The 133,833-nt window shown below is 32.3% G+C and overlaps 5 protein-coding genes and 1 long non-coding RNA gene across 6 annotated transcripts; 1 reads left to right on the top strand and 5 right to left on the bottom strand.

The window, feature by feature from the left end:
- Positions 1 to 7,433: 7,433 nt before the first annotated feature.
- LOC139524992 (uncharacterized) lies at positions 7,434 to 8,930 on the bottom strand. The gene has a single exon (XM_071320164.1). It carries the CDS (start codon positions 8,928 to 8,930, stop codon positions 7,434 to 7,436), a length of 1,497 nt encoding a protein of 498 aa, XP_071176265.1.
- Positions 8,931 to 18,995: 10,065 nt separating this feature from the next.
- LOC139523193 (uncharacterized) lies at positions 18,996 to 27,185 on the bottom strand. The gene is made up of 4 exons (XR_011664573.1): positions 27,126 to 27,185; positions 24,364 to 24,435; positions 21,236 to 21,406; positions 18,996 to 19,099 (listed from the first exon to the last, which is right to left on the bottom strand). It is a non-coding gene; the product is annotated as an uncharacterized lncRNA (long non-coding RNA).
- A 32,480-nt stretch (positions 27,186 to 59,665) lies between these two features.
- LOC139525428 (cytochrome c oxidase subunit 4 isoform 1, mitochondrial-like) lies at positions 59,666 to 75,089 on the bottom strand. The gene is made up of 5 exons (XM_071320756.1): positions 74,995 to 75,089; positions 69,950 to 70,097; positions 67,433 to 67,603; positions 61,374 to 61,505; positions 59,666 to 59,881 (listed from the first exon to the last, which is right to left on the bottom strand). Exons 1-5 carry the CDS (start codon positions 74,998 to 75,000, stop codon positions 59,730 to 59,732), a joined length of 609 nt encoding a protein of 202 aa, XP_071176857.1. The 5' UTR covers positions 75,001 to 75,089; the 3' UTR covers positions 59,666 to 59,729.
- Positions 75,020 to 79,000, bottom strand: LOC139524991 (uncharacterized). The gene is made up of 2 exons (XM_071320163.1): positions 78,172 to 79,000; positions 75,020 to 75,111 (listed from the first exon to the last, which is right to left on the bottom strand). The coding sequence occupies exons 1-2, from the start codon at positions 78,998 to 79,000 to the stop codon at positions 75,020 to 75,022; spliced, it is 921 nt and encodes a 306-aa protein (XP_071176264.1).
- Positions 79,001 to 81,845: 2,845 nt separating this feature from the next.
- Positions 81,846 to 84,420, top strand: LOC139525429 (protein SYS1 homolog). The gene is made up of 3 exons (XM_071320757.1): positions 81,846 to 82,163; positions 83,520 to 83,587; positions 84,134 to 84,420. Exons 1-3 carry the CDS (start codon positions 81,969 to 81,971, stop codon positions 84,369 to 84,371), a joined length of 501 nt encoding a protein of 166 aa, XP_071176858.1. The 5' UTR covers positions 81,846 to 81,968; the 3' UTR covers positions 84,372 to 84,420.
- A 31,761-nt stretch (positions 84,421 to 116,181) lies between these two features.
- LOC139523192 (uncharacterized) lies at positions 116,182 to 124,391 on the bottom strand. Its single transcript, XM_071317012.1, has 2 exons — positions 123,654 to 124,391; positions 116,182 to 122,710 (listed from the first exon to the last, which is right to left on the bottom strand). Exon 2 carries the CDS (start codon positions 122,708 to 122,710, stop codon positions 120,041 to 120,043), a length of 2,670 nt encoding a protein of 889 aa, XP_071173113.1. The 5' UTR covers positions 123,654 to 124,391; the 3' UTR covers positions 116,182 to 120,040.
- Positions 124,392 to 133,833: the final 9,442 nt, after the last annotated feature.

Genomic DNA, 133,833 nt, shown 5'->3' with positions numbered 1-133,833 from the left:
TTTAAAAGTATCGATGGATAAGTACCGATTATCAGGTTATCTGCATGTTGATATCGTAAAATATCAGCTGCGAGACATTATATGAAGCTTTTTGTCGAGTGAGCGTAGCGAACGAGATCAAAAAGCCTTCATATAATGTCAAGCAGCTGATATTTTACAATATCAATATGCAGATAATCTGATAATCGATTTATCGGGCTATATTTGCGTGATTCAGAAGTGTTTTCTTTGTTTCACCAGGACACAACAGATGACTTGATAAGTTCGGGTCAAAGTTATTAACGTCGGGTCAAACATTATGACGTCGCTGATATGTCCGGGTCAAAGTTATTAAGGCCGGGTCAACGTATTTGACGTCACAAAGACTTGATACGGAATAATATTAAGAGCTGAACAAAGTGATATAGACAGTGGGACGACCGATAAAACAAATTATAAAATAATTGTTAATAAACAATTTAGGTGACTAAACAATTGAAACTATTCAATTAAGCAAACTAAAGGCATAACTCATATCAAACAAGTTTACAAAAACAAACATGACAGACATTAACTAATGAAAATCACTGAATTGTAAGCTCCTGACTTTGGACAGACAGACCCATAATTTGAAATGGTTAAACATGTTGTGGGCATCCAGCCTTATTTGCCTGTGACAGTGGTGTAGCAGCACAACATATAAGCAAACCATCAAGATCAGTTCAAAAAGGGCGGAACTCACCAGATCGAAACAAAGCAGAAAAAAGGAACAGAACTACAGACTGGACATGACCAGGGATTTATACATCCCAACAAGAAAACAGACACGTAGTAGATATATGAGAGTACTCACAACTATTCTCAAGCAAAAAAAAACCCCACTAATTACAAAAAGCATGTATCTTAGACTATAATATCAATTAGTGCACATCCAATATGCAATGGGTTTATTGTCAAGACGTTATAAACAGTCAAAGAAAAACTTGACCTAATTGTCAGTTTTAAGACGTAAGCAAAGAAGGAAACCTTAACGGTGTCTTAAATTTAAAGTTCGATAGGATAACTTCGTTCAATATAGTTACAAAACTGAATTATTCAGTTAGACGGAATAGAGGATTTTAAAAAGTAAAAGAATAATGATAGCTTCTTTTCGATCGTCTGAAGAAGCTCCTGTGTGAATGATGCCTCATATGATTAAAGAGCAAGTCGTCAAGAAGAGGAGCACATTAGACTCACAAAGGAATTTCATTGTTTGCTAAATCAAACGTCCTTTATAATATGTAGTAGTGAAAAAATACGTATAACCTTTCTATGTCAGACGAGTGTTTTGTCTAAAGTTTGCATAGGAATGACAGCTTTTGTTTTTACATTTGTTGTTTAACTTACATTATCTACCTCACTGCTATCAAACCATTTCATATTTGCCCATTCGTAGTCAGAAATGAATGATACGTACATTTGAAAAACTATTTTTTTTTTTTATTATTATGGTGCAGTTGTATCATAGTCATACACATAATTGTACGTTATCGGCCTATTTCGTACACGCAATGGTATGAATGATGCATGAACTTGAATTTGAAATCATCAGCTGCTATTATAGGGAATGACTTTTTAACTACAAAACTATTTATTGTGCCTGTTAATATTGAATTGCTTACTAAATAATGTTATTACTTTTCCTGAGGTTATTTTGTTTTATTTATATTATTTATGAAACAGTACTTGTAAAGTATTTTGCATTGCAAAAGTGACGAAAAGATTGGCAACAATTGCAAAATTGGTGTTAAGGCACACACTACCTTTTTCGAGGAAATTTTGTTTGTTTGCATTAAATCCTTTTGTAAACCAACAAACGAGAAACAATTTAACGTTTACACTCTTATATTTAAAAGATATCTGATGTCTTACTTTTCCTTCTATATTCTACTTAAAAAGGTTTCTGCTTATAAGGAATCAAAGGTTGTGAATAACAAAGATGAAGTTTATCTGATGCCATCATGATTTGGGTGAATGTTATTGAATATAAGATGCCACGTGCGTTTTTTTCTGTTTGTTCCTTTAATCCCTTACATCTGTTTTCTTGAATATCAATTATATGGTCATTTTTATAAGTTTCCTGTTTACAAAACTATGAATATTTCGACAAACTAAGGCTTTTCTTATCCCAAACATAGATTACCTTAGTTGTATTTGGCACAACATTTTGGAATTTTAGGTCCTCAATGTAAAAGTTTGTACTTGTTTGGCTTTATAACTATTTTGATCTGAGCGTCACCTTTGAGTCTTATGTAGACGAAACGCGCTTCTGGCGTATTAAATTGTAATCTTGGTACTTTAATAACTATTTCGTTTGTGACATCATAGAATGTGATTTTCAAGGATTCGTAAATCACTAACAAAATCAGACTAATGATAAAATACTAAGGTCTCCAATTTAAGACATAAAACATACTTAATACATGGACACCTAAAAAGGGTCATGTAAATTATGGTAACTATAGTAAAGGGTAAACTAGTTAAGTCGAACACTAGCAACATAAAGAAAATTGGAAAATCTAAAAAATCTAATGAGTGCATTTACAAGAATAACAAAAGAAATATTATAGATAGTTCTGTATAATATCCAATTTCAGTACCGAAATCTCTCGAATTTTTCAGCGTTCTAATCTAAAGTAACATTTCCTCCTGCACTACCCTTTTGCTCCAGCTGAAAAAATCAATTTTATCGTTTTAAAGTTCTTATCTTATTGATACTGGCATGCTGTTTATACGGTGTATTATATAGTTGTCTATAATTATGTTTGTATATAACTCGATTGATTGTTACAGAACAAATGGCAATACTTGAAAATATTGACTAGGTAATAGTATACCATGTTTTTATTCCAAATTTGAGTTTAGTGGTCGGAACTCTGTACTTTCATGATTTATAAGAAACCTTTTTTTGATTTGTCTGTTTGTAATTTTTAAAATTATAAAGACACTTAGGTTTCAACTCAACTCGCTCGGGCAAATGTGTCCTCAGATTGATTTGGCTATTTTTAAGTAGTTTTTGTCTTTTAATCTCTTCAACTATTTCTGTTTTTTTTATATACTCGGTTATCAAATATGCGGCTTAAGCGTTCTTAATGAAGGTATATCCAGAAAATCGATTCGGACATATGGGACTAAACGCGTCTGTTTTAATTTTTTATTTAAATATATAACCATTCAAAATGTTTGTGTCAAAACTTCATAAAATATATACAAACAAAAAGCCCTAAACAACCCTACAGCTCTTAGCGATGCAGTCAATTAAAACTGTTTAAATAAAGTTCACTTTTGTGACTAATGAAAATATAAGGAGTCATCGTTTATTTTTTTTCATCATTATGTGATGGGTGGCTGGTTGTTACATGTAGAGCATGACCTGCTCACCCTTCCGGGGCAACTGCTATCACCCCCTCTTTGTGGTGGTGTTTATTTTGGTCAGTTATGATTTCTTTATATGTTGTATTTTAAGTATGTCTTTTGATTTTTTTTTACACTTTTTACCACTGGTGGTCAGTTTGATATCGATTCATGAATTTGAATATCCATTCGGTACCTTTCGACTCTAGCTCTTTTAAGTATAAGTTATGCATGTAAATGAAAATGAAACAAATACTGTTTACATCGTTTCAATTGTTATGTTATTATTAATCATTTTTCACGCTAAATATTCTGACTAATTGATTTCTATTCAAAAAGTTAAACATCACTGTTATTCACAAATATTCTTATAACAATGACAGTAATAACATATAATTTCTAATCAACATTCAATGAACCCTTTTCCAAATCAAATAAATTTTACGACTTAAAATGCGAATATTTCGCCGCTTTTTAAATGTTTTCTAAGATTAACATTCATAGACTAATTTCATTATTTTTCTCATTGACTATTCCCAGAAGTGTGAATGTTTCATGACATTTTTTTCGATAAATAGGTGAAGTTCAACAGGTTATTAAAGCATACAAAATTTTACCGTATTTTAAAATTTTGTGTAGTTACGAATACTTTGCCTAAATCAGTGTTTTAGCTTCTATATATGTTATTTGAGTAAAGTATTTACAATCAATCGCAAAAGCAGGTCCTTTTTTGGTGTGTTAGGCAATTTTTCTTCTTATTTTAAAACTAAATTAAAATGCATTATCCTTGTATTTTCAGAGTCTTAACAACCATAATTCAAGCGTCCAAAAACATGATTTTAACTGATACTACTTACGACATTGCGAACAGAAACAAATATAATTCCATTGCCCATTTTGGTCACGATGTCCACTACAGTTACCAAACTTACATTGCATCTTTCCATAACAACAGATCCTCGTTTGAAGGTCCCTTCTATGTATTGGCTGCGTAGTAGGGATCTTCAGAGGTTTCGTTCGCATCAAAACATCTAAAGATCGTTTCATATCGCATTCCATAACTATTCCTGTCTTTCATTTCCCAGCTAGGTGTAACAAAACGTGTTATTAAATTTTGTAATAAAGCACATATTTAATTTTTTTTTCTAGTGTAAAAAAACTCATTTCATGCTATACAGATGAGTGCATCTAGTTGTTCTTTCAAATCAATTGACAGATATGACTTTTAGACCTTTGTTTTTATATTATTATTATAAAATCTTAGAAAACAGAACGGTCATTTAAAAAATCTGATATCCAATTTATTTGGTACAACGCATACTTAGCATTCATCTTCAATGACACAGATATATATCATATACTTACTGGATCTGCAACACAAAGTCAATAATACCTTCTCAATCATATTTTTTTTTTCATTTCAAAGCTGTAAATACTATGCTAGTACTGATAGTGTTTTTACACTGTGTAAAAGTCGTTTCAGATCTCAGATATATTATATTTGTTTGTAAAACCAAGTTAAAGGCCGTTAGTTTTCTTATTTGAATTGTTTTACATTGCCATTTCGGGGCCTTTTATAGCTGACTATGCGGTATGTTTATCTCATTGTTGAAGGCCGTACAGAGACCTATAGTTGTTAATTTCTGTGTCATTTGGTCTCTTGAAGAGAGTTGTCTCATTGGCAATTATACCACATCTTCTTTTTTATATTATCCTTTTATCATCAGTATATTATTGGCTACCTTTTGTCATTCATCGTTTCATTTCCAACGGTTTCAACTACTTTATCATCCATACGATACATAACACCGATTTGTTTAATCTCTTTTTATCTAGGTTTCATTTCGAAAGTTCATATCTGTCCCTATATTTTTTCCCGTAAAATATTCTATCCTAAATCAGGTCGTTGATTTTCTCATAGTTTCACATTTTTTTGTTGGGGCCTTAAAAAAAACAACTTTACGGATGGGCTTTTCTCATTGTTAAAGGCTGCATAATATCCTTTAATAATTGCTTACATTCACTTCATTTGAACTGTGGCGGATAGTTGTCCCATTGGCAGTCATGCCATTTCTCTTTATTTTTATATTTAAATTATATTAATGATAAGTACACAATGCATTTGCATCATATACAGGATATAATTGTATAGCTCTACATTAGGTTTACGCGTTTAGCTTAACATTATGAACAGACTGCATGCATAACACTAGATTCATGCTTATAAAAATACATTCGGTACATATTTGTACGATATATCAAACAGGATAAATTCTCATAACATCGCCTTTGGTACATTCTTGTAGCATTACACCAGTACATTTATAGAAATACACTATACACCATGCTATAGCATCACACTGTATACAAAATACTATATCATTACACTGTACACAATGCTTTATAATAACGTTATACACAATGCTATGACATAACATTTGAAATGATACTGTAGCAAATGCACTACATGTAGTTACGTCGATCTTGAAGTGTCATAGTATGTTATATTTTCCTTTTTTTGATATGCACAAAATATGTGTCAAGAGAAGTTGCACATACGCCTCGTTTTTGTTCTACTTTGTAAAAATGTATATGAGAGTTCTTCTTTTGCCCTGTTACAGCCATACAAATCACGAGATAAAATGAAAACAACACGTTATAAGTTTCATACGTGCAAGGCACATTTCTGGATTTATCTTCATTGGGAACGCAAAAAGCCGAATATTTGAAAGCAAAGGATGCATAAGAACCGAAATAGGTGAAGAGTCATACTATACAAATTAAGTTTTCTTATTTTTTTGAAGCAGTGCATGTGGATATTAAAAAAAAAAATAATGGTACAATAATGTAACTTGTAACCAGGCGTTTATATCCGAAACGTCCGTTCCAGTCAATACTTGGATCCAAGTTGTCCACAAACAATACGGCAATATTAAAAACTACAACTATATACGTTATGCACAATGAACTAAAATATACACACTGACTCTTTGTCGAAATAAAGTTACAACAGACAAATATATATACAACTATAATACAATAGAACAGCCTGTCATCAAGATGGGACGATGTGTCACTTAAAGACAGTATGGCTGGTCCAGATTGTCCTCCGAATGGGACAGTCTGTTACTACTAGACAGTGCAGCCTGGTACAAGTTGTCCTCCGAGTGGGACAGTCTGTCACTACCAGACAGTGCGACCTGGTACACCCTGTCCTCCGAGTGGGACAGTCTGCTATGTCAATCCTATCAACGTGTACATCCACTTTGTACCCAGTACAAAGTGTCCTCTGAATATCAAGGCTCTTCCAGCACTTAATATATCCGACGTACGCTCTGTTGAAGGATGTCAGCTCATCGACAGCCAACTGACAGCCTCAAATGCCGTTTCTCACTCTCTTATATACCCCAGGGCGAATATACTATTTTCTGGATAGGGGTGTTCTCTAAATGTTACCCTTACGGAGCATAGAGAGTCCCTTACGATCACCCCTATAACTTTCGACCATGCCACTAATTTCCCCGCCAAACGTCTAAATCCACACAACGCTTCTTTCTGTATAAAATATGCATATATAATACAAGATTCTCCAGATTTATAACCATAACGACCAATAAACATTACATAACCCACGCCTCAATCTACATGCGTCCCGCATGATACATTCAAAATTACAAAATATAATTCAACAAAATTTATACACAATATGAATTTTACTTATTTACATAATCAGCAATACAGGCTGGTCTCTTACTCCGATGACGACCACTGTCCTCCTCAAATCTTAATGAGACATGCCTCCGTTTTATTTGGCGTTTTCTCCTATAACATTTAGCACAACTAGCGACATATGCCTTAACGTCGGACTGTATACCAGGCCAATAGTAAGACTGATATATCTTCTCTCGAGTCTTATGCGTACCTAAGTGACCAGCATACTCTGTTTCATGACAGCATTGTAAAACTTGCTTACGCTCAGACATTGGAATTACCGCTTGTAATTTCACAAGGTTAAGTTCACGGTCCATGTGGCGTCTAACTACTACATCACCATGGACTTCTTAACAACCAAACTGACTCCATAATGACCTAATAGAGTATCCCTTACCGGATACCTCATTGTACTGTGGCATTTGACCCTCTGTCAACCACCGCCTAACAAGTTTAAGGTCCGAGTCATTTGATTGTAACTCTATTAAAGACAAGTCTTTGCCTTTGTGCTGCATCTGACTTGTGACTATGTTGACCGGACTTTGTTCTCTCTTAGAACAATCACGGTCCGTTTTTGACTGTCTGTCTGATGTTAACCGACAAGGTTTTCTACAAACATCAGTATTTCTCGTTTTTGTACCTTCAAAGAGCAGGGGAACACTAACGTTATCAATATGTAATAGGTAAGCAGACACGTCAATCAGACACTTATTTTTCTTCATAAAGTCTAAACCTAAAATGCCATCGACTTGTAAGTCAGTTACAACAGCCTCTGAAATAAACTTCTCCTTACCAAACTCAAGTGTAAAACTACCCTTACCGTTAAGGCTTAAATATTTATCACAAACTGACTTTATCTGTGACTTTGTTTCACTTAAATGTGGCCTACACAAGTCAGGTATTAAATCATACACTTTTGAAGAAACTATATTAAGTGTAGCTCCAGTATCAACCACAAACTTTACTGGTACACCTTGAATGTTTAACTCGACAAACATTCCGGCATCCCCTGATGCAGAAACAACAACAGCGCCTTTGTCATTATACTTAACTTCAGACTTTAGTGTTTTAACTGTACCGTCCGTATATGTTCCGTTGTTATCTGTTTCCCGAGTACTTTGCTTCTGATTATTACTAGAACAATTTCTTGCAAAGTGCCCTATTTCTCCACAACTAAAACAGGGACCACACCTTTTCCTTTTACTTTGTGTGTTATGTATCTTCTCCCTTTGTTGGAGCTTTCTTTGGGACTTTAAATCTTTAATCTCTTTTATGGTCAGTAAATTATTTTCAATCGTCTGCATCCATGTCGTCATTTGTCCTATAGATACAGTCGTAACAGAACTATAAGGTGTTTCTGTCTGTTTGTCACTAGTAGTATGTCGTACATGACCCATACTGTTCAGTGCTTTGCCTTCAGCCGTGTTATAAGCTTCAAGTTCAACTGCCAACCGTATAGCATCGTTAAGACCTTTTGGACGAGACTGTTTAATTCTCAGTCTCATTTCAGAGTCTACTAACGCATCTATAAATTGTTCTTTGGCGAGCGTGTCCCTTAATTCTAACGGAGCAGTCGGGTATGCCAGATTAGAAAGTCTTCGAACTGACTGACCTAACCCCGGCAAAGTGTCACTTGCTTTTTGACGACATTCCTTAAATTGAACCTGGTGTAGTTCAGTTTGACTTGAAGGAGCAAATCGTTCCTCAAGTGCATTAACTAGGTCTGAAAATATTTGTCTCTTTTCCTTTGGTAAATCACCAAGGACTGCTTGAGCCTTTCCAATCAGTGACACGGCCAAGTACAAACCTTTTTGGTGTTCAGACCACTCATTTACTTGGGAACACATCTCAAAATGTGATAAGTAATCCATCCATGGAGTAGTGCCATCATATTTTGATGGTTAGATTTTCAAATCATTCGAACCAGAGCAAACAGTATGAGCAGTACTTTGATTTTTCGTGAATTCCTGTTTATGATGGAAATATCGATCTTTACTTTCAACAACCTTCGGACGTACATCCTGATCTTTAGATGTAGATGATATAAAACTTTGCCCATGTTGTGTTGTGCTTTCACTAAGCGCCTGTATTTGCCTACTAATTTCAGCAATCTGATCGTCAATATTCGACATATTTATTGCAATACAGTGTAATCAAAATGAAACAATTTTTATTAAATAATACACTCGTGTTACAACTCAGCCGTGACTTACAACTATGCCTCACGGTTGATTCACTTTAATCTTTTAAGTAAAGTAAACATTGATGTTAACTGACAATGAATTAAATGACGATCAATCAATCAAATAGTATTTGATAGACAACTTGAATCCCAACCGCTAGCCACCAAATATGTAACGTGTAACCAGGCGTTTATATCCGAAACGTCCGTTCGAGTCAATACTTGGATCCAAGTTGTCCACAAACAATACGGCAATACTTAAAACTACAACTATCTACGTTATGCACAATGAACTAAGATATACACACTGACTCTTTGTCGAAATAAAGTTACAACAGACAAATATATATACAACTATAATACAATAGAACAGCCTGTCATCAAGATGGGACGATGTGTCACTTAAAGACAGTATGGCTGGTACAGCTTGTCCTCCGAATGGGACAGTCTGTTACTACTAGACAGTGCAGCCTGGTACAAGTTGTCCTCCGAGTGGGACAGTCTGTCACTACCAGACAGTGCGACCTGGTACACCCTGTCCTCCGAGTGGGACAGTCTGCTATGTCAATCCTATCAACGTGTACATCCACTTTGTACCCAGTACAAAGTGTCCTCTGAATATCAAGGCTCTTCCAGCACTTAATATATCCGACGTACGCTCTGTTGAAGGATGTCAGCTCATCGACAGCCAACTGACAGCCTCAAATGCCGTTTCTCACTCTCTTATATACCCCAGGGCGAATATACTATTTTCTGGATAGGGGTGTTCTCTAAATGTTACCCTTACGGAGCATAGAGAGTCCCTTACGATCACCCCTATAACTTTCGACCCTGCCACTAATTTTCCCGCCAAACGTCTAAATCCACACAACGCTTCTTTCTGTATAAAATATGCATATATAATACAAGATTCTCCAGATTTATAACCATAACGACCAATAAACCTTACAATAAGTAATGTCCTCTGTTACTGAAACTCCATTCAGGAAACATTACATCTTGCTTTGTCATCTAATAGTTTATAGTTGAAACGATCGAGACGGGAAATGTTTAAAAATAAATTTGCAAAGTTGACTCAGTGCATTTGTGTGAACACGACAATTAAAATGGGTTTTGGTGTAGACTACTTAGATATATTATTGATAAATGTGGAATTTGACATCCTAAGGAAGTGATTGATTTACCAATGATATTTTATTTGTTTAATTCTTTAAGAGAGATCGTGGACATTTTCGGTTGCCAATCATTATTTTATGGATTATTCTATGAGTATGAGTCTAGTCATTTTTAGATTTCAAGTTTCAGAGTATCATAAATATTCCACCAGCAGAAGAAAAACAATATTTGTTACATTAGTTCTGTATCTAACACAGACATAAGATAACATCTGTCGCAATAGGTAACATCATTAAGTCTGTCTAACAGTTTTTAAGAGACAGTGTCAGTAACTATCAAGTATTGTCCATATTATGACCGGAAAGTGAAAAAAAATATTTCCTTTTGATGTTTTGATATATGGTAGCATATATGATTGGCAATTCATATACATGTTACTGAAGTTGTATATCCACTGTTTCCATGGTAACGGATAAACAATTTTGTTGAAAAATATGAAATGTTACAGTATTGTGTTTTATTTTGATATAGATTACAAATAAAAAAAATATTGCTCAGACTGATTGAATGTGACATTTTCAAGTGTTCATAGTGATTAATAGCCCAAAAATATGTGTTCATTTGTTGTTTGTTAGATAAAATGGTCCTTTTTGATTCGAAATCAGATTTTTTCTTGACTTCTGTGAAATGATAAAACTCAAAAACGCAACACAGTTTTGGAAATATTCAATATGTACTCCAAAATGAATGATTTGGACTAATAAGTTCAAAAATAAAAATTGGTAGCCAGCAACTAGAAAAGACATAATTTGATTCAGAACATAGTAGTAAAAGTGCATGTATTGAAGATGATTATCTCCCCTGATTGAACTCTTCGCCTAGAGATAAACTGAATGCACAGGAAGTTGACAAGATTGTCATTGTCAACAAGCAGACAAGCAGACGGATTTGTTTTTCACACTCTGAAGCAATGATAATGTGGAACAGGAGGAGGAATCATTATAAAACATGACAGAAAACAATGCCTGTAAGTTTCTTTAAAATTCAAATTTACATTTAAATTCTCTCAAAAGATAGTTCTAAACTAATGACTGACTTTGTCTTTGAATATAATCATGATGTCATAATGAAGGGGATAACTGTTCCTTCAGTGTAAACAGGGGCGGATCCAGCCATTTAAAAAAGGGGGGCACCAACCCAGAGTAAACTATATGCTCCCATTCAAATGCATTCACCATTGGTTGTCATAAAAAAAAAGGGTTCCCTGACCCCCCTATTGATCTGCCAATGGTAAGTTTTAGATATGTCAGATTGTGGATATTAGCAAACTATTTTTTTGGGGGGGATTTTGTAATCTCAAGCGCCAAACAAATATATTTTGTAAATTTATCATTCATAATGAGATTTTTCATAAGAATCCTGACCCAAACTTTTTCTTTAAATATATGTTATTTATAAAGATGTCCACCCTTTTTACTTAACGCAATATTTTTTTATCATGTCTATGACCTATAATGGTTTACTTTACATTGACCTTATGATAATGGATTACTTTTTTAAATTGTTATTTGGATGGAGAGTTGTCTCATTGGAACTCACACCATATCTTCCTATACCTATGAACATGATGAAATAAAAGGGCTTAAAAATAACAACCAGGTTTACCATTTTTGCATGCACATATGTTTATAATATAATATGAGACACATGCTGAGACTAAAGACTTCATGCTTGTTATAACTTCTTGGTCTATAATGTAAATAATAGAAAATGCCAGGTCAAGGAGGACATCAACCCAATAACTTAATTAGGCAAAAAACATTTAGAGGTTGAGTAGTCCAAATAATGATGACGTCTGGCAAGGCTATTTTTTTTTCTGGGACGCCTTCCTACTCCCAGAAAAAATTAAAATAGCCTTGCCAGGCGTCATAACTATTTGGACTAGAGGTTCACATACATGTTTAAACAATGGTTAATTTTTTACACTGTGCCTATGATGGTGATTATGTTTTCTGGTCTGTATGTATGTCTGTTTGTAAGTCTGTACATATGTTAGATGCTCTGTTCCATATCAGATTGAAGATTATTAGTTAAAGGTAAATTTACCCCCAAGTTGTGCATATTGACTTGTAGTACAGAACACATGATCATTATAGTGCGAAATATTTAAATTTATTTAAGAATTGAATGCTTCTTTTTGTAACTTCATTAGGTCACAATGAAAAATATTTTGTTTTGCCCAAACCCTACCCAAAGGTTGAGACAGTGGGTAGGTAGGTAGCCATTTTCTTTTCTTTTTTCAAAAAGAGAAATTGAAGTATCGGGTGTTTATTGGTCTTCATGTCTATCTAAAAACTTCTTCAAATCAGGACAATAAAAGAATTTGAGTAGGCAGCTTTTTTCTGGGTAGGTAGTGTTTGGGCAAACAAACCTATTCTTTTTTATGGCCTTAGGGTGTAAAAGTGTTGACCGAAGTACATTTTGTATGAAGCGTGTAAGCTCTTCATTCCAAACATTTGGGCACAGTCAACGATTTTACAACCCTATGAAGTTACAAAAAGAAGCATTCAATTCTTATAATTACTTTTTTTTAGCTAGGATAAAGAAACCACAAGTCATATCATTTTTTTTTAATTTAATTCACCTGTGGACTTCATTGTGGGACCTTGTGTAATTATGACTGATATGTTTTATTGTGTAATGTAATTGCTTAAGGAATAACATTGTGATGTGCAGTTAGCCAATCAAAATAATGTATTATAATCATGATAATGAAACATGCATCTACTCTTAGTATTACCAAATAAAGGTTTATGCCCTAATTTCATTGTTATTGAAAGTAGAATATAGTTCATGCCATTCTATTTTTATACAAATTATCTAATGTGCTGATAATGATTGATAAAGTATGGACTTTCACAGCTAATCGTGTTGAAGAAAGATGTGCAGGTTGTTATTGATTGTGTTTACTGTTAATGGAATACAGGATTAAATGTAAACACCTTGTTTAATAATATTATAAAAAAATGGCGCAATTCCAAAGTGTCATTAAAAGATTGAAAATTTTAGCAAAAACTTCACTCTGTTGTTAAGGTAATTTAAATGTTGCTTAGTATTTCATTTTGCTGCTTTCAATGCAGATGTTAAATTCTGACATTGCCTGTATATATTTTTTTTAAAACAATTATCATACCTTGCTATGTAAAAAAAAATGTGATTTTTTTACTAAAAAACTTCTTTTACTGAACACCAATTATGTTGCTATGGAATATTTGTTATGGCTAATAGGGCTGTTGGGTCATTTTTTTTATAGTATTGTTGTAATTCAGTGTTGCTTGTAAATATTTTTTAGATAAATGATAAAACATTTGAACATGACCAGAAATTAAAATTTAAGCAACATAGGCCTGGTTCAAAGGTAGTTTTTAATGTTGCTATGGTGTAAATTTGGTTGCTATGGGCTTTTTTACTTGTGAAAATGACTGTTATCATATTGTTCTTTGACCCTGTTATGTTTTCCATTTAAAATGTTTACTAAAATGACAAAAAAATATTGTTGGTCATCACATTGTATCCAAACATTTCCTGATCAATTTGTGAAATTACCGAAAAAATGGAAATTTTTTGTCAATTTTTTTTTTTTTTCAGATCATGGGCTACCAAATTTTATTCGATAAGTTGATAGTACAGTTAATTTGCTTCAAGAAAATGTGATTTAGAAAAGTCAGCTCTGTTGCGTTTTTAAGCAGGGGACTTGAACAATTGTAACACATTTTTCTTGATTTTTAACCGAAAACACATGTTTTCTTCAAGTTACCATAGCAACTACAAAATAATATATAAAGTTACAACTGACATATTGTTATTTGTTATAATTGATCATATCCTTATGGGAATTATTGAAAATAAATATTATCTATAGTTTCTTTGTTGTTTTGACATGCTAAAATGCCATATTTTTGATGATTTTCCCAAAATTATAGACTATATAGCATGCTATATGAGCTTCGTTACTATGGAAACAGTTTAAGTCCGATATTTGCACAAATATGGTAAAAAATGTTTTTTAGGTTATATTTCCTATGATTTAGCATAGTTTTTATGTGAATTAAAAAAAATCACATTCCTTATGAAGCTAAGTGCTTACTGACTTGGCCTCTTAATATTACTGACACTTAAAAGAGGTTTACAAAAGATAGGTTCATAGGAAAACACAAGATTTTTGCACAGTTAGGTGCACTATTGGAATTACACATTGTGATGGCTTTACCTCAAGTGATATATTTTGAACTGCATATGAATCTGTGAACTTTCTCATTGTTTTACAAAACAAAAAACAAACTTGTTTTAGTCCCAATTGTTTATGTGCGCATGGCTGTCAATACAAATGCTACAAGTAATGTAATCAACAACAATCATTTATCAAAAAAGGTGTGAAGAATCATTTCATAAATTGTTTAAATCAGAAGCGTTTAAATTATATTACCTTCTGGCTTCACCAGAAACCCTCAATACCAACATTTGCAAGATAAGTATAAAATTAAGAATGGAAATTGGGAATCTGTCAAAAGAGACAACAACCCGACCAAAAATCAAACAGCCGAATGAATATGTATTGATATATAGTCAATTTTGCTTGACTAAGCTTTTAGATTAGTTTCTCTTGCTTTACAAGTGTTTAAATGTACAACTTCACGAAATGCTTACCCTTCCGGAGCACATGATTTCACTCCCGGTTTTTAGTGGAGTTCGTGTTGTTTCTTATTTATTATTTATAACTGTTGATGTAAATGTCCTTTGGTTTGATGAGTCGTTGTTTACTCCTTGGTTTTGATTGTTATTGTCTTCAGAAACGGTGTTATAAATCATGTCAGGGCCAACTCACTAAGCTGATCAAACCCTTTTGGAAAATTTTCACATTTAACTTAAATAATTGTATGTGTCCGAAGACCTATTTAGGATTTAGTTTAATTTTGAATTTTGAAAGCTTATTATTAATAGCCAAGATTTATAAATACAGAAACCCGTTCATTAAGAGATTTGCAATCAAGATCCTGAAAATAATAGCTAAATCCGTCTAAAGTGAACTTTGCCTTGAATGTAAAAGGTATTACAAAAATCATGAACTATCATGAAGCTATCCCCATATTTGTTTGTTGTTGTCATAAACTTATTTGGTTTAAAACTTGAGTTCAACTAAAATGTAGCTAAGTAACAAAAAAAAAACACAAAAAAAGTCTATATACATGTACCTTCAGTAATGAGAAAAGGGAAACATTGTTTTAATAATAGTAATAGCATCTACAGTTTAGACTGTAATTTCGCCAAATATCAATTTATATAATGATAAATTCAGAATCATCAGAAAACTTTTTTGTACAGAATTCTGACAAAGAAGAAACATAAATCCTAAAAGATAATATCAGTCTTATGATTTGATTTTAATGCAAATGAAATAGAATAATTTAAAAAGTAGAATTAACAAAAAAACAGAACTCCAAAGAAAGTCTCTTATCAAATGGGAAAATGAAAAGCTAAAACTCATCAAACGAATAAGAAACAACTGTCATACTCCTGACTTGGGACAGGCGTTTCCTTGTGTAGACAATGTTTGATTAAACAGGGTTGTACAGCTAACTTAACCTATTACTTGTATTTCAGTCATATGAAAGTCCATTATATTGACAACAATATGTGAACAAAATAAACAGACAACTGGTGAAAATGTAAAACAAATTGGGGTATATCAACATTGTATTTAATCATCTTAATAACTTTAAAAACAAAACAAAACAAATTATGTCAAAAAAGAAAAACAAAATGGAATAAAGACAAAACACATAAGCAAAACCGAGAGACAGGAATACTTGCGTGATTTATTATTTATATTTTTATGATACTTTATATGATATCTATGTAGAAAGCAGTTCCTAATTGTATTTACTCATGTATTGATATGCATGCATACTCGTGTTGTTTGTTAGAAGTGAATGAAATAGAGAGGCATATGATACCAAGAGACATTCAAATGTCTGACAGAGACTGGCACACTGTGACGTAAAACCCAGATTAAACGAACAATATCATAAATCTGGCGGTTTCAGGCCCCAAACTACGGAAAACAGATTTTGCTACAAGAGTGGAACCCGTTCAGGCAAATTCCGAGACAAGTTCCGAGATAGGTCATGCTTCAAGGTAGTGGACGGGATTGGGGTTACGGCAATTGGATCATTTCCGTGTACATATCTAAAACAGATATTCATTAACAGTCAAATGGCTCTTGGTAGTATAAGTAATACTTTGGAATGGATGCCTTTAACATTACAACTTAGAACATTGGTTCAAAAAAATCTTGTAATAGCAGCAACCCTCTTATAAGGAAATCATAAGAAACACAGGATAAAGAACAGGAATTGAATTTTTATGCCGGTGCTGCTTGCATTTTGCTTTGTTGAATGGGAAAGTTAATTGGAAAGCTAAAATCCTCTATTTTCTTGTTTTGTTCTAAAACGCAAAATAACAAAACTACCTTACTCCAAGGAAAATTCAAAACGGAAAGTCTTTCATTCGATAGCAAGTCAAGACTGAAGAATACGTGGTAACATTTAAAAACTTATAGTATGGTGCATTTATTCAAAGTCATAAATATTACTGACATTGAACATTAGCGACATATTTCGTACATGCGATGTAATGTGCCTGTAATAACTGCATTGCTTTCTAAATAAGATAATTAATATATCTCATTTAAGACATAACATGTACTTAACTTAGTATACATGTACACTTTGAAGAGGTAAAATTAACTGATTTAACTATCACTACAAACCATTAAAAGTCTGAAATGGCCTATATCTGTACTCGACTGTACTGATTTTTACTCGACCAGTCTGAATTCGTCTGAGATTAACTTGATAATAATCGACTGTAGACTGAACCATACTAAACAGTCTGAATGTGTACTTGACCAGTACTTAACCGTTTTATACGAGTCTGAACTGTACTCGACCTAGTCTGATCTGTACTTGACCAAGTCTGAACCGTACTCGACCTAGTCTGAACCATACTCGACCTAGTCTGAACCATACTCGACCAAGCCTTAACCAAACTAGACCTTTTCTTTGTATCTATTAACTGAATTTTATCAATTTAGGAATTTTTTTAATAAAAATGAAATTTGAACAACTTGAAATTAAAGATGTATTCAATACAGTTCTGAAATTAAAATTTCACAATAATCAATCATACTAGTAATATAACTTCAACTCAATATTAATCAACACTTACATAATAATATATATCAACTTTTAAAATATAAATAAAACAAGCTGATCAAATGATCTAAAAAAATGAATTGTGACTAATATTTTCAATATAATTCAAATTTTATGAATATTTCGGAAGTATTTTATGGTAACTGGACTATTTTCACCATTAACCTAAGCCTAGTATAGATTTATGTTGTCAGTTGACTTTTGTTTATAATGCAGTGAATGTTTTTTTATTAAGATATATATAAAATAGTATATAAAACAACTAAATAAATTTTTAAAAAATGAGAGCTTAATTGTTTTGTTTTATTAAACCAAGAATTTAATATACTCATTATAATAGAATTTCCCTAGCAATCCTTGATAACCTTTTTAAAAAAAAGAAATGTATTCCAAAGTAACAGTAAATTTTTTTTTAATTTAATTTAAGTATTTCTTTGTCAAATTAACATGGCATACATAAAGCACTTTAATATGTTCTAATTAACTCAGTACATGTGTGTTTTACAGGTAAAAAGAAAGCCATAATTTCTTAAATTCGTTTATTACTTATCTAGTACATACATTTATATTCGAAAGGCCTTGTTATTTAATTTAAATAGGATGTTGCAATTTTGAATCAATGTTATTTAGAATTTAATACCTCTGACCAGGTGTGATCTTATTTATGAGTTTGCCCCAAGCAGAGGTTATACTTTATATTTCACCACTAATCAGACAAATAATTTTATTTATTTATTTAATTTTATCCCTTTTTGATATAAGTTATATATGATATATTTTTTTTATCCTAAAATTATAATCAGAGATATATTTCTTTTATAAGGTTAAAAATTTTTAATAAATTTTGTTGGCTGTTGTTATATATGTCAGTTAAAAAGAAATTTATTTAAACAGTTAAAAATAGAGGGTTTTTGGTTTAGTATGGTTTAGACTGGTCAAGTATTGTTCAGACCTTTGGTTAAGTATGGGTTAGACTGGAAAAATAGGCCGAGTACATGTCAAGAATGGGTTAAGACTGTTTCAGACTGGTCGAGTAATAGTTCAGACTATTTTCAACGGCAAAGATAAGGGTCAAGTACGATTCAGTACAGTCAAGTATGGTTCAGACTGGGGTCGAGTAATGTCAAGTAAAAGTCAGACCAATTCAGACTGGTCGAGTAAAAATCAGTACAGTCGAGTACAGATATAGGCCATTTCAGACTTTAACAGTTTGTAGTGTATAGAAAGGTAGGTAAACAATTTAAGACGGGCAAAAGAAAACACAATAGAAAATTGGAAAATCTATAAAAATCAAGTACATGTAATTGCATTTACAAGAATAACAAAAGAAATATAACAGATTCTTCTTTACAGTATTTTATTTAAGTACCGAAATATCTTTAATTAACATATTTCTATTCGGGGGGTGCAGTCCCATTTCCTGTACTCTTATGAGCTATTACAGCTGAAAAAAAAGTGAATTGCATTTATCATTATAATTACAGTTCTTGTCGAATTGATAATGTAATTGGGATAAGTAATAGTGTACAAATGTAAATTTTGATTTCTTTTAAATACTAAGGCTTTTCTACCTCAGGCATTTTGAATTTTTTGAAATACTAAGGTTTTTCTACCTCAGGCATAGATTACCTTAGCTTTATTTGGCAACACTTTTAGGAATATTGGATCTCAATGCTCTTCAACTTCGTACTTTCTTTGGCTTTTTTTTTAAACTTTTTTGGATTCGAGCTTCACTGGTGAGTTTTTTGTAGACGAAACGCGCGTATGGCGTATCTATAAAATTTAGTCCTGGCATCTATGATGAGTTTATTTACAACCACTGGGTCGATGCCACTGCTGGTGGACATTTATTTCCCCGAGGGTATCACTAGCCCAGTAGTCAGCACTTTTTGTGCTGACATGAATTATCATTGATATTGTTGAATTATAAATTAACTGTTTAAAAATGTTTGAATTTTTTGAAATACTGAGGCTTTTCTACCTCAGGCATATATTACCTTAGATGTATTTTGCAACACTTTTAGGAATTTTGGATCTCAATGCTCTTCAACTTCGTACTTTATTTGCCTTTTTTTTAAACTTTTTTGGACTCGAGCGTCACTGATGAGTCTTTTGTAGACGAAACGCGCGTCTGGCGTATATATAAAATTTAGTCCTGGTATCTATGATGAGTTTAATTTATTCCTAATTTGACTTCAGTAGACATTAAAACCCCAAAACAACCCTACAGTCTTTAGCGATACAGTCAATTAGAATTATGTAAATAAAGTTAACTTCTGTCACCAAAATTGAATGCTATGAGAAAATAAGGAGTGATTGTTAATTTTTTTTCATCATTTTGCGATAATTGCCTGGTTGTCATATGTGGAGCCTGATCTGCTTACTCTTCCAGAGCACCTGAAATTACCCCCTCTTTTTTGTGGTGTTCATTTTGGTCAGTTATTAATTTTCTATGTTGTATTTTTATTAATGTTTGTCTTTTGATTGCTTTTATATTTTTTACCATGGGTTGTCAGTTTGTTATCGACTCATGAATTTGAATATCCATTCTAAATATTTCTACTTGAACTCTTTAATTTTTGAATAATGTATAAAAATTAGAATAAAATAAATAATGTCACGACGATTATTATGTAATTATTAATTCTTTTCAAGCTAAATATCCTGACTTATGGATTTCTATCAAAAAGGATGAACATTACGATTTTCACAAATATTGCTATAATAATGACAGCAATAACATATAATTTCAGATCGACATTCTATAAAGGCATTTCCGAATCGAACAAATTATACGTCTTTTAAAAATGCAAATATTTCGCCGATTTTTAAACGTTTTCTATAGATTTATTTCACTACTTTCCTCATTGACTATTCCTGGAAGTATGAATGTTTCATGGCATTATTTTCGATAAGAAGGTTGTTAATACATACAAAACTTTACCGAATTCCAAAATATTGCCCAGTTACGAATACTTGGCCTGACTCAGTTTTTTATTAGCTACTATACACGTACGTTTTTTGTGAAAAGTATTTACAATCACTCGCAAAACCAGGTCCTTAATTATATTTTAAACAATTCTTCTTATTTTAAAACTAAATTATGGATGTTCGCTACTCTTGTTTTTGATTTTTTGCCAGATATTCGGAATCCTCAAGTTTTATCCATGTAGTCCCATTAATAAAAATTCCCCTCTGACCCCTTCTTTTCTTTTCATTATTTTATTTCATGTAGTTTCAAAAGCCATATTTGAAAATGCTATGAAATCCTTGCTTTTTTCTAATAATTTTTTATAGAAAAATGGTGTGAATGTTAGATGTTAGATAAGTCTAGAGAGAGTTATTTCCCGCCAAATTTTCAAGTATTATATCTCGAAAACAAGCACACGGACCCTTCATTGTTTTCTGCTTTTTAAGTTCCTTTATTTATATACTATTAATTTCTAACAGTCTTTTAAAAAGCTTGTTATTTTGGAACAGAGTAGAGAACATCCTTAAAATGAATTATCCTTGTATTTTCAAAGAATTAACAATCCAAATTCGAGTTAGAAAAAATATGATTTTATCTGATAATACTTACGACATCCTGAACAGAAACAACTAGAAACCAATTGTCCATTTAGGTGGTGTTTTCTACATCTACCAAATTTACATCTCAACTTCCCATAACAACAGCCTCTACATCTGCAGTTGCTAGGCCTATTACGGCAAAATCTTAAAGAACATATCTGTCCTGTAGTTTGTTCCACTACTGAAATTAATTCATAATATTTTTTAGTTTTGGAAAAACACATTACTTCACTAGAAATTTGTTTATTCACTGGGAAAGCGTTTCTTTGTACTTGATTTTTGTTAAATTTGTGCTGATCCACATATATAATCTATATTGATATATAATTCGTCTCAAAATTAGCACAACAATGCGTTAGCTAATTTGGTCTTTCCTCAGCAGGATTCGAATCCCTACTTTTGTGACATCCTGGCAACACCGTCTGCTACGTGGTGACAACCTATCGTTTTTGTTGTAATTGATAGTAAGAATATGTTAGTAGCTTCTAATCAAATAATGTTAATATGTCAAAAATATTTTTGAAAATTACAATAAATATACTTGTTTCAAGGGTAGAAAATACTGTAAATTTCCTTTTTGGAAGTAATAACTGAAAACGTCCCTGAAGCTACTGTCGCTCTTTTCGGAACACTTGTTCTGGAGTGAACTTTTTTCAAAACACTTGACCTGATTTCCGGTTTTTATTGTAGAAATCGGAAAATGTTCTCTAAGTTTTCTATTTTTTTATGTTAAAATTACGCTGTATTTTCATTTCTTTAACTTAAGAAAATGATGATTCCAGTGATATTTAGTTTTTTTTTTACCAGAAATCTATATAAAAAAGTGGACACCCCAAGTGGGTCTGATTTGGGTCTAAAAGAGGGACGAAAGATACCAGAGGGACAGTCAAACTCATAGATAGAAAATAAACTGACAACGCCATGGCTAAAAATGAAAAAACAAACAGACAAACAATAGTACACATGAAACAACATAGAAAACTAAAGAATAAACAACACGTACCTACAAAAAACTACGGGTGATCTTAGGTGCTCCGGAAGGGTAAGCAGATCCTGCTCCACATGTTGCACCCGTCGTGTTGCTTATGTGATAACAAGTCCGGTAAATAGTCTAATTCGGTAGGTCACATTCATGAAAGGGAAGGGGATTGTAGTTACGACGTTAGGAACATATCCGATACCATTTGTCAAACTGTAATTTCATAATGGCGTCCATAAAATTTACGAAGTGATGATTTCAACTTCTAAGCGTGACGCGGGATTGCCGTTTTTTCGTAGGCGTGACACGTGAAAATCAAATTATTGTGCCGTGAAAACGGGAAATGAAGTCGAGCGGGACACGGGAAAAAAAAAGATGAGAATTGCTTACGTACATAGTGTAAGTGGGATACGGGAATCTGACAAAACAGTAAGCGGGATCCGGGATCAGAACCTCCAATGAGACACCCGAGTAAACCATTATAGGTCAATGCACGGCCTTCAACACGGAGCCCCGACTTACACCGAACAACAAGCTATAAAGGGCCCTAAAATTACTAGTGTAAAACCATTCAAACGGGAAAACCAACGGTCTAATCTATATAAAAAACGAGAAACGAGAAACACGTATAAATTACATAAACAAACGACAGCTACTGTACATCAAATTCCTGACTTAGGACAGGTGCAAACATTTGCAGCGGGATTAAACGTTTTGATGCTACCAACTTTCTCCTTTTTTCCGAAACAATAGCATAGCATCACAACATAGAAAAACAAACGATAAAATATCAATTGGAAGGCTTAACTCAATCAAAAAACGTAAATTAACACACTATGAACGAATAAACTTGATCTGCGATATCTAAATGCACATGCACAGTTAATACAATATTAGGGACAAACATGCAAGGTCACAAAAAAAAAAAAAAAAAACAAGTCCAAACAAAGCCGTGGAAAGACACCACCGCGAAATATTTAACCCTTCGAAAATAATAACTTTTGAAAAAAAAAACGGTTTTAATAATGTATACAGGTAAATGAAAAATAACTTTGTCGTTTTAGGTATACTACTTATGTGTATAAAATTCTTCCAATAATTAGGAATACCTAGAAAGTTCTGTCATATAAATACATAATTTAACACTAAATACAAATTGGGGTGAATATCAACAATAAAACTATAAATCAGAGCTAGCTAAAACTTCCCTGTACAGATTTAAGGAGAATAATCTTGCAGTTCATACAAATGTAGCACGAAGAAGTGAAAATTGGTAGATATTCCAAATAATCAAAGCTGGTATATAGTATAATAGACAAGATCCATATTAATACAAAATAGCAAAAAAGCATAATAAATATCAACAGGTCGAATTAACAAGAAAATACGATTAGAGAGTACTCGCAGTTACTGACAGCTAGTTAAAAGCCAAAAACAATTAATAATAAAAAATCATGCATCAGAGACTAAAGTCCACTATGACGTATGCTGATTATGACGTAACGAGTATTCGCGTTTTCCTTTTGACCTATGTCTATTTCTTAAATAGGCCGGGTATGCTGTTCTTAACATATATCAGTTCGTTAGACATATGTAAGTTTACAGCATTATTAAACTAAAATCAAATATTTCAGTGAAGTGATTTAATAGTATCATGTACAGTGCCAAGGGTGGATACATATATATTCAAATTCAACGCGTTATTTTTCACAAAGCTTGGATTCGCGGAAAAATCGCTAACGTCATCAAATTGATAATGCGAATTTGAAAGTATTTGCATAGAACAACGAAAATATTGTATATTTAAATATGCGAAACATACGTAACAAACGAAATTGAAATTTCAAAATTTCAAACCGAAATATTTCGAAATGTAAGTCATGAAGGATTATTTGCCATTGCATAAGTTCATTGAAATTTACTTTATGCAAAATGTTTAGGAAAAAAACAATAATAAATCTTTTTTCTGTATCGTATGTCCTTAAAATGTTTCAAAACGCATTCTTGCACGAGAAGAAAAGGGCAACTTTCCTTCTAACGTAAGTTTATATATTTCAGACACAAATTCTTTTAATTACCGTTCTTGGTAGGTATCCATATTTAGAAATCCTTTCCTCTATTTTTTAAATACTGTAGATATTATATAATATGCAACTCACCAGCCAGGAGCAATACTAGACCTAGGATTAGTAGAACTTTCTGCATGTTTCAGAGTCGATAAACTTGTAAATCTAAATGAACAGAAAGTCAATTAGTTCTTTCTTAAAGTAGAACTTTGTAAGTACAGCTGTTTCTCAAACCACGCCTCTTTTGGGAGATAAATAATAGTCATAGATAATTTATTTTGTTTATGTACTGGCTCTCAGATATGATATGTAAGTTTCATCTCATAGAGACATAATTTGGAAATGTAACCAGTATAATAACATATGGTTGCGGTGAAAATTGAATTTGAAGTAGGCCTTAAGTGAAGGTAGGCGTAGTACAGAATTTTAGTATAAGTTTAAACTCTAACAGGTTCATGGGCATATAAATGTTGAAAATATGCCGCACAGCCCCCCTATGTTTTGACCTTTAGATAAAATAGTAGTGCATATCAACTTTCCATTCTAGGATATATGCTTTACGAAACTCATACTAAAAGTGGCACAGTTGTAGCCGAAAAGGGAGTTCATATGGGAAATTGCATTTTCTATATCTACAGAAATGAAACCTTAAGATGTTTCACAGTTTTCTTTACTTTTTTCTTTATAGTATATATACTTTTTTAAATCTGTTAGGAAGAGTTTATCAAATTCAGTTATTTATCATTTCAAAGTTACTAGAATTATATTTTTATCGTTTACCTTGTCCTGGATATGAAGTAAACATTAATCAATCATTATATCATAATATGTCCTATTAAACAAAATGCATTACTTGATGCTAATTATAGAGTTAATAAATATTACACTGAGGCAACAGCAATTTATGTTCTAAAATCAATGAAAAATCGAATCACAATCAAAACCAACTCTGATGAAATGTAAGACTACAAAAGGACAGTTTAAGGCTGCGTCGATAGTGTCAGCGTCTGCTTCTATACATGCATCATCGGCATGAGGATCCACATTCAGTCAAAATGTCACCACACAACTGGTAAATTTCCATATCAGACGACCTATATAGTTTAAAGGTCTGCCAACACAAAAAGTGTCGATGGTTAGTTGAGACAAGTTTACAGACACATTGTATCAATAAACCATTTCGTGATGGTAACCGTATTTTGCTGCGTCGATTTTTGTGTAAGGAGCACTAACTTGTTCATTAGGTCAACTAAGTATAAACAAGCACAATCGGAACTTATCAATTGAGATATGTAAGCGCCATACGATTGGCAGATTGTAATTTAATTCTGAGAAATGGGAAGTTGACAATTGGGTAGTTGGCTTCATCACGTTTTTCACATATTCTGGTTTGAAATCGTTCATCTGTGTCAATATCAAGGAAAAGATCAAGATATGACGCAGACATAGTTTTGGTAGTATCATTGAACTGAAATCCAAATGGTCTTTGAAAAGGTTTTGTATGAATACTGCTTCATATGTCTACAGAAAATCGGTCAGCAAAGGTGCACAATAAATATCTATTAGAATATCGACTGTCTCTTGAAATACAAACCAACCAAGCTCAACAAATGTATTGTGAAAACAAAATCAGAATGTTGATGATATTTCCTTCGATGTAAATTATGTAAATGATGTTGGATTCAGTGTGTTCCTTCGCTTTGTAAGTTATTTTATTAACTTAAAGAGAGAATTTCTATCTAAAACTGTCCATATTTATAGAAAAGTTTAAGAAGACGATAAATATGGTCATAGTCTACATTATAATCTATTTTGTTTTGTAAGTCTAGATTAGAAACGCCGAGCAAGAATTATTTAATTAAAAATATTGAGTCATCGGTGAAGGCGAATAGCAATCAATAAGGACTTCTAAGGCACTACATAAATGTTTTTTTAAAGACTAATGCATTGATTCTAGTCGCAAACTCTTGCACATCTAAGAATAAAACCAATAATCTAAAATATACCTGTACAGAAGTCTCATGAATGTTGTCTCTGTTTGATAGGGTGACAATTGTAAATTTGCTAAATTTCAAATTCATCGGAAGACACATCTATATCTTGTTTTTGGCTACGTAGGTGTTTTTCTATGGTGTGTTTTTAGACTGTTTTTATTATTATTATTATTTAATTTTTTGGGGCAAAATTTATAGGTTTTCTTCGACTTCGAAGATTGAATATCTGTTTTTGTTTCTTCCGCTTCTTGCATAAAATTTATTTCTGACTATAATAGATAATGCACTTTTTCTAGATTTTTTTTTCTGATATTTCATATCTTTAAATTAAATTATTGTAATGAAAAAGAAACTACATGAAAACATCTTTATCAGATAGCAGTACAATATCAAAAATCGGCACTATTTAAATTCATATTTAGTTTTAAGTTTAATGTTTTTGGAAAAACTTCTGCGTCATAAATTAGCACATGTTATAATGAAAAATTTCTTTTGGTAATCGTTGTGCTTTATTATTACTGTAAACGACTAAAAATATAGCCCAACTTGTAAACCCATCACCAAATACTAGTACTTAAGTCTTTGAATGAAATTGACATATGGTTAGAAACGTATATAAAGAACAAGCATTACACATTTAATTTATTGGATAGCGTGGATCTAAATGATGATGCGTATTGTTATTGAGTGAGCCATTGAATGGTAGCGTTCATGTAACATATTTATTTGTTTTATCAAAATCTGTCATGGTTTTAAACTACATTTCCATACCTATATTTGCCCAGCAGATAATTGTTTGACATTATCTGTATTTAATCATACATTAAATTTAAAGAAACAAAACACAAAAATTAGACATACCTTTACGAAGACTTAGTTACGATTATTAGTTTCATCAAGCGTATTTTACTTTTTATACCAAGGGGGTGATTACAAAATGTTTTATCCGAAAAACATGTTGTGCATAGGTATTTTAAAGGATTTAATTTAAGTATTGTATATGCAATCGTTCGCATTTTATTCTTATTTTTGTATATAAGATTCGCTTTTCTTTTGTGCTGAATAAAATATACAAAACCGTAAAGAGGATTTCATTCGAACATATGTTTGAAATGCATATAAGGGCAAATATTTGATCTGAACATATAACAGAATTAATTGTTATAAATAATATATGACATATATATGTATATAAGAAAGTGCAGAGCGCCTGAATGGGAAAACATCATCAATTATCAAACGGCAGTCTTCGTGAAATAATTTTGATAGCGCTAATGTGTCGGCTTCATATTATAGTCGCTAAATGGTACAAACGCTAAAAAATATAACTGAGAACGATTCAGTTAGAATCAACATGGTTAACTTCGATTTTCATGGTATTGTTCAAAGTTAAGTTTGTTAAAAGTTATGCTTTCAGTGGAAAGTTTTGTGCGGTAGAAAACTCTCAAGTGTCCGAAACCAAAAATAAGTATGCATAATTATACGTATCATAAATTTGCAGCATAAATCAATTATGTCAGTTTTTTTATTATCATTTATCAAGAAAAACCGGTTGATGATAACATTATGCAAACATTCTGTTGTTGTCTGTTCTATGGTCGGGTTGTTGTGTCTTTGACACATTCCCCATTACCATTCTCAATTTTATTTTATATGAAATCTTGTAACCACCTTTGCATTGGACAAATTTACATGTTAATTCATCTATGAAATATGGTCTTAATATACACAATATTTATCCTTGAATAGCCTCCTTTTAAGAAGATTTTTTTTTAATGCTATTCATCTATTCAATTATGTCTATAATTTAGCATATGAACAAAACTGCATGAATATGAAAATTTGCCCTTCTCTTTAACTCATTCAGGGACAATATTTCATAAGACGATATTTTGTTTAAGTTTTCCTGCCATTTTCCTACATGAACTTTGTGAATTTGATAAGGTAATATTTATCAACAAGATCTTATCTTCAGAGGGATTATTTTAGAAAAAGGTTGAGACGTTCTTGGACATACTTGACAAATCAAAATTCTGCTCAGACAGTCGACGTTTTTAAGTCAGCAAGCTCTTGAAAACCGAATGAGATATGAAATATGTAAACTTTCTGCAGGTGCAGTTGGTACATTGCTGCTGAAGTTGGGGAATAAGTAATTTCAAAATTAGAATTTGAAAATACCTGTAGACAATAAATGTCATAGATGTTCGTACTGAGATGACTGGTTATGTAAAATTCGAGGTATAAGTCTAAAAATGAGTCATAGTATGAAAATTTCATGATATTTAGATATATGTACAAACAAAACTCGAGGTAAAAAACAATTTTACATACATATATGTGGCCACAAAATAAATACATGCTTAACGTCATAAACACATCAAATAAATGGACATTAATTGTCATATTCCTAACTTGGTACAGATATTTTCAATGTAGAAAATGGTGGACTGAACCTGGTTTTATAGCACTAAACCTCTCACTTGTATGACAGTCGCATCAAATTCCATTATATTGAAAGCTAATACATGCTTGCTTTCAAATGGTTTGTTTAAAGCGTTCCTAATGAAGGTATATCCAGAAAACACTTCGTCTGCAACCAATTTATAAAAGACTAACAATAAATTAACATTGGCTTATCGATCCTGCGCTATAATAAAGGGGAGAACACATACCCTCTCTGGATTTAATTTCATCATGAATTTTGAAAACTTATTATTTGATAGCCAATGATTTATTAGTACTGAAACAAATGAAGAGATTTGTGATCAAGACCGTAAAAAATAGCTGAATAAATATAAAGTCAACTTGGCATAATATAATTGGAAATACAAAACGTGCAATCATGAGCAATATTGCTATAATAATTGTCATATTTGTCGAATATACAACTAAGCAAAAGTAGATCGTGTATGTGAGGAGTCGAAAATGATAAAAGATGTGTTATTTCATCTACAGTCTTCGATTGACATTTTTGCAGAATATCAATGTCGATTAAAGTTTGTAACCCGGATTTGTTTTCTCTTTATCGATTTGTGACATTTGAACAGCGATATAGAAGTGTTGCCTTTATTTAGATTGTAATTTTTTGTAGAATTTCAAATTACATGAGGATCAATTCAGAATCACAAAAACATATGTTTTTAAGAATTCTCACAAAGACCTTGTTTAGAAGTGTGTCATCATTGTATCTGAAAAGATATAGTAATATAAATCCTAGACTATTGGGATTTTAATATATAAATAAAAGATAAATATGAATTGTGTTGGATGATATAATAGTGCAATTACTTATAAATGATTCTGAATACTACTACAAAGAATACTTTTGTGATTTGTTATCTAATTTTTTTAGTATTCTTTATGCGAGCTAAATGTAGCTGAAATATCCTGGTTGTACTTACTTTAAGTATTGATATACAGGCATACTCGTATAAAGATTGTCGTATTAAAAGTGCAAGAAATAGAAGAGGAAGGCACCACATGGACTTCGGAAGTTGTTCCGAACCTGACAATGATATGACGTGTACAATAGCAAAACAAATCCAACAATGAATCAGGACTGATCTGAGGTGCCACAGTACAAATCCTGCTCCAAATATGACATCCGTCGTGTTGTCGAGAAACACTTCAGGGAAAGGTATCATTCGGTGATGTAACTATTGAGATAGATAACGTGATTGTTGTAACGATAATAAGATCATTCCCGTGTACATCTGTGATACAGATATGCCATAACGGTCAACTAACTCGTGTTGGTTTCCGTAACACTTTTGACGGCGTTACCTCAACAAAAGAGCGATTTTAAACATATTTGGTGCCTTCAATATTCTACTTCAGAAGGTAACTACTTACAAGTCAACTGTTTATCTAGGGTTTAATATTTTTTTAAAGATGAAGTAATTCCCTTTAAATTGTATCAGAAGCCGTCATGATTTGGTTGACTGTAATGGTTAGTTACTGTCGCAGAAAACATGTGTTTGTTTATTTATTTATTTATACATTCCCGTCCTCTCGTCTTCGTTTGTGGCATCATAGAATGCGATATTCAGAGGATTTTAATGTACCTGCGTGTAGATACTATTATTGAAAAACCACAGTCTATAATCTAAGACATAACAAGTACGTTATTGTCGCACTGGCACTCATGCCACATTTTCTTATAGCTATTTTATAAGTAAACATGAACACGGTAAAAAGGTAAGATAAATCATTAAACTATTGTAAGAAAGGTAAACAATTTAAGACGAACAAAAGGAAATGGAAAAACCCAAGAAAATCATATGTATGCATTCACAAGAATAACAAAATAAATACCTCAGATATTTCTTTATAGTATTTTATTTCAGAACGGACATCTCTCCCATCTTTCCATAGTTCTATACTGGCGGTTAAGTGGTTCATGAAGTCCCAGATTGGCCAGCTTGTGCTCCGTCGGCTGAAAAAGTACACTTGCCTTAACCGTTATAAATACTTTTCTTATTTAAAAACGGTGCAGTTACTTTTCTTTGTCGCATGTGTTTAACTCGACCCTGTTCTTTTCTAAAGCGATATAACTATGCTACGTATATATTTGAAGTATTTCATACTTTGAAATATTTTTTCGAAAAAATACTATTGAGTTGAAAAGAAGGTGAATCGGGTAAAGTTAAAAATTGTGACTAAAACTATTTTGGCCTCTGCATTAAAATACAACATCCAGAGGCCAAAAATAAGCTGAGGCTTTTATCGATATAGTCAACTAATAAAATTTAAATAAGGTTAATTCATGTGACCAACATTGAACGAAATCAGAATGTTATGGGTCATCGTGATCGTTTTTTATGTCTTCCTCCTTTTTGTGTTCGGCATGTGGAGCAAGATCTGCTTACCACTTCGAAGAACCTGAGAACAATCCTGGTCCTTGGTGGTGTTTGTGTTGCTAGTTTTTAAGTTTTATATGTTGTATTTTGTTTATTGTAGATTGTTTTGATATGGAATTATCAGTTTGTTATCAACTTGTGAACTTGAATATCCCTTCAGTATCTTTCCCCTCTTTAAGATATGAGAAATGTATGAAAACATTATATAATAAATACGATTCTGCAACGTGACACCGTCACCAAGTTATATTTTTTTTTTAATTATTACTTCTTTTCACGCTACATATTCTGACTTATTGAATTCTATTGAGAGAAAAAAAAGAATACAAATACAGTTACTGAATTAAAATTATATAAATGTATAAGAATGTGTAACTAAAACACTCCAATTAATACATTAAAATGTTCTTTTAGATTTTAAATAGAAATACGCAATATTTCGTTCATCAGGCGTGTGCATCTCTTAAGGTGAAATCGGGATACATGACAACAAAATATGTTTGTAGCTTGAACTACATGCATAAAATTTGAGTAAAATTTGAACATATTTATTGATGTTCCATAAAGAAAATATGTTTGTAGCTTCAACTTCATAAAGTTGTAGTAAAAGTTTAACATATTCATTGATGTTCGATTAATTGTATGAATTTCTATAAATTGTATGAATTTTTAAAAATTGTATGAATTTTTAAAAATTGTATGAATTTTTAAAAATTGTATGAATTTTTAAAAATTGTATGAATTTCTATTAAATGTATGTATTTCAATAGATTAATTTGTATGATTCAAGATTATTGTTTTGATTTGTTTTTAAATATTTTTTTTGTCTCTCTAAATGAGTCAATTAGGTTCAAGAGTTCGTAACTGGTGCATCCAAAACTCTCTCTCTCTCTCTCTCTCATGACTTTTCGTGGAATTTCTTTTAAAGAGCGTATTTCTATATTCATTTAAGTACTATATAGTTGAATTGAAAGTGTCATTTCTTTACGAGTGTTTAAAGTTTTCGAAATTTTGAAATCATCAATTCATTCTATATAATACTCTTTGATAATGAGTCTTAGTTAATACTTCTTTCAATTAAGTGTAACTTGTGTAATGCATTCTGCTTGTAGATACGGTTGTTTGTGGCATTGCTTTTGGTTTTTTTTTGGCAGTAAAAAAAATTTCTTCGACAATAACTTCACATGGGGGTCCTCATTTTAGTATAGTTCCATCAACATTGGTTCATAAAATTCTGTGAACTAGCGCGGACAAAAATTTGTGGAAGAAAAAAAACTTAGAATAACAATACGTCACCCCAACTCCGTTGAGAGTGTCATAGCATAGCAGTGTTTTTTTCCCACAAAACATCATACTGTATGTTTGCATTTAAATGTTTATGCCTCCAAACAGTGACTTATTGGAATTATATAATGACTATTGTCCTATTAACTATTGTCTGAATATGCTATTGATAAGAGAAAACTCTTTGTTTTTACAGTAAAAAAATAGTTAATTGAATGAAGAAAACAGATAATGGATGTTTAGATCTACAAAATAGTAAAAATTTAAAATACAGAAAAAAATACCAATGCACCCTTAAGCCCATCATATAGATTCTAAAGTCAGAATTATGTAGACATATCTTAGACATATCTCAAGTGGTAATATCAATTCTAGGAAAACATAAAATTGGGTTATCTTTCTTTATTCGAACGTGCTTCTCCTTTGGAGGATTAAACACATAAAGAAAACGAGGTAATTTTTTGTTATTTTCGTATCAAAAGTGAGGACAAGCAAAGACAATTGACGTCTGAATTATTTTTTTTTAAAGGAAAACCAGTAAAACGATATTGTTTAACAAGTTGATTATGGTTTTCGACTTTATGTCATTGAAGTTTTCTCAATGAAACTACGATCAACATTGCAAATTGTGTTGTCGTTTGAAAATTTCTTTAAATGTCAAGAATGACCGATTCCATTTGAATGAATTAATGTTGATGATCATAAATGTCCCATCCCATAAACGGATTACATGTAACAACAGATTATGACACCTGTTGACACCGTTGATTAGCTTGGGTCATATTGTTCATAGCCATAAACTTGTCGCCAGGTAAAATTTCGTGCAATTTAATTTTCAATTTTTACCAATTCAAATGAAGATCGATATAAGTACCGTTATAGTCGAGAAATGAACATTTTGACATGGGAAAATGTGGGCGCCAGAAATAACTATTGTTTTGTAATTGTTTACTTTACACTTTTCATTGTACATATCTCTCTCTTTTATTGCTGTTCGTCTAAACATGCTTTTGCGGGAAGAAAATCCATAAATCTATACTCCATAACCTTTTCAGTAATTATTTATATAAATACACAGATTAAAAGAATCTATAGCAGAACTAAAACTGTTGGAGATGAGGGTAATACTTCAATAAGACAGCAACCAAGATATAAATAAAAACTATGAACAAGTTTAACAGACTCAATGCAATCAAAGATCTGCAGTAAGCTGCACATGCGCAATTCTACAAATAATGTTACAGTTTAGGAGAAAGTTTGAATTTTAAATAAGTTTATAACTTAAAAGTTAACCAGGTTTTACTACTTTTAAAAAGGTGTATTTTCCCTTTTCTTTTCCCAACAAGAAATTGTTCCCAGTAGCTGTGGATTGAATATCGTTCTAATAATTCCAAAAGGTTAATTTGAATAAATGGAAGTATGTGTTAACAGTTAAGACAGTTCGTGGCCAATCAAATCAGTACATGTTTTCTCCATGATCGAGATTATCCTAATAAAATAGGACTTTGCAAAACATTCTTTCCAATGTACATAGATATTTAGACAATTTTTTTTATAATTCCCTTTCTTGGTATCATCTGCACGCTTTGCATAATATGAGAAATAGGATTTTCGTCATTGTGACAGCAACTCATTGACACAATACTGCAAACATGTTAGGGTTAAGCAAGTTTGTAGTACTAATGTGTTTATAAATTGGTATCTTTTCCCTCTCTTACCTAAACACTTTGGATAATATATAATGTGCAACTCACCAGCTAGTATCAATACGAGACCGAGGATGAGAAAAACCTTCTGCATGCTTCAGAGTTAGATACACTTGAAAATCTAAATTAAAAAAAGTCAATTAGTTCTTCCTTTAGATATTCCGTAATTTTATTTGTGTGTGTGTGGTTTTTTTTTATGCATATCAATGTATAAGCCTGGCACTATTTACACCACTGGATCGATGCCACTGATGGTGGACGTTTCGTCTCCGAGGGTATCACCAGCCTAGTAGTCAGCACTTCGGTGTTGATATATATCAATTGTATGATAATTTTCTTTTAATATAGATTAACCGTTTGCAAAAGCACGAATTATTCAAATTACTAAGGATTTTCTCATCCCAGGCATAGATAACCTAGGCCGTATTTGGCACAACTTTTTAGAAATTGGGGTTCAAAATGCCCTTCAATTTTACAATTTATCAAATTATAAGCCTGGCACCTTTAATAACTACATGCAGAAGAGTTGCCATTAAGTGTTACTATTGGCCATATGTACGTCTATGCATACCTCCAATAATTATTCTCTGTTTCTAACTTTAGTTTACCTCAACTAAATGTTACGAAACTATCAACAATGCATTGATATGACCACAAAACTTAAGATTAAGTTCGAAATTGGATGGTGTCTTCTTTTATAACGTATTTTACAAACAGGGGCATCATTCACCATATCTTTCTTTACTTCTAAATTTGTTTTAAAGAGTTATTCAAAACAGGCGTCCTATAATTATTAAGTAATTAGAATTAAAGATTTATAATTAAACTTGTCCTTGATATGGCATGAACAATTATCATTAAATATACTAATACAGATGATAATATGTTTTTGATACTGACTTTGACAGTAAGAACATCAAACGAGCCCACAATTCGAGTTGATGAAGTCTGTATTAAAATATAAAATACCATTCTTTATTTTGTCAGTAATTTTTCTTATTTGTATCGGGTTTTTTCTTGGTTGGGAAGATGAAATGTAATAATGGGTAAAGCTCCGTTTAAGCGTACAAAACGTTAGGATAGTTGTTCGGTTGTATTAATGAAGTCGCGTGCATTTCATTTGTCTTCATCATTTCATCATCTTTATTAGAAACACTTGCAGTAAGTCTAAACAAAAAACTTAAATTATTGAAATAAAAACATTAAAATAAAGACGAATAGCAATCAATAAGGATCAATAACGCATGCAATTAATGTTCTTTTAAAGAACCAATAGCTTCATGGCCAGTAAACGGTTATATTAATATTTGAAAATATTTCTATACAAAAGTTCCACTCATATTGACTCTGCTTGACAGGCGTTGACTGACCTTTAGGAGGTTAGAGCTGGTTTCTGTAAATTTACCTTCTATTCAAAAAATGAAATCATCAAATATATGTTAGTACCTTTTTTGTGTTGGGTTATTGTTAATCAATCTTTGTTTTCTGTGTTGTGTTTTGTAACCTATTGAAAGAAGACTTTTTTTACCATGGCATTTTCAGTTTGTCGTCGATTTGTGAGTTTTTACTATTTTTGGATCCTCAATGCTCTTCAACTTTGTACTTGTTTGGCTTGATAAATATTTTGATATGAGCGTCACTGATGCGTCTTATGTAGAAGAAACGCGCGTCTGGCGTACTTGATCATAATCCTGGTACCTTTGATAACTATTAACACCACTGGGTCGATGACAATGCTTGTGGACGTTTCGTCCCCGAGGGTATCACCAGCCCAGTAGTCAGCACTTCGATGTTGACATGAATATCAATTATGTGGTCATTTTTATAAATTTCCTTTTACAAAACTTTGAATTTATCGAAAAACTAAGGATTTTCTTATCCCAGGATTGGACTACCTTAACCGCATTTGGCACAACTTTTTGGAATTATTGATCCTCAATGCTCTTCAACTTTGTACTTGTTTGACTTGATAAATATTTTGATATGAGCGTCACTGATGAGTCTTTTGTAGACGAAACGCTCGTATGGCGTACCAAATTATAATCCTGGTGCCTTTAATAAATATTCTTTGTATCGTCCGCTTCTTGCACATAATTTCATTTCTGACTCCATGAAGTATATAATGCACGTTTCCTTAACTTTTCTGATATTTCATATCTTCAATTAACATATTTCAATAAAATAACAACTACATGAAAACAGTATTGATATACTTTTCCAACTTATTCTTGCTTGTAAACCACGAAACTTAAGTTCAGCTTCCGAACCCCTCATCAAATACTTATGTCTTCACATGAACTTAACATCTGATTATTAACGTATGTAAAGCACGATCATGGCACATTATTGAATAGTGTGGGTCTAGATGAACTTTTGAATGAGGGAGTTCTAGAAACATTGTATATAACATTCTGCCTTTGGTTTTAAAAAATAAGTTTCTACATTTTGCTAAAACACGGATATTTGTTTTACATTCTATATAAAAGGGAGTAAAAAAAATAGTATAAGTCATACCTTTTAGAAAGCTTGGTTACCAGAAGTTAGTTTCATCAATCGTATTTTGCTTTTATACCAAGATGTAGTTGAATTATGTTTAATCCGTGCAACCTAATCAGCATTATATTTTTAAGGATTTTGTTTATTATCCCTCGTGTTGCATGAGCAATTTTAAGCATTTTATACTTATCGTTTTATTTAAATTTGATATTCTTTTGTGTTGTAAAAAATATTATATAACTTTAAAGGGGATTTCACTCGAACATATGCTTCAAATGCATATACATTGTACAAGGGCAAATATTTGATCAGAACATAACAGAATAAATTGTTACATAATATATGCCATGTATATGAATACTAGAAAGTAAAGTGTACGTTGAATGAGATAATATCATAAATTATCTAACGGTAGAGATAACTTTGATATCACTAACGTGTCTAATCTATATTGTAGCTGCTTAGAGTCAAATTAAAATTAGTTGAGAACAACTTACATGTAAAACTGAAAATTAAAATTTAGATAGCGAAATTTCACTCCGATCTCTCGTAGTGTTAATGTTGCTAATGCTAACAGTTAAGGTTTCTTAATCATTCTTTCAACTAAATAATTTAATATTGCTTTCAACAATTGCATGAATGTTTTTATAATGCATGATTATTTTATTATTTTGTATTTTTAACTGCAGTTGGAGAGCTTTTGAATCTAATATGAAGTATGTGTTCTTCTTTGATTCTTGATTATTTCTCTGATAGATGTTGAAAGGTTGAGGGTTAAAAAGCCAACATTATTTTTACAACGCAACAAGATACATAGTTCTCGTCTTCGTATCGTATTTTGACAAGATATTCAAATTGCACTGATTCTGAGCCAATTAGTGTACTTTAATGACGGGAATGTTTTTTTAAGAAAGTGTACATGCTTTTGATATGTTTGTTGGTAAATTTATTTGCAAGTTTGGTTAAACGTTTATATTGCAAAACAGAATCAATTTTCATTTGTATTTCAAAAACTGTTTTTATTGGTTATATATCCTGGTTGGTGTAGTTAGAGGACTGTCAACGTCTTTTGTGATTGTCTGACAGTTTAATTACACTGTACGGAACATATTGATAAGATACGAGTGTAAACAGAATATAGTATGTGTTTTTTCTATGAATATTGTTTATTCCTCGGATGGAAGTTTACAAGTTCGGGATTTGAGTGACCAAGACACGATTTGAACAACGCAACAGGGTTCTTTATTGCCTCTCCAGTCAGTAACGGTGGATTGTTTTAGTTATATCTTACCTAATGCGTTTGTACTTAGGAAGATGGTTTGAATGATAGGTGTAATTGTTAGTTTCTATGAATTTAATCACAACCAGCTGTTTAGATTTGAAATGATTTGGTGCATGCTAAGAAATTATCCTACAAAAGACTGGAAAGTGTTTAGAAGAGAACTCTAAATTGAACATTTGAATATGAAACGCAAAAAAATCTTCATATAATTCCATAATATCCGGAGAACAACTCCTAATAATGTGCAATCTTAAAGTTTAAATTCGTCCAGCTGGTAAATCTACTGAATAAACTTACTATAAACCAACTTTAACAATTGTCGCCGTCAGCTGAAATTCGTAGCGGTTACCGGTACAAAAATATTCAAACTATCAATCCAGTATATACTAGCTATTGTTTTCAAAATTCATTAAAAAAGCCACAAGAAAATCCACTCCTAGTCAATCTTTTTCGCCTTGTTATAATCCTGAACTTCACGTTTTAACGATACTGATAGTTTAATTCAACAATTGTTTTATTAAAATTATTGCAGAGGAGTCAACGTTCAGTATATTTACATAATACAAGGGCAATCCGGAGTTTTAACAGTTACAAATAAGATCTTGAGAAATATATTATATCAGACGATAGATAACCCGTTTAGTTATAAAAAAAGTTTTATCTCAAATTATTTAGAAATATGCCACCTTAAATAAAGAACTTAGAAAAAAACATCAGGGATATAAGTGATGAACTAAAACCACCGTAAGAGGTGTGAGTATTAGAAGTATATGCTTCAACCAAATCATGTATATCTAGCCCATTAATTGGCTTCTGAACTTTCACGCCACAACGCAGCATTAGCCTTACTCCAAACCAACTAGTCTTTGCAAACATCTTTAGTAATGATAAGGTGATGTTTCAGGACAAAAATATTGTTGTGTTTCTTAACTTTAAAAAAAATGTCCCCTGAAATATGGTTCGTCAGACAAAATTTCACATAAAATATTTTCAGCGTACCCCTTTTTTTAATGAAATACTGTCTAGGACAATATCAAGTTATTAAAAAGTGTTCGTGTTCATTGAAATTATCCCGTCCTTCTAGCCATATATTTCACTGCTAAATTCTGTCAATGAAACTGTTTCTAATATAATCTCATGTTTGTCTATAGGACTGGAGCATAATATATTGGCGTTAGCATAATTATCCCAGCTGAGCAATTCTTTGTAATGAAAATATGAGCATTTCTGGAATTTTGTTAATAATTTTGTTTATAAATGTTTTTAAATATTAATTTTAAGTTGTTGGGAGCAAATGAGTGAGTAAAAAATTTAAATAATTCACATCTATCTTTATAATTATCTTCTTTCAATGTACAAATGTACAAATGTTCATGTAATTATCATGTATCTCTATATTTATAAATCACACCATGGATAATCATTAGAATAAAGTATTCATTTTATATGTAAATTTGTTTCTACCATAAGAGCTACCTGTACTTATTAAGCAGTTTCAATGTTATAACACTTCACTCCGTTTTTTTGTTATATTAATTTCTATGGCATTCAATTACTGGTCGAGTGATCTTTTGTCGCGTGCTACTCGTTAGAATTATTGAAAAGGAAATGTGTAATTCATTCCTAAAAAAATTGATTTTTTACCCAAAAAAGGATTTATTTCAAACATATGGTGAATAAATAGTGTATACTTTTTAACTGGGTATGAATGAAATTGTCCCATAGGTGCAACTATTGCATAAACTCTGATAAAATTTGAAGACTTTTCTAAAGTATTGACATATCTAGGGAGCAATTAATTTACCAATGATCTTGAAATCGTTTTAGAGAGATCTTGAATACTTCGTTTATCAATCAATACTCATATGGACATGTCAGATGTCTAGATAAACAGTGTCATAACTTCGCTATCAACAACAGAACCGGTAGGCGATATGTCAGTTACTGGATTAAATACACAAAAACACAAAAACAACCTGTTGCAAAAGAATCATAATCATGATATTAGTGACATTAAAAAGGAGTTTATTAAAGCAGATTCAAATAGAGATCACAAGATGCGTGCATGGTTCATCGTACTATTTGAATACCACTTCGTGACCGCCTTACGTTAAGTGATAGATTTTGAAACGATTTTAAGTTAGTCTGTAGATAATCTCTATTGTTATTTACAAAACGCATTGGAAAGTTAATTGTTTGTCCTAGCTTCTATGGGCATATAACGGTGAATAAACGTACTACAAGTGTTGTAATCAGAAACAGTCCTTTGTTTGTCAAAAAAGGAGAAAAAACTTATAAATTGGTTGCAGAGGAAGTGCTTTTCCGGATATACATTCATGAGGAACGCTAAAAAGCAACAATTTGAAAGCCAAGTATGTATAAGTATCTTAACAAGTGAGAAGCTTTTCATAGAAAAGGAACATCAAAATAATAGCCAAGTCTATGTATTGTCCGTGTATTGTCAACCTTGCGTAAGGAAGCTGTGGGCTAAGCTTCGTATTGTTTTATGAATGCATAAAGGTGCAATATAAAAAATCATGTCAGTTGACGACACACTGAGCTAGCTGTTGATACCCCATGGTACCAACAGTTAATCAACAGTGGTATCGACCCAGAGCTATAAAAATTAAAGAAAATCAGAAATAAACCTTCTCCGGATTTTAATTCATCATAAATTCTGAGAGCTTATTATTTGATAGCCAATGAAATATTCGTACCAAAACAAGTGAAGATATTCGTGATCAAGACCCTAAAATAAAAGCTGACTCCATATAAAGTCAAATCTACCTCATGAAATAAGATTAACAAAAGGTTCAATTGTGAGGGATATTATTCCTGTCATATTTGTATAACAAGTGAAACTGCAAGCTTCTGCTCACTGATGATACACCTGCCGCAATCCGATAATTTTAATAGTGTAAAAATATGCAAGTATTTGGTTAACAGTAAGTTGTCGAGCGATGAATCTAAAAATGCATCACACGGTATAGCAGACTCATATAATCCTTGAAACCAAATTTCAGAAATCCTTGTATTGTAGTTCCTGAGAAAAATGGGTCGAAAATTTTCAGCTTGGCAATCATGTGTAAAATCATACAAGTGTTCGGAATACAGGGAGTTGTCGAGTGACGAATCTGAAAACGCATCACACGGTATAACAGACTTATATAAACCTTGAAACCAAATTTCAGAAATCCTTGTATGTAGTTCCTGAGAAAAATGTGACGAAGATTTAACCTGGATTTGTTTTCTATAAATCGATTGATGACTTTGAACAGCGGTATACTGACTGTGCCTTCTCTTAGATTGTAGTTTTTGCAGAATATCAATTTATATGGTGATAAATTCAGAATCAAAAGAAAAACTGTTAAGAATTCTGACAAAGTTTATAGATTTGTTAATGTTGCAACTGAAAAAGTAACGAAATATAAAGCATAGACTATTGAGATTTTAAGCATTAAACAAAATTATATAAAAAAAATATAAAAATAAAATAATGTCATTTCTTATAAACGATGCAGAGTCCTGCTACAAAGTATACTTGCGTGATTATAATCTATATTTTCATTTTTCTTAATGCAAGCTATATGTAGCTAGCAGTTCCTGGATTTATTTACTTCTGTTTATTGATATGCAGGCATACTCGTCGTAAGATTGTCGTGTTAATAGTTTATAAAAGAAAAGCAGAAGGTTCAAATGGACTTCAGAAGTTGTTACGAAACTGACAACGCTATGACGTGTATTTCAGCAACATGAATCCTTCAATGAACCATAATTGGTCTGAGATGCCACAGTACAGATCTTGCTCCAATTATGACACCCGTCGTGTTTTATCATTTGATTTTGCCATTTAATTAGGGGCTTTCAGTTTTGAATTTTCTTCCAAGTTCAGTATTTTTGTGATTTTAATTTTTAGACCATTGGTTCAACATCTTCCGTATTAGCAGCAACCCTTTCTATCAAGGCATTATCATGACACACAAGCTATAAATAATCGTGATATATATCCGTATGCTGGCGCATGATTGGATGTTGGATTAAAGGAAAGGACAATTGGAAAGTTTAAACCTATCTTTTCGTTGTAAAGTTTTGTTTTAAACCGACCCTCATTACAGCAATAGGGAGATGGGGTTAGAACGCGTACGATTCAACTATCCATCCATCAAAGTTATATAAAGTTGATGTTGGCAATTACAAGCAACTATGCGGCGTTCAACAATGAGAAAAACCCGTACCTTATAGTGTGCTGTAAAGGGCCACGAAATACTTATACCTTTTTCAATTCAAATGAGAAAAATAACGGCATAATTTATAATAAACTTACTTTAGATAAAAATATGATAGACATGAATCAAAGACATCCACTGAATTACAGGCTCTTGACTTGATTAAAACACTCACATGATGAGTCAGAGCTTACCAATGTTTGCGGGCGCCCAACCCTTCTCTAATCCTGTGACATTGGTGTAGCAGCACAACAAATATAAAAAAAGTTGGAGAGGGCTTAAATCTCCTCACCGATTCAAAGCAGAAACACAATTAACAAAAACACAGACCGAACGGGGCAGGGGATTTGAACATCCTTAGACCACATAAGACACTAGGTACAGATCAGAGAGTACTTACTGTTACTGACAGCAAGTTTAAATTCAATAACAACTTATGTTAAAAAAGAAATCATGTACCTTAGACTGAAATATCAGTCAGTACACATCTAAGAGAGGGACGAAAGATACGAAAGGGACAGTCAAACTCATAAATCTAAAATAAACTGACAACGCCATGGCTAAAAATGAAAAAGACAAACAGACAAACAATAGTACACATGACACAACATAGAAAACTAAAGAATAAACAACACAAACCCCACCAAAAACTAGGGGTGATCTCAGGTGCTCCGGAAGGGTAAGCAGATCCTGCTCCACATATGGCACCCGTCGTGTTATATAACAAATCCGGTAAATAGTCTAATTCGGTAGGTCACATTCATGAAAGGGGAGGGGATTGTAGTTACGACGTAAGGAACATATCCGATATCATTTGTGAAACGGTTATTCCATAACGTTCAACCAACTCGTGATGGCGTCCGTAAAATTTACGAAGAGATGATTTCAACTTCACCATTTGGAACTCTTGGTTTAGTAGCTTCCTTGTGAGCAGCAACCCTCTATCAAGAAAATCATGATACGAAATGCAAGCACGGGAATATCGTATCAATTGGGAGATATATACCCCGTATGCAGGTGCTACTTAGAAATGGAAAGTTCACAATTGGAAAGCTGAAATCATCTCTTTTGTCGTAAAGATTTGTTTTCAACCGACCCTCATTGTCAATTTCTAGATGTAAGTCAAGATATGAGGTCGACTTAATTGTATCTTAGTATCCTTCATCTCTAGTTCGATGGAATAATTGCGTTCCACATAGTCACCAAATTTTGAATTATTTAGTGAAAGAACATCATCTATATAGCGGGAAGTAGAGTTAAAGGATATTGCTAACTTCTTATCTTTCTTCCTAAGAAGTTCCTGCATGAAGTCAGCCTCATAATAATAAAGAAACAAGTCGGCAAGTAGAAGGGCACAGTTTGTTCCCATTGGAACGCCGACAGTCTGTTTGAAAAACACGTTCTCCGAACGTAACAAATATGTTGTCAATCAAGAAATCAAGCATCTTGATAATATCAGTTTTAGAGAATTTTTTGTTTGAATCAGAGTGATCTTTTACAAAGTAGGATTTATCCCTCCCTAAGACAAGATACTTGTATCTACGTTGGCCATTCTTTTTTCTGAAGCAAAGCAATACCAACTCTTTCAATTTGTCTTTTAGTTTGGAATGTGGAATACTTGTGTAAAGAGTAGAAAAGTCAAATGTTTTAATACTGTTACAAGATGAAAGAGAGTTCGATTGTATGTACTCTAAAAGATCTTTGGAATTTTTAAGTATCCACATCTGATACACGCCACCTCTAGAATAGGCAGTTTCACAACAACTTTGAAGCCCGTCTTTGCTTGCTGATAAAATAGATGTTAATAACTTAGAAAGAGGTTTCGTGGAGCACTTGGAAGACCCAGCAATATACCGTTGTTTGTAAGGACACTTATGTAGTTTAGGTATCCAATACATTGATGGAAGATCCAGTTCTTCATCTTTGGTTGAAATTCCAAAGGAACCAGGAACAGACCTATGATTATCCAGGATTTCCTTTGGTAAGTGTCGTGAGGGTATATGTTGAGTTTCCAAGTGAGGTGTCAATACCTAATTCGTTTATCAAGCATTTAATGTAATGTGTCTTACACACAAAAAAGATGTTGTTTGGGGTTTCATCTGCGGGGACAACAACATATTTGTCATGGAGGTAGGATAGGTGTTTTGCAACATTTGGGTCTTCAAAGATTGACGTAGCATTCAGTTTCTTTATTCTGATTTGTATCAACGACCTCACTGCCTTAATCCATTCGGAAAGAGTGTCTACGTCTTCCTTCTCGCGCTTAGCCCATTGCCTGGCATAATCCTCGACTGAATCCATCAAAATTTTAAAGTTGCATTTCCAATTGATGGATTTAGGCTCACGATATTTCGGACCTTTCGATAACATTCGTTGAATTTAGTGTTGTGACGTCATTCTTAATCAGAGAAAAAAATACCTCATTGTCAATTTCGAAACGTCAGCAATATATAAATTTTACCTGTGTCTGTGGTATCTTCTGAAACAAACAAATGTAGCGTGTGTTCATTCTGACTAAAAGGCTCCTGTGTGAACTCTATTTCACGCGACAAAGGAACAAGTCGACAAAAGAGGAACACATTTGAATTTTTCGAAAAACTAAGGATTTTCTTATCTCAGGCATAGATTATCTTAGCCGTATTTGGCACAACTTTTTGAAATTTTGGATCCTCAATGTTCTCTCACTTTTTACTTGTTTGGCTGTATAAACATTTTGATATGAGCGTCACTGATGAGTCTTATGAAGACTAAATGCGAGTCTGGCGTACTAAATTATAATCCTGGTATCTTTGTTAACTATTGACTCCCATCGGAATTTCATTTGATTCTTGAAAACACCTTATATATGATTGTGTAGTAAGTAAAACAACCTCTGCAGAGATTCCAGACTATTACTTGTGTACACCGGACGCGCGTTCCGATTTAACGTTACGAAATTCATCTAATTTTTGACATATGAATAAGATTTTTTTGTATTTGTATATTGATACTTACCAATTTTATTTATGTAATGAATTTGTGCTTACATTCGGACACTCCTAGTATGGAGTATGTAATTATAGTTATACACAGGATTGACATCTAATGTTAGCGACATATTACGTACATGCAATGTTATAGTATGTGTGATGCGTGTATTTGAATTCGAACTCATCAGAGTGAATGTATAAATATATATATTTTTTCATTGTCATTTGGATTTGGAGCGCAATTGAAACATTGGTCTAAAAGCAGACAATCCCCACTTCTAAAACAACAAAAAATGTTTTCAAAAAAACATTTTTTTATTGACGAGAAACGAAAAGATATGAATTTTACATGTGTACACTATTCATGAAAAGAGAGAGAATTTTAACATATTGGTATGACTTGCCTTTCCTTCAATATTCCACTTAAGAAGGTTACTGCTGAAGGTAAGCTGTTAATCAAGGGTTATACATTATAAAAATTAAGATATTCCTTTGAAATTGTATTTGTAGTCATCATGATTTGGTTGACTGTTACGGTATATTACAAGTAGTATAGCAAAAAGCCACGTGCATGTTTCGTCTTCTGTCATAAAATCCCGTTCTCTTGTCTTCGTTTTTGGTATCATAGAATGCAATTTTCAGAGGATATTAATGTTACTTCGAGTAGATACTATCACTGAAATACTACCGTCTAAGACATTATTTAAGACATAACACGAACTTTATTGTCTCATTGACACTCATGCCACATCTTCTTATATGTATTTTATAAGTGTATACGCATACACGAAAAAGGGTAAGATAAATAATTAAACTACAGTTATGAAGGGTAACAATTTAAGTCGAACAATAGAAACACAAAAGGATATGGAAAGATCTAGATATCAATATGGTTGTATTTACAAGAATAACAAAATTAATGCAACAGATAGTTCTTTTACATTATTTTATTGCAGACCCGACACCTCTTTCATCTTTCCATTATTCTATACTGGCGGTACAGTATTATTCTCATTACTGCCTGGTGCCCCGTTACTTCCTGGCGCCCCTTTATTCCCTGACGGTTGAGCGTTAGATGCTCCGCCTTCTGAAAAAATACAATTGCATTTATCGTTATAAATACTTTCCTTGTGAAATTAAGGTGTAGTTTCTCGTCTCTATAGTATGTATTCAACTTGACTTATTGTCACAGAACTTGATCATGTTGTCTGCAGGTAGTAAAGTTTTTACTATGGTTTTTTTTCTAAATATGAGGTATAACCATGTTACGTATATATTTGAAAAAGTACAATTGCATTTATCGTTATAAATACTTTCCTAGTGTAATTAAGGTGTAGTATCTCGTTTATGTAGTATGTATTTAACTTGACTTATTGTTAAAGAATTTGATCATGTTGTCAAAGTTTTTACTATGGTTTTTTTTCTAAATATGATGTATAACCATGTTATTTATATATTTGAGGTATTTGATAATCCTCCTTCTAAATGTTGTTTCGAAAAGTTACCAGCAAATTCGAAGTTGTCACTGAAACTATTTTGGCCTAGGTATATAAATATAACAAATACAAACTAACACCTAATAATAAGCTGGGGCTTTTAGTGAGATAGTCAACTGATTAAATCAAAAAAGGTTAACTGATGTGAGCAACATAATATAAGGGGTCATCGTGATCCCTTTTTATGTCTTCATCCTTTTGCGTGGCGCATGTGGAGCAAAATAGGGACGAATACACATTATATAGATGAGAAAATACCCCATTTCCATTCTCAATTTTACGAAAGATACAAGAGGGACAGTCAAATTCATCAATCGAAAATATACTGACAACGCCATGGCTAAAAATGAAAAAAAGACAAACAAACAAACAAAAGTACACATGGCACAACATATAAAACTAAAGAATAAGAACCCCATCAAAAACTGGGGGTGATATTTTTATACATGAGTTATGTTTCAAAAAAATATATAACAATTACGATTCTTCAGCGAAACATTGTCACCACATTAAGTTGTATTTTTGTCCCTTTTCATGCCGCATATTCTGTCCTATTTTATAAATGCATTATCCATTTATCCTTGTACTCAGAGTATAGACAACTAAAATTTAAATGAAAAAAGTGCGAATTTTTTTACTTATTATACTTACGAGGAGGAGGAGGAGGAGGAAGAAGAGGTGGCGGGAAAAATTGATAACAGTAACAACTATAGATCGGTCGTTGAAATAGAAAATAACGTGGTTCACATCTACCATACTTATAACCTAATTTCCCCATACAACAGCCTCTACATTTACAGTTACTTCTTGTACGCCAATCACGGCAATAATTCAAAGAACATATCTGTCCTGTAGTTTGTTCCACAACTGAAATTACGTTATAGCAATTAAAAGTTTTGGTAAACATATCGACTAATGCACTGCTTCATTTCTACATAATTATGTATTTATAGAATAACTAATCTAAGAATTCAAATAGAGAAAAATATTCAACGAGTGACCGAACAACACATTAGTTCACGAATACACGTAGCGAATGAGTTAATTATCAGTCTTGTTCGGTCACGAGTTGAACATTTTTCGACATTTGAATTCTTTAATTAGTTATTCTTTTTATTACATTGGCAAATGGCTTTGTTAAAAGAAATTAATGTAAAACATGTACGGAACTGTATCTTTTTTCGACGCATTCACAATTTGTTTTGATCCGCCGTTATCGACGCCTTGACAACGCCTTTTGTTGTCTGACGTCAGAGAGTAAAATAACCACGTTTATTTCACATGTGAAATTATTGGGTTTTTTTTTTTTTTATTTAACTGGGAAATCAATGTAATTCATTGCAACCAATGTAATAAATATATAATTTAATGTTGGATGAAATGCGTCTTCTGATTGGCTGACGTTATTTTGTTATCAGCCCATAGACATAATTTAGTCATGTGACCGTGTCGTCATCAACGTTTTTTCATGGTTTTCTACGGTTCAAAATGGAATTTAGAATCAAATTATAAGAAATAACTGTAATATTTTTTCTGTCTTTTCGAAATAACATAAAAAAAAAATAATGGTGCACACTGTTACATAACCCGCTATGCGCGTTATTCAGTGTGCACCAAATTTTTATGTTATTTCTTCATAGACAGAAAAAATATTACAGTCATTTCTAAAATAAATTTGTATTCAGTACCTGTTTGATAATAAAAATGAGAATGGAAATGGGGAATGTGTCAAAGAGACAACAGCCCGACCATAGAAAAAAACAACAGCAGAAGAGTTTATTTTCTCAAGCTGATCCTCGCCTAAATAGATAGGATGTTGATTGTTGCTTGCTTTTTTTTTTTAGATATGGAATGTTTTTGCTGACTTTTTGATTACAGTAATAACTGACATTCTACAATAATTTAAAACTATATACTTGTACTGAAGGTTTGTAAAGGTTTCGACCGGGTTATGATATTTTAGGGACCCTCGTCCTAAAGTCGGATACCCTTTAAATTACACTCTCTAATTACAATCACTGGACCATACAAGTACTTTATAAAGCTCTAAATTTCTCACACTACAATCGGATTCTAACTCATGCTACTGAGATATCGTAACACAATATCGGCTTGCACTGTATCCGACGCGCTAGACCACACGACCATCTAGGCTTCACAAAAATAAAGCTTTCGGTGGCTGGGTGTTACCTTTCCTCATAAGTTTTAATCTAGCGTCGTAATACAGTACATGATATATAAGACATGAAGATGGAATTGTTACAGATCAGCTATAGATCAAAGGTGAAGTTATAGATCAAAGTTTTTACACTAGATTTTGAAACGTCAACAGTCGTCACATTTAGTTGGTGATTCAGTTTATCTGAATATATCTTTTGATAATGAACACATTCATTTGCTTAAATAGTTTCCCATAATAAAACAAGTGTGCACACGCTGAAATGTCCCGCCTTTTTTACTAATCATTGATATCATGTTGATCATCATAAATATAAAACTGTCACATAAACTCAACTTTAACCAAGAAAACTCAACATTGAACAATGAACCATGAAAATGAGGTTAAGGTCAGATGAACCATGCCAGGCAGACATGTACAGCTAACAATTCTGCCATCCAACAAATATAGATGACCTATTGCTTATAAATTAAGAAAAACAGACTAAAACACAAAAACTTAACACTTATCAATGAACTGTGAAAATGAGGTCAAGGTCAAATAAAACCTGCGTGACTGACATATAGATCATAAAATATTTCCATACACCAAATATAGTAGACCTATTGCATAGAGTATAAAAAAAAAAAACAGACCAAAACACAAAAACTTAACTATAACCCCTGAACCATGAAAATGAGGTCAAGGTCAGATGACACCTGCCAGTTGGACATGTACAGCTTACAGTCCTTCCATACACCGATTATACTAGACCTATTGCTTATAGTATCTGAGATATGGACTTGACCACCAAAACTTAACCTTGTTCACTGATCCATGAAATGAGGTCGAGGTCAAGTGAAAACTGTCTGACAGGCATGAGGACCTTGCAAGGTACGCACATACCAAATATAGTTTTCTATTTCTTATAATAAGAGAGAATTAAACATTACAAAAAATCTTAACTTTTTTTCAAGTAGTCACTGAACCATGAAAATGAGGTCAAGGACATTGAACATGTGACTGACGGAGAGTTCGAAACATGAGGCATCTATATTCAAAGTATGAAGCATCCAGGTCTTCCACCTTCTATAAAGCTTTTAAGAAGTTAGCTAACGCTGCCGCCCCCGGATCACTATCCCTATGTCGAGCTTACTGCAACAAAAGTTGTAGGCTCGACAAAAAAAACTAAATATTCATAAAAAAAAAAAATACAAAGGGGGATGTCCGTATTGTCTGTAATTCCCTTTCTTAGTATAATCATTTTTTGCATAAAAAGAAAAAAAGGTGTATGTCATTGTGACTGCAACTCATCCACACAACAGCACAAACAGGTTATGGTTATAGCAAGTTGAAGTACTAAATTGTTAACCGTATTTTGAAATCCTTTTCCATCTTATTCAAAATCTGTTGATAAAATACAGTGTGAACTCACCAGCTAGGAACAATACTAGACCTAGGATACTTAAAACCGTCTGCATGCTTCAGATTTAGATACACTTCAAAATCTAAATTAAAAGAAAGTCAATTAGTTCTACCTAAAGATATTTCGTAATATATATATTGTATGCAGCGGAGATGCCATTAAATGATATCCTTATCCAACTGTACGTACAATCAAAAATTATTTCTGTTCTCTGACTTTAGTTTACCTGGACGCAATGTTAACGTTAGGCGTTGACTCAAACTCAAAGTCAGAGTTTCCCCTAGGTCAATTTTCTTTTTCGCCACCTCTTTCGAAAAACCAAAATATTGTTCGTCACTTTTAATTATTTTCGCCAAATAACAACTAAAATATTTGTCTTTTAAAATTTTCCTCCTTTCTTATCAGTTTTCCCCATTGTTGTCTATGATAATTCTACAAATCTTTTTTGTTATCTACATTGTAAGGAATAAACACTAAACATTATCTTTTCAAAAGATACTGTTATATTACAATGAGGATAATGAAATCTTAACTTTTGTCTTCTGTGAACACGATATTTCCTCGTAGCAAAAAAAGGAGATTTTTCTTGCTTTATTATACATGTTATAGTTTTTGTGATAACAATAGTTTCCTTTCCCGGAATAACGTTTAAAAGAAAACGAGGAAACATACAACTATGATTAGAGGTGTAACTGTAAATTTACCCTCTATTCATAAAATTGAAATTCATCAAATATTACATACACGTATGTACCTTTTTTGTAAGGTTGTTGTTGATTAATCTTTTCTATGTTGTGTTTTGAAGACTGTTGCAAGTTGTTTTGTTATGTTTGCAATGGCGTTTTCAATTTTCTTTAACTCTTGAGCTAGAATAGTTTCTTTGTGTCTTCCGCATTTAGTGCGTAATCTCATTTCTGACTTCATAAAGGATATAATGACCTTTTTGTAGACTTTTCTGATATTTATTATCTTCAATTAAATTATTTTAATGAGGTAACAACTACATGAAAGCATCGTTTTCAGATATTTAAATACTTTTCCAACTTAATCTTGCTTGACGAAAGTAATGTTAAGCTTGCAATCCCATCACCAAATACGTGTCTTCAACTGAACTAGCCTATGACAAGGAATATATGTAAATAACGATCATTCCACATTATGGAATAGTGTTGGTCTGAATGCTTATTATTAAATGAACTTTCGAAAAGAGTTAAATAACATTGTATACAAAATTCTGCATGTGATTTTATAAGATACGTTACAACAGATGTACATGTTCAGCCACAAATATTTGTTTTACATTACATGTATACAAAAACATAAGAAAAAAAAGAAAAAAAATGTACAGGTCATACCTTTAAAAGCTGGGTTTAGATTCATTAACCGTATTTTACTTTTTATACCCAGAAGTAATTGAATTATGTTTTATCCGCGTAACATGATATTTTAAAGGGTTTAGCAGTTTCTTCCTTTGTGTTTCATATGCAATCTTAAGCGTTTCATACTTATAGTTGTATTTAGATTTGTTATTATTTTGTGTTGAATCAAAATATATAAAACCTTAAAGAGAATTTCAACCAAACATCTGTTTCAAATGCAGATTCATGTAAAATTTTTGTTAAGAACATATAACAATAAAACTTGTTGTATAATGTTTGACATACATAGGAAAGTACAGGTACCTTGAATAACATAATATCATTAATTATCACACAGCAGTCATCTAGAGCTAACTGAATATCACTAACGTGTCTATTCTATATTGTAGGAGCTAAATGTAAGAGTCAAAAAGTTGAAAACAACTTAAAACTAAAAACCTTTGAATTAGATAAAGAACTTTAATTTTCGTGGTGTTATTGTCGATAAAAATTAAGATTTCTGAATCATTCTTTAAATTAAATACTTCGATGTTGCTTTTAAGGCGTGCATGAATATTCTAATAGTGTATGGGTGGGTTTTTTTTTCAATCTTACCCATGTTTTGTTATTTTAACCCTAGACATGCTAAAGTTTGAGAGCTTTTTAATACGAAAAAAAATATGCGTTCTCCATTGATTTTTGTTTATTCCTTTGATAAAAGATTACAAGTTGGTGGTCGAAATATCAATCTTGTTTTAACAATGAAACAAGGTGCATAGTGTTTGTCTAAATTAGTTATTTTTAGTTATATCTTATAAAAATGTTTGTGTCAAGGGAGATGATTTAGTGATAGACTGAAATGATAGATTAAATGTAAGTTTCTGTAAAAAATTGAAAACAACACGTTTAATAATGTCTTGCGTCTGAACCGCATTTCTGGATTTACCTTCATCAGGAACGCTCAAAGCCAAATATTTGAAATCCGAAGATGTATAAGTACCGAAACCGTTGAAGAGCTATATGTCAAAAATACCAAAAATTAATAACCAAATTCATCTAAAGCCAACTTTGCCTGAGGGAGTTGAAACCTTTGTTTCAAAGTAATTTCAAAATTTATAAACGAACAACTAGAAAAATTTGTTAAATCATGTCAGTACTGAAGTTATTCACAACATTTGTATATCCGAAATGATTCGATGCATGATCAGAAAACGTGAACATGATTTTAATTTTAACTACAATCCCCTTCCCCTTTCATGAATGTGACCTACCGAATTAGTCTATTTACATGTAATAACATGAGCAACACGACGGGTGCCACATGTGGAGCAGGATCTGCTTACCCTTACCCTTCCGGAGCACCTGAGATCACCCCCAGTTTTGGATTGGGTTCGTGTTGCTAAGTCTTTAGTTTTCTATGTTGTGTCATATGTACTTTTATTTGTCTGTTTGTCTTTTTTATTTTTAGTCATGGCGTTGTCAGTTTATTTTCGATCTATAAGTTTGACTGTCCCTCTGGTATCTTTGCCCCCCCCCCCCCCCCTTGATACGATACAAGTATGAACATAAACTGGTTGTGTCGTCTTATAGACTGGTGTTGATTAATTAAGACTAGTGCAATCGGTTGGGGCAGAAGATGCTTATGTCTCTCTAGTTTATTATATTACGTATTTTCAAAACTTGTGTGTGTCCTCAATACACTTCAGCCTCTTTTTGGTTTTTTTGCCGTAACATTCGGTTATTCGAGTGTAACTTTTGAGTTTTCGGAAACGAAATGCGAGTTTGGCATACAACATTATAATATAAGCCAGTTATCTTTGGAGTGATTTTCTTTCTCAAATGTAAAAATGATTTGTATTTTTTTTGGAAACAAATAAACGTTTAGCATATCTTTCAAATATGACTCTAATTAAGAAATAATTGATGCAAGCTATACTGTATTGTAGTTTTAACATGGGTAGGCATTATATTCGTGATTATTTTTGCCCGAACGACAGTGCTTATTTCGATTCTGATTAGGACAAGTAAGGTAATATCTATGTCCGGTGAATATAAGTGTACAGCGTTTGTGTAGGCTCTTCCATGAATCTCGCTTTTTTGTTTGTAAGCATACAAATGACTGGCTATGTGATTTTTCAGAGGGAGGAGGTTTGAACAGCCAGCATGAACGGTTGTCGTATCTAGGTCAATTATGTCAATTTCAATTTGCAACACATTACAGTCATAATAATATGTGCATCATTCAAGAGTTTGGAAGTGTTTCAAGTTAACTAAATGAAATATATTAAATGTATGCCAATTTGATAAAATCATCATTCTGAAGTAGTCAATAAACGCATGTGCAAACACATTTTATTGGATTTAGAGCATGGGTTTATTCACAAAGCGAAAGAAGCAAGTCATATAAGAATGCAAAATAAAAATTATCATTACTTTTGATCATCAATAAAATTTAAATTAAAAGACCAAAGGCTTAAACGTCTATGTTTACGCAATTTTGAATTTTTCGAAAAACTAAGGACTTTCTTATCCCAGGCATAGATTACCTTAGCCGTATTTGGCACAACTATTTGGAATTTTGGATCCTCAATGCTCTTCAACTTTGTACTTGTTTGGCTTTATAAATATTTTGATATGAGCTTCACTGATGAGTCTTATGTAGACGAAACGCGCGTCTGGCGTACTAAATTATAATCCAGGTACCTTTGATAATTATTGCAAAGAATGTTTCATAAACAATTCATAATGATCCATACTGTACACTAATTTTTGTATAATGAACCGCAAATATTCTTCAAAAAACTGCCAGTGCAAAACTTTATCATATGTGCAATTACTGTGTATTTTCGTTTGTCTGGATTAAAAACTGGTGGAGGAATACATGAAACTTTTACACTCTTTTATAAATTATTCTGAAACAGGACTTAATTCCAAAATTTGGAAAAATGTAAAATAAATTCAATAATAGCAGGTATAAAATTACAACATGTGTGCAATATCAATGTGAAGTTTCTGGGATTTGGGTAAAAAACTGAAGTCAAGAAGTTGATCTCATCAAACTTTCTGAATAATGAGTAAGTTCAAATGTCTAGGAAATGAGAAAAAAAAACCTCAAACAAGTAATTAATAGAAAGTACACAATGTCAACGTATCAGCAATCGTTTTGGGAAGTTTCTGGAATCTGAGTTTAAACTCAGAGGAGTTGATTTCACACAATTTGACCCTATTACGTACATTTTACTGAAAAGAAGTTCCCTCAAGTCTTGAAAAATAGGAACTCCATTCCCATGTCTGGAAGAAAACAAATGAAATTTCTATTGAAGTGTCAGGGATCTATTTTGCAAACTGTAGTCGAAGTGATTCAAAAATCAGGTTCCCTCTTTTCATCCGCCCACGCATCCACCTAATATAACAATACTTTGAGCCGGTTTTTTATTTCACCAAACTGTACAAATATGTCAACAATGATACTGAAAATGCAATGAATGAATCAAGTGTCTTTTCGGCGTTATGATTTTATCCAATGTACACTGTTAAAAATGTGATGATTTTAAAAAAAACTCATTAGGAGCTATATGCGTGGCCTTTAGTATGTCATCATGCATTGATTCCAAAGGCCACAATTAGATTTAGAAATAAAAATTGATCAAATGTATTCAATCAAATGCATAATATAAATAGCAATAGTTGGCCTTGTGAGATTCGTCCTTTTTACACTTGGTAGAATTTGGTCAGATAAAATAACACTTATATTAGAAGGTGTTGTGTAAGCAGGGACTGATAAAAAAAAGTATTTGAAAAGAAAAAAGTAAATAACCCTGTTCCGATATAGCAGTTTTCAAGGCTTTTGCAATTGTAGAACACAAATTAATATGAAAACTCAATTAATGAGGGAACAGCAATTACCAAATACGTTGATTATCATACACATAAGTCGTTCATCTGAAATTGACCTTATCGCAAACTCTATTAGTTAAACTATGCATCCACATAAATGAACAATGACTGAGTGGCTCGGTGGGCTTACTTATCGTATTGGAAAAGAAATGAGTGCCAATCATAATGAAACTTCCTAACAAATATCCTTTCCTCGAACTGGCATAATCTAATCTTCAACATGTAAACCATGATAAGGTACAAAGTCAAGAGACTATGTCTAGGGGTCAACATAATTATAATCTCCATAGATTGAGATGTGCTACTGTTTATACAACTGCACACCTTGGTCCAATATTCCTTATGGAAAGAGTTGTGCAATGTCACTCCAACTACATACCAAGTATCATTGACACAGCATTTCATTTGTGATATCATTCAAACTGACCTTATCAAACGTTTAATCAAAATGTCGATGTCGCACCCGGCAAAATCACTACCAAGTCTCACTTCGCAATTACGTCGATGCGAGACAAAACCCTAGAACTGTTAATGATATATATGATCATAATTCTAAATTAACTGTTGGGCAAAACTTTCTAATGTTGAACATTCTAATGATTTTCTTCCACAGGAATAGATGACCAATAAAATAAAAAGATGTGGTATAATTGCCAATGATATAACTTTCTGTGTGAATTGCCCCACTGATGGAACAATATAGAATATGATATCGCAGGAAGTATGTTTGTGTACTCAAAAAGTAATAGTTTGAATCTGATTACCTCCCAACATGATTCTATGCATTACTAACATGTTGCAGAGATTATATAATTTTCATATAATATAATAGTAATAGTAACACAAAAAATAAGCTTAATATATTTTCATAAATATAACCTTTTAATAGTGGATTTATTTTTGACAAATTAGGTAACATCATATATTTATGAATATCGGATTTTCAAATTACCATAAATAACAATATACTTAATTCGGACTTATTAAATGTTTTCACTTTATTATATATATTAATAAATAATACACACGGAAGTTATCAAAATTGAACTATGCATTATGCTACATTCATGGTTGTGCGCTCCGCGGCGAGTCAAAAGAAAACAGTCATGTGCGTCTTCTGAATACTTGAACATGTCGAATAGCCCTACTAATTATTGTCTACCTATCGCATCATTACATTTATTTAAATATCGTTTAAGCTCGGTTTCATTGCTTCTGTCATTTATTGGTTTCGAAGATTAAATACATGTACTTGATAAACAAGGGCTATCTTTAAATGTCTATAGTTTAATCTTCAAAGCTCTTACTACTACATCACAGATCCAATATACGGATTTGTTGAACCTTGAACTCCTTTTAATAATCCAAATACCTAGCTAGTATATCCCTTATACAGTATTTTGATTTGTTAAACCTTTTTCACATTTTAGGCTTTATATGTTAAATAATAAACTATTAACTACTATACTAGATACAAAAAGAAGGCACGCTAATCATACCTTACTCGTTATTCAAACGATCGGAAAACAAGAATTATATGCAGATGTCTAATTCGAAAATCAATCGCACATTATAAAAAGCACGTGTCTGACTGATCCAAAAAGCAATCAAATCGAGTTTTTCAACACACAAACGGCATTACAATGGGAACAAACTGTGCACCTCTTCTTGATTCTTTCATTCAGCATTATCATGTAATGTTACTTTGTTTTATTATGCCCTATTACTAAATAATTCAAAGTTTTGTGACTATATATCTTGAAGGCATCTATCCCATCAAACTTTAAATGAAGGTCATACGGTAATAGATACAGTTAAGTTCATATCTTGACTTCCATCTATAAATTGGCAATGAAGAACAAATCTTTACGTTGAAGGTTATGACTTAATCATCTCAATTGTGAAATTTCCATTGCTATGTAGCATCAATCCAGTAACGCATTCATATCGAGTAATAATCACCTAGTTGATACAATATTCGAGGGCTTGTATTTCCTACAATGACTTAATTCATAGGGGATTACTGCTCACATGAAAGCTATTGAACCAAGAGTTTCAAGTGGTGCAGTTAAAATTATTCCTTCAAAATATTTACAGGTACCGTCGCCAGTTGGTTGACCGTTCCTGAAAATTGTTTCACAGATAACAAATGATATGTTCCAATCGTCGTAACAACAATCATGTCATCCTTTTGAAGAGGGATCTGCTTTACCTACCGAAGTACCTGAGATCACTGCCGGGATGCTTAGTGTTTAGTTTTAAAAGTCGTGTTTTGTATACTGTTGTTTACATTCACTTCATTTGAACTTTGATGGAAATTCGTCACATTGGCAATCATATCACATATCCTTCTTTCTATACATATACATGATGGGAAAATAAAAATAAGAACAAAGGAAAGCAGGTCGATAGATAGAACAACACATAGTTGTTTCTACTATAATTGCAAAATAGATTCTGCAATTTACTGCCCATTTTGGAATAATGCAGTGAATGACTGTGTTGCCATAAACTAGGTTAAACTAAATTCTTCCATGAATACAATATTTAGTTTGGAAGTTGGTGTTTTCCTGTAGAAATCTTTTTACAAAAGGGATATCAAATCTTGATATTATGATGATGGTGTTGAAAGAGCCTGTTAATTTAAAAATATCCATATAAACTTATCTTTTGAAAAAGCTATTTCTAATGGGTATTAATTAAATATTGTAGTAAGATAATTGAATAGTCTTTATGGGAACTAAAATCAATTATGTTTTTAATATACTAAAACTTAACTAAAAGATTTTGCTATACTTTTACAGATGTGTATGGTCCAACATCCTGTTGATACATTCAACCTGGCTTAAAAGTCATCTTTATTTAGCAAAAATAATATGTCAAGTGGTTATCTACTTCCACTGTATATTTTGAACCAAAATTCAATAATCACCTGGTTTATAGGGTTCAAAAGTATAACCTTTCTTAACAGGTTTTACTATACTTATAATTTGACATTGCACAAGGTCGTAATTTTCTCAGACTTTCTATGTCGCATGTTCCCTAAATCAGTCAGATATGTACTGAATAGTGCTTTTGTCATGGGTTTGTTTATTAGTTGGAGTTGACTTTCAAATAGCTTCAGTAACTGTGGTTACTCGTAGATCAGTAAGTTTTTTTGTTAGTTTTCTGAGCGGACTTCATTCCAATTGATTTTACAGTTGATTGGTATGTCATATTGTCAGGAATACATGTTGTTGGTTGGCGTCTGTTTTTTCCTTTATTGTTTTCATCGTGAATAACCGTCCATTCACAGTCCTTTAATAGCTATAATACTTATAAGAATGGGGATTTCTTTCTGTTTAAGAATTTAGGGTGACCTTTGTGTTTTCTTGGTTTGTGGTGTGTAGTTGTTTAACTAACAATCACAACATATCGATCTAGTATTATATTACTGTAAATACAGATACTATTGGGAGGTTTTTTTTATAATGCAAATAATGTGACCGAGTGGGTATTGCAATAATAAAAACTCTCATTCTGATGTCTAATCTATATGCAGATTTTTCTGATATCACAATAATCAATCTAGCAGTCTTGTCCATTCATAAATAAATGTAATAACAAATGTACACAATTATATCTGAATTGACAGTAAATAGATCTTCAAATTTGATATGTTTTCAACAAGGTACTTTTCATTTTCTGCCCCTGCATCACCAAAATATTTATCCAGTTTTGAACATTTTCCAATCAGACCAACAATGATGAAAAATATCCTAAATGTGTATAACATGTAAACAACATAATTGAGCAAATAGCAACTATTTTGATTTTTGTCAATAACAAAATACCTGCTTTCTGAAACAGTAAAAGGAAAATCAACAAAAACATAATTGTTCATTAAAGTGTTCCAAAACATTCCATTGACATTTCAATCAATTTGAAAAAGGGTTCTCCATTAATCACAAGAAAACATCAAAATTCCAACAAACATGTACTGTAACTCTCAAACAGAAATAGACAAGAATTGAACTAAACTTATCTTCAGTAAAAAAAAAATGTTTTATAAAAATATCAATGAATTATGAAAGGAGATGCTCTATTCATCATCAGGAAATCTGAGTGTGACAGAAGGACAGACATGACGGTTCCTGTAAAACCCAACTGCAAAGCACATGAAGCAGGGGTAAACATACAGAGTGATATAAGAACTCCAGAATTCTTTGAGGTGAGATATATCTTACAAGTGTAAAAAACACAAATGTTTTCATAATATTTATTTTAAATTACACAATACGTAAGAACACTGACATATAAACAAGTCTTTCACCACCATTTATTTCCCTTCCATTTCTTTTCCTCAAAGTCATACTGTGCACTGATACCAGTCATCTGTTGTTGACCTTGTTTGATCATTCTTTCTATGACCTTCTTCTTATATTCTGGGGTCATACTTTCTGGTAGCTGTTTAGCAAAGACTGAAAGTAGAAAACATTGCATTGTATTCAATCAAACCTTCACAGAATTAATAGAAAAGTAAAATGCCACAATTACTTTCAACAGAATTTTCATATGTAGAATTCTTATTATACTGTAACCTCTTATACATTTGGTTAACATTATTTCATTTTTTTTCTATAACTAATGAGGATCACAGTTTTCAAATTCTGTTATTAATATGGTTCACATTTTGTGAAACCTATAATTAATGTGACAAACATTTCATGAAATCTATAACATGTATATTAATGTAGTTCACATTTGGTAAAATCCATACATTTTATGATTCTGAAAGTAATAATGTAATGTGGGTCACAGTTTGTAAATCAACAAAGTGCTTGTAAGCACTGAAGGGTAAAGATTGCTTTCATTTGTCAGTGGAAGTAAAATTAAACAATGCAATGCAAAAACATTGGTTGTAGTTGATTCAACTACAATTATAAATGGTTAAAGAAAGATAACTCCATCTTTTTAGATTACTTTACAATGCCATCATTGATAAATTATTTTTAGAACAGACATTAGATTACTGCACCTTTTACTGATGTATTTTTTTAAACAATCTGGCCTTTGTTAGTCTTGTATGATTTTAAAATTTTAGTTTCTTGTGTATAATTCAGAGTTTAGTATGACGTCCATTATCACTGTACTATTATGCATATTTTAGGGGCCAGCTGAAGGACACCTACGGGTGCGGGAATTCTCGCTACATTGAAGACCCATTGGTTGCCTTCGGCTGTTGTTTGCTCTATGGTCGGGTGGTTGTCGCTTTGACATATTCACCATTTCCTTTCTCAATTTTATAGAATCATTTTGTAACTTGAATATCCCAGCATATATTTCATTGATAAATTTCTGGAATTGTTCATGGATATGATCATTTTGAGGATGTTTAAAATGTTATATTTTGTGTATTTCAAAAGCAGTGATCAACCTTAGAAGATTTAGAAATCAAGTCAGTACCATGGGGTTCTGATTGAATTGAGTTTCCCCAAAGTAAACTAGTAAGGTTCACATTTTGTGAATTCTGCAATTAATGTGGTTCATATTTTGTGAAAAACAAAGTTATTGCATTTTCATATATATAGCACCGCTTCCCAAACATTATAACATCACTTTTATTCTTCATACTATTATTACAAAATATGTATTAAATCTGATCTGATCTGACCAATTTAAAGCAGAGTCAATGATTAATCCTTGGATTTTAATCAGTCTTCATATTTAATTCTGTAAGTTCAGAAACTTTTGGATGCATTTTTTATTGCAATTTTTGGAAGAATGGACAAACATGTAAGATTATTTATTGCGAATTATGGAAATTTGCATAGATATGTGTAACAGAAATCAGAATGTGAATTCTTATTATCGCAATATTCACCTTGCTGCATTATACACTTTAATAAAAACCTCATAATATTTTCTGATTTTACAGTACTCCTATTTATATACTGGTGTAAATAAACTTACTAAAGTGTTCACACCACCACATCCACAGAGCTGATGCAGTACAGACCAACAGGGTAGCAGAGAAAATCTGTTTCCATTCACCTGTTGGGGCATTCATCTCAGAAAAGGTTTGACAGAAACTTGCTCTATACACTGAAAGTAAAAATACATCATATAAATACCGGTAGATGGTTTCATAAACCAGTTGAAAACTGCTATGGTTCTGTTAATAATATATAATTTTATTTTTCAAAGAATGAAAAGGGGTACATTAGATATATTATGCTATCACTCTTTTACAAATTTTCCTTTGATCTTTTCCTTTGTCAACCCAGTAGAGTGCCATGAAAAATTATCACTTAAAACTAAGGTCGCATTTGCGGTTGTCAATGAATTTAAAAATGTTGTCATAGGTAAAATAGCAATATAGACAGATTATAATTGGTCATCTCAACTCAATTGATTTTCACACTTCCGTCCTTGCCCAAGAGAGAAAATCATTCTTGTTGAGATGACCAACAATAATCTATAAGTACAATATATGATAAGGGTCAACAATAACAATAGTTACATGCATGTATTCCATGGAAATCTAATTCCAAATGTTGACAAAAACGGTAAAATATAACCAGATGCTCCGCAGGGCGTAGCTTTATACGACCGCAGAGGTTGAACCCTGAACGGTTAGGGCAAGTATGGACACAACATTCAAGCTGGATTCAGCTCTAAATTTGGATTGTGATTAAATAGTTGACACAGCATAGGTTTCTGACACAGAATGAATGTGTTCTAATGAACTTAAAATTTTTGTTTCTCTTAGAGCAATTCACTATGCTGTTGAATATTAATCCTCTCAAAAAAATGTTTGAAGAAATTTTCTTTTTTATTTATGAAATTTCAAATGAGAAAAATTGAACCCAATTTTTTTAATCACATCCCCCTTTCCCTTATTCCAAAACTAATCTCAATTAAAATTTCTAATGGAGTTTGCAACAATAACTACTCATTTAAATACATCATAAAATATTAAGATGTAAAAAAACTGCTTGTTATCACTGAATGGTAAAGATTATTTTAATTTATCAGTTGGTAGCAAAAAGTGAATATACATTGTATATTGTATATAACAAAGATTTAAGTTGATTCTGGACAAAGAAAGATAACTCCAATTAAAAAAAAATCTTGCTATTGCACAATATTTTGCAATTAGATATTTCTTGCTTACTATTCTGGACAAAGAAAGATAACTCTAATTAAAAAAAAATTTGCTATTTCACAATATTGTGCAATTAGATATTTCTTGCCATTGCGCAATACTGTGCAATTGAAAAGACTTGCTATTGCACAATACTTAATATAATAATTTTAGATCCTGATTTGGACCAACTTGAAAACTGGGCCCATAATAAAAAATCTAAGTACATTTTTGGATTCAGCATATCAAAGAACTTCAAGATTTCAATTTTTGTTAAAATCAGACTAAGTTTAATTTTGGACCCTTTGGACTTTAGTGTAGACCAATTTGAAAACAGGACCAAAAATGAAGAATCTACATACACAGTTAGATTTGGTATATCAAAGAACCCCATTTATTCAATTTTTGATGAAATCAAACAAAGTTTAATTTTGGACCCCGATTTGGACCAACTTGAAAACTGGGCCAATAATCAAGAATCTAAGTACATTTTTAGATACAGCATATCAAAGAACCTAACTGATTCATTTTTAGTCAAAATCAAACTAAGTTTAATTTTGGACCCTTTGGACCTTAATGTAGACCAATTTGAAAACGGGACCAAAAGTTAAGAATCTACATACACAGTCATGACAGTTAGATTCAGCATATCAAAGAACCCCAATTATTCAATTTTGATGAAATCAAACAAAAGTTTAATTTTGGACCCTTTGGGCCCCTTATTATGTTGGGACCAAAACTCCCAAAATCAAACCCAACCTTTCTTTTATGGTCATAAACCTTGTGTTTAAATTTCATAGATTTCTATTTACTTATACTAACATTATGGTGCGAAAACCAAGAAAAATGCTTATTTGGGTCCCTTTTTGGCCCCTAATTCCTAAACTGTTGGGACCTAAACTCCCAAAATCAATACCAACCTTCCTTTTGTAGTCATTAACATTGTGTTTAAATTTCATTGATTTCTATTTACTTAAACTAATGTTATTGTGCGAAAACCAAGAATAATGCTTATTTGGGCCCTTTTTTGGCCCCTAATTCCTAAACTGTTGAGACCAAAACTCCCAAAATCAATCCCAACCGTTCTTTTGTGGTCATAAACCTTGTGTCAAAATTTCATAGATTTCTATTAACTTAAACTAAAGTTATAGTGCGAAAACCAAGAAAATGCTTATTTGGGCCCTTTTTGGCCCCTAATTCCTAAAATGTTGGGACCAAAACTCCCAAAATCAATACCAACCTTCCTTTTGTGGTCATAAACCTTGTGTTAAAATTTCATAGATTTCCATTCACTTTTACTAAAGTAAGAGTGCGAAAACTAAAAGTATTCGGACGCCGGACGACGACGACGACGACGACGACGCCGACGCCAACGTGATAGCAATATACGACGAAAATTTTTTCAAAATTTGCGGTCGTATAAAAACTAACTGATATTTTTCACTTAAATTACTACTTCTGCCCGGATATATATTTGGAATGTTCTTTAATGTATCTAGACAATTTTTCTAATTTTATATAAGAGAATACATTGACCTGTTTTGAAAAAAAAATACATACATTATATATAAGTATGTAATGTATTAATATATAAATGACTTCATTCCAGACCCAATACAGCCTGTATCATGTTTTAAATGTCTTAAAACAATGAAGAAATCTCATTCCTTCCAAAAGTGTATTATGTAAAATATGTTAATTATTTACCTGACCATAATTATAAGTGACCAATCAACAGACAACATGGACAAAGTAAAATTTGGTCAGTCATGTCAGTACTTGACCTTTTTATTTTGCTTCAGTTTATGTTTTTTTTTAAATTTAGTCACAGTAATGCTATAACAGCTGGTTGTCATAGTAACCCCATTCTGAAAGTACCTGAAAGGAATCTGTCTCAAGAAAGGTTTCCTGGTGTTCTGAAGTCATCACTTGTGATTGTAATTAACATAAAAGTCAATATTAAAAAGTTGACTACATTTATGTATTAAACAGGAAGTTCATGTATTTGACTGCTGATCAACATCATAGCAAACAAAACAAAACCTCATACAGAACTAGAAAGTTTTATTAAAGCCAGCAGATATACAAACTGTGATGTATCTATCATTCATGGGATATGCTTGTGTGCCTTCTTTATCAAAACCCTTCATAGGAACATTTATATAATTATAACCAACAGTTGACTGATGCCAAGTCATGGTAATAACGCAACACATAGCCATTGGCCAAGTGGTTAAAAGCAAAAGCAAAGCTTGAGATTTGACCAAGCTACCATGCAAGCAGTCACACAAATGACTAACAGATTTAGCATAAAATGCATTGTGCACATTGACAGCATTGGTATATTAGCCTATAAACACTGATTATAAGTGTGTGCACACTGTTTACACAGCAGGTCATAGTAGACATGGTAGACAGTTTCAATAACTCTCAACAAATCATTCTCAAATTAAGACTTTATCTAAGTGTAAGACAAGGGGGTTATTTACATGTATCTACTTTATTTTTAAAGAAAAGAACCATCTGACAACCATATGACTTTTGCTTGTTGCTGGAGACGGTACAGTGGCATTAAGTTGTTAACTTCTATGTCATTTGGTCTCTTATGGAGAACTGTCTCATTTGCAATCACATCACACCTTCTTATTTATATATAGACTTTTTTTTAAATATTTTAACAAAAATATTAATAAGGCATAGGATGTCACAGTGTTCTCCCCAGGATTTTTGGATAGCGCTGTGGTAAACGTGTAATTGTCGACATTTCTCAGTTACTGTGTCACGGCACGTAGTTTGCTTGTAATTGATTTGTTATATGTTAATCTTATATTATGCTATTGATGTTTTCTCTTGTAATGATGTCCTCATCATGCTAATGGAAGTTACCCCTTTGTTTGTTAATGTTATTGTCTGGATATAAAAGAGTCTTTTTTTCTTCATTGTAAATTCATATAATCCTCATATTATCTGTGTATAAAACCCAAGGAGAAGTCTTTTTCCATGATGGGTACATACATACCAGACTGCCTATGTGAAGATTTCTAAGCACTAACAGGTGATGATGCAGAACATGTACTGATGTAGGACCAACAATAAAGTCATTGTCAGCCTCTGTGTTTTGTTTTGTAACCCACTGTAGCAGTGTACTGTTAACCTTACGACGTTTGACAGGAATTGATATTTTTTAGCATAATGTTTCTCAGTTTTCTGACCTCAAGTTAACGTTTTATAATATTCAAATAGCTTCATCCAAGCTGGACATCGAGAAAGTGAATTTCTCAAGTGTAGCATCAGCTTGGGGTTTGTTTTTCTCTCATTTGTTTTCAAATGGTAAAATTCATTACTGTAGAATTGCTGACTGAACAATTATTAGTTCCAATAGGTGATAATTAATACTTCAAAGTCTTGCACATTTTCGCCCGAATTTCATGGTTTGTAAGGATAGTAAAACCCAGAAAATTGTAACAAACCCCTGTTGATACTCACTCCTTTGCACAAAATGTTGCAATGTATTAAAAATTTTCATTCATTACGACTTTTCTTTAGTTTTCATTTATTAGGTTAGCTGTGTGTCTGACAGTTCCATTATCATGATTTAAGACACGATAATTCAATTACCTATTTTACATGTCTCATGATTACAAACATGACAAAGAAGAGAAATGTTAACAGAAAGCAGGTGTAGCTTATAAATGCTGCCACTGACATGCAGTGTTCTCCCCAGACATTTCATATAGCATCCTGATAAAAAATGAAATTTGAAATACCATCTTGTTTCTAAAATTATAGCATCACATTCATAACACAAGCTATAGGAAAATTAATTCAGATAGTATCACATTTAAGATTATAACATCACAATACCATGATGCTAAAAGGCCCTGGGGAGAACACTGACATGTTGCGAGCATTACCAGTTTAGAATGGCTTTCTTGAGCACACAGTATCAGTGGACCATTATTTAGTATGAAATGTGTGTAAACTACATCATTTATAGTAGCAGCAACTGAAAAAAAGTTTACAACAAAATATTTCACTTTCAAGATTTTGTAAATTATTACTTTTTTATATTTCTTTCTGTAATAACATCGGAAACTAAGCAGGATGTTAATACATACATCATGTAAATAATACAGACCATCATGGATAAGTTGTATCCATGTAAATGTATTGCTTGTGATAAACTAGAGAAGCCAATCTGGTTTGACTAAAGGTTGAGACTTTTGAAATTATATATATATTTGCAACGATCATTGATCATTAGAAATGTTAGTTTATGTCTATTCATCAGCTATCATCAATCTATAAAAATATGATCTATTCTTATCATTAACTTTTATTGATAGACCATCTTGCTTTACAACAAGAAACTGTGTTTTTAGAAAAATTATTTTACAAAATTATAGCACACCTACATTTACATTGTACATGACCTATAAAGTTGTTCATCACCCTTGATAGCATCATTTTTTGTCAGTGAAAGCTGGTAATTATATAGATATTCATTCTCAAATACCTTTATATACTAGATTCAATAGACTTTCTAATGCAACATCGTTTGTAACAATCATTTTGATTGGATATCGCCACTAACTTTTATGGCATCAATTCACAATTGATGCTATATATAAAAACATATGTGCAAGCGCAGACAACCTGTGGCAGATTTTAAATGTATGTTTTAATATGTTTTCTACCTGTTTCATTACAATGGAGATAACAATATTGTATTTCAAGCTCTGACGGTGTCAACTGGTACTGTATTATAGACTGACACCAATTTTGATCAGACTTTAACTTTAAAAATTGTGGGAACCTTTGAACCTTTTGTGTCTAATACTTTCATATTAGAGTTAACATACTTGGACACCTGATATATACGTACATTCTTTTCTTTCCTCCATGGTTAAGTTCTTCCATTCTCCTAATTCTTTATCCTTGAGAGCTACTACATCTGGGGTGTTGGCCTTCCATTTGAGTGCTGGGAATGGATAATCTGTTCTGTCTTCATAACAGGGTCGGGCGCTATAGCCATTGCCAACAATATCTCTGTTTCCTGAAAAATATTATGTAGCTGTACTTAGTCACAATGGAAAAAAAGTAAGAAGTAAATTCCTGTCATTAATTTTATGGATTCATATCCCAAATGGCAGTCAGACTGGTCCTGGTACTCATTATAATATAAACAAATGGCAGTCAGACTGGTCCTGGTACTCATTATAATATAAACAAATGGCAGTCAGACTGGTCCTGGTACTCATTATAATATAAACAAATGGCAGTCAGACTGGTCCTGGTACTCATTATAATATAAACAAATGTCAGTCACATTGGTCCTGGTACTCATTATAATATAAACTAATGGCAGTCAGACTGGTCCTGGTACTCATTATCATATAAACAAATGGCAGTCAGACTGGTCCTGGTACTCATTATAATATAAACAAATGGCTGTCAGACTGGTCCTGGTACTCATTATAATATAAACAAATGTCAGTCACATTGGTCCTGGTACTCATTATAATATAAACAAATGGCATTCACACTGGTCCTGGTACTCATTATAATATAAACAAATGGCAGTCACACTGGTCCTGGTACTCATTATAATATAAACAAATGGCTGTCAGACTGGTCCTGGTACTCATTATAATATAAACAAATGGCAGTCAGACTGGTCCTGGTACTCATTATAATATAAACAAATGGCAGTCACACTGGTCCTGGTACTCATTATAATATAAACAAATGGCAGTCAGACTGGTACTCATTATAATATAAAATCAATCACTAGCATTACTCTTTCCTTGTCAAATATTTGTGCTTAGTTTTAGTGTTTTGGAATTTTTTTAAAATCCAGAAACAGGAACATTGTACCAAATAATTTACACAACAAAATATGATTTAAAAGCCACTACCATGACTACATTAATTGTATTTACATGTCATGCATGTACAGAAAGATTGTTGTCAAAGTGTGCAAACATGCCATGATGGTATGATTTACCTCTTTGACTCTGAAATAGAAAAGTCTCACTGTTTGTGAAATAAACTTTTGTATTCTGGGGTAAAATTTATCCTTTTTTGTTCGTGAACATACACACCCTGAAATGCCTTGACCTTCTTTACTAATCATTGATATTATGTTGATACATTGTAGTCCTAAATATAAAGCGTTATTACATTTTCACATAAACTTAACATTAACAAAGAAAACTAAACATTGACCTCTGAACCATGAAAATGAGGTTAAGGTCGGATGAACCATTCCAGGGCCCAGGCAGACATGTACAGATAACAATTCTTCCATACAACAAAAATAGTTGACCTAAAATGTATTGCTTACAGTTTTGCTAGCAAAACATGACCAAAACACAAAAACTTAACACTGAGCAATGAACCGTAAAAATGAGGTCAAGGTCAAATAAAACCTGCACGACTGACATGTAGATCATAAAATATTTGCATATAATATTAGAAAAAAAGACCAAAACTCAAAAACTTAATTAACTTTGACCACTAAACCATGAAAATAAGTTCAAAGTCAGATGACACCTGCCAGCTAGACATGTAACACTTAGCAATGAACCGTGAAAATGAGGTCAAGGTCAAATAAAACCTGCGCGACTGACATATAGATCATAAAATATTTCCTTACACAAAATATAGTTGACCTATTGCATATATAGTTTTAAAAAATTGACCAAAACTCAAAAACTTTAACTATAACCACTTGCACTGAACCATGAAAATGAGGTCAAGGTCAGATGACACCTGCCATTTGGACATGTACACCTTACAGTCCTTCAATACACTGAATAAACTAGACGGTGACCTATTGCTTACAGTATCTGAGATATGGACTTGACCACCAAAACTTAACCTTGTTCACTGATCATGCTGATCCATTAAATGAGGTCGAGGTCAAGTGAAAACTGGCTGACAGGCATGAGGACCTTGCAAGGTACGCACATACCAAATATAGTTATCCAATTACTTATAATAAGAGAGAATTTAACATTACAAAAAATCTCAACTTTTTTTTCAAGTAATCACTTAACCATGAAAATAAGGTCAAGGACATTGGACATGTGACTGACAGAAAGTTCGTAACATGAGGCATCTATATACAAAGTATGAAGCATCCAGGTCTTCCACCTTCTTAAATATAAAGCTTTTAAGAAGTTAGCTAATGCCGCCACCAGATCACTATCCCTATGTTGAGCTTTCTGCAACAAATGTTGCCGGCTCGTCAAAAATAGACCAAAACCCAAAAAAACTAAACTATAACCACTGAACCATGAAAATGAGGTCAAGGTCAGATGACACCTGCCAGTTGGACATGTACACCTTACAGTTATTTGTAATAATTCATACTTTTCCATATGAGTATTAAACTTACCTATTTTTGGGTAAAATTTATCTTTTTGTGTCTGTGAAAGGGTTACAACTTCTTCTTGTTTACATACTGAGGTAGTTGACACAGATCTCAAAGGTACTTTGTTAGCAGCTCTAGCAGAGGACCTTAGTATATGAAAACTCATTGTTGCCTACAACACAAAGAGTACATTTAATTTGGCTAATCATTAGTGTGAATGTTATTCATTACTAATAAATTACATTCACACCAACAATTTTTATTTGTCAATCAAGACAACGAATGATGTGGATAAATAAATAAATAAAATGTAACTTTCATTATTTTTTATTATTTCAACATGTTGAAAGACTTCTCAGGATTTTTAATTGAATAGTTTATACTGAATAAAGGCTTGTACAGTCCACGGTTTTATTCTCCAAAATAGAACCTGCCAGACAGGGATGCAAATAGAGTACACAAAGCTAGAAATACATTTTTGTAAGAGAGAAAAATCGAAAGCACAAGGTTTGTTAACGTTCCCCCATGTTCGTTATTTAAATTGTGTAAGGCGCTCATACAAAATTGTATCATTTACAAAACTAATCCATAAACAATGATAAATCCATATTAATATGTAATTTTATTCATTATCAAACATAAACTGATGATTTCAAAAATTACTTGCATGCTTAATTATATGTGGGTCTATAAGGCAAAAAAAATATATGTGTTTCCCATTTACGTCTGAAAAAAATTGGGGGTTGGTACATGTAGGTATGGATTTATTTTTATTTTAGCTTTTTTTTACATTGAATCTATGGGAGGTACATTCTGACGTCACAGTGTGAACATACATGAAATAAAGTGGGTACCACAATCATGACAATAGGAAACACACATCTTTATTTATTTGGCCTAATTGGTTATCAAAATATTTTATTTATTCATTAATTAGAGGTTTCCAGTTCTTCCAATTGGGTTTGACCCTGTAAATTCAGATTTTGTATACATGTATTTGCTGCATAAGTTTTATTTACAAATTGATTACATGTACATGTATGTAACTAAACAAAATTTTAAACAAAATCCACTCTCCTAGTTTCCAGACTGAATAGTTACTCCTCAAAACTATGAATAAGGAAGTAAAAATGAATATATTAGCAAATATAAATATTTTATCACTGTTTTTTGGCACAAACTCAATTACAATCATTGGCAACAGCCCATACAACTTGTATACAAATAGTAATGATGCAGCAATTAAACAATACTACAATACATAGAATAATAATAATTTAATAGGCATATTTCGAACAATGAAATGTGCAGTTATAATATATCAATATACATGTATATAGGTTAATTTAGAATAGGCTACTGACATAGTCTGACATTTAAAAGTATATTGTGTGTTATAGCTTTAAAGCTTCAAATTGTTCATATTACTCATTTATAAGGACATTTTTCCTTAATTCAAATGATTGATTAATAAAAGATGATCTTAAATAAGTGTTTTTACTACACTTGCTATTAAGACATGTAAGAAGTAGTTTGATATATTCATCCTCAGTTTTGGATTGTTTGTCATAATTTTTAAAATTGGTCAATTTTGATATACAATGTAAGAACATTTCAAAATTTATAAGCATAGGTCAGAATAGATTAAAAAAAGTTTTCCCCATACCATTACCAGATTACAGCATAAGATAAGAAGACTTTGTGTGGTTGCCCAAATTCTGTGTAAGATAGTCTTCACATAGTCCGAGATTACTCTGCTGTCCAACGGCTGTTTTGCCAGACAAGCTGGGGCCGTGGGACGTCAGAGCTCGTCCCATATAAACTAGAGGCTCTCAAGAGCCTGTATTGCTCACCTGATTCTACTTGGGTTTTTGAAATCATATGAAAAAATATAAAATTTGGCTAAAAGTGACAACACAACCTCATTGATAAGGAAAGGAACATGTTTAATTTCATTCAAAAGTCCCCCACTGGCGGCCATCTTGGATGGCGGATCGGCTACAAAGTAACAACACTTGGTCAGCACCTCATAAGGAACATTCATGCCATGTTTGGTTTTATTCCATTTAGTGGTTCTCTAAAAGAAGTCATTTGTATGCATTTCCCATAGGGTCCTATGTTAAACTACGTCCCCTGCTGGCGGCCATCTTGGATGATGGATCTGCTACAAAGTAACAACACTTGGTCAGCACCTCATAAGGAACATTCATGCAATGTTTAGTTTTATTCCATTCAGTGGTTCTCTAAAAGAAGTCATTTGTATGCATTTCCAATAGGGTCCTATGTTAAACTAAGTCCCTGCTGGCGGCCATCTTGGATAATGGATCGGCTACAAAGTAACAACACTTGATCAGCACCACATTAGGAACATTCATGCCATGTTTGATTTCATTCCATTCAGTGGTTCTCTAAAAGAAGTCATTTGTATGCATTTCCCATAGGGTCCTATGTTAAACTAAGTCCCATGCTGGTGGCCATCTTGGATGATGGATGGGCTACAAAGAAACAACACATGGTCAGCACGGCATAAGGAACATTCATGCAATGTTTGGTTTCATTCCATTCAGTTGTTCTCTAAAAGAAGTCATTTGTATGCATTTCCCATAGGGTCCTATGTTAAACTAAGTCCCCCGCTGGCGTCCATCTTGGATAATGGATCGGCTACAAAGTAACAACACTTGGTCAGCACCACATTAGGAACATTCATGCCATGTTTGATTTCATTCCATTCAGTGGTTCTCTAAAAGAAGTCATTTGTATGCATTTCCCATAGGGTCCTATGTTAAACTAAGTCCCCCGCTGGCGGCCATCTTGGATGATGGATTGGCTACAAAGTAACAACACTTGGTCAGCACTCCATAAGGAACATTCATGCTATGTTTGGTTTCATTCCATTTAGTGGTTCTCTAGAAGAAGTCATTTGTATGCATTTCCCATAGGGTCCTATGTTAAACTAAGTCCCCCGCTGGCGGCCATCTTGGATGATGGATCAGCAACAAAGTAACAACACTTGGTCAGCACCTCATAAGGAACATTCATGCCATGTTTGGTTTCATTCAATTCAGTGGTTCTCTAAAAGAAGTCATTTGTATGCATTTCCCATAGGGTCCTATGTTAAACTAAGTCCCCTGCTGGCAGCCATCTTGGATGATGGATCGGCTACAAAGTAACAACACTTGGTCAGCACCCCATAAGGAACATTCATGCTATGTTTGGTTTTATTCCATTCAGTGGTTCTCTAAAAGAAGTCATTTGTATGCATTTCCCATAGGGTCCTATGTTAAACTAAGTCCCCGGCTAGCAGCCATCTTGGGTGATGGATCGGCAACAAAGTAACAACACTTGGTCAGTACCTCATAAGGAACATTCATGCCATGTTTGGTTTCATTCCATTCAGTGGTTCTCTAAAAGAAGTCATTTGTATGCATTTCCCATAGGGTCCTATGTTAAACTAAGTCCCCCGCTGGCGGCCATCTTGGATGATGGATCGGCTACAAAGTAACAACACTTGGTCAGCACCTCATAAGGAACATTCATGCCATGTTTGGTTCCATTCCATTCAGTGGTTCTCTAGAAGAAGTTCAAAATGTAAATTGTTAACGACGACGACGACGGACGACGACGACGGACGCCAAGTGGTGAGAAAAGCTCACTTGGCCCTTCGGGCCAGGTGAGCTAAAAAGTGGATATTTGCCCACCCAAAATAGATGCGCTGCTTCTTCGCTTCTGGTGCCGACTGAAGGCCTTGGAATTATATAAATTGAGCATCAATCTGTTCATTTTTCATTTATCTCTTCATTTATGTAAGTTTCACCTACAAATGTACCTGCCAACCTTTATTTTCTCATCATTAGACAGTTTTCACAGTGACCCATCAATTTCGGCATTTTGACTTTCACTTTCAAATGGACGTCAAGTTACAAGAGAGTTCGTGGTCTCGAGACTCAAAATGTGCAAATATTTATATCATGTTTATAGATCAAGTTTAACGTTTAGTAGCCAACCATGATTTTTCACCTCCTTTACTGGAGATCGGTATGAAGCATTTAGTTCCGACCACGTTACAATCCTATGCTCTCTGACATTTAGATAACTTGCATCGTAAATGAACGAGGTGTTACATTATGGTCATTTGCATAAATCATCACTGTTTTCTCGTGGTCACGATAATCTTTGAAAATGAAAGGCAAAATGCCGAAATCGATGGGTCACTGTGAAAACTGTCTAATGATGAGAAAATAAAGGTTGGCAGGTAGGTAGAACTTACATAAATGAAGAGATGAATAAAAAATGAACAGATTGATGCCTGATTTATATAATTCCAAGGCCGTCAGTCGGCACCAGAAGCGACGAAGCAGCGTATCTAATTTGGGTGGGCAAATATCCATTTTTTGATATGGGACGAGCTCTGATGTCCAACGGCCCCAGCTTGTCTGGCAAAACAGCTGTTGGACTTCAGAGTAATCTCAGACTAGTCTACACATTTATGTGAGGGGGTCTCATTGGGGGGTTGCGATCCCGGATCCCGCTTACTGTTTAGTCAGATTCCCGTATCCCGCTTACACTATGTACGTAAGCAATTCTCATTTATTTGTCATTTCCCGGGTCCCGTTAGACCCCATTTCCCGTTTTCACGACACAATAATTTGACTTTCATGCATCACGCTTATAAAAATTCGGCAATCCCGCGTCACGCTTAGACCCCAATGAGACCCACATGTGATAACCATGATAACCGTCAATGAACTGAAAGTCTAACATGTCTAATGATATTTAATATTACGAAAAAAACGGTTTAAGTTAAAACATAGACTGAATATATATGAATGTGTTAAGGCTAAAAAATATATGGATGATCATCTTCCACAAAATTATTTGTTTAGTGTTATTCGTGGTTCAAATGTTGAAGGTCATAAATTCATAATATGAGTAAAATTACTCAGTCCTTTATCAAAATCACAAAAGGAAATTTTCAAAATATGTGACCGATAAACAAAGACAAATATCTAAATATTTGAGTAAAGTAATCTTATCTGCCAATAATTGACAGAGTGCTAAAATCTTCTTACTTTCATTCACCAGCGAGTACCCAAATCACGTAATTTCTCGGAAGAAAGTCTTGTTCCAACAAGCGCTTGCATTATGACAGACAAGTACGACAACGCGAGATTGTTCATTTTGAAGAGCTATAAAAGTATAACAGAAAACAACAAAATATATAAAAAAGAATACACCTCACCAAGTACATATAAAAGTCATGTTTTATGACTCGCATCAAGGACGCATATCTACCAATCGAAAATACGTCCTTTCTTACAGGACAAATATAATTATAATTGAAACTCTAACCACATTTCCTTGTTTTATCGTATGAATTCTTTAGACTATCCGACCTAGTGTACATAAAGCCCCGGCAATAGAGAGAGTCCACATGAACTATTGTAAAAATATACTTGGTGTTAATTTGTCTACTAACAATGTTATGATATATCAAGAACTAGGTAGATTGCCTCTTATTTTCGCAAGAAAATATAAGATTTTCAAATATTGGTTTAAATTGCTAAATACTTCAAACTGTATATTGAAAAATTGTTAAAACTACTTATATTGTGAATAAGAGAGATGTCTAAATAATAAGTGTAACTGGTTGTATCTTATAAAGAACGAACTTTTTCTTATTGGTTTAGCTGATGTATGGTATAGCCAAAACCTTATTTGTGACTTGCTTGATGTATATTTTGCTGTCATAAAGCAACGTTTGTACGATTGTCTAAAACAAGAACTTGATGCTCAGTTGCATATGTCTCCAAAATGTTCTAATTATAAATATATGTTAGATAATTTTTGTCTGCAATTTTATTTATGCAAACCAATTCCAAATGTTTACAAAAAATGTATACCAAAAATAAGATTAAGAAGCCACAACTTAGCTATAAAAAAAATGGAAGATTTTATGGTATAACAAGAAATAATAGAATATGTACTTTTTGTAAAAATGATATAGAGGATGAATTTCATTTCATCCTCAAATGTCCACGGTTTCAAGGTTTTAGAACAATTTATATTAAGCCATTTTATTGGAAAAAACCGTCGATGTACAAATTTATTAAACTGATGAGTACTAATAATGTGAACGAATTGTGTAATTTAGGTAAATTTATATTTAGATCTTTTAAGCTTAGATCTGAAATGTTAAAATAACGTTTGTTTATCATTACAACACCTTCTGCTGTCACATAGTATGTGTTTATGTATGTATTTATTATATGTATTATTGATGTTGATATAATTGTATACCTATAGTTTATATGGGCGATATCTTTTTGCGCCAAAAAGTAACTCATTTGCGCCACAACTTCTTTTGCGCCACCTTATTTTCAAAACTATAGGTGTCATTTGCGCCAATAAAATAATCCGGCGGATGATCTAATTTCGCCAATTTTATTTATTTTTAATTATATATAACAACTTAATGATTGACTTCCCGCCTCCTTTATACGGGCTTGGGACCGGCAGTTTACCGACTCCGGGTTAAAGTCATTTTAATAACAAAATATATGCTGAATTAAAACTTTCACTCGTACATATATAGTTTTAAAAAACCATAAAAATGTCTCTGTTCATCATTGAATTAAAGGCTGGTATTTGTAGTTGAAAATAGACACATATTCCATTCTGCTTACTTATCCACTCATTAGTTGTTGATACTTTTCATGAGCAAGATGAAATCAACATGACTTAAAAACGACGTCTGGAAAGAGGTCTCTTACTGTTTTGTGCATTTTATCTTCAAAATCTAGATGAATGGTGGTATTATTCGAGGTCAGATTAATCTTCTTGCAACTTTAGTTTAAACATATTTTATTTGTTTAAGTACAAATTGGATAAAACACAAGTCAAACAGACTTATGAAGTCTTCTCCATTTTACATTTATAGCAATATAATGCAAAAATATATGTATGAGCATGCATGTATAGAATGGTATATCTATTTAGTATATATAGATTGCCTAACAATGTAATTTTAACACACTATTTAGTATGTAAATATAAGAATGTTTAAAATATTTACAAAATGATGAAAATAAACGCAATATTTCGCTAGACCAACTAGCTTTATCAAGCGTGCATCTATCCAGGTGAAATCGGATGTAGATGATAAGAAACTTTTGCAGCTCAACGTCTGTGTTGCACTGAACTGCCTTCAAAATAAGAAAATTTTGCAGCTCAATGTATGTGACCTCTTGCATTTAGCTGCTTTGAAAATAAGAAAATTTTGCAGCTCAATGTACATGTTGCACTTGGATTTAGCTACCTTAAAAATACATAATTGGTAGTTGAAGTTAGCAACGTCCATTGGCCAATATTACGGGATAAAAAGGACGATGCTTTGTTTTAAATTATTCTTTATCTTTCCTGTATCTTTTTTCGTCTTTTTCGTTAAGACCATCAGGTTCTAAAGTGTGGAGTTGGTGGATCCAAAAGTTTTCTCTCCTCCTTCTCGCCGTGGTGTCCCATTCGGTGTTGACTTCTATAATTTGGAAAGTGACATTATCAAAAGGATGTTTCGTTGAACGAAGATGTCTTGTGAGAGGACAGTTTTTGTTGGTTTTGTACGATGAACGATGGTTATTGAGCCGAATATTAAATTTGTCCATTGTTTCTCCCACATACTGAATGCCACAAGTGTCACATGTTAATATATAAATTGAGTTCTCCGTTTTACAGTTGGAATTAGAGTAAATGGTATAATTTTGTTTAGTAACGGAGCTGATGAAAGAACTGCTTGTATTGGCAGCTTTACAACACAAACAATTCCTTCGACCACATTGTTTGTAGCAACCGGGCGATGGATTAGGCTGCTTGGTTAATACAGATGTCACTAATTTGTCACGGATGTTTTTAGGTCTTCTGAAGGCCATGACTGGTGGTGAAGAAAATACTTTTTTTTAGATTTAAATCATTTTCTATAATTTTCCAATGCTTCTGAACAATGGATGACACATTTTTAAAATCAGGATGGTAAGTGAGTACAAGGGGTGTTCTGTTAGCTGCTTTATTCTTATCTCTGTACTCAAGAAGTTCTTGGCGACTAGTTTTGTTTGCTCTTTCGAAAGCGCTATCAATAATGTTGTTATTGTATCCTCGAACAACTAGATGTTTACGAAGTTGTCCAAGTCTAGCATTTTTCGTATTTTCAGTAGAGCATATTCTCTTGATTCGCAATGCCTGGCTGAATGGGATACCACGGGAGCAGTGTTTAGGATGGCAACTTTTAGGAGAAAGGAATTGATGTTTGTCCGTTTGTTTGGTATGAAGGTCCGTTATAATGGTTTCGTTCTTGATGTAACTCGTAGTATCGAGGAAGTTTATTTTCTCCATAGATGATTCATATGTAAATTTTATTGAATGGTGGAAAGAGTTGCAGTGTTCTAGAAATTCATTAAGATGTTCTTGTGAATCTGTCCATTTGAAATCAATATCGTCAATGAATCGGAACCATGATAAGAGCTGATATGGAGCACTAGCCAAGAGGCGTTTTTCAAGTTGGCCCATAAATATGTTGGCATATGACGGGGCCATTTTTGTGCCCATACTAGTACCGTCTATCTGGAGATAGTGTTTTTCATTGAAAGAGAAGTTGTTATTCTCCAGTACTAGTTTCAGAAGTGTAACAAGGCACTCAGTAGGAGGATTTTTTTCACTACGAGTGTTCCATGCCTCTTCACAGGCTGCTATTCCTTCGTCTTGTGGAATGTTGGTATATAAAGAAGACACGTCCATGGATGCAAGTATAGTATTGCTTGGTAAAGGATTGAGGCTTTCCATTTTCTTGAGATAATCAGTTGTATCTTGAATGAATGATGGTAGTTCTTTCACATGAGGTCTTAGATGATGGTCTACAAATTCTGATATCTTTTCAGTTGGATGACTATTCGCTGACACAATTGGTCGACCTGGATTGCCCGTTTTATGTATTTTAGGCAACATATAGAATCGTCCGGCCTTTGCTTCGTTCTCAAGAGGTCGGAGATAATCAAAGGTGTCATTGTCTATATGCTTTTTGTCGAACATCTCTTGAAGGATGGTGTTGATCCTTCGAATAGTATTAAGCGTTGGATCTGTGGTTAATTGTTTATAAAAACGGAGTTAGAAAGTTGTCGATTCCCCTCTGCTATATAATCTGTTTTATCCATGACAACCACAGCGCCCCCTTTGTCGGCAGGTTTTATTACAATATCCTCTTGATCTTTTAACGCTTTCAAAGCTATACTTTCTGACTTGGATAAATTATAATTTCTTGTATTTGTTATACAGGACTTTATATCAGACCTCACGTAGTTAATGAATGACTCCAAGTTATCATTTTTGCTCTTTGGTGGTTTTAGTATATATATATGATATATAAAAATTGTTGAGTTAGATTACTGACAAATGAAAAATACATTGTGTATATAAATAATAACATAACATCCACACACGCTTAAAAAACACGTGTCTCATGTCTATCTCTAGATTAGCCTTCCGTGACAAGGTAACACTACGACTATTGAAGTTATATTTTTATATAGCGGATGTGGTCGAGTGGTCTAGAGCGCTGGACATGAGGCTAAGCGATTGGTGCTGTAGTGTATCAAAGGTGTGAGTTAGAATCCCGCTGAGGGACGAACAAAAAATTGTCAGTAGAAAATCTAACTCTAACACTGTTTGGAGTAATTTTCAGACTTATATATATATAAGTACGTCTGAGTCAGTGACAACCCTACAACAGATGTATCCATCGGATCGCCATCAATGATGGTGATACATGGCTGTGTACATAATGTATATACAACTCGTCTAAACATCAACCCAACAATGTTAGATCTGTAAATTTGCTTTCGCAAATTTTTGGTTCTTCCCTCGCCGGGATTCGAACCCATGCTACTGTGATATCGTGACACCAAATCGCCTGCACTGCAGCCGTCCCGCTAGACCACACGACCACCTGGGCTCTCATATATATAAAAGTCTATAAAAACGACCAACCAGCAAATTTACTATGTACCGGATCGTCTAGAATAGGCGATACTATGCAGATAAGGAAAAAATTATATCAGTCTAAAGATTTTTTTTAATTTTAGTATTTAGTATATATATATATCAGTCTAAAGATTTGTACAACGGTAAAAAAAATATAAATAAATAAATGAATAATTAGAAAACAGAAATACAAAAAAAATAAATTAAAAATTAAAAAAAATAAAAATAAAAAAAGGGGGACGAATTTTACTTAGATGATGATGTGCCGTGTGTGCGATCATGGTTTGCTATCTAGACAATTTGAAATCTTTCAGAACTTTTAATAATGTTATATAGACTTTGGTAATAAAGTTATACATGATATATATAGTTGTAGTGCTTATAATAATAATAATAAAAAAAATATTTGATAAGATCAATATTTATAAAACGCCTATAAAACGCCTCAAGATTTGCAATATAGTCAAATTAAATTAATTGTATGCCTTTAGCTCTAAAGAGAATTCTCATGATCACATAATAAATATAACAAATTTTTTTCAGAGTTCATTATGAAATATATATACTTGACATTGAATTGTAAATTTATTCAAAATTGATAACTTTCGGCAAGTTTACTGTGAATTAGCTTTATATGTACACCTGTTTAGCCTGAATAATTAATATACCATTAAAAATACAGTGTCACATATTTATCTACCAAGTTTTATGCAATTTATATAATGAACTGTGACAGCAATAAACTAAGGCAAAATCCAACCAACGGTTCATGAGTGAGACACTGCACATTCATTTTCTTAACTATGAATAATAATTAAAATAAGAAGTCCGTTATTTTCCGATTATTCCTTTCCAAACAATTTAATAGTAAGAGTTACAAAGTGTTCTTAATAAAAAATGATACATTTGTTTTTAAAAATGCATAATGAAGTTATTAGTTCAAAGTTTTCGATCTTATGAATACCATTTAAAATTCACAGCACTTAGTTCAAAGCCTTTATTCCATACGCTGTATTGTATTCTTTTCGAACCTGCTGATAATTAATCAAAAAATGAGGGAGACATATTAAAATTAAATCTAGCTTTTTAAGATAATATTTATACTAAGTATTTCATAGTACAACATGTACAAGAAGCGAGGTTTAGTAGGATCATCATTGGCGTTTTTTACTGATAATATTCTAGACGCCATTATTTGAAATAAAGTAGATAAAATCGATAGTTATAGGATATCATTGATTATCTCATCATCGATAATGAATTTCTGGCTTGAGCCAGTACGACAAGCGAGTTGAGATGACCAATGATAATCTGTTTGTCGCTATTTTACCCATGACGACGTTGTTAATTTCATGACAACGGGCACATGCGTCCTTAGTTTCTTGTGATAATTTTCACATCATTCGACTCCGCCTTGACAAGGACATATATACGTCCTTGGCCCTGAGAAAGAATTTTATCAATCAGCAAGATCAAAGGAAAATTTAGTAAAAAATTTAGCAATAACGTTACTTATATTCTTCTATCAATCCGAGTTTTTTTTATATTCTAAGCTTGTTGTTTGTCGATTTTGATATAATTACAAGTTGGTTTTTGACCATGATATCAGAGAGTTGGTTTTTGACCATGATATCAGGGAGTCATTTGCTCTCAATTTCTATTACTTTCCATTAAATTGAAATTACTTTTGCTCATATTTGGTATTTGAACAGAGTCTACAAACGCAACAACAGTTAATCATTATCGTCAAGGGTATACGAAGAAGTGTTATTTTTATATTTCAAGTACGTTCTATCTTACTTTTTGTTTTGTTAATTTGTTTGTTATAGTGATATCTTTATAAATTCTTAAAAGGATCATTCTGTCTGTTGCATAGAAGCTTAAAATCAACAAACGCCATACTGATCCAGATATCTGAAAAATGATGTATATTTGTTGATTTATATTTTGATAGAAAGTCCAATGATTTAAAGAGATAAAACATTCATATGTGATCTAATATATATTTCCTCATGTTGGGATGCTGAGACTTATTCAAAACGGGTTGAACAAGATGCCAGGACAATTCAGAAGTTTTATCTGGGACCCAAAACTGATCATTTCACAGATAATTGCTCTTCAATGCCTGTTTTATGCCACATACATAGTCTTTATTTATCTACTAGATATTGCTGGTCGTTTTGACGCTTCCTTAGACCAGATTTTTACGCAGATAGTAAGTGATACCATAGTGGTTTTAGGAATCCTGTTCTGTTTGGCAACACATCGTACATGTCATTGACTCATTTTCATGTTAACATACACCAATGGAATGCCACTGTACTCTCGCAGCTTTCGAGGGGTTCTTCGGATATCGGAGGCATTTACCAGTACATACATACATACACCTTATCGCTATTCTCGGCTAACCCGGCCCCTTGAGACTTTTGACGTTAAACAACAATCACTTTTCCATTGTGACGTCAGATATTTTGTTTTATGACATTTTAATGTTAAAAAAGAAACTAGAAAATAACAGAAATACCGTAATGTTTCCGTTGTTAGTCCTGTTGTTAATGATTTTAGATGTGACATCATTTTAGCCTTTTATTCATTGTTATTCTAATGATATCTAAAAATATCAATAAATGTCATTCAATTAAGTTTGATATTGATGGCAATGTATCGAAATTGTAATCTGGCACTTCAAAATTTGTTATACATGTTATAGTGGCATTCATTTCATCACAGAATGGTACAGAATGCAAACAGGGTAATAAAAAAAATGGTGCTGATGCATTTCCAAATTTAATTAACAAACCATTATAAAACACTTTACATCAAATAAATCACACTTATTTTGGTACATTAACATATACATATTGTAAATTAACATATGCATATTATACATTGTAAGATCATGAATGTACAATTTAAAAAAAATACATGAAATATAAGGCAAAAAAAAAAATTGGATATTTCAGTGAATTCGCTTACATGCTTTAAAAAAACAGGTTAATTGTTAACCTATACTATAAATATGTATGCTGTGTAGACTGTGCTTTATAATCCTTTTATTTTGGCTAATCAAAATAACAGGTGATTCCGCTAACCCTAGGTATACCTACCCTAATTTTTAGTGCTTACCCTGAGACTTTTAGTGCCATTTTGGAACAATTGGAACAAGCACTGTGAACATGGTGAAAGTCAGCCTGATCATACTGATTCTCTATTAGTAACCAGCTAAAAAAACATTTGTGAAATCATGTAAATAAAATGATATTGCCTACCTATATCATAAACATACACGTACATGTACATTGACCTATAATGGTTTACTTTTTTTTAAATTGTTATTTGGATGGAGAGTTGCATTTGTCTCATTGGCACTCACACCACATCTTCCTATATCTATGTATCCCATTTTTTCCCAGGACATTAGCGGAAACACTTGTTTTAATATTTTTTGACGAATAACATGTTTTAAAGGATGGGGATGAGGTGGTGTGCCTGACTGTTATTAAATTTTCTCTAAAAGAGTGTATATTAAATATTCATAACAATGGACAAAAACCTAAATTTTTTCTTTCAGGATTTAGATCTGTTTGAAGATACGGGGAGGGTTAATGTAATAGGCTTTTTTCTCAACAGTTTAACAAGGTGAGTTGCAACTGTAGCTATACATTATTAATATTTGATGAGTAATTTCTCTCCCCTGATCAGATAATTGATACATGATGATGAAAACAAATAAAGATCTATCTCAGCAGATGACAAAAAAAACTGCAAAAAATGGGTGGCATTATAATTTAACTTATATTTTTATATTTTGTACATGCAGGTATAAAAATATACAATTATTTTCACACAAGTTATGTCCCTTAGAAATGTGTTTTTTTTTTTGGTTAACAAACTAATTGTAAGCACTCTCAAGTCATGCAAGTATACAATTTATAGTGCCATTTATTTATGAAATTTATATCAAAGGTTTACAGTAGCAATGTCTTGACCAATTTAAAAAAAAAATCTTTTTTCATAAGAGTTATCCCCTTTTGCTTAACATAAAAATATCATATAGAAAATAATAAGTTGGCATGCTCTTGCCAGAATTTATAAAAAGTTTAAATTTAAAAAAAAAACATGTAGTGGTTTCCCTTTAATCATGTATGTTTTATAAATGTACAATATTTATTTGATCTTTTTCAGTGCTGCTGGATTATGGTTTATTGTTAAGAGAACAAAACTGTGTTTAGACTTTGCTTTTACTGTACATTTTGTGCACTTTTGTTGTTGTTGGGTTTACAGTGGCCACATTCCTCAAACTTTATCATGGTGGATTATAAATGTTATTGGACTAGCATTAATGACTGTTTGTGGAGAATTTTTGTGCATGAGAAGTGAAATGAAAGCAATTCCATTATTGGGACCGAAAACTGATTTGTAAATAATCTGAATATTGTATTTATTGCTATTTATATAAAACATTATCATAATTATGTCTTTAATTTTATATACTTGAACAAACTGGTTAATGGAAGAATTAGTTCTTCTCCTTGTACTATTGGTCTTATTAATAACAACAACAACTGAATAAAGAGGGTTACACAGTTAGCTATATAACTTATCTTCCCTGAGGCCCTCATCATGAGAAATCAAAGAAAATGCAAACATATACATTGCAAACATTAGTATCAAAAATCAAGTATGCTAATAACATTCAAAACAACCTGATAAAATGTTATGAAAAAATAAACATGATGACATAATCAGTTTTTAATATTATTTATACAGCTAGGTTGATTTCAATAAATGATCTGTTATTTTGTAATTGATGTAATATTTCTTAACGATATTGACAAATTATTCTACAAGAATCATGAGAATGGTCCAGAATACATAAAAGATTTTTTTGAACAATTCTGTTTTTGGTTTAGGGAGTATACGTTAAACAGCATTTCTCAAGGGATATGGATTTCTGTCTGAAACATAATGAAACTTGTTAGTAAAAAGTAAAATCACAAAAATACTGAACTTAGAGGAAGATCAATTGGGAAAGTCCATAATCACATGGCAAAATCAAATAACAAAACGCATCAAAAACGAATGGACAAAAACTGTCATATTCCTGACTTGGTACAAGCATTTTCAAATGTAGAAAATGGTGGATTAAACCTGGTTCTATAGCGCTAACCCTCTCACTTTAATGACATTCTCATCAATTTCCGATATTTTTACATTGATGCGTTAAATAAACAGACACAATAAATATAATAGTCAAAATATGGGTACATCAGTCATCATCGTTTAACAATTTTAAAAGGAACAATTTAACAGAACACAAAAACATCTACTATCTACAAACACATTTATTGATTTGAGTGTCTGACGTCAGAAAATTTTTATACGTCACATAAAAGAGGGACGAAAGATACCAAAGGGACAGTCAAACTCATAAATCTAAAACAAACTGACAACGCCATGGCTAAAAATGAAAAAGACAAACAGAAACACAATAGTACACACGACACAACATAAATTTGTCGTTCGATGTGCGTACAAACAATTTTAAAATTTTCATGGGAATGTTAGCATACAGTAAGATATGATTGGGTATCATGTATAATGCACTTAAATGTCATCACAAACTTGTGATATTGATGTAAATTTAAAAGTGTCATCTTCAATGTGAGCAGACATTCTTCCTGCTCCTTTATACGACCGCAAAAACAGAAACAAAATTTGCAGTTGTATATTGGTATCACCTTGTCGTCGTTATGTGTGTCTTCCAAAGACAATTGGTTTCCGGACAATAACTTTATTGTACATGTTGTAAGTGTATAGAAATCTATGAAATTAAAACACAAGGTTTATAACCACAAAAGGTAGGTTGGGATGTTTGGGTTGTGGTCCTAATAATTTAGGAATTAGGGGCCAAAATGGGGCCAAAAGAAGTATTTTCTTAGTTTCCAGACAATATTTTATGGTACGGTGTATGGGTCAATTTGCAACAGCATGGTGTATTGCACAATAGCAAAAAATCGACTAAATTCAAATCATAAAACCAATTCTAACTTCTTTGACTACAGATATTCTGTGTCAGAAACTTGGTATGTGTCATATTTTTACAATCCAATTTTAGACCTGTATCAAGCACGAATATTGTGTCCATTTTTGCCAAACTGTTCAGGTTTGGACCTTCGTCGTTGTATCCAGCCGCACTCTGCAAAGCAATTTATTTATTACTGTTTTACTTTTACCTGTGTTTTGTCTGAAATGACTTTTATTGTACATTCCACTATCAGACCATGTACATTTTGTTATTCTTAGTTTAAAGAGAGAGAGGTTGGTGGAGTAATGAAGAAGAAAAACAAACTCGTTAAACCTGTCAAATTAATTTGGGATATTTCTTTAAATGAAGGAGTGTTTTATCTCCCTCAAAGAAAGCATGTCTAAATGAAGAGATATATAAACACTTTGGTCAGGTTGTTGTCTCTTTTAGACATTCCTGATATACATTTTTGTACAACCGCAAAACATTTTAAATAATGGTATGAAGTCGTCGTCGTCTTCGTACGCAGACATATTTGGTTTCTGGACAATAACTTCAGTTAAATTGAATGGATCTCTCTGAATTGTTTTAGGAACCTTCAATACCACCAAAGGAAGGTTTGGATTGATTTTTGGGATGATGGTGCCAACTGTTCGGAATTAGGGCCCAAAAGGGGCCGAAACAAGCATTTTTTTAGTTTCAGGTTAATAACTTGTGTATAAGTATTTAGATTGCTCTGAAATTGTACCACAATGTTTAATACAACAAGTAAAAGGTTGGGTTTCATTTTGGGGGTTATGGTGCCAACAGTTAAGGAATTAAAGGCCAAAAATAAGCATTTTTGTAGTTTCCAGACAATAACTTGCGTGAATGTAAATGGATCTCTCTGACATTGTATCACAAGTTTCCATATCACAAATGGAAGGCTGGGATTGAGTTTAGGGGTAATTGCCCCAAACATGCATGAATTCGGGCCCAAAACAAGGATTTATCTAGTGTCCAGACAATAACTTGTGTTTAAGAGTATGGATCTCTCTGAAATTGTACAACTAGGTTCCATAATACAAAGGCGAAGCTGGGATTTAGTTTGGGGGTAATTGCTCCAAGGATGGATTCAAAAAGTTTGGGGGCGGGTGGATTTATTTAAGGGGTTCATATTTTTTTTCTTCAAAAAATTTCAAGTTTCAAATTTTTTTTAAAGTTTCAAGAAGAAATTGTTCTCCAATTGCACAGTATTGCACAACAAATTTGTAAGATCTTTGACCATTTATTTTCTGTCAGAAACCTATTTTATGTCAAAAATTTGATCACAATCCAAATTCAGACAGTATCAAGCTTGAATATTTTGTCAAAATTTGTCCCAACTGTTCAGGGTTCGACCTCTGCGGCCGTATCAAGATGCGCTCAGCGAAGCATTTTATTAATATAACAGTGCAAATAATCATAATTATCTTTCTTCTAAAGGGAGATACAATACTGTATTGAAAATACATTGCCAAAGAGGGACAAGTCAACGGTTAAAAGTCAATGTGCAAAATTGTGTCACTTTTAAATAGAATGGAAATTGTACGTTGTACCTGTATTAAATAATGTATAATAATAATGGTAGATCTTCAAATAATTCATTGAAATGCAAATGCTTAGATTTCTTCTGAATCCTTTTGTGAAAAATCATCTGTGAATATTTTTGGTGATTAAGTGCAATACAACAGTTTAAAAAGTTTCATAGTGTGTGATACAACCACGTGGATACAACCGATATTAACTATTATCAATATAAGGGAAAAAATGTGTTTTTGTTGTTGTATATATATATATAGTGTTCATCATCAAACATATCAAACTTATCACTAAAGGTAAAATTTGAGATAAATACAAGTATGACATATCGAATGGCAAAGAGACATGATCTAGTGGTCCAGTTACTTTAAAGCCAAGCTGTTTTAAGAACGTATCATTTTCTGATTAACTTCAAGTCGGATTAATATTTCTGTACACCTGAAAGAGATCAATAAATTTGTTGCGAGTGTTTGTTATATCTGATATATGAATCCATTCTTGAGCTGCTTTCCTTGGGTTAATGTTTCTTCATCGATGAATGTAATTATTATACTTCGATGATATTTGGATTATTTGTTTGTCGGACATATGGTATTGACCCCATTTTCATGCTCTTGTGTTCAAGATTATGTCTCTTTGTCTGACACGATATACGACAATGCTATTTAATATTTTCATTTTGTTGCACTACACTTTACACTATACTTCCACACACTCTTATCAAGCAAAAGTTTTCCTATTCCATTACATGGTCGTTTGGTTAATCTGAATGCAAATATATTTGCTTGAAACTCATTTATAGCTTTCTTCTTTAGATCTTTTGAGAAAGGTAACTATGCTAGATATACTTACTGGAGGTCTGATGCGATGATTGAAGCTGTTAATTTTTCTTTTTTATACCAATTATGTACGTTTCGGCAATACAGTTTATCAACAGGTTGTAGGTATTCCTATGGGCACCAATTACACCACTTTAATAGCAAACTTGTTCTTGTACTGTTATAAATCACAGTTTATGACCAAACTCAGTAAAGAAACGTTTTACTTGCATTTAATTGATAACAACACTAACCAATGTCTTGATGATATATTTCGTTAGATAATCAAGAATTTTCTAAATATACTGCAGAAATTTACGCGAAGGAGCTTTCTTAAAATAGATAAAATATGATCGATAATAACTGTCTATATTTGGATTATTCAATTTTACAAAGGAAATTTGACACTAAAATTTACGACAAAAGGGACTATTTTTCGTTCCCTATTATTTCTTTTCCTTTCTTGGATGGTGATATTCCAATGGCACCATCCAAAGGCGTGATCTATCACAACTCTTTCGCTATGCCCGTGTCCGTTGTGAAGTTTTGGATATCAATGAACGTAATTTATGTATCACTGGTGAATTATTAAGTCAGGGATTTCGTTACCAAACACTTCTTAAAACCTTTACTAAATTCTTCCATAGATATAATGATTTGGTTTTGAAGTTTGGTTGTAGAAAACTTATTTCAGATGCATAGCACATCGTTCGTTTTTACAGAGATCTTGTTTACCAAAATTTAGAAACTATCCGGGTTATACGTATCGATCCTTTGAATACACTTGCTCTGAACGGGTACCAATTCGACACTTTAATTAGATCTTTGAATATACTTTCATTGTTTTTATTGGTATAACTATTGATTTTTTTTTATCAGTTTATCAAAATTAAAATCAAACTAAATATTGTTTTTATATACAGATACACTTTCCTGTATCTGCAACATGTCGATACCTGTATTTTGGCATTGCAGAAGGTCATGTTTTTCTCTGACTGTTTATGACGTCTTTCCACTAAATCCATTGGATGTTTAATATGTACTGATTGATTATTAAGTCTTTGATGCATGATATTTTTAATAGTTATTGGCTTCGAACTAGCTGTCATGCAGTTACCCATGTTACTGTGACTTTTCTTTCTGCTGTTTTAGTGTCTTTTTGTTGTTTGGATGTACAACATGTACAAGTACCCGTCCACGTTTACTATGTGGTTTTTGTCGAGCCTGCAACTTTTGTTGTAGAAAGCTCGACATATGGATAGTGATCCGGCGGCGGCGTTAGCTCACTTCTTAAAAGCTTTATATTTTAGAAGGTGGAAGACCTTAATGCTTCATACTTTGTATATAGATGCTTCATGTTACGAAGTTTCCGTCAGTCACATGTCCAATGTCCTTGACCTCATTTTCATGGTTCAGTGACCACTTGAAAAAAAAGTTCAAATTTTTTGTAATGTTGAATTCTCTCTTATTATAAGTAATAGGATAACTATATTTGATATGTGCGTACCTTGCAAGGTCCTCGTGTCTGTCAGACATTTTTCACTTGAACTCAACCTCCTTTCATGGATCAGTGAACAAGGTTAAGTTTTGGTGGTCAAGTCCATATCTCAGATACTATAAGCAATAGGGCTAGTATATTCGGTGTATGTAAGGACTGTAAGGTGTACATGTCCAACTGGCAGGTGTCATCTGACCTTGACCTCATTTTCATGGTTCAGTGGTTATAGTTAAATTTTTGTGTTTTGGTCTGTTTTTCTCATACCATATGCAATAGGTCTACTATATTTGTTGTATGGAATGATTGTTAAGTGTACATGTCTAGCGGGCAGATGTCATGTGACCTTGACCTCATGTTCATGGTTCAGTGGTCAAAGTTAAGTTTTTGAGTTTTGGTCTTTTTATCTAATGCTATATGCCATAGGTCAACTATATTTGGTGTATGGAAATATTTTATGATCTTTATGTCAGTCGAGCAGGTTTTATTTAACCGTGACCTCATTTTCACGGTTCATTGCACAGTGTTAAGTTTTTGTGTTTTGGTCTATTTTTCTTAAACTATAAGTAATGTGTCAACTATATATGTTGTATAGAAGCATTGTTAGCTGTACCTGTCTGCCTGGCATGGTTCATCTGACCTGGACCTCTTTTTCAAGGTTCATTGGTCTTTGTTTAGTTATCTTGGTTAATGTTAAGTTTATGTGACAGTTGTAATAAAGCTTAGCTTTATACTTAGGACTATCAAGTTTTCGTTTATTGTTTTGCATAATTTGGCTTGTGTTGAACCGTTATACCACAGTCTCAAGTTATGGGGATGGTTTGGGACTTCAATCTTTCCCACCACATTCTGTATGTGCCAGTCCCAAGCCAGGAGAGCCTGTTATTCAGTAGTTGTCGTTTGTTGTTACTTATATACATGTTGTTTCATATTTGTTACTCGTTCATTATTTGGTCATAAATTAGGCCTTCATTTATCTCGTTTGAATGTTTTTGATGGGCTTTCCTCATTGTTGAATGCCATACAGTGACCTATATTTGTAAATTTCTGTTTCATTTGGTCTCTTGTGGAAAGCTGTTTCATTGGAAATCATACCACATTTTCTTTTTTTTTATATATTTAATGATACGCATTAGCATTTGTGAGTATATTAATGTACTTCAAGTATAAGTAAAATAATAATTACAACTGATGTTTATATTTGCTTTTCTATGACAGCCGTCACTTGATCTTGATATAACTTCCATGCTTCACTTGCTTCAGATTGTTTTTTAAAGGATGAGTTACTGCATATGAGCGGAACAGTATGGAGAATAGGTTGACAACTGATATTTTTAAAAATTATGCATTCATATCTATCAAAGAAATGTGTCCTTTCCAAAAATTCCATTCCAAGATAGTGAAAATACCGAACTGCAAGGAAAATTCCAAACTTAAAGTCCATTATTAAATGGCAAAATCAAAAGCTCAGACACACCAAACGAATTGAAAACAACTGTCATATTCCTAACTTGCTATGTACAGGCATTTCCTTATGCAGAAAATTGTAGATTAAATCTGGATTTATAGCTAGCTAAACTTCTCACTTTAATGCCTGCTTTTAAATCGCCTTTTAAAAATCTCAAAGATCACGGGTAATCTCATTGTTCGTACACCCAAAAAACAAAACAAAAAACAACGTTACGTCATTGGTTGAATTTGTGTTGTTTATTGGAATTTTTGGTCATCAATGCTCTTCAACTTTATACTTGTTTGGCTTTCTGACTATTTTGATCTGATCGTCACTTATGGGTCTTAAGTACTGTAGATGAAACGCGAGTCTAGCGTATTAAATCATCAACCTTGTACCTTTGATAACTATAAGCATGCCAACATGTATTATTGTACTAGTATTGTTCATTTGTGTATTTGTCTGTCCTGAATGATCTTGCATTTATTTGTACGGTAGTCCCGTACTGTCATGTAATGTTGTCCTTTTAGAGTAATATTTATTATTGCCATAAAAGCGCGAGGTTTGGCTAGCCACAAAACAAGGTTCATTTTTGTTTTTCAAATGTCCTGTACCAAGTCAGGAAAATGGCAGTTGTCATCTTATATCTTATATATATGTCATCGGAGGACGTGTTTTTCAACAGACTGTCGGCATCCCAATGGGAACAAACTGTACCCCTCTACTTGCCGACTTGTTTCTTTATTATTATGAGGCTGACTTCATGCAGGAACTTCTTAGAAAGAAAGATAAGAAGTTAGCAATATCCTTTAACTCTACTTTCCGCTATATAGATGACGTTCTTTCACTAAACAATTCAAAATTTGGTGACTATGTGGAACGCATCTATCCCATCGAATTGGAGATAAAGGATACTACAGATACAGTTAAGTCGGCTTCATATCTTGACTTACATCTAGAAATTGACAATGAGGGTCGGTTGAAAACAAAACTTTACGACAAAAGAGATGATTTCAGCTTTCCAATTGTGAACTTTCCATTTCTAAGTAGCAACATTCCAGCAGTACCTGCATACGGGGTATATATCTCCCAATTGATACGATATTCCCGTGCTTGCATTTCATATCATGATTTTCTTGATAGAGGGTTACTGCTCACAAGGAAGCTATTAAACCAAGAGTTCCAAATTTTTAAAAGTGGCGATGCCTGTAATCCTGATAATTATAGACCAATAGCAGTTTTGCCTTGTCTCTCAAAAATCATAGAACGACATATAGCTAATAGTTTGTATATATTTTTAAATAGTAATGACCTTCTTAATACTACACAGTCAGGTTTCAGACCTAAACATTCGTGTACTACTGCACTTACTAAATTAGTAGATGAATGGTTGGCAAATATAGATAATGGAGAGATAAACGGAGTTATATTTTTAGATTTAAAGAAAGCTTTTGATCTGGTTAATCATATAATTTTATTGAAAAAACTTGAATATTATAATGTTTCAAATTGTACACTAGACTGGTTTAAGTCATACTTGTTTGAACGAAGCCAACAAGTTAAGGTCAATAACGTCATGTCTAATACTAAATGCATAAAAACTGGGGTACCACAAGGTTCTATCCTGGGCCCTTTGTTATTTATTTTATATATCAATGATTTACCACTTAATATAGAACATTCATTAATAGATTTATATGCAGATGATTCTACATTACATTGTAAAGGTAATAATTTACTTCAGTTAACTTCTAACCTTCAAAATGATATTCATGTAATTGAAAACTGGTGTGCGCAAAATTGTATGAAATTAAATGCCAAAAAGTGTAAATAATGATTGTTGGTTCAAAACAAAGACTTTGTTCAACTGGAAACAGTTTAGATATCAATATTTCAAATGAACAAATAGAAAATGTAGATTGTGAAAAACTTCTTGGTTTATATATTGACAAAAACCTAAATTGGAATCAGCAGATAGATAAAATGTCATGTACTATATCAAACAGAATCAATTTATTACAAAAGATAAGAAAATATTTACCTATGCATATACGTATTATCTATTTTAATGCTTATATTCTGCCACTATTTGATTATTGTTGCAATATATGGGGAAGCTGTTGTGAAAGTGGAATAAATAAACTTAATAAGTTATTAAAGAAATCTGCTAGGGTTATAGTAGAAGCTGACATAATGACATCATCCAGTTTATTGTTTAATAGTTTACGCTGGTTAAATGTGGAAAAACGCATTCAATACCAAAAGGCAATACTTGTATTTAAATCATTAAATGGTATGGTTCCTAACTATTTACAAGAAAATTTTCATTTTACTGATAATCAAAATTATAACTTACGTTCAGCTGATGAAAAAGTATTAAATCTTCCAAAACCAAAAACAAATTTTTTAAAGAAAACATTTACATATTCAGGTTCTCAAATATGGAACAGTTTACCAAATGAAATAAAAATGAGTAATACACTTGTATCTTTTAAAACAAAATGTTACAAATTTTTCATCAATTGTGCAAATTAATATGCTTTTTCATTATTATTTAAATACAAGTGTATATTGTGTATAATATAACTTTATAATACTCTATGTACTTATAAATATGTTATTATTATTTTGAGGACTCTCAGGAAGATTAGTTTTAACTAATGGGATCATCCTCTTGAAATAAAGATTATTTATTTATTTATTTATTTTAAATGGTGAAATTGAAATCATCCCTTCGTAAATTTTACGGACGCCATCACGAGTTGGTTGACTGTTATGGAATAACCGTTTCACAAATGATATCGGATATGTTCCTTACGTCGTAACTACAACCCCCTTCCCTTTCATGAATGTGACCTACCGAATTAGACTATTTACCGGATTTGTAATCACATAAGCAACACGACGGGTGCCACATGTGGAGCAGGATCTGCTTACCCTTCCGGAGCACCTGAGATCAATCTAGTTTTTTGTGGGGTTCGTGTTGTTTATTCTTTAGTTTTCTATGTTGTGTCATGTGTACTATTGTTTTTCTGTTTGTCTTTTTCATTTTTAGCCATGGCGTTGTCAGTGTGTTTTAGATTTATGAGTTTGACTGCCCCTTTGGTATCTTTCGTCCCTCTTTTATATAGATATAGGAAGATTTGGTGTGAGTGCCAATGAGACAACTCTACATCCAAATAACAATTTATAAAAGTAAACCATTATAGGTCAATGTACGGCCTTCAACACGGAGCCTTGGCTCACACCGACCAACAAGTTATAGTTCGTTTCTGTGTGTGTTACATTGTCGTTTGGTTTTTTGTTGCACTTTAATGTATCTACATGCCTTATATATCATGTACTGTAGTACGCCGCTAGATTAAAACTGACGTGGAAAGGTAACACATGGCCAGCGAAAGCTCTTTTTTGAGAGCCCAGGTGGTCGTGTGGTCTAGCGGGACGGCTGCAGTGCAGGCGATTTGGTGTCACGATATCACAGTAGCATGGGTTCGAATCCCGGCGAGGGAAGAACCAAAAATTTGCGAAAGCAAATTTACAGATCTAACATTGTTGGGTTGATGTTTAGACGAGTTGTATATATATATATATATATAGGCGTAATGGAAGGATGAAATCGATAGAATGAAACTGTTAACTTTTTACTTATTCTACTATTCTATTTAATGAATATATATATATATATATATATATATATCTTCTTCTTCTTCTTCTTCTTCTTCTTCTTCTTCTTCTTCTTCTTCTTCTTCTTCTTCTTCTTCTTCTTCTTCTTCTTCTTCTTCTTCTTCTTCTTCTTCTTCTTCTTCTTCTTCTTCTTCTTCTTCTTCTTCTTCTTCTTCTTCTTCTTCTTCTTCTTCTTCTTCTTCTTCTTCTTCTTCTTTTTAGGTTTTGACAACTGAACACATAGTCAGCAAAGCCACTATTAGATCTAGACAGACGAAACTATTTATGCTAGCTAGATAATATAACAGCATTAAATAGGTTATTATTATTAATGACGTAAATTTGATATGCTAGATTAGTTATATAGATAATTATTCCATATTGACAAAATTTTAGTAGGTTTTTCTATATGAATAGGATTTTGAATAAATAAGCATATTCACCTGTGGAAAAAGTATATTCTTCGCGCAAAACGTCGCGTGCTTTTACGTGCATAATTTTGGTAAAACACGTTTGATATATAATTGGTTTTGGTAAATAATTGCCATTACATATGTTCAAGACCATATGAGTATTTGGACCGTACGCGTACGGTCTGTACCGTATATATGCGTACTTTTTAAACACACGCATACGGTCGGACGCGAACGGTCGGACTAATAGTAAGAAGTTGGTAAAGTTTATTAGATACAAATGTATATTACAGATCAACATAACTTAAATCTCAAATTGATATAAAAATTTCGATTGTATAATTGAAAATTAATATTTTAACTATTTCAAAAAGTCACGATAATTTAATATGTTATTCTCCTGTATGTAGCATGTCAGTAATACTAATACATTAATTGAATTATGCTCACTGAAATAAAGTTATCGGAAGTAAACATAAAGTGGGAAAACGATGTTTTAAGAATATTTTGAAACTTTACAAAACAATGCAAATGTAAAGGAACGTACATGAACAAAACATGTCAATGAAAAACAATATATCGTTCCTTGCTGTAGCAAGTGTCACATTGGGCGAGAGTACAAAAATAGGATTCAGACATTTGATTAAACAAATATTTAATTTCAATTGTTTGCTATTCACTTTATTTATCTAATTGAAATAATAACAATTTGTAGAACTTAAAAAAAAGATTTTGATAAATGTTTGTTTAAATTTAACCAATATAATGCCAAAACATGTATGGTCTGCTCGTACTGGACCGTACGAGTATCCGTATACGGTCCAGACCCTACGCGTACGGTCCAAAAACTCATATGGTCTGGAACACATACATTTCTCTCTGAATATGCATTACAACAATTACTGTCTTTTGTTTCGATAAATATGTGGTTTCATTGACTTTTGATAAACTGATATTCACTTCGTCCGTTTGACTCATGCAGTGAATATCAGTCTTCAAAAGTCAATTAAACTACATATTTAACTCATCAAAAGACAGTAATTGTATAATATTACGCAACCCAGTTATTTGTAATGATAGTAATAAGAGAATTTGCTATATTAAATATATCTTCCTTTGACATATGACATTTTAGAAATGTATCATTTGAACTGTCTAGTATAATACTGTTTTATAAGCTCGGGATAATGACAGGCCATCTGGATTAATTCTTCTATTGAGGAATTTGTGACGAATAACTATATAGAATAAAAAATGGCATTTTTGTTTTTGCTACTGACTTTATCAGCAAGAATATCAAGCACGCCCACTAGGACATAGACAATAACAAGGCATTGACTTGAAATAGCAACGATATAAGGATGAGGCTTAGAAACGGGAAAATGCGAGGCTTTACCGAGCTTTTTCCCGTTTCGGCCCGAATCCTTATATCGTTGCTATGTCAAGTCAATGCACTATTATTGTCTTTATACTGCAATCTAAAAACATTTTCAATTATGGTTTAATGTGTGAATGTTATTATTTGATTTAAATATTGGTAAACTTCCCCCTTTTATAAAAAGGCCTCATATCATGCAGGCGGAGAAATATAAAACACAATGAAATGTACATTACCTGTTGAAACCCGCAATCGATGGTGAATGAATTTGTTTAAGAATGAACTAAAATATCAACAATAAGCATAAAACATAATGATTTATAGTTTGCAAACCAAAAATATTAACAAGTGAAAATATGCTTTTTTTTCTAAAGATTGCAAAAAAAATAAGTTTGAGTCGTTGTATAGTATACATTGGAAACAAGAACAGGCTAAAAAGGTCGTATGAATAATTAATTATAATTTAGGCAATTTCTATTTAATATTCATGAGGAAAAGTGATATCAGGTCAGTGACTGTATATGACATAGACAATAACTGTTTAGTGTCTTTAAATATCAGCTGTATTTGTACGAGGCTAGGAAACAAGGTGTATGCGAGCTTTTAGCGAGCTACTACACCTGTTTCGAGCCGAGAACAAATACAGCTGATATTTAAAGACACTAAACAGTTATTGTCTTTATCCTGCAATTAATTCTGTAAATTGTTTGTGTTTTGAAAGACACAAAAACTAACATATTTAGCATTTATTTTCGATTTGCAATCCCTTGAGGCCCGCGTATTAATATCAAAATCACACATTACGCTGAAGATGGATTCGCAAAAAAAAATCTCGAATGGTCAACAATAATACATCGCTCAAGGTGAATAATTATCTATTTTAACATAACAACTAATTTCAACAGTAAAAACAAATAACAAAACATTGTCAAATTTGAAACAGAAGTGTACGAGTTGTCCTACGCTTCAGACTTGACATTCACTAAACATGCATGCTGAAATTGACATGGTTGATTTTGTAACACAATCATACACATTCAAGTTTTGAAATCGACATTTGTCATCGTCATTGGAATGCAACTGGAATACACATTCTGAGGTCACACAGGTTCAAACAATACTCAGTCCGGCAGTGGGCGGAGCTTTAAAGCGATATCTGTATAGTATACAGATACAGCATAGCGATATATGTAGGGCTGTATCTGTATAGTAGGACACCCAATTGCAGGATAAATAGAAATATACTGTCAACGCATTTTGAGTGCTCAAATAGAACGAGTGCAGTATAAAAGCTGATATTCGTCCTATTATGATCTATTAGAGTCAGTTTTAACAAATAAAATGTAGTCTTTTTATCGGCAATTTGTCTTAACAAAATATTTTTTGGTCGGTAATGTGAAATAAAAGAATTATAATGTCTCGTGCATTTCATTAATAAATTGACACGGAATACACGAAGGCGTAGTTGTTGCAATGATAAGTGAAGACAATACATAATTGTTTTTAGTATCAACTCCTGTCTATGATATTGACAATTATTAGGCAGTAAGGAAACATGTACAAATTGTAAAAAAATCATTTTTACAACAACTTAAAAAGGTTTTAAATCTATCTGACATAACTGCAGATTAAAGTACGGGATTATTTGACCCAAAATTTCGAAGATTGTTGCCAAAAGAGAATTAAATTCAAAAACAAAGAATGTTTGAAGAAAGTTGTTGTACATGGTTGACATTAAGTAAACTTTATTGTTGAATTTGATGGACATTACGTTTACCAGTTGGAAAAATGTGTGCAAGTAATTATTTGTACGATGCCATCATACAAGTTATTACTTGCACATATATTATTGTACAAGTAAAAATTGGAACGCTTTTTGTAAAGAAAGAGATAATTACTAGAAGTATAGCTTTGATTTTTGTTTCTTCCTTTTTTTTTTTAAAGGTTTTATGCAAAAACTTCATTTTGGGTTCGTTATTTTATTACTTTTTTTTCATTTGGCGGGTTATGTTTCCTTTTATAACATTTTCTGATTTATTTGTTTGTTTATTTTTGCATAGTTGACATTATTCGGCGTATGTAATATGACATATTGAGCAAAATGAGCCGTATAGTCCACTGGTGCAAAGTTACAAAGTCGTTATAAGGAATAACGTAAATCAAACCCTTCTACAATTTATATTCAAATATGAATCATTACAAAAAGTTGCATATATGATATCATATATTGCAAACTCAAGTATGATAGATCAAATAGACTATTTGTTTGCACAAGACAAGGAAGCGTGACATCTGGAATTACACAATAAATTCAATCTTTTGTTTTTAAAATTGGCTGTCTTTCAGCCACCCCAACCGTTGCAGTTGCTACTGATCATAGAATTAAAATGCGGAACGTGTCAAAGAGACAACAACTGGACCAAAAAGCAGATTACAACTTTATGCCACCAATGGGTCTTAAATGCAGCGAGAAAATCCCGCACCCGGAGGCGTACTTCAGCTGGCCCCTAAACAAAAAATGTATAAAAGTTTGGTTGACATTGTTTGTTTTTGCTTGTTTTTATAAACAAAGCAAGGAAGCCAACCAAATCTTTAAACTACAACCATACGGAAAATAGTTCTAAAAGTTTACACCTTGATGAAAAGGCAATAAACTTAACATAGATACCAGAATTGAAATTTTGTATTTGCGCCAGACGCGCGTTTCATCTACAAATTTAAAGATTATTTGTTTAAATGGAAAAGATTTGTTGTGAACATCAAATAGTCATATGAAATAATGAGTTTTATCAGTTATTTTCTTTTTCTCTATGAAATAGATAGTAAAAATAATTCTTGGTCCCACATTTTCTACATAAGAGGATGCCTTAGCGGATCAAAAATGTGCAGTTGTCCATACTTTTGAAGTGATTAAGCTTTAAGTTTTGCCGTTTTGAATTTTGGTATTTTTGGTATTTTGCTTTATGCCCTGTGACCTTTTGTCCTACATTCGTCATACAAATGAAAGATTTAGCTAGTTATAAAATCAGGTTTAATCCACCATTGTTATCAGATTTTCCGAGGAGTTCGATATTTTTTTGTTATTTTACTTTGTACATGTACACGACATAAATACATATATAATCACCGACTTAGGTTAGTGCATCAGATCCTTATGTACATCTCTGATATCAAAATGAGCATACACCAAACGTAATCTTTTCATTGTGAACTAATATGAACAAGCAACTAACATAGTCGACACTATTGGAAGAATGCAAAGTTTTTAAAACTCGATTACAATATTCTATGGGTAGTAAATGTAATTTTTCAAAGTACTATTTTTCTGCACCAGAGCACATTTACACAATTAATGTCTACATAGATGTTCGCAGCCAAAATGTGTGACAATCTAAAACATAATGTACAAAATGTTTGAGAAGCTGATCAAGGTGTAATACCACCATTTATTTTCCCCTATTAGTCGCTGTTAAATTTGCACTTTTCAAAAAATGTGCAGTAGTTATCTCTATCCATATAAAGAAATACTTGGTATGAGTAAAGTTTTATCCTGTCCAGTACTATAGAAAAAAATTCACATAATATTTTATGGCATACAATAAAATAACAATCACTGGAAGTTTAGCAATCAAATCAAATTTCTCCCCTTATCTCACCTGTGTACAAGGTTGAGGAACCATGTAACCTCAAGTTTACAAAATATTCTATAGAAACCCCCCAAAAAAATAATGGTGCTTTGAAATTCCCAAGACATTTGTTATGAAACAGAAATGTTTTACTGCAATAAAATGTAGGTTTAAATACCTACAACTGTCAAATTCAAGGGAATATTTTCGACCTATTTTCGTATACAACCGGAGGTGACGTACCATGATTTGGTGGTATTACACCTCAAATCAAAAAGACATAAAGTAAAACCAATGATTTTCAAAGAATCAGGGGTGGTGTTCTCGAAGCTATCTTAGGACTAGGACGTGTCCTAAGTCCATCTTATGGTCCGAGATCACCATTGTCGTCCCTTGATTTTTACAAATATAGTCCCTAGTGTTGAGGGTTGGTTACTTGCCATTAATTTTTATACCCCTTCCAAATTTATTTCTCCATGTTCAATGCCTCAAATTGCAAGGAGGGGGATGAAATTACACTGTAAAAAAATTTGGGTCCAGAATTTTAAAGGAAAGTAGTGATTTGGTCCAGCTGAAAAAGGTTGAAAATGAGCACTTCGGAAGCTGTCAAAAGATTTCAAGACGCCCTAAACATAAAATTGTCCATATTTTGAGTTAGAGGCGATGAAGTTTTCTATAAATTTGATATAATTTGTCCCAAAAGTAGTACAACACACTGTAAAAGTTTCTTTGAGAAAGCGCAGGTGGGATTTTTTTTATTTTCATTTATGTTCTAAAAGAAATGCACTACGAATTAATTGTGTTCTCGGACCTTATGACAGGTATTTATCCTAAGTCGTGTTCTCGAAGCTCTCTTAATTTACGATATATCGCAGTTTTCGTCCTGACTTCAGGACACCTAATTATGTGTCTTAGGATCATCCTATCTTCATTCTAACATAATAAAGTTTGGATTTCGCTTTTTGTTCATTTTTTTTACCTGAAGATTAACATGAAATGAAACGCACCATCGGTTTTGACTCGTATATATAGAAATAAGGCATGATTTTAAACTTTGAAATTCGTTTTAACGATTACACTACCAATTCAATTCTCATTTCAAAAAAAGTTGTTTTCCATTTTAAATTACAATCCTTTTTGATATAATATTAGTATTACATTTAAAATCATGGATTTAATTCTTTAATTGTAATTATAAAATTCGTAAACAATTTTATTAATTGGTTTAGTCATTAATAAATGTTTTATCAAAAAATAAATTTGACGATTAAAAATTGCGAATTAGGATATGTTTATGACGTCCTAACATAAGATACGTCTGAGATAGCTTCGAGACACAACTTTTAAGAGTGTCCTAATAAAATTAACGGTACCAATTTTCTTGCACCAGATGCGCATTTCGACAATACATGTCTCTTCAGTGATGCTCGTGGCCAAAATATTTGAAATCCAACGCTTATATAAAAGATGAAGAGCTAAAATCCAAAAGGTCCAAAAAGTATAGCCAAATCCGTGAAAGGAACCAGAGCTTTGCATGAGGGAGATACATTCCTTAATTTATAATAATTTCTATCATTTTGTAACAGTAAATTTTAATAACACAAAAAATCCGTATTTTCATGCCAGTACCGAAGTACTGGCTACTGGGGTGGTGATACCCTCGGGGACTAATAGTCCACCAGCAGAGGCATCGACCCAGTGGTAGTAATAGAATTAACGGTACCAATTTTCTTGCACCAGATGCGCATTTCGACAATACATGTCTCTTCAGTGATGCTCGTGGCCAAAATATTTGAAATCCAAAGCTTATATAAAAGATGAAGAGCTATAATCCAAAAGGTCCAAAAAGTATATTCAAATCCGTGAAAGGAACCAGAGCTTTGCATGAGGGAGATACATTCCTTAATTTATAATAATTTCTATCATTTTGTAACAGTAAATTTTAATAACACAAAAAATCCGTATTTTCATGCCAGTACCGAAGTACTGGCTACTGGGGTGATCTTAAGTCTACTAAATTGATCTTAAGTCCATCCTAAAATTGGTCTTATCTATGACTTAGGACGAATCTTAGGATACTTTCGAGAACACCACCCCTGAACTTTACTTGAGGGAGATATATTCGTTAGTTAAAAAATACTTTCAATATTGTAAAATAGAAGAAAAAAAAATTTAACAATATATATAGAGCAACCCAATACTTTTTTAAAGACATTGTTTTAAAAACTTATTAACAGTAAATATGTCTGCTATATATCAGTTATGAATTTTAAAATATGATAAACGTAACCTCAATAATTTTTACTTTAGGTAAGTAGGACGAGTGAGTATATTATGCTTAGCGTTCAGATGGTAAATTTATCTTTATGACATAACCTTTACATATCTGAAGTCCCCTCAACAACAAAAAATTGAATTAAGTGCTAGTTACGCATGCAAGAAATCCTTACCACTATGCGCACCTGAAATCACTAAGTGTATCGGTAACTTGAAGCTCTTCTTGTAAGATTGTTTGCTTATATTTTTATGGCACGCCGTTATTATATTTATTCAATTTCGAGATATCTTATTTAGTTAGATAAGATATCTTATAAACTAACTGAGATATCTTAATAACAAAATGAGATATCTTATATATTAATTGAGATATCTGATTTATTAAATAAGATATCTTATTAAAATGTTTATAAAGATATCTTATTAAATATATAAGATATCTTATTTAAGATATAAGATATCTCTATTAATTTATAAGATATCTTATTAACTATATAATATATCTTTTATATAGTTAATAATAGAGATAACTTATTTACTTAATAAGATATCTCCATAAGTTATTAAGATATCTCTATTAGTTTATAAGATATCTCTATTAATTAATAAGATATCTCTATTAGTTTATAAGATATCTCTATTAATTAATAAGATATCTTATAAAGTATGTATTTAAAAGATATCTTTATAAAGAAGTAAGATATCTTATATACTTTTAAGATATCTTATTAATTAATAGAGATATCTTATCAACTTATAGAGATATCTTATAAACTAATAGAGATATATTATTAACCTATAGAGATATCTTATTAACTTATAGAGATATCTTATAAACTAATTGTTAAATAAATAAGATATCTTCAAATTTGAATAAATATAAAAACGGCGTGCCATAATAATTACACTTATTTTTCGCGTGATGATATTGTCATCTTATTTTGAGGTGCAGCACTAAAAGAATTGTTGAAAATTGTTTATTTGGTGAACCAAAAAATTTAATTAATTTAATAGAATTATTTGTCAAAAGGTTCGAACAAATTTGATTGGTGCTCGAATGTTTTTGGAACGGATATACTAAGAGTAAATTACGTTTACAAATTCTAGGCCATTTTTGGTAGGATCGTTGATCTATAGTAAAAATATCACTATCAGTGGCGGATCTAGAAATACTGCCCCCCACCCCCCCCCCCCCCCTAAATCCGCCTCTGACTATCTATGGATAGAGTCTAATTGGATGAATAGGTAAACTGGTTTTTTTTCTTACCTTTAATGAAATGATATGTATTAAGTCCATTTTACAATAAAACAATTTATCGCGTTTATTTTATTTTCTTCAAAAGAAACAACTACACAGCCCCTCAGAAAAGCATGTATGACTTGTTAGAGTCAATCATTCAAATAACGCATTGTCAGTGGTACACTTTGCTTCAACTCATGACAGTCACATTATAAAAAAAGTCATAAAGCAGTTACTGTATTTTAATTCTTGATTAGCTGGTGATAATATGAATCAGTTCTTGACGCCATTTAGAATTCGTAATCGATTGGTGCGTAAACTCGTCGACAGTTTGGAATTTGGAGAACCATGGACACAAACCTTTCCGGAAGCCGATACCACTTTCCATTAACTTGGCAAGCAAACATTTCCAGTGGAGCGTTTTTCCAATCTTTCTTTTCCATGGTTAACACTGAAGATACTACACATATAATTGCTGCCAATAGGATCATACGAAGTAAAATATTTGACATCATTCCGATTTCTTGTGAAAATAAACAGATCATCCTGTTTATAAGCATTATGGAAGATTTCGTGGGTTGGCTGACGCTTGATTGACATGAAACTTGACGACTTGCTTGCTGAGATGGATTCAACATCTGGCCAATTATCTATATTTGAGTGGAAGATTAAAAATGAATCTTGTTTCGCATCACGATTTGAAGCTATAATAGTTTTATTAGATACACGCTCCATCTTAAAAGTGTAACATAACAAAAGTTCAATCTCATGATGTTGATTAGTTTCTATCGACTTAAATGGGTCACGGGAAATAGAAGAACAAAACACAAAACGAAACTGTTACATTAAGGGACCCCGATTATCTACCGAAGAAATATGCTTTGTACAAGCGACAATAAAACATAAAATACGAAGAAGAATTTAAATAAAAAGATTTAAAGGGGTTTATAAAACAGTAACGTTACATCATGCTAAAGTAGACTTCCGCAGTAAATTGTCTTCAAACTAAAACAGAAAAGAAAACCTTGGACATTCTAACCTTTATGTATCCTGCAATTGTGCTATTTACGCAGTGTAATTGCATTGACCATATATCAAGATGTTATATACAGTCAGTAGGCGTTATTGCCTTGTCTAATAATTTTAAAGTGAATTTTCACATAGTTATGTTTTTGACGTCATAAATGAATGCATGTGCGCGGAATGTTTACGTCGTCCGTTTCAAATTTAATACTTTGAATTTTTACTGATTGTATTTTATTATTAACAGCGTGTAAATTGTACATTGGCCGTTTTCAGCAATGGTTATTTAGCAGATCAATGAAGTCGAGGCGACTAAAATAATTGTTTTTCTGCAGGTCAATGCTGCTAGACCGATGATTATTTTGATGTTTCTGTTTTAGTCCAGGGTAACTTAATTGTGCTTTTCTATAATTTTATAACGGAGCTGGTAAATTAAGGTACAATTATTGTAAAGCTAAATATATTATTGCAACATCGTATGTCAGTCATTTCAAAAAAATGTACATTTTTCGGTTATTGTCTATTGTCTGTTTTATTTGTAAGTTTGACATATTTTTTCAATTTAACATAAGAGTTTACATATTGTGCAAGATAGTACATGCAAATATTAGTGTGCAAAAAGTTTCATATTTTTTTTATATTCGTTGAAGTATGAAAATTCGCCAATTTTCATGCGTTCATTTTTGATAAATAACATTTGCATTCAAATTATCTGTACATAAAACTGCATTTAAAGGTAAACAGAACGATTTTTCTTCATTTAGTAACATCATAATTAAAAATAAATAACTTTCCATGTTTCAAATTATGACAACTTTTATTCCACAGTCACTGGAATGTCTGTTCATCAATATTTGTCCTTCCTGTTACTATTTATTTGTTTACGGAATAAAACTAGTTTCTCCCTCCAATAACGGCGGTTTTTTATGGTGACGTCGTAGGCGTGGATACAGGACGTAACGAGATGGTGAAATTTTTTATGTGGAGAGATTTTGGTCATCAGAATCAAAAGATCGGTAGGTATTGATGTATGCGTACCTTTTTATAATGTCTTTAATGTTACCAGTTGATAGATAATTTTTAATTACATAAGACTAATGAAACGTTTGTTACCGTAACTTAGGCATGAGCCGGAAGTATAAAAACACTACATCAATTATTAGGGAGCGACTATTTTAAAACCAATTTAAGTTATGTACTAATTTTTCCATCCTGTTACTGTCCTTCCTGTTACAAAGACAGTGGTAACAGGAGGGACAAAAATGGTAACAGGATAGACATACTTTGTAAGAAAACTCAAAATGCCTCTTACATTATCGCAAATAAATTGTTACACATATTTATTACCGTACGGTATATTAATTCATAAAATGTGCATTTGTATTGCGGTATTTCTAGAACAAGTCAAGTGCTACCTTGACTGGTAACAGGATGGACAAAATTATTAATTGTGCAACTATTATTTAGAATTCAGTTGCCGATATTACTGTACAGCTATTATTCAAGCGTGTCATATAGAATATGCATTGTTTCTTTTCAATACTCTTTGAATGCTTTACCCTATGCGATTTGTACTTAAATGTTTTCTTTAGTACCTGAACCTAATTTGGTTCATTTTGTTCCTTCATGTGTTATTTTGTTCTGCTTGGGTTGTAAAACTATCATCATATTTTGCCAACTTTTGTACTGGTTTCTTAGAGACATGATACTTTCTCGTTACAGGCAAATAGAGATACAGACCTTGCGAGACGACAGCAACACTTATGACGCAAAAGAATGTCTTTTATTCCAAAAAAAAGGGGGGTGAACAACATATAGATGTGGGTATATTATACCTCCGGTTGTGGTTTGAACTCCCCTGCCCTATTCATAAAATAACAATGTGAAAATCCCTTCTCCGTCACATATATATTTCACAGCTACCACTATCATACTTAAATAAGATGATATTAGGAGATACAAATATTAGAACACCAATTTTAGTCTACAGTAGGTGCACATCATGTACGTATGGGTCGACCCATTAATTGATATAAGAATTTCTACCCATTGATTTATTGCCTTCTTAAAGTTGCAGGTCATTGATAAATTTGCCATTCCAAATATAAATACGCACACCAGCGGAAAATCTGTGTGTATTATTCATTTTTATAATTTTTATAATGACATCCCCCCCCTTTTTTTTTGGACGCCTCCGTGCTTTTCTTTGCCAAAATCATTGAGAGACGCTGCTACAACTTCCAGAATATTGGCCATGCTATCATTCCGAATCCAAATAAAATCATAACCTCTTCGTGAACTTATGGAGATGATCCAAAAATCCAAGAATGACAAGCCTTCAGTGTTAAAATGTGTCAGAAACTAGATACATGTATATCAGAATCATTGACAATAAGAAAAAAATAATTTGAATTTTCGTTGTTGTATTGTTGTGTTCTTTAAACTGTCCTCGTGTTTTTAAACATATGAAATTAGTTTTGCTTTTTACGCCTACATCTTCAACCTTCTCTAAGACGGTACGATGGATGGTTGTTCTGGTGATTGGTTAGCCTCCAGTGGACACTTAACGGCATATTCAGGAAGATAATATGATAAATAAATAAGAACCAACATGCTGAACTTGGTCTTAAAAGCGGTAGTTCACAGAAAGGCATGTCATCTTATGTACTGATTTTTATGACTTGCGGCAACCAAATCTTACTTCATACTTAGCGAAAAAAACAAAAAACACCAATACCAATTTTGTTTTTGTTTTGTTTTGTTTGTTTGACCCGGACAGGGTTGATACACGTATAAATGGTTCGTGTATAATGTTTAGATACTTATATCTCCCGTTCGTATCCCTATGAAATTCAAAATCCAGTTTTTTGTTATTGATTTTCGTGACCCAAATTATGTTTTGTCTCTACTGTTACCACTTTGTCCTCCCTGTTACTGCCTTTGTTCGTTCCTGTTACCCCAAAAAATGTGTAAAATAATTTTTACAATCAACATAACTGATCTATTGACTCAGTTTCCAGTTAGTATAATTGAAAAGGGACATAATAGTGAATTTTCAATGCCACTGTCTCCACAATATTTTTTTAAGAGTGTTTGAAAAATAAGAAATGTGATGATTTTCCTGAACGTACCGACTATCTGCAGATTTTTTTGGGTAATCTACATAAATGATAAATGTAAATGTGATTTCAAATGAACACTGCTATGCAAATGTGAGCCACACTTTTCATTGGATATTTTCTTTTCTATTATCACTTTTGCTATCAGTTAAAAAAAGTAACAGGATGGACAAAATCTGACACAAGCTGGCACACAATTTTAAAATAAAATTTTCTCAGGTGTTGGTAAGATTGCATATTTTGAAAAAAATATTAACAAATCAATATGCTATTGGTTTTTTAAATTAATTTGCATTTATTTGAACTTTTTTTTTGGAAAAGTTCAGATTCCGAATTTGTACTTTATTTTGAAATGACTGATGTAACGTTCGTTTTGGTTTGATGACGTCGCGAATTAAAATGGCATCAATTCACCGTTCATGCTATGAAAACTTTGAAGCGCAGATGACGTATGAGAAATTCCAATTGATAATTAGACCTTGTTTCTGTCAGTTTCATTAGAAGGGAGAAAACAATGTTGTATTTCTAAGCTTAATTGCACTAATTGACGTATTTGATGGTTGCCGATACCTATTTACTGGCACCGCTAACGGGTCGACAGTAAACCTATTAAATTTGCGACCATAAAAAAACTGAATGCCGTCAGAGCTTAAAATACAATAAAATTGTACAGGTATCTCATAAGTAGTTCTTTCAGTTTGGATAAATATAGTCTTGTCAATCATATGGTCATCTTTATAAATTTCCTGTTTACAAAACTCTGAATTTTTAGAAAAACTAAGTATTTTCTTATACCAGGCAAAGATTACCTTTAGTTAGTCGTATTTGGTACAAACAATTATTAAATTTTGGTCTTAAAATTTGTACTTTTTTGGCCTTATAACTATTTTGATCTGAACGTCACTGATGAGTTGTATGTAGACGAAACGCGTGTCTGGCGTATTAAACTATAATCCTGGTACCTTTGATAACTAATTATACTATTAAGTCACAAATTCAACACACGTAAGAACTTTGAATATGTATTACTATTGTCAGTACTAACATTAATTTTACAATGAACATTTTTTAATACATTTCTAAGCATAGGTATTCTATCAAGCTATGGTCTTATGTTCTTGTCATGGACAACATGGCGATTAACTACCTATTCAGCGCATCTGGGATCACCATATGTTTTGGGAATGGGTTTAGAAATAAATTGCATATTACACCCTTTATATTATTTAAAAGTCTGTCATAAGACCTAAACCTGTTGTCGAGTGGTTGTCTCTGGTAGCCGCTGGGCACACTGTTTTTCTCTCTCGTTTAATAAAAATAGCTTAAATAAGGTTATGGCATTATTGCCAATGTTTGACCGTTTAACCTCATTCTTATGTCTTTGTTTTCCTCACACATTGTTGTCAATATAGAGGTTAAGCTAGCAATAAAACCATTTTTGATCCACTATTTGATCCAAGAGGAAGATGACAGATGTTTTTTTCTCGTTTAAACTGTTTGATCTTTTGATTGTGCTATTTGATAAGGGGATTTCGATTTGAATTTTTATGGAGTTTACTTGTTAATATTCAAAGGCAACCCAAATTTAACAGTTTTCACAGTCACGCATGTACTTAATTAAGTTGAGTGTTTTGATTGTTATGACTAGGCAATTCATTACCACAAACGTCATTTTAAGCGGGGATATTTTGAATGTTATTATCACATACGAAGTGTGATTTTCAACCGTTTAAACTGATTAAGTTTAGTGCTATATCGTTAACGTATTCAATAATATAACATACAAACACAATTAAAACGTGTCCCTTGAAACTGTAGAATGTTCGTGAATACAAAATGATATAAATATTTGACTAGTTTTGATTTAATTTTCTAGAGTTGATAATTACATTTCAGCATTAATCATTCCCTATTCATTCAGCTGACTAAATCTTTATCTGTTCGTATTTTGAATCGTGATCCAGGATGGTATGATGTATAGACAATGAGGATATAATAGGTCATGCATTAAAATATCTTGTAAAAGTATAGACTAGCATTGAAAAGTAAGTAACTGTAAATTTTAAACAATATACATGTACAATTAGTAAACCCGATGTTTGATTTGCTTTTAAAACCAGATTAGATATAGGAAGTTGTGGTGTGAGTGCCAATGAGACAACTCTCCATCCAAATAACAATTTATAAAGGTAAACCATCATAGGTCAATGTACGGCCCTCAACACGGAGCATTGGCTCACACCGAACAAAAAGCTATACAGTATACATATTACACTTCCTTTCATTTTTTTCAAGGTTAAGAAAACAAAGATCGTCCTTCTAAATATAACATAGCTAGAGAGCAAATATTGTTAGAAATAACTGCCAACTATTACACATCTTCAATATTAACTCTCTACATATTTCGTTTTCTTAAATTAGTTGGATTGAATAATTCCGAAAAGTTCTCTAAGAGTGTTGTAGATCAATCACTACAGGTCATATTTGCTTTATTTGATTTGTACTTTTTAGAAAGGAAAATAACCCAAAATAGTTAAATGATTAATAAAACCAACTCATACACAATTAGGGGGAAGTAAACAACCAAAGACATAATCTCTTCTGTCAGTATATATCACGATTTATAATAAGACAAGAAAACATTTCTTGAAAACCATTATTTCTTTCTATTTTGGAGAAACATTAGATATGAACCAAAAATAACATATGAGCATATTTAGAGTATTCATGGATTGGCAGATGTATAATCTTAGTGAAACACAAAACATCGTCATCGACTAAATTCTGATATTTTTACTTAAAAGATTCATAATTCGTATGTCTAAGTTGAAACCTAACACAAAAACACTCAATAATTATGAAAGCTGATATTTTGAAAACAAAATAATTATAGTGTGACAGAGAATACATTTGATGCACTGTTGAAAATATATGCGAAATAATTATAGTGTGACAGAGAATACATCTGATGCTCTGTTGAAAATCTACACGAAATGATTATAAACAACTTTGATTTATCATATTCCCCTGTAATCTTTCAAAGTGGCATGAGCTCAAACCAAACACTAAATAAGAAATACCATATATACATTGATATCGTTAAGACATGTATAGAGTGAAAGACAAGCTAGCAAAGCAAATAAATACAAAGTTATACAAAAATATAAAGGTAGCTAAATTATCTGGATAAATGTTGATGTTTATAATTTGAACTTGAAAAAGTATGTTTTATACAAATATTCATAAATTCCTATATTTTCTAAACAAAATTGTAAAGCAATCTAGCTTGTTATCTTTGATTTAACAACAATATATTTTTCTTGTAATAAAAATTCCCATGTTGGATCATTTTCCGATTTTTCAAAATTTTAATTATAAAGGAAAAAATTGTTATTCTTTATATAACCGGTCCCACAATTCGTACTCCGATTTGTTCCGTCTTTTCATTTAGTCTTTTGGCTTAGTGGAGACGTAGCACATACAAGCTTTAACCTTTTTGAGTCAACTCAGCGATGGATCGAACCCGCCGTTTGTTTTTCTTGTTCGTTTGAACTTTTCAATTATACATATATAAATATTAAACACCCTACACCTCTTAATCTAAATATGCGTTTTCCCTGGATGAAAAGATTCTGTTTACACGTTCATTATTGAAGAATACAAATATTTGACTAGAAATCATTAACATTTCGAGAATTGATTACAGTTTTGAATTTTTCCCTTATGCCTTCATGTTTCAGTCGAATGTTTTTTATTTATTTATTCTGACATAATGTTTTGACGTCAACTACTTGTTTATAACAATAAGACAAGCTGGAAAAAAAACATCATGTCATGAAAAACAATCAGGATCAGTCAGGATCTCTAATTTCATTTTTATGTAAGTTTTATTCGTTATAATAAACCAAAGAAGGTTTCTGGTGTAACTAACATTTATATGGTCATCGTAAAAATGTTTTTCGAATATCCTCTTTTTTATGTTTTTAATTTATAATTCATCATGTGTATGTTACAGTGCCATTTTTATTGACTGTTTATTTCATTTTGATAATTTACCAATATGATTGATTGTTTGCGCTTTAACTCAACTTTTAGCATTATTGGTGGAGGAATCCGAAATGACTGAGGAGAACCAGGTGAGTGACCATCAGACAAAACCAGTAATCTTAGTAAATTGAGATCGCTTACCTTCTTAATTCGGGGTTCAAACTCACATCCTAAGTGATGACAGGTTTATGATTGTTGTAGGAGAATTACTCAGACCATTCGGCAACCGAGGAGGTCTCTTCAATAAATAATTTTCAAATGATTGAAAATTTCCCCAATTTGTAAAGAATAAGTCTCGTACAACAATAGTTGAGGACTTTATGGCTTTTGCTTTTATTTCATTTTCAAATTGTTTAAGTTAATATTTCCTAAATGTAACTTCTTTTTTGCTACATAATATTGTCTTGACAGACTGAAGAACACTCATTCTAAAACATTTGAAGATCATTGATGCATAAATACGTAAAAACATGTGTAGCTACATTAGCAGTAAAAACATGTGTAGCTACATTAGCAGTAAAAACATGTGTAGCTGCATTAGCAGTAAAAACATATGTAGCTACATTAGCAAAAGGTATATTCGACTTAATAGTAAATAGCTATCAAAGGTAAATATTATTGATAACATAACTCAAGATGAACGTTTCATTGTTTGAAACAAAATAGGATTTTTTAATGGTGGAAAACATTAGCCTATCATTCACGTATAATAACTTGGTAAGAGGCAGATAATAAGATTAATTCAGGCAGTTTTCAAATCAAGAACCTATATTGATACTATTCGAATATATTCTAACTTTCTTTGGAGGAACAAACAGTAAATTACAGTTAAAAAGACGTGCTGCGCTTGGAATATTATTTTCCAAATAACATTGTTCGTCTTCTGTTATTATAAAATAGTATGAATAGAAACAAAAACACATTAAATGACAAAACAAATGTTTGAAATATTAAAGAAATTTGAATTCACTAATAACAATTTTAAAAACTTAAAGTTAATGATAATTAAAATGAAAGATTCAATGTCTGTTGTATCTTTGGTTTATACAGTGTACGTATTGACCAACGCAGCATTTAAATGTTTCTTTAAGTTATAATTGATTAAAAGTCGACATATAATAATTGTTTTCCAAGAAATAATTGATGTTGATCTGGTAAAAATGCTTTTGCCATAATTTTAACTTGTGAATAAAATTCACTTTATTTCATTAGTCAGATATACGTAAAATTAAATCAACATATGAATAAAGGTGTCAACATTACAGTGTTAAAACTCTTAATTTATCAAACCTCGAATAATCATACTTAAGCAGTTCATAATAAATGATACTTTTCGTCGTATCAATTGCCGGACCGTATGAGTGTGTACCTATAGTATATGGTCATGACGTGTATAGTCAAAATACTGATTTTGACAGGAACATATACAAAAGTTGTGAAGTCAATGTAATTAAAATCAATGTTTTTTTCTCACTTCAGTGAATTAAAAGAAGTGTCAGAAAGCGGTCAAACATAGACACAATTTCATAATGCCAACACGTGACCCACCCTATGTCAACGGTTCTTCAGGAAAACGTGAGAAAATATCAAAAGCTGTACTAACTTTGGAGAAATATCTCGGCAGCAACCTGTCCATTTACTACGGGAAAATTTTACCTATCATAAGCACATTCGTGATTTTGATAAACGTTCTGCTTATTATAACATTAATCAAAGGAAAGTTCCGAAAATCTACTCATGCCATTATGATAGCTATAGCAATAGTTGATAGTATGACTGGATTTGTATCATGGCCATTCAACATGTACATCTTTGGTCTGGAAAAGAAAACCGATTATTTAACAATTACGTGGTGTTATATCTATGAATACATGCAAAAGTTCTTACCGGAAATCCTACACGTTTCATCTCTACACTTGACGGTGGGTCTTGCAATTGAACGTTTTATTGTTGTTGCGTTTCCGTTAAAAGCCCATATGAAATGTAAATTCAAATATGGAATAATATTCAGCATGATTATTTTTGTGGTTAGTATTTGTTGTCAAGTTGACCTTTTTACCCTAATTAAATTCGATCAGATTTCTTTGTATCGGAAGCGGACCAACAAAACAATAAATGGCTGTTTAAGATCGCAGAAAGTTAGATCACATTTGGAATATACATTGCGAATTGCATTTTTAGTATTTATTCCATGTTTGCTACTTATAATTTTCACCGTGCTACTTCTCCGAAGTTCAAAGAAAATTCAGAAATGGCGATTGGCACACTGTTTGAAATCGCAGGCTAGAAGACTGCAACGAATGGACCAAGCTGTTATTTTAATGATGATATCCATAGTATTTACAGAGATTATTGTGCAGACAAGTGTTATAATTAGCAGACTTTACCAGATAAGATTTTCAACGACTCATTTAGAACATGTCGGGATTTGTTACATAATTCTGCAAATTACATGCCCGATTAATTTCACAATCCTCTGTTTTCTGAATACACAGTTTCGTGATGTTTTTAAAAAGATATTCTGTCGTTGTGTTCAGAACGGATCGCTTACAAAATGTTGCCGAAATGAAAAAGCACAACATAAAACTACAAAGCATGACAATGGCATATCCAATATAGATATAACGGACCAAAGTTCTACGCCGCGAGAAAAAGTACAACACGATGAAACGATATTTAGTCATATTTAAACGGAACACCAAGACAGAGCAAAACACATGTATTGTTTAAGGAAATATGAAAAGAGGTCAGATGGCTACTATCCGATGGACATGAACACTTTTAAAAAATATCATTTAACATACTCATAAATTAAAGTAACTATAAAACTGCCCTTATCTCAAATTCAAATACCAGTATACTATTGAACTATGAAAAAAAAAATCATCATAGATACTAGAATTGAAATTTTATATTTACGCCAGACGCCTGTTTCGTCTACAAAAGAATAATCAGTGACGCTTGAATAAAAATGTTAAAAAGGCCAAATAAAGTACGAAGTTGAAGAGCAATGAGGCCCAAAAATTCCTAAAAGTTTTTCCAATTACAGCTAAAGTAATCTATTCCTGAGGCTGAAAAGCCTTACCCTTATGAAAATAAAAATATTGCCGCAACGATGCCGCACTGATGCGGCAATAATGCTGCAACCTAATCAGTGTGCCAGAAGAATGTTGCAGGACTATTGCGGGATGGTGCCACTAGTAGCAACATTCTGGCACCATACTAGCATCAATTATTATGATGCCATAATAGAGCCACAAAAAAATCTTTTGAATATATATCTCTTATATGTGTGCCAGAATGTAGCCAGAATGGATACTAAGTAGAGGTTGTTGCCATAATAGTGCCAGAAATTATACTTATCATTTAATTCTTATATCACGTTATAGTGCTAGATTAGTGCCACAAAAAAAACTTTTAAATAATTTAATTGGTATTAATTTGTGCCAAAATGTCGAACCCAGTCATGCTAGTAGAAATGAAACTTTCCGAATGAATCGTTAACACTTTTTGTGCCTACAGTAATATTAATTAACGCTTTAATGTAACAACTACAGTAGGGTTCATGACGAATTTTGTTCCTCAAAAAATGACTCAAGAGTGCCCTAATTCTCAGTAAATCTTAATGTTCTATATTGTACCAAAGCTCCTATCGTCTATTAACCAAATATCATTGGTTTACCAGGTGTATAATAGCTGAGAAATGGATCTACATTGTAAACCCAAAAATGTACAAAGTCGCTCATGGGAAAAGTAGTTCAGAGTAACCTTTTTTCTACATAACCCCTAATGTCATGAATGTACTGTAACATGTTTGCAAACCGGTGAGAACCTTTCTAACCAACCAAACTAACCACCAGACCAGACAGACACCAACAACGAACCAAAAGAATTTAACAGGAAATATGAAGGCTCAGAATACATGAAATAATTACTAATACTGCTACTGATTACTGCATATCACACCAATATAGTTTCTAGATCAGCGCAGTCTTATTTTTATGTGTGTGTGTGTGAGACGGATTGTATTTTTATATGTAATGTAATAAGGTATCAGATCCGCCTTTACGTTGATGCTCTGAATGCAAACACAAAATTGTGTCAAGTGTATAATAACTTTTATTCAACAGCCATAATATTAAAAACAACTAGAACACAAATTAACAGAAATAAATCTCTTAAAGCAGCAATCAACAATTAACAATATTCCATATACATGTAGATTAGACGAACAGTTAATAATACTCTAAAACAGCTACACCAAAAATCAACATTCAAGAAACACAGATTCTATCAGCAACTCTCCATATAAATACATGTAAAATACTACACAAATAAATAAGTCTCTTTCTTTATCATAAAAATATATTAACAGCAACACTGAATATTTAAAACGAACGGACACTTTTGCCGACTTTACGCACCTTTCTTCTATTCAAAGTTGAAATTCATTATCAAACTTTATCATGTTTATTCTCAAAACTTATAATATTTAGAAAACAAGAAAACTATTAAATTTCTGTCTCCGTTAAAAACTGGAACAATTGAATGAACTGCATAAATAATTATATTGCATATATATTGCAATATTCTGGATCAGAAACTTGCTGCTTTAGAAAAACTGTACCTTGAAAGGAGTAGGTCCGGTAAGGGCCGATTTTGGCCTCAAATTTCAAGTTCATCTAACGAAAGATTTTTGACACTTTTTAAACACTTAAGTGTCTATTTCAATTGATTCAATAAGTATATATAAAATATTTTGACTGATTTATTCATTAAAAACGCTCCGATTCTAGCTTAAATATGAAAAATATATCAATATGCCCAAAAATGTCACTTTTCAGTTGGTTATTGTCAAAAATGAAAGTGGCCGCATCCGTGTTCATCCTCAACCTTTATATATGTTATGTCTTATCATCAAATACAACTTACATTTCAATATTAAGAATGAACACGAATGCGGTCACTTTCATTTAAGACGAAAACCGTCTAAAATTTAACTTAAATGCTAACATTGTGAAGATTTCAGTAATTTAGCATGACTTAATGATGCTAGTATCCAATATATGTGCATCGTATTGTCAAAAACAGCCCATATTTATGTAGCAGAAGCATTCTACTGTCCAATAAATAACTAAAAGTATAGATTTTTACAATTTTGTAAAACCGCTATATTTTGGGGCCAAAAAGAGGTCTTACTGAACCTACTCCTTTATGAGACACGTAAATTAAGCTGCTAGCCGGCGGTAGGGACAAGCTGGAAGTGACCTAAAATACTATGAATCTTACGCTAGTGTTGTTATTTGAAATTCCAAATATGGGTGAAATCAATGACCTAATAAGGAAACTTCCTTATAAGGTACATATCTTTGCACTTAACGTCTGGTAAAATGACGTCATAACAGCCCTATTACTCTAAAAAGGTGCGCAACGTTGGTGCAAAAATAGTTCATAAGAAGTTATTACTGTAATCTAAATAAAACTTCCTTCTACCTAAACTTTACATAAAACACTCTAACCTTTATCCCTATTTTGAAAAACATACAAAAATATAACTACAACATGTTCAGAACAGTCTACAAATTATACGATTTCGATTGTCACTATATTTATAATAATACTAGTGACTTCCGGTAAAAGCGAAAGTGAAAGTAACGTACAAAAATCAAAAACTGTCGATCAGAAAACACACGTTTTCTGTCATTCTGGAACTTTCAATATTAAACAATTAAACCATATATAGGTAATAATGAAATAATATACATGTACACCCATTTACTGCTTTAATAAATAATACAAAGTACGGTGTCAGAAATATAGACAAAACGATGTAAATTGTATTTAAGTTAAAACATGAAGTCTTCATTATATATAAAGTATTTACCAGATTAGCTAAATAATAGTTCAACAAAATATAGACAATATCAATAAAAAGTTAGGCACTGCTATCTGTCAAAAACGTCACAGTACTATTAACATAGATCTATCAATTGACCAAGTATCATTTGTATATAGTAGCTGAGAAATGGATCTAAACACAAAAACTTAACCAAGATTGTGACAGCCGTATAGACATACAGACAGGGGTAAAATCCAATCTAAATATGTCACCATGCACCATTTCATTGTTCGCTTTGGACATAAAAAATTACATTGAATATATATAACATTTATTTTATCATGATTATTCATTAAGCTAGTGTAGGGCATCATACAATGTACATGTATATGAATGCAAAGTCATCAGTCAAAGGTTTGACTGGTGGAAGTAAAGATAGTAGTAAACTTGACTTACTTAAGTGACACTGTACATTTTCATTTACCTATACATGTAAATTTTCAGAAAAAGGGTAGTTTTCAACATTGATTTGTAATTTGCATGAAATTTATAAAGGTCTCTGATAGTTTAATTCAAATTGTTCAATTCAACTTTAAATTCAGGAATTAACAAGGCCACACCGTTTTTATGAAGGCAGTCCAGTCAAAGATGAGTCCTTTGGGAAAGATAAAAGCAATTATTTGGGAATTAGTTTGATCTATAGATAAATAGTAAATTGACTTAGATTTTTTACAACTAGCCTGCTTCTTAACAAATGCTAATACATGTAATATTATTTATTATTATACTTCACGTTAAAATGCCATATTTTGATTGGCTGATACGAGGGTGTTAATTTACTCAATCACATGGCTGAGAGTATAAACATTTTCTGAATGTTACCCTCTCCTCTAGACCAACCAAAAATCGATAGTTTAAAGGACAATGAATTGAATTTAAATCAAGTAATTTAATACAATGCTACAGTTTTACGTTTTGGCTCAGATTTAATTATTTGACTGTCAAGATAAAAAAAAAAAAAAAAAATCTTGTTTAACTTCGTTGTTTTTTCTAATAACTGTAATGTTGTTATGTACGTGACTTCATAGAAAATGCTTTTAAAATAAAATTCATCTGTAAAAGACCATAACAGTAGGACATTCAGTATAATAAATTAAATAACACTTAGCTGAGAGGGTGATCATGGTGATAATGTTTTCTTGGGGTAACAATCTGTTCTATCACCCTCTCAGCTATATGTGTTAAAATTGAGAAAGGAAATGGGGAATGTGTCAAAGCGACAACAACCTAACCATAAAGCATGTATATAGGTAAACCTTTTCCAAAATAGCAAAAAAATGGAAAGGGAGGCAACCAATTAAAATATGATATAAGTAAATTCTTTTTACTTCCAACAGTCATACAGTCAGGGGTACTACTTGTACAAGTGTATTTTATTTACTTGAAGAAGTAAAAAAAAAATATACACATATAAGTAAATTTGTAGGATACTTATACAAGTGAATTTTATTTACTTGTATAGGTAAAAATAAATTGGCTTAGTTATTTCCCTTAGGCATTCAGAATTTTTTACTTGTATAAGTAAAAAAATCATCCTTTCTTCTTTTCTTGAATTCTTAAGATTTCTTTGCTCTAATAGAATTTTAAATTGTGTACCCTTTACAGATGTCTTTACTAATCATTTAAGTGTAATTTCATGGACAATGAAAATCCCATTTGTCTGTTATCTTCATAACACTGCTCATTTACAAGCCCCAAAGGAGCAATTTTTGATTGCCTTGCGCAAATATACAAGATCTTTGCTCAATCAGTTTCTTTGATGAATTAATGAGATGAAACATTGAACTTTAATGAAAAAATTTGAGCATCCTAGGAAAAATCATGAAAGGCATGATTTTACATCTCAAACTTGAGGATTTTTGTGGGATTGTAAGAAAAATTTACTTATACAAGTAATTTTTTTAGAAAATTAAGGGGAGATTATTCAACCATTATTTATTTACTTATATGTGTATATTTTGTTTTACTTCTTCAAGTAAATAAAATACACTTGAACAAGTAGTACCCCTGACTGTCATACCCGTGACTGGTCATTGTTCATCCATGTGAATTAATTCTAATCAGTCTCACATTTGTTTGGTGCTTCAGCAACAAAGTGTCGATTTGAATTTGGAAGAATTATGTCAACACAAACACACATAAGGTTCTCAATTTCAACTATCTGACTGCATTCTGTCTGTTCACAAACATGAATATGTGAAACATCTATGCCCAATCTGTTACCTTGCATATCTTTGAGTTTAAGTAATGAACCATTTGCACTTAACAAACTTAAACATTTGATAAAAGCAAAATTCTTTTTCTGTATTCCGTCATGTGCACCAAAAAAGCGAATTTGTCCATAAGACATTACTTTCCTAATTGGACAGAAATATTTAACTGTATATGTATTTCTTTTTGTTACTCGTCCATAGTCCCTGGAATGGTACATTTCACCTCTGAACAACATTCTACTATAAAAACGCATATTAGGTCGCTCTTGACTCAATATTGAAAAGAGATCATCCTCCTCCTTTGTCGATAATGCTTTTTCAAAGCTTTTTCCAAGAAATTGAACATGAAATTCAACCGCCTTTGGAAAACGCTGTGTGTACAACTTTTGTAAAACATGTCTAAATTCCTCAGGTACATCTTTTATCAAAGATGGCAACATTTGTACTATATTCACAGAACTGAGAATTTGAGTATCTATGTGTTGTGTCCCATGGAAATACTTTGTAAGATTACCATTTTCATTCTCAAATGTAAAACAAGAATATGACCAAAGCGGCCCATTATTTCGGACACATTCTGTTAAATGAAGAAGAGAATGTAAATTCAGGGTTTGGTACCTTTCACCATAAAGGTCTTTGAAAGTCATTACAAAATAAATAAGTAGTCTTTCACTTTGTTGCAAATCAAGTGGTGATATACTGCTTTGACATAATAAAAACAGCCCTTGAACGAAAGCACAATAATGTAAAAAATATGTTTCAGGCATTATATCGTGTAAAGTTGGAAGCGAGTAAAAGAAAAGCCATGACCTTAATTCTGAGGCTTTCCAATACTTGAAGTGATTTGTAATTGTCCTTGGCACGCGTGAAATGTAAGCTGGAGGTTTGATATTTAGTAAGCGTTTGTCAATAATTCCACCATTACAAGCAAGTGAAAAATCTTCTTTGCTGTATGTACCACTAAACCATAAATTAATAAGTAGCTTTGTTATCCCAAGAAGTGCTCCATGCATGTAGTCTATGGTTACACCCTTCACAAAATCAAAACTTTCCAGGCACATGAGAAATGAGGGCCCTTTGATTCCATTGATTGTACTTTGAGTTCTAACAGCTTCTTTTGCATCATTGATACTATTGTGGTGTTCTCTACTTTTCCCATATGGTGAATCAGAGTTAAAGGGAAATATATGCACAGATCCTCCCTTTTTTGTACGAAATGTTTCTCCTTTTTCAAGACAATAACAACAGCAATATGCACCATTAAATTGATTCATATTCATCAACAGACTTTTAGCTGGTAGATCAGCAGTGATGCATAAAAGATGGCACTTGCAAATGACTTCATTGTCATCAACTTGCATATGAATACCCTGGCTCTCAAGATTTTTCAGACTTTTATGCAAAGGTTTTGAAAACGTTGACATAAATGGTTTTGTATCACTATACCACAGTCCACAAAACAACATGTTTTCACTTTTTTTTCTCATTTTGAAAGGAAGTTCGTTGACCATGAGATAAACTGGCCAAATTGAATACTTTGAGCTCTTAAAAATAGGTATACCATCAGTATTTAAAGTAAATGATAAGTTGTACCAGTGAGGATGTGACAAAGGGCCTCCAGATTTCGACAGATTTTTGTATAGTTTTCCATCACATATATCTTCAATATTACTGCTATTTTCTTTGTGTTTATGAAATCTACCTTTGATTGCCGTAACAAAAGACTCCCGTTTAAAAAATGATTTCAGTTGATCTTCAATAGGTACTTCAATGAAATAAGATTTCATGTTCTTTTCCGTAATATCTTTCAAACATTTCTTATTTGGACATATCTCCATATCTTCATCAACACATGTTAAACAATAAGTACAGTAAAAATGTTTCTTCAACGGGCTATGCAGATTAGCAAAATATGTTTTGTAATGAAATAGACTTTTTAAACCTGGGTGTGATTCCATGCAGTGGACTCCAATCAAAGTAAGCAAGTCTTCAAGTTGGCTTCCAGAGACAGAATGAGTTACACAGAAGACTAAAATAAGGAGCATGCTGACTCGTATTGGCATTGAATGGCCATAGTATATTGGCTCATTATCAGTAACTTTAGTTGAAAAATCATCTTGTTCATTATGATCACCATTTGGAGAATTTGTGGTTTCTTGTTCAATTTCTTCTTCATTATCAAAGCAATCATAATAGTCTTCGTCACAATCTTCTATAAAGTCATTATTATCATTGTCATGGTTTAGTAAGATATCATTCAAAAGGGTTTCTATATCCACTTTACAGGAATAGGTATCTTTGCTTGACTTTATGATGGATTCCAAATTTTTGTCTGATTCATGCTCAAGGGGTTCTAGATCTTCTTTAAATACATCATCTGAAACTATGAGAGCTTCTTCAACCTGCGTGTCAGGTCCGACATGTTCTGGAGAAGTGAGTTTAAGCTTTTTATTGTATCGTTTAGGTCTTGCTGACTTCTTGGTACTTTCACTCATAGCTTTTGATTGGAACATCTGTAAATGAGAAAATATAAGTTGCAACAGGCAAGTCATTTGGACAAGAAATAAAATATGAAATATGTAAACGATGTACGCTGTGCATACGATTTGACAATAATAAATAAATTGAATGCTGGTAAATACCATTGACCTCAATTTTCATTTCTATAACAAGTAATTTTTAGAATCAGTAATTCAACCTTTAAGCAGCTCCAAGCTGATCCCTTCTTCATATGATTCTCCGCATGTTTTCAGGTACTTGTAAAAAACAAGAACTAGAGGCTCTCAAGAGCCTGTGTTGCTCACCTTGGTCTATGTGCATATTAAACAATGGACACAGATAAAGTCATGACAAAATTTTGTTTTGGTACTCGTGATGTGTTTGTAGATCTTTCTTTACTGAAAATTCTTGTTGCTACATATATATCTCTATCTAAAATGAATTTGGCCCAGTAATTACAGTTGACAATATTTTTATAAAATACAAAAATTGTTAAAAAATGACTATAAAGGACAATAACTCCTTAGGGGGTAAACTAACTATTTTGGTCATGTTGACTTATTTGTAGATCTTACTTTGCTGAACATTATTGCCGTTTACAGTTTATCTATATCTATAATAATATTCAAGATAATAACCAAAAACTGCAAAATTTCCTAAAAATTACTAATTCGGGGGCAGCAACCCAACAACGGGTTGTCCGATTTGTCTGATTTTTCAGGACAGATAGATCTTCACCAGATAAACAATTTAGCTCCTGTCAGATTTGATCTAAATGCTTTGGTTTCAGAGATAAAAGCCAAAATCTACGTTTCGCCCCTATGTACTGTTTTAGCCATGGCGGCCATCTTGGTTGGTAGGCTGGGTTACGCTGAAGTTTTGATTGTGTCATTATCATTTCAATCAAATGTGCGTGGATATGCTGATCAGTTTTTTACGATATGATTAAATATTTACCTCATAATCTGAAATATATCAGTTTTCCTATATTCATCATCTTTAATTTGTGTATCTTCTATTCAAGTGGATATCATGGATTGGAAAATATTTAAACCTGCAATATAAAAAAAAAATCATGAATTTACCCCTGCACATGACATGCTCAGCTGGATCTCATACAATCATCAAAATCCCTATATATCTCTTTGTATGTCTGAAAATATTTTCATGAAAATTCTTTTTGCTACATATATATCTCTATCTTAAATGAACTTGGCCCAGTAATTACAGTTGACAATATTTTCTAAAAATTTACAAAAATTTACAAAAAATTATAAAAATTGTTAAAAAAATGACTATAAAGGGCAATACCTCCTTAGGGAGTAAACTAACTATTTTGGTCATGTTGACTTATTTGTAGATCTTACTTTGCTGAACATTATTGTTGTTTACAGTTTATCTCTATCTATAATTATATTCAAGATAATAACCAAAAACTTCAAAATTTCCTTAAAAATTACTAATTTGGGGGCAGCAACCCAACAACGGGTTGTCCGATTTGTCTGATTTTTCAGGGCAGATAGATCTTTACCAGATAAACAATTTAGCTCATGTCAGATTTGCTCTTAATGCTTTGGTTTCAGAGATAAAAGCCAAAATCTACATTTCGCCCCTATGTACTGTTTTATCCATGGCGGCCATCTTGGTTGGTAGGCTGGGTTACGCTGAAGTTTGATTGTGTCATTATCATTTCAATCAAATCTGTGTGGATATGCTGATCAGTTTTTTACGATATGATTAAATATTTACCTCATAATCTGAAATATATCAGTTTTCCTATATTCATCATCTTTAATTTGTGTATCTTCTATTCAAGTGGATATCATGGATTGGAAAATATTTAAACCTGCAATATAAAAAAAAAATCATGAATTTACCCCTGCACATGACATGCTTAGCTGGATCATATACAATCATCAAAATCCCTATATATCTCTTTGTATGTCTGAAAATATTTTCATGAAAATTTTTGTTGCTACATATATATCTCTATCTAAAATGAACTTGGCCCAGTAATTACAGTTGACAATATTTTCAAAAAATTTATCCAAAATTTTAAAAATTGTTAAAAAATGACTATAAAGGGCAATAACTCCTTAGGGGGTAAACTAACTATTTTGGTCTTGTTGACTTATTTGTAGATCTTACTTTGCTGAACATTATTGCTGTTTACAGTTTATCTCTAATCTATAATTATATTCAAGATAATATCCAAAAACTGCAAAATTTCCTTAAAATTACTAATTCGGGGGCAGCAACCCAACAACGGGTTGTCCGATTTGTCTGATTTTTCAGGGCAGATAGATCTTCACCAGATAAACAATTCAACTCATGTCAGATTTGCTCTAAATGCTTTGGTTTCAGAGATAAAAGCCAAAATCTACGTTTCGCCCCTATGTACTGTTTTAGCCATGGCGGCCATCTTGGTTGGTAGGCTGGGTTACGCTGAAGTTTGATTGTGTCATTATCATTTCAATCAAATCTGCGTGGATATGCTGATCAGTTTTTTACGATATGATTAAATATTTACCTCATAATCTGAAATATATCAGTTTTCCTATATTCATCATCTTTAATTTGTGTATCTTCTATTCAAGTGGATATCATGGATTGGAAAATATTTAAACCTGCAATATAAAAAAAAATCATGAATTTACCCCTGCACATGACATGCTCAGCTGGATCACATACAATCATCAAAATCCCTATATATATATCTCTTTGTATGTCTGAAAATATTTTCATGAAAATTCTTTTTGCTACATATATATCTCTATCTTAAATGAACTTGGCCCAGTAATTACAGTTGACAATATTTTCTAAAAATTTACAAAAATTTACAAAAAATTATAAAAATTGTTAAAAAAATGACTATAAAGGGCAATAACTCCTTAAGGGGTAAACTAACTATTTTGGTCATGTTGATTTATTTGTAGATCTTACTTTGCTGAGCATTATTGATGTTTACAGTTTATCTCTATCTATAATTATATTCAAGATAATAACCAAAAACTTCAAAATTTCCTTAAAATTACTAATTTGGGGGCAGCAACCCAATAACGGGTTGTCCGATTTGTGATTTTTCAGGGCAGATAGATCTTCTCCAGATAAACAATTTAGCTCCTGTCAGATTTACTCTAAATGCTTTGGTTTCAGAGATAAAAGCCAAAATCTACATTTCGACCCTATGTACTTTTTTAGCCATGGCGGCCATCTTGGTTGGTAGGCTGGGTTACGCTGAAGTTTTGATTGTGTCATTATCATTTCAATCAAATGTGCGTGGATATGCTGATCAGTTTTTTACGATATGATTAAATATTTACCTCATAATCTGAAATATATCAGTTTTCCTATATTCATCATCTTTAATTTGTGTATCTTCTATTTAAGTGGATATCATGGATTGGAAAATATTTAAACCTGCAATATAAGAAAAAATCATGAATTTACCCCTGCACATGACATGCTTAGCTGGATCACATACAATCATCAAAATCCCTATATATCTCTTTGTATGTCTGAAAATATTTTCATATTTGGACAAGACAACTGGAAGTTTTGGAAAATTATAGATGTATGGTAGAGAAATTATATTTCTGAAGTGCTTTATGACATATGCATCTGCAGGAAGCAGGACAACTCGCCCCACTGCCAACTTGCACCAAAAAAAAAGTTGAAAATTCCAACTCGCACCACTAGAAAAAAATAAAATAAACATGTTGAAAACATGTACTCACAACACGTAAAATCCAAACTACCACCACTTTTGAAATGTAAAAAAGATCATGCTGGATAAAGAATTTAAAATTCACATCATCAAATAAACATGATAAACGTTTATTTTACTGTGAAAGTACTTTTATTCATGGGGAACCAATTTTCCAGGTTTTCCTGGATGACTTTATCCACTAATTTAAGTGTCCCACGAAATAAAACAACCTTTGTCCAAATCAAGACATGGAAAGAGATCCCTATGTAGCTATAGATTTTACTACTGATATGATCTAGAGAATACATTGAATATCGTCAAATCTGAGAATACTATATAATTTTATATAACAGTTGCACTATGAACTCCAACTGCAGGTACAATGTATGATGCTATTTAATCTGTAAAAACCTAAACTGTACAACTTTTGATCTTTTAATTCTTATAAAAAAAAACTTTTTTATCAGATGAAAGTCAGATTTCTGGTATTGATAATATGCTATGATAAAGTGTTCACTTTATGTCCTCGTAATTCTCGTCTGTATGGAAAATAACTAAAAAAGTAACAAAATTACTAAATAGTTATAAGGTAATTAAATGATAAAGAAAAGTTAATTATTATTCTTAATATTTTGTTGTTGTAATATATTTTTTTAAGATAAGAGACTTTACCAAAACTACGAAACTTTTGTAAGAATACCGATATTTTGCTGTTGTTCTTATGATTTCTTATCATTATACATGTTATAACAAGCTATGGATTGCAATATAACGACAACTTGTTTTGTTAGCTATTATCAGATTGGTAACTTTGTTTTTTAATAAGGAAAACTTTAATGCTTTTTAAGCATCAAAGAGAAATACCCTACTTGTAGTTAGTTAGTGTGTAAAATGTTGTTGTAGATAAAGTCAGTAGTGAAAGCTGGGTTGTTTAAAGTAATTGATTCATACCTAAAACCTATTGTTTCTGCTTAAGATTAATTAAATTTGAGAAAAATGGTGTGGTTTAAAAGTTAATAGGGATTTTCCTAGTGTTTAATGGAAGGGGCCTAGGGCCCACGCAATTGGGAATAAAAGTTCGTGAAATGTTGGATTTATAGCGGAAAATATATTAGTTCGCAGCAGTCGCGTGTAACATGGTCACAAAGAAAATTTTGAAAAATTAAGACCAAATTCTGCATTTTGAGAAGGAATAAGTTATAATTGCATAAATCGTGAAAACATTTTTAAACAAAATACCACATTACGACACCAACAAAACCTTACAATGAAGTTTATATACAATTTGGAATTTTAGAGCTGAAAATTGGGAAAAAAAGAGCATATTTCTCATTGGGACAGGGGTCCATATTCTGACCCAAATAGGAGGGTTGGAAAATCCCTGAGTTACAAGTGGTGCTAGTTTGGCATTTTCTGTTTAAACACAGTTATTAAACTTTATTTATTCGGTGGTGTGAGTTTGTCATTTCTTGTTTTAACATGGGTAAATTCTTTTGGTGGTGCAAGTTGGCACCTTTGAGTTTCCTCTCAACATTATCAAACTATATGAATCTGGTAGTGCGAGTTGGCAATATTTGTTACAACATTATCAAACTATATAAATTCATTGGTGCAAGTTGGCATTTCTCCTCTCAACATTATAAAACTATATAATCCGGTGGTGCCAATTTACTATATTGGTTACAAAATTATCAAACTATATAAATCCAGTGGTTGGCACCAGTTTCCTTTGAACATTATAAAACAATATAAATTTGGTGGTTTGAGTTGGCAAAATTCTTTAAAACATTATCAAACTATTTAAATTTTGTGGTGTGAATTGGCATTTTTCAATATAATTGTTTTGGGTATGAGTTGGTAAAATCGGGTGCAAGTTGGTTTGGTGCTAGTTGGTAGCACATTTGTTATAGTTACACAGACCTGTTGAAAATTTCAAGACAAAAGGACTACACTCTCTGTTCGTTTAAAAATATAACCTATTATTTTAGGAATTGCCGTGGAGAAGAAAAAAAAATAGATCAAAGGAAAATGCCACCTATATTAGCATGAAAATGCGTGATTTTCCGTTATTTTTTTGCGACATTATTTTCCAATTTGTCTTTGTCTTAGATTTTTGTCATGAACATTTAGATACACTTTTTATGTCCATACAACAAATATAGTAGACCTATTGCATATACACATGTAGTATGAGAAAAACAGACCAAAACACAAAAATTTAACTATAACCACTGAACCATGAAAATGAGGTCAAGGTCAGATGACACCTGCCAGTTGGACATGTACACCTTACAGTCCTTCCATACACCGAATATACTAGCCCTGTTGCTTATAGTATCTGAGATATGGACTTGACCACCAAAACTTAACCTTGTTCACTGATCCATGAAATGAGGTCGAGGTCAAGTGAAAACTGTCTGACAGACACGAGGACCTTGCAAGGTACGCACATATCAAATATAGTTATCCTATTACTTATAATAAGAGAGAATTCAACATTACAAAAAATTTGAACTTTTTTTTCAAGTGGTCACTGAACCATGAAAATGAAAAATACAAAGTATGAAGCATCCAGGTCTTCCACCTTCTAAAATATAAAGCTTTTAAGAAGTGAGCTAACGCCGCCGCCAGATCCCTATCCCTATGTCGAGCCAGGCTCGACAACAATACTGACTGATAAAAAAAAAAATTGACCATTATACGAAATTTATGCGAAAAAAATGAAAAATCTTGGAGTCCTCTCTAATTTTTCCTTGTATGAATCGAGGATATACAAGGTCTCATTTCAGCTTGAAATCCCGGCAATTTTTATTGTAAAATCATGCAGTAGAAGGAAAATTGAAGGAAAATAAAAACAAATATTTTGACAAATGCAAATGGCGGAAATCGGAAACGAAGCTGTAAATATGGAAATATTTCAGCATTTCTATGGCGAAACTGACAACGAGGATTAGTTAAAAGGTTTCTTGTTATCTCAACGTGTTTATTACATTCAATTCGTGTGGGAAAAATGATTTGATTGATCATTACGAGACGTAGAAAAAGGGGGGAAAACGGAGGTTGACCAACATTACAGTTCATACCCTCCTGAGCATTTTTCGTGCAATAACATTCTGTATCTCTTATAATAAAAAAAGATACAGCAGTATGAAAAGGAATATACTGTTCTAATGAATGAACACAAAAAAAAATGCAGCAGCAGCAGCCATGTTTCTATTTTTTTGTGTGACGTTGAAAGGGTTAATAGGCTTCGATACTTGTCACACTATAAATTGTAACTGATTTGTATGCCCTTTAGGCACTCTGTAAATTGGGAATACAAATGTTCTATTCTATTCTATGTTTGAGCTACCTGCTAGCATTGTTCATTTTTAAATACTGCGCCAGTGTGCAGGTTGATTTCTATCTATTAGCAATGTTGTTTCATAGCAGCCAACGGCCGTTAAAATTCACCTTTTGTGAAACGCCACTGAGATGCAGTTTGCGAATTATTCGGGGCTCTCGGAATTTTTCGCCATTCAAACGATAAACTTTTTGGCGCTTCTTTTAGCAGACGACACAACAGCCCGCACCACTCAAAATCATTATATTATCATAGAAATGGCCAAGAGGAAGATAAAATCAACATTTTTAATAGATTCAGGTATAATTTGAATTATAATACAAACATATTTACCCTTTCTTCATATGTCCGTCCTCACTGTCATGTTTTCTGTGCATGGACCAGGCACAGGCACGGGTACAAGTCAAATCGGCACCTGGTTAATTCGGCATCTAGTCAAATCGGCACCCATGGATTACAAACATCATACATGATAATAAAACAGAGTAAAACAGTGGAAATAAACTAATATGTGTTATTAGTTTATTTCCAGAAAACAAGGGGTATGGTCAGAGAACCTGTTTTTCGACCTACCTCTATTTCTTACAATTCGATTGCATATCCGTATATAATGACATATTTCAGTTTTCTATAGTTAAAATAACAACTTTTTAAAAATCATTTTGTTCATTTATTATACATGTAGGGTTGGTCGGAAATCTTTTCTTTAAACTGTTTCTCACTCCAGCCCTATCAGAAGTTGCCCCATTTGTATTTGTTGTTTGCTTTGAAAACATGTTTATTCAACTCAATTTTAGCGTAATGAAAAGGAATTTTTGTATTATTGATGACATTCATCATTCAGGTGACCGGAAACACACCTATTAAATATTTTGGCCCAATTACAAAATTTACAAATGCATGAACATATTATTAATGACAATGGACATGTATGTAACTCCTGATATATCATTCTATTTTTTTGTAGATTTTTGGGTTGTTGTGAAATTTATTGATGATGGGTTATTAAGCCTGTTGCGGCTCCAAGAGATAGAAAATTTAGAGAGGACAGAAGATGGGGTCGAAGCCAGTCTAGATGAAGGGGGAAAATGTATGGCACCTTACCAAGGGGAATGGTATGAGGCCAAGATTATAAGGAAGTCTGGTAAGAAAGACAGTATGAGTAAGGCTAAGGTACAGCAAATAAATAACTTTTTTTATAATATATAGGGTCCCTATTAAGCAAGCTATTTCAAATTTAGCCCAGCTATACTGGCAAAAAAATGGAATCTTTATAATTAAAGAAATAATACTGCATCATTAGTACATGGTCGATACAACTAAAAAGGACTGAAATTGCAGTTTAAGTAAGACCCATTCCATGTCTGGACCTGCGTCGATCACCTTCATATTTGGCTAAAAATTGGTTAATTTCAACATGCAACCTATATATGTAGTTGTGATATATAGGGTGGTTATTATAAACAACTGAATAGTGCAATAAAGAATGTGTTGAAATGTTAAAAAAAATCCACATGCAAAAATTCATAGAAAAAAAATGTCAAATCTGCCCCAAAGAGGTGCACATCTTCATTCTGTATTTAAACACTGCACACAGTTTATATCGGTTCAATGCAGTCTAGTTCAGATGACACAAGGCATGGAATATTCACAGCATGTACATGTTTTGATGAAAAATGGCTAAGATATAATAAAACCTTCAAAAATTCACAGAAACCTGATGTGATGATACAACACTCATGTCCCTGCTGGTAATTTTTCAAAGTCCAACCCACACAATTTAAGGATGTAGTCCGGTGAGGTTTTGGATTTTTCATTAAATTTTCTGGCTCCTTTGTTTTTGTCCATCTGACAATTAATACCCATGTTAATTTTTATATGCCCTTCAAAATTTTGACGGGACATATTATGGTATAGAAATGTCCGGTGTCCGTCCGTCTGTCTGTCTGGCGTAAACATGTTGCACCGTAACTTGAGAGCAACTTATCCAAATTTCATGAAACTTAATATAGTTGTTTCTTATGATGGTCAAATGATCTGTATACTTTTTGGTGAAAATAAAATTAAAACTTTTTGAGTTACAGCACTTTGTAACTAAAACAGGGGGGTGTTTTTTTCACATGTCGCACTGTATCTCAAAAACGATTTTTGCTTAAAACTTTACACACTTTTTAGTTATATTAATCTTAAGATCTGTATTCTTTTTGGTGATGATTCAAAATATTGAGTATTTTATAAAAAAAAGGGGGAGGTTTTTTTTTTACATGTCGCGCCGTATCTCCAAAATGACTTATGGTTATTGCTTTAAACTTTACACACTTCTTTGTTATATCAATCTTAAGATCTGTATACTTTTTGGTGATGATTTGAAATTTTATTTTTGAGTTTTTGAGTATTTTGTAAAAAAGGGGGAGTTTTTTTTTTACATGTCGCGCCTTACCTCAAAAACAATTTATGATAATTGCTTTAAACTTTACACACTTCTTTGTTATATTAATCTAAAGATCTGTATACTTTTTGGTTTTGATTCAAAATTTTATTTTAGTGATATTTAGTTTTTTGTAAAAAAAAAAGAGGGGAAAGGGGGGGGGGGGGGGGGGGGGGGTTCACATGTCCCGCCGTATCTGAAAACCAATATATGGTTATTGCTAAAAACTTTCTCAGAAACTATTTATGATTATTGCATTAAACTTCCACACCAGACGTTGGGCGTATCATGCGCTCATGGCGCAGCTGTTTTTTTTTTTTTATTCGTATAAATTAAACACCCACTTTTCTTTCCATCATATGTTCATAGAAGCTCTTTTTAGCTCATAAAAGGCCATTTACAAAATTTTAGCAGATTGTAGATTTCTTAACTAAGTGATTTTGTTAAAACAAAAGATCTTTGAGCCAGAGATGAGCGACTTTTTTTTAAAAACAAATGATCTTCATTCTTGGTGCTTGAGATTTTGTTAGAACAAAAAACCTTGGAGCTTCATGAAATGCCCAGAGTGACAGTCTCTAAATTCCCTCCTCATTTTTTGCTTAATTATTTATAAGGATTAACAGACGAATTGTATATTTTTTGGGCCTAATATATATTTCATTTTTTTCAGAAGATAAAGAAGATTGTCTGAGGACAAAGAAAGTGTTCTCAGAAAAGGGTATGTAAATTTGAACAATATAATTTACATAATATATATTTATCCCTTGCTTGTTAACTGGTCTAAATTCTGAGTGCAGATGCATGGCCACTGGGTTTTCATAAGAAGGTGATACCAATTAAATACTTTTAATATTACTCCTGAAAAACATTTTGGTACCAAATGCAGTGCCTGACACTAGATTTAATTGACAAGTATTGTTTAGATTTTTTAAATTGAAAGAATATGAAAAGTATCCCCTGAAATACCTTAGGAACATGCATACATACATGTATATCATGTAAACACATTTTGACCTGTAAGCACAGCCACAGGCCATATATAAGGCAATTTTATTTAAGCAACAATTTCTATTTGTCCAAAACAGGAGTATCATGTGCTCTAGGTGCAGCTGATTATTTATTTTGGCCTCATGTGTTTTGATGTTTTGATACAGCCACAGGCTTAATTCTTAAATTTTTTTAAAGCTGACAGTCAGTTAACAGTTACTGTACCTGTTTTGTACATATTGATAATAAAGGCGAGTAAACACAAAAGCGTCTTGTTTCATATGCTTTACTTAAGAGTCCCAAGATATACAAAGAGATGTCGGCAAGTGACGACGCTGCTGGCATATTGTTACCTAAAATTGGCGGTAAAACAACTTAAGCAAATAAAAGTGTATAAAATACTAAACTGAAGATAATAACAATTTCACAACAGTACCCTTGTCCATATGTACACACAAAATTTGTTTCCATTCTGTGACACTTTAGTTTGCTTTGACCAAATGTTTTCAAATTTAACGCAATGCTTATAACCATAATACACAGATCAAATCAAGTTTGAGTTATACCATTTGAGTGGAAGGGAGCAATCTGTGTCCTTCAAACACATTATTCTTTTATTTTTTTATAGCTAAAGCTGACAAGAAGAATAAAACAGAAACAGAAGGGAAAA

The sequence above is a fragment of the Mytilus edulis genome, chromosome 5 (genome assembly GCF_963676685.1).
Source record: "Mytilus edulis chromosome 5, xbMytEdul2.2, whole genome shotgun sequence".
NCBI lineage: Eukaryota > Metazoa > Mollusca > Bivalvia > Mytilida > Mytilidae > Mytilus > Mytilus edulis.
Note: the sequence above shows the minus strand (reverse complement) of the source record. Positions and strands in the feature narration are given on the sequence as shown.

Excerpts from the sequence above, each read along its gene's own strand:
- LOC139524992 (XM_071320164.1), bottom strand. The coding sequence starts at position 8,930 with ATGTGTTCCCAAGTAAATGAGTGGTCTGAACACCAAAAAGGTTTGTAC.
- LOC139525428 (XM_071320756.1), bottom strand. Across the intron at positions 67,604-69,949 it reads TAAATTTTACCCAAAAATAG|GAAACAGAGATATTGTTGGC; the intron begins GTAAGTTTAATA and ends AATATTTTTCAG. Across the intron at positions 61,506-67,432 it reads CATGGAGGAAAGAAAAGAAT|TGTATAGAGCAAGTTTCTGT; the intron begins GTACGTATATAT and ends TTTTACTTTCAG.
- LOC139524991 (XM_071320163.1), bottom strand. The coding sequence starts at position 79,000 with ATGTTCGACAAAAAGCATATAGACAATGACACCTTTGATTATCTCCGA. Across the intron at positions 75,112-78,171 it reads TCCTAAACACTGCTCCCGTG|CTCTTCAAAATGAACAATCT; the intron begins GTATCCCATTCA and ends ATACTTTTATAG.
- LOC139525429 (XM_071320757.1), top strand. The coding sequence starts at position 81,969 with ATGCTGAGACTTATTCAAAACGGGTTGAACAAGATGCCAGGACAATTC. Across the intron at positions 82,164-83,519 it reads ACCAGATTTTTACGCAGATA|GATTTAGATCTGTTTGAAGA; the intron begins GTAAGTGATACC and ends TTTTTCTTTCAG. Across the intron at positions 83,588-84,133 it reads TTTCTCAACAGTTTAACAAG|TGCTGCTGGATTATGGTTTA; the intron begins GTGAGTTGCAAC and ends GATCTTTTTCAG.
- LOC139523192 (XM_071317012.1), bottom strand. The coding sequence starts at position 122,710 with ATGTTCCAATCAAAAGCTATGAGTGAAAGTACCAAGAAGTCAGCAAGA.